Below are 104,513 nucleotides of genomic sequence, written 5' to 3'. Positions count from 1 at the left end.
AATGGGAGGCCCCGGGGAGCCGGAAATAGCCGAAGCGAATCGGGACTGGGGAAAAACAAGTAACTGTGGTGATCCGGAAAAAGCGAAGGCGGTGTCTAGGGTGGGTGACAGGAGGCGGAAACAGCCGACTGACGCCCGGCGACAGTAATAGGATTTAGACGGAAAGAGCTGAAGTGTGGGGCTAGTGAAGCGATTAATTTAAGAGAGTAAAAGACTTTGAGGAATTCGCTCGAGAGCAAGCGGGGAGAACCGAAAATTGCTACCTTGAGGGAAGGCGGGAAGAGCCGAAAGTTTTAGGTGGGAGAATGGGAAAGAAGGAATTCGGGCTATGGAGAGAAAAAAATAACCGAAGGCTGGAGACCGGGTGCCTGGAGTTGTAGGTTTCCGGAGGATGAAGCAGAACAGGCCCGGAGATGACATCATTAGAGACCTGGGTTGATGATGTTATCCTTGGGCGGGGAGGGCGGCCCTTGGTAGTGCTTTGGGGGAGTTAAGAACTTAGAGCTTGCTTAGTAGGTGGAAGATCTTAAATGCTGAATGGACATGGGAGCATTGACTGGGTTCGAGTATAAAAACGTAAAATCTTTTGATCCTCACAACTGTACTAAGGGGAGCTATTGGCTGCCCATTTACTTTTTTATTTTTGTAAAAGTGAGAATTTTATTTATTGGCTGCTTTGGGTCTTCGTTGCTGCACGCGGGCTTTCTCTAGGTGCAGAGAGCGGGGGCTACTCTTCGTTGTGGTGCGCGGGCTTCTCGTTGCGGTGGCTTCTCTTGCTGCGGAGCTCGGGCTCTAGGCGCGCCGGCTTCAGTAGTTGCAGCACGCGGGCTCAGTAGTTGTGGCTCACGGGCCTAGTTGCTCCGCGGCGTGTGAGATCTTCCCGGACCAGGGTTCGAACCCGTGTCCCCTGCATTGGCAGGCCGATTCTTAACCACTGTACCACCAGGGAAGCCCAAGCTGCCCGTTTAATGGGTGCAGACTGAACCTCGCGGTGTCTAGGTAATTGGCTCAAGGTCATAGGATTAGCCTTAAGGAGCATAACAAGATTTTTAATCAGCTAGCATTCCATTGCCCCCTCCTGCAAAAATTCTGTTCAGTCCCGTTTACAAGAGAGAGGATCTTCATTCCATGCTTTTGCGAGCTCCTTGTACAGTGACAAGTCCTGTAATGGGCGAATGGAACATAGTTTCTTTTTGGAGCTTAAAAACGGATAATGCCCCAGGGGAAAGAAACTCTAAGTTGAAGAGTAAGCGGGGGGCTCCTATTATACTGGGGGACAGGGTTGTTTAAGCTGAGACATGAAGAAGAGATAATTCCAGGCAGAAGAAATAGCTTATTTCAGGCCCTGAAACAAGGCAAGAACCACTTAGTTTCCAGGAACAGAGAAAACCCTGGAGACAGAGGCGGCAGATCACCCACTATATTACTCTTACTGTAAAATTTAAAATGTCCCAAACCTGGTCTGGGTCACAAGCTCTTCGTGTGGGTAATTTACAACCTTTACAACCTCCTTCAGGGAAGAAATTGGCATTCCTGATAAAGTGAAATGATTAAGCCATTTTCTTTTGAATTTTGATGGAATGAAACTTCTGGGAAATCAGTGGCCCACCCAGTTAACAGTCAGCTAACTGCCAGCCAAGAATCTGCTATCTTTAACTGGATCATCTTTTCTTCCTGGATCTAATCTGTAGTCTAATAGGGTTGTTTAACAATCCTCTTCTATAAAATGACCTTACCAAGAGAAAATGTTTCAATTGGCCTACAAGAGTCCTTTTTTCCTTGCATTGTAAAACATTGGCACATGCTCATAACTAAATTGTCCAAAAACGGTGTTTTTTTTTTTAACACACGGAAAGCTAGTAGAGCAGGATTGTGAGAATGGAAAGGAAAAGCACAGAAGTGGGTCATTATGTGTAATTGTGAAAGGTGCCATTCCCCTTCTATGCCTTGATTTCTGAACCCCGTGTATTCTAGTTATAGACAAGACAATACTAGGCGAGACCACAGACCGCGTCTAGGAGGATGGTACCCTGTGCTTTCAAGATGTGGTCTCCAGTTGGCACCATTTCTGAAGCTTCAATAAGCCACAGTTCTAGAGGGCCATCTGCTTTTGAGGGCTATCTGCTTTTAGGTAATGAGGAAAATGAAAATATCAGCAAATCCCAGGAAACAAGATTTCTCCTTGCTTTTTCAGTGTCCACCAAGAGCTTCTGACACTCTAGATGACACTTGGACTTAATATTTAATTGTTGATTAGGGTCCAGACTCAGTAAAGTTATGGAAGATTCTCATGTTTCAAAGTGATTTTTTTCTGCCAGAAAGACAACCCTGAAAGACATTAACCAGTTTTGTATCAAACTTTCCAACTTAATTCCGGCATTTTTTCCCCACTGTCTGTATATATTCATATCTCATGTCCTCCCTTGAACCAGCTTTATTTTTCTGCTAGTTCCCCCATTGATGAGTTAAGTAAAATCTTTGATACGTGCTCACCATGGTTTTGTGTGAGGGTGATGTTTTTAACTTATAAAAATTTATACTGTGAAAACAGATAGTAAAGTTCAGGGATGGTGATGCTGGCAGAAATAGGGCACAGGCAAAAAAAAAAAGTTCCCAGCAGTGATGGCAATCATTATTCCAATGAAGGGGAATTGATGACCCTTCCAATTGGAAATGATCCAAGGTAAACAACCTGCCACCAGTGGCTGGTAAGTGTGAGAACTTTTCACAGAACCACTTGTGCCTAGAGGACCAGCTTGGGTTCAGTCCCCAATATAACACTTCCACTAGATGCTGGGCCTGCCAACTTCATCTCTTGGTGCCTCAGATAATGCACCATCACCTGGGATTCTGTGGCCAGTCAGTGCTCTTCACAGAACCCATGAATATGCCAAGAGCTGATTATTAGTACTAGAAGAATCAATCACCAGAGAGATTATGGCTTTTTATAAAACCCCAAGGTTTATTTCTCCTTGAGGTTTACCAGAGGTCCACAGACTACCCTTATTTTTATTTATTTTTATTACTTTATTGAAGACTAGCATACATACAGAAAAAATATAATCACGAGTATTGTGAAAATTAATAAACAGAAACCTCATTTAAGATGGAATCAGGCCCTGATTAACCACTCCCTGGTGGCGCAGTGGTTAAGAATCCGCCTGCAGGGCTTCCTTGGTGACGCAGTGGTTGAGAATCCGCCTGACGATGCAGGGGACACGGGTTCGTGCCCCGGTCCGGGAAGATCCCACATGCCGCGGAGCGGCTGGGCCCCGTGAGCCATGGCCGCTGAGCCTGCACGTCTGGAGTCTGTGCTCCGCAACGGGAGAGGGCACAACAGTGAAGAGGCCCGCGTACCGCAAAAAAAAAAAAAAAAAAAAAAGAATCCGCCTGCAATGCAGGGGACATGGATTTGAGCCCTCGTCCGGGAAGATCCCACGTGCCGCGGAGCAACTAAGCCCGTGCACCACAACTACTGAGCCCGCGTACCACAACTACTGAAGCCCACGTGTCTAGAGCCCGTGCTCTGCAACAAGAGACGTCGCCGCAATAAGTCCGCGCACCGCAATGAAGAGTAGCCCCCCCACACCCCGCTCGCCACAACTAGAGAAAGCCCAGGGCAGCAACGAAGACCCAACGCAGCCAAAAATAAATAAATATAAATTTATTTTAAAAAGAAAAGATGGAGTCAAGAGACCAGAAGGGGAAGCTCTCACGCCCTGCTCCTTGATGCCAATTGTGTACCCCACGGAAAGAAACTACCTTGCACTCCCAAACAAGAGGGGCAACTGCTTTACTATACCAAAGGAAGAATTTCTCCTCACTTCGCAACAGCCCAGCCAATGAGAAGTCATTGCCAGCCCTGAACTCCTACTTTCCTCCAACGAACTTTCATGTAGAACAGCCCCGCCCAACGGCCCCCTTTTCCTTAGAAAAGCAGACGCCCTTCCTTTGCTCTCTGGACGTAGTTCCTCATAGATTATGAGCCCTGAATTGCAATTCTTCTGTTCCTGGATAAACACATTTTGGTGATAAAATAACCTGGTGTTTTATTGTTTTTAGTTCAGCATTATAGGTTTACATGAAGTGACTATGCCATGTAATCAGCACCTAAATCAAGAAACGGAAAATTCTTTTTTAAAAACGGGATAGGGTGGAAAAAACAAACAAACAAAAGAAAACGGAAAATGATAAGCCAATCCAGAGTCTCCTCCTGTCCCCATCTAGTCACTACCTCTTCCCAGGGTAATAACCCTTCTGACTTCTAACCTACACTCTTTGGTGTCTGGCTTCCTTCACTCAACATTAGATTTGTGACATTTAGTTGAAGTTCATTCATTCTCATTTCTGTGTAGCATTGCACAGTGTGACTAAACCAGGTATTGGGGCTAATGTGGAGCAACTAGAACTCTCCTACACTGCTGATAGGACTATAAATTGGTCTAACCATGTGTATTGTGATTTATATTAAGAAATACATATTTGGTCTTTGTCCCTGTGCCTTGCACAGAGCTCCTAAAGCCCTAGGACTTTCCTAAGTGATAAGAGCTATAGATAAAGGTGCCTTTTCTTATTCATACAAGCCCCTTTCAACTACACCTGAGTTTATGTTAATGAGGTGACTTTTGGAAAGCCACAGGCTGGTTGCCAGGGGAACCAATCAGGAGATTTGAAGTTTGCAACTTTTAGTCCTACTCCCCAACCCCTAGGAGAAAGGAGAAGGGCTGGAGGTTAGTTTACTCACCAATGGCCAATATCTAATCTAATCGATCGTGCCTATATAGTGACACCTCCCTAAAAATCCCTGAGCTATGGGGTTTGGAGAACTTCTGGGTTGGTGAATAAGAAAATACCCACGTTCCAAGAAGGAGGCACACTCCAAACTCCAAGAGGAAGGAAGCTTCTGTGTTGTGGGTTTTTTTGTTTGTTTGTTGGCCTCTCCACATGGCTTGAGGGATCTTAGTTCCCCAAACAGGGATTAAAGATTGAACTCACACCCTCGGCAGTGAAAGCGCGGGAGTCCCAACCACTGGACCACCAGGGAATTCCCGAAGCTTCTGTGTTCTGTGCTCTGGATCCTTCTGGACCTTGCCCTATGCATCCCTTCACCTACCTGTTCTGTTAGCATTCTTTTATATCCTTTGTAATAAACTGGTAATCTTCTAAGTAAACTGTTTTCCTGAGTTCTGTGAGCTACTCTAGCAAATTAATTGAACTGGAAGAAGGGATTGTGGGAACCTCCAATCTGTAGGTACTTGCCAACTTCACTTGAAGTTGCAGATGGGCCATCTCCTGGAACTGAGCCTGTTAGGGAATCGTTGACCGAAACCGCCTGCCTTGGCTAGACATGATGATAACAACTCCCATGAGTCGTTTTGCAGCAAGAGGTCCCAATAAGGATCAGGGTGCTGCCACCGACAACTAAGTGGGAGAATGCGGGAGGGGCTCAAAGGAGGGACAACACGCCAGCCCATAGTATGTCTTGTAAAACTAACCCAGAAGAATTCAGGAGGGGCCAAAAGGAGGAGGGAGGAGATGATATGTCCTGCCAACCTCCCAGAAAGCCTCACGCTGGAATCCATCTTGGCTAGAGATGCGTGCGCCTCCTGAGTCAGAATAATTGGCCAGAGACAACCAGAAACGAACCCCGTCACTGTAAAACTTGAGACTGCGAACCATGTGGCAGAGCAGTTCTCCTGGGTTCCCTTACCCTGCTGCTCTCCACCCAGGTGCCCCTTCCCAATAAAGGCTTTTGCTTTTGTCAGCACGTGTGTCTCCTCGGACAATTCATTTCCAAGTGTTAGACAAGAGCCCTCTCTCGGGCCCTGGAAGGGGTCCCCCTTCCTGCAATGAGCCCTTAACTTGCAGGATCTCATGCTAACTCCAGCTAGTGTCAGAACTGAATTGAAGTGTAGGACCCCATGCCAGTTGGAGAATTGCTTGGTGTGGGAAAACCTCCATGCATTTGGTGACCAAAGTACAGAAGTATTCTACTAGTGGAGAAACACAGGAGTTCCCTTAGAGCCACTTTGAAAAATAGCCTGGCAGTTATCAACTACAGCTGAACATACACCTACACCAAGATACAGCAATTCCAACCTGTGAAATAAAATTCATGTTTTATGGCAAGATAAGAAAAATTTAAACATAAAAATTTTTTTCTCTGCCCTTTGGCCTCCTCTCTCCCCTCTGCAGTGCACTGTGTATCTGCATTAGGCATCATCCAAACCTCCCCCATTGGCAGAAATACCTGCTCTACCATAAAGAGAAACATTCTCCAGGCATCAACAAGACAACTCCTTAAAAGATAACATTCCTTCTGGATCTTGTAAGGGACCACATGACCCACCACTTTGCACTCACAGATCTGGATTGTGCAAACTATCTATGTCATTTAATGTACAGTCTTCTGTCTCAAAAACCTATATAACTGTGCTTTGACCTGTAATGGGTGGAACAGTTCTCAGAGCTTTCTGAGAGGCTGTTCCCAGGTTATAATCCTCCATTTGGCTCAAATAAAATTTTCCATTTCTTTCCTAGATCAACTGATTAATTTTTTTCGTTGACAAACCCCAAAGTATATATCCAACAAGTGCATACAAAAGGCACAAGCAAGATTAGGGTTAGTAGATGCAAACTATTACACACAGAATGGATGGACAATAAGGTCCTACAGTATAGCACAGGGAACTATATTCAGTGCGATAAACCATAATGAAAAACATGTAAAACTGAGAATATATAGGGCTTCCCTGGTGGCGCAGTGGTTAAGAGTCTGCTTGCCAAGGCAGGGGACATGGGTTCGAGGCCTCATCTGGGAAGATCCCACATGCCGCGGAGCAACTAAGCCTGTGCGCCACAGCTACTGAGCCCGCGTGCCACAACTACTGAAGCCCTTGTACCTAGAGCCAGTGCTCCACAATAAGAGAAGCCATCTCAAGGAGAGGACCACGCACTGCAACGAAGAGTAGCCCCCGCTCGCGGGAATTAAAGAAAGCCTGTGCACAGCAAAGACCCAACGCAGCCAAAACTAAATAAATAAATGAAATTTTTAAAAAAGAACATATATATATATATTTTTTTTTTTTTTTGTGGTACGCGGGCCTCTCACTGCTGTGGCCTCTCCCGTTGCGGAGCGCAGGCTCCGGACGTGCAGCCTCAGCAGCCATGGCTCACGGGCCCAGCCGCTCCGCGGCATGTGGGATCTTCCCGGACCGGGGCACGAACCCGCGTCCCCTGCAACGGCAGCGGACTTGCAACCACTGCGCCACCAGGGAAGCCCAGAACATATATATAAAACAGTCATTTTGCTGTACAGCAGAAATTAGCACAACATTGTAAATCAACTATACTTCAATTAAAAAAAATTTTTTTTAAGGTACAATCAAGAATGCTCACAGCAGCACTATTCAAAAGAGCCCCTGCTGGAAACTTCCTAAATGCACATCAATAGTAAACCAGACAAACTGTAGTGGAGTCACCACTTTGGAGAGCCCCTGGATCACTGCATTATAAGACCCAAATGGCAGAGTCCTTTGCACTTGTAGGGACCTAGGGCAGGCCATCCCAAAATATACCTCAACAGCATATTGATTATTTCGAATGAAAGTTACTGAAAAAATGACTGATACAAGAAGGACACTTTGACCTTCTTCTCTGTCTCCCTGAAAACAGGAAATATATCTCCCATGTGAAAGGTGTCTTCCCTGCACTGAGAGGTAGAAACACTCCCTTATCACCAGAGACAGGGAATTCAGGGCCAAGAAGGCTATATAAACAATATGAACAGTTACTTCTTTTTTTTTCGGTACGCGGGCCTCTCACTGTTGTGGTCTCTCCCGTTGCGGAGCACAGGCTCCGGACGTGCAGGCTAGGCTCAGAGGCCATGGCTCACGGGCCTAGCTGCTCCGCGGCACGTGGGATCTTCCTGGACCGGGGCACGAACCTGTGTCCCCTGAATTGGCAGAGCGGACTCTCAACCACTGCGCCACCAGGGAAGCCCTAAACAATTACTTCTTTACTAATTTACTACCCAAGCCCAAACTTTGCTTCAATTCCTTAGTAATGAAGCCCCCAAACCTAAGTTTCTTTGTTTTGTCAATTTCTTTCCAATTTATTGTTTCTTTGTCTAAAAGAAACAATTTTTGTCTAGAAGTTGCCTGTTTTGGCCACTTCTTAGGTTCCATTTCTATAAGACCTCCATGGGCAAGGATTAAAATGTGTCTCTTTTTCTCCTGTTAATCTGTCTTGTGTCAGTTTTATTACTAATCCAGCCACAAGAACTGAAGAGGGGTGAAGAGGGAAATTTCCTCTCTCCTATTTATACACCATATCTTGGACCAGCTAGAGAACCTCCTCTTACATGGAGCTCAGAAGCTTTAGAGTTTTCTTTGCTGATGAGTGAGAGCAAGTCTCCCAACCATGATGCAAATTGCCTCCAAAACTCCAAGAGGGCCTCCAAACATTTTGGCTTTTTTGTAGTGTGTGGGCAGGGGAGACACAAGTTTCAGCAACTCACCTTTTGTTTTGGAAAAAAAATTGCATTCCAACATACCTCTTCTTTTGGATCTCCAAAACATCTTTGAGCTGGCAGGTTCCTGTATTTTTCTGAGACAGAACCTTCTGTAATGCCCATAAGTCGAACCAATGCCTCCATGGCACCTGTTTCATTGTACTCTTGGAGCATCATAATTCTGGCAAAAGATTTGTTTTTTCTAGTTCCTGGGGTGGCTCTAGGATGGGTTCTTTGCGCCACGGATGAGCAGTCCTTTAGAGAGAAGACACATCACACGGTGTAGAAGCAGCACCAGCAGCTGGCTCCAACCTCTGGAAACCCTGGGGAAAGAAGGAGACCATTGGCCAAAGAGAGACATTACGGTGTGTTGGATCCTACTGATTGCCAACCCAATAGCTATTCCCACCTTCTTTTTTGCTAATCCAACCTTGGATTTATTGGGGTGGTCGGAGGTAAAGTCCAGTTTAGGAGATGATCCTTGGTCTACCTAGTTCTTAAGGAGATGATGTCGCCCCCTAGAGGACATTTTGAAAATTATGGAGGGAAATTATTTTTGGTCATCAACTGATTCTCAAGGGGACAGTATTGCTCCCTTGGGGGTGTTTTGGAAATTTGCGTGAACTTTTGGGACATCACAATAATGAGGAGGTTGTTACCGGCACTAGAGGATAGGGAGTGGGGATGATAGGATGTCCTGCAACATTACATTGGTAATGAATGTTTACCTAATGAACGCAGTTAACGATAGTTCATAAATAATGGAAAGAACAGTTTACACTAAGGTATATTAAGCTGTCATGCTGAACTTTTCCAGTTCTTTTGGAATTGTGTGCATAGCAAAGTCATGGTAGACTCCTGGAAATTTACAAAATGTGTTACAAAATGTAATAAAAATGTTTTGGAACTTGATAGAGATGGTGGTTGCCAATGGTGGCTGTATTAAATGCCACTGAACTGGTCACTTTAAAATGGTTAATTTTAGGGACTTCCCTCGCAGTCCAGTGGTTAAGACTCTGGGCTTCCACTGCAAGGGGCACGGGTTCGATCCCTGGTTAGGAAAATAAGATCCTGCATGATGGATGTGGCACAGACAAAAAATAAAATAAAATGGCTAATTTTATGTTTTGTGAATTTCATTTCTGTAAAAAAATGTTTAAAAATATATAAATTTGAGAATATATCATTACATTGAAATTTCTCTATAAGCTTTAGAAAAGTATAAGAGGAAAGAGGGAAAGGGGACACTTTTAGATGTTGAATGAGTCTAGTAGTGCAAAGAAAATCATTTATAGAGCAGTTAGCTTTACTTTTCAGGGCTCTTTTTAACAAAGTGATCATTTGACAAGAGTTACTAAATTCTCACAGGTAAAGGCTCCGATCACTCCCTAACCAAATGCGAATGAGTACATTCCATGGATCTTTAAGGTCAGTTTCAAGGTCAACATAATCACAAATCATTCAATGCTAAGGATCTGTTTTCGCTCTTCAAAAGAGATTGACTCCTTTATTTTCCTTTTTATGATCCATTTACATTTCTCTTTAATAATATAAGGCAGGGCTTCCCTGGTGGCGCAGTGGTTGAGAGTCCGCCTGCCGATGCAGGGGACACGGGTTCGTGCCCCGGTCCGGGAAGATACCACGTGCCGCGGAGCGGCTGGGCCCGTGAGCCATGGCCGCTGAGCCTGCGCGTCCGGAGCCTGTGCTCCGCAACGGGAGAGGCCACAACAGTGAGAGGCCTGCGTACCGAAAAAAAATTAAAAAAAAAAGCAGACCCATGAGAGATACCCAGAGCTTAATCCAATGTCTTTTTTCTTTTTAATTGAAGTATAGTTGGCTTATAATGTTGTATTAGTTTCAGATGCACAGCAAAGTGATTCAGTTTTACATTTTTTTGGAGAAAGTTTTCTCTTATAGATTATTACAAGATATTGAGTATAGTTCCCTGTGCTATACAGTAGGTCCTTGTTGGTTATCTAGTTTTTATTTAGTAGTGTGTAATATGTTAATCCCAAACTCCTAATTTATGCCCCCAATCCAATGTCTTTTTTTGTTTGTTGAATTAATTTTTCTTTTTTTATGGCCTTGCCACGCGGCTTGCAGGATCTTTCTTCCCTGACCAGGGATTGAACCTGCGCCCACGGCAGTGAAAGTGCTGAGTTCTAACTACTGGACCGCCAGGGAATTCCCCACAGTGTCTTTCATTTATTTATTTATATAAATTTATTTACTTATTATTTTATTTTTGGCTATATTGGGTCTTCATTGCTGCTCGCGGGCTTTCTCTAGTTGCAGCGAGCGGGGGCTACTCTTCCTTGCAGTGTGCGGGCTTCTCATTGCAGTGGCTTCTCTTGATGCAAAGCGCGGTTTCTAGGTGTGCGGGCTTCGGTAGTTGTGGCTCACAGGCTTAGTTGCTCTGCGGCATGTGGGATCTTCCTGGACCAGGGCTCCAACCTGTGCCCCCTGCATTGGCAGGCGGATTCTTCACCACGGTGCCACCGGGGATGTCCTCCCCAAAGTCGTGTAAATAGCCCTAAGAATTACATGGTTCTGACAGGGAGAACAGGAAAATAATTCAGACTAGAATGAAGCAGGACTCAGATCTTTCTTCCACTGTTCTCCACAGTGACTGCAGTTTAGAATCATCTGGGAAACATTTTGTAAAAATCCCAATGTCTCAGCTCCACCCGGGACCAGTTAAGCAGTCTCTGAAGGCGGGGCCTGGGCACTGCCTTTGCTAAAAAGCTCTCCAGATAATGCTAACGTGCAGGTGGGTGAGAACCGCTGCCTTGGTTAACTGAGCAGTCACCTGGGTGGAAGTAATTATGTCATCCTTAAACCTAGGAGCCTGATCTACTGAATAACTGGTCTCCAACCCTTTTAAGTTACACAGTCTCAGTTTGGGCAGCTGTTCTGATTAGCTGTTGCTAAAAACCAAACTGCCCATGGGTATATATCCAAGAGAAGTGAAAACTGTCTCAAAGAGATATTTGTACACCCATGTTCACAGCATCACTATTCATCCTAGTGGAAAAGGTAGAAACAACCCAAATGTCTATTGATGGATGAATGGATAAACAAAATGTGGTATGTACTTACAGTGCAATATATTCAGCCTTAAAAAGGAAGGAAATTCTGACACATGCTACACATGGATGAACCCTGTGGACCTTATGCTAAATGAAATAAGTCAGTCACAAAACGATAAATACTGTATGATTTCACTTATATGAGGTATCTAGAGTAGTCAAATTCATAGAAACTAAAAGTAGAATGGTGGTTGCCAGGGGCTGGATGGAGGGGAAAATGGAGAATTGTTTAATGGGTATAGAGTTCCAGTTTTGCAAGATGAACATTTTCTGGAGATCGGTAGCATGATGATGTAAGTGTACTGAAAATACCAAACTGTACACTTAGAAATGGGTGAGCTAGTACATTTTATGTGATGTGCGTTTTACCACAATTAAAAAAAAAACTTCCCTGAAGTTTAGTGGCTTGAAGCAGCAACAATCATTTGATTATCTTTTTTTTAAAGGTGGCTGATATTTCTTTTTTTCAAGACAAATAATTTTTATTGAAGTATAGTTGCTTTACAATGAGGTATTAGTTTCACTTGTACAGCAAAGTGATCCAGTTATACGTATATATTCTTTCTCAGATTCTTTTCCATTATAGGTTACTACAAAATATTGAATATAGTTCCCCGTGCCACACAGTAGGATCTTGTTTATTTTATATATAGTAGTGTGTATATTTTAATCCCATACTCCTACTTTATCCCTTCCCCCCTTCTCCCTTTGGTAACCATAAGTTTGTTTTCTATGTCTGTGAGTCTATTTCTGTTTTGCAAATAAGTTCATTCGTATCTTTTTTTAGATTCCACATATAAGTGATATCATATGATATTTGTCTTTCTCTGTCTGACTTACTTCACTTAGTATGATAATCTCTAGGTCCATTCATGTTGCTGCAAATGGCATTGTATCATTCTTCTTTTATGGCTGAGTAATACTCCATTGTATATCTGTACCACATCTTCTGTACCCATTCCTCTGTCAATGGACATTTAGGCTGCATCTATGTCTTGGCTATTGTAAATGGTGCTGCTATGAACATTGGGGGGCATGTATCTTTTCGAATTAGAGTTTTCATCTTTTCCACATATATGCCCAGGAGTGGGATTGCTGGATCGTATAGTAACTCTATTTTTAGTTTTTTAAGGGACCTCCGTGATGTTTTCCATAGTGGCTGCACCAATTTCATTTTATTATCTGTGAGTCAGGAATTCAGGATGGCTGATTCTGGCCTGGGACTTCTCATATGACTGCAGATCATATGATTAGAACTGGAACAGTGGATGAATGGAGAGCTGGGGTCTGGGCAGGGACCTCTCCATCTTTGTGTAGTTTCAGGGCTTCTCCGCATGGTGTCTCCTCATGGGCTGGTTGGGCTTCCTCTCAACATGGCGGCCTCAGTACAGTAGGACTGCTTATCTGGCAGTTCAGGGCTCAAACTCAAGTGTTCCCATGAACAGGGTGGAAATGGCCTCCTCTTTCCTGACTTAGCTCAGAAGTTAAGCAGTGTCCCTTTTGCCACATTCTATTGGTCAAACAGTCGCCAAATCCAGTCCAGTTTCAAGGAAGGAAACATAGACCTCCCACCCCTTCAATGGAAGTAGTGTCAAAGGGATGTTGCAAGAAGAGTATGTAGGATGAGAGATATTATTGTAACCATCTTTGCAAAATGCCATCAGCCACAGTGATGATCAAGACACCTTATTGAGGGACTTCCCTGGTAATCTAGGGGATGCGGGTTCCATCCCTGCTTGGGAAACTAAGATCTCACATGCCGCGGGGCAACTAGGCCCGTGCGCCACAACTACTGAGCCTGCGCTCTAGAGCCCACGAGGCACAACTACTGAGCCCGTGTGCCACAACTACTGAAGCCCATGCACCTAGAGCCCGTGCTCCGCAACACGAGAAGCCACCACAGTGAGAAGCCCGCACACTGCAACGGAGAGTAGCTCCTGCTTGCTGCAACTACAGAAAGCCCGTGTACAGCAAGACCCAACACAGCCAAAAATAAATAAATACATAAATAAATTTATGACAAAATAAAATAAAAAGACCATACACAAAACTAATACAATGTTATATGTCAATTATATCTCAGTTTTTAAAAAATTCATGATCTGGTTTCTCAATGATCCCTTTGTTCCCTGGGGTCACCATGGCACAGTCACCTGACTTCTTTTCATTCCTCCCGAGTTTGTTTGGTCATGACTTCCTCTGAGAGATGTTCCTTGAAACCACAGTACAAAATACTCCCCCTAGAGGTTATATATTGCCTAGCACAGGGCTGGGCATTGAGGACGTCCTCAGGGAAATATAAGTGAATGAACCTATCAGAGAGACTAAATTCAGAAAAATGGAGAGTGAGTTCACATTCTCAGAATATTATTTCCTGACTCCTACACTAAGCCAGACACTGCCATAGCTCCTTCTTTTCCTTGACAGCACTTCTCAACGTTTCTGTTTATTTTTCTGCCACTTTCAGCAGAGAAAGGAACTAAAGTCAGGGAGAGAAAGAGAATTGGGGTTGGGCAAAAATGGAGAGAATAGGAGAAGAGAGAATTGGGTGGGGAGAATATTCAGGTTATCTAATGCTCTGTAGCGAGTGATCAGCAAACTTGCGCCGCACGGTTTGCTGTCTTAGTTCCCCAACCAGGGGAACTGGGGCCCCAGCAGTGAAAGCGGCCAAGTCCTAACCACTGGACCAGCAGGGAATTCGCAGCAAACAATTATTTTTCTTACAGACCAGCACTTTGGGCATGGCTTGGCAAGAATGGCTTCTCTCTCCTCCCTCTGGGGTGACTTGACTGTCTGCCAGAGGATCTCCTTCCAAGACGGCTCACGCATGTCGCCAGCAAGATGGTGCTGGCTGTTGGCTGGGGCTGTTGGCCGGGCTGAGGGTGAGAAGCTTTGGTTCCTCTCCATGTGGACGTCTCCATAAGGTGCTTTGTCTTGTGCTAGTATGGAGGCTGGGGTTAAGAGCAAGTGTCCCAAGAAACAGAAAGTGGAAGCTGACCATTTCCTTTTTTTAAAAACAGCTTCACTGAGATATTCGCAGACCATGCAATTCACTCATTTAAAGTGTACAATTCAGTCATTTTGGGTATATTACATTATTAATTTTTTAAAAATTGTGGTAAAAATGTATAACATACAATCCACCATATTAACCATTTTTAAGTGAACAATTCAGTGGCATTAAGTACATTCACAGTGTCATGCAACCATCAACCCTACCTACTTCTTTTTTCATCACCTTTTGTATCTGGGTTTTTTCACTTAGCATAATGTTTTCAAGGTTCATCCAAATTGTGGCATGTATCAGTGCTTCATCATTTTTTATGGGTGAATATTATTCCATTGTATTGATTTACCACATTTTATTTATCCGTTCATCACCTGATGCATGGATTTGGTCGTTTCACATTTGGCTATTGTGAATAATGTTGCCATGATGATTGGCATACAAATATCTGTTTGAGTCTCTGCTTTCAATACTTTGGGTACATGCCTAAGAGTGGAATTGCTGGGTCCTATGATAATTCGATGTTTAGCTTTTTGAGGGGAGGCTGCCCATTTCTTAAGGGCTGGACTCAGAAATTGGCCCAGCATTCACTTCTACCATATTCGATTTAAAAAAAAAAAATTATTTATTTATTTATTTTTGGCTACACCATGCCATCAGAACACTGCACACAGATGCGGTCATCTGACCGCATCCCCATGGGAAACTTTGAGCCAGAACTGCCCAGCCAAATAGCTCCTGAATTCCCAATTCACAGAAACTCTAAGAGATAATAAATATTTATTGTTGTTTTAAGTCCCTAAATGTTTACATAATTTATTCCATATCCATATATATATATAATTTTTTTGGCTGTGTTGGGTCTTTGTTGCTGCGTGCGGGCTTTCTCTAGTTGTGCTGAGTGGGGGCTACTCTTTGTTGCGGTGTATGGGTTTTTCATTGCGGTGGTTTCTCTTGTTGCGGAGCACGGCCTCTAGGCGCGTGGGCTTCAAGAGCTGTGGCACGCGGGCTCAGTAGTTGTGGCTCACGGGCTTAGTTGCTCCATGGCATGTGGGATCTTCCTGGACCAGGGCTCGAGCCCGTGTCCCCTGCATAGGCAGGCGGATTCCTAACCACTGCTTCATATTATGATTTAATCTCTTATCACCCTCTCACTCTGCTCCAGCCACCCTGCCCTCTCCACAGCTCCTCAATTACGTTAGCATGTGCCAGCCTCAGGGCCTTTGCAACTGCTGTTCCGTCCAGGAATGTTACAGTTCCCAGTTATCCACCCAGCTTGTTTCTGCGGTTCCTTCTGATCTCTGCTCAACAATCACCTGTCACCCTGTAGTCCCATATCCTGTTTTAATTTTCTCCAAAACATTTATTGAGGGCCTGATTTATATTTTTTTTCCTCTGGGCCCTCCTCAAGGGAACGTAAGTTCCATGAGGGCAGGATTTTATCTATTTTACTCGCCAACCTATTTCACAACATCCCCGTTACCCGGATTTCGGCAGACGCTCCATTTTACTTGCTGAATTGAAGGCCTCATAAACAACCACTTGGGTATCCTTGTGGGGCCAGAAGCCGCGCGGATTTTTGGCCAGGATTGGCAGGAGACTCCATCACGTGACTCGCTGATGCCCGCCCACCAAGGAGGCTAAGGAGGTCCACGTGGTTCCAGGGTCCAGGGGCAGGCGGGGCTTGGAGAAGGTACTGCGCAGGGGCGATATCTGGCGCAGGCGCAGATGTGGCCTGGGCGCGCGGCCCGCGGCGGTTGGCGGCTTGTGGGGCCGGCGGGCGGTTGCCGTGAGCAGGAGCAGAGCTTCGGCGCCGAGAGCCGGCGCCATGGTGGAGAAGGAAGAGGCGGGCGGCGGTATCAGCGAGGAGGAGGCGGCTCAGTATGACCGGCAGATCCGTCTCTGGGGATTGGAGGCCCAGAAACGGTCAGGGCCGGTGCGGCTTGTGGGACTGAGGGTTTGGAGGGTGGTCTGGCCTGAGGCGTTGGGGAGCCGGAGGGTTTAATTTGAAGAGAGGAGGCGGGAATCGTGTACCCGGCCGTGGTCGCCTTCCTGAGAGGACTGGAGGGGTTGATTTGGGATGTTTCCTCGGAAGGTATGGGAAGCGGGGACGTCCTAGGTGGTGGGAGGGCCGTTCCGAGGAATTGGCGACCTCTAGAAGGGGAGCTGGGGGAGTTCTGAGCGATCCGGAGGATGCAGATTCAGGAACTCGACGCCCGAAGGGAGCGATGGTGGCGTTTGGATCGGGGTTGGGGACTTAGGGAATAGGGGGGGCCAGGAATGCATGGAAACGATGAGAGTGGGGGGGCATAGTTCATTCATTCATAGGTGGTGGAAACCTGTTCTCTGCTGGATGCTGGGGAGACTGGCGAGCCCAGCGGATGAGAGCTTACATTCATTCTTGTGGCCTCTAAGGTGGGCCAGTCTGAAAGAGTGAGGGTTTTTTTCGAGGAGTTTTGGAGCAAGTAATTTCAAGTGAGATTCCTGAGAGGCTCGGAGAGTCTGGGGGGGCTGGAGGTACCCGAAGAGATTGCTTATGTCTAAACCTGGGTGTGTGTCCCGAGAGGACAGGATTGGGGATACCTTGGGCATGGGAGAGTAATTATCGGAGGGGATGAGGTCTTTGAAAGAGGTGGTCGATATGATCAGATATTTATTGAGCACCTACCACGGGCGCTGAGCGGGTATTAATGAACTAGGCAGACTCCTTGCCCACATGGAGCTTATGTTCCGGTGGGGGAGGCAATACACATAAAGAAATAATAAAATATTAGGCAATGCAAGTGCTAGGGAGAAAAAATGAAGCAGGAAAAAAGGATCAGTAAAGGATGGTGGGGTGGGAGAGCTATTTTGATAGGGTGGCCAGGGGAGGCCTCTGAAGAGGTAACATTGAGCCTCGGACCTGTATGAAAGGAAAGAGTCGTGTGGCCATCTGGGAGGATCTTTCTAGCATAGGGGACAAGTGTAAAATCCTAGAGGCCAGAGCATGCTTGACAAATGAGAGCAACAGGGTGGCTGGAACCAAATGAGGGGTAGCTTATTTTTTTTTTTCTTTTTAAAATTAATTAACTGAATTATTTTGGGGTGCGTTGGGTCTTTGTTGCTGCGCGCGGGCTTTTCTCCAGTTGTGGAGAGCGGGGGCTACTGTTCATTGCTGTGAGCGGGATTCTTATTGCGGTGGCTTCTCTTGTTGCGGAGCACAGGCTCTAGGCGTGTAGGCTTCAGTAGTTGTGGCACGTGGGCTCAGTAGTTGTGGCGCACGGGCTTAGTTGCTCCATGGCATGTGGGATCTTCCCGGAGCAGGGCTCGAACCTGTGTCCCCTTCATTGGCAGGTGGATTCTTAACCACTGCGCCACCAGGGAAGTCCCAGGAGGTAGCTTTTGAATTCTAAGTGTGCTGGGAAACCCGTTGGAGAGTTTTTTTTTTTTTTTTTTTTTTTTTTTGCGGTACGTGGGCCTCTCACTGTTATGGCCTCTCCCGTTGCGGAGCACAGGCTCTGGATGCGCAGGCTCAGCGGCCGTGGCTCACGGGCCCAGCCGCTCCGCGGCATGTGGGATCTTCCCGGACCGGGGCACGAACCCGTGTCCCCTGCATCGGCAGGCGGACGCTCGACCACTGCGCCACCAGGGAAGCCCTGTTGGAGAGTTTTGAGCAGAGGAGTAACACGATCTGAGTTGTGTTTGAAAAGGATCGCTCTTGCTGTGTGGAGAACAGGTGGAAGTGGGCAGAAGTGGAAATAAGGATTCTGCTTAGGAGGCTGCTGTGGTAATCCCCTTGAGATGCAAGTAGTGGTGGCTTGGAACTCTAGGGAAGGGATCAGATGTAGATTCTGGATATAATTTGAAGGTAGAGGGGACAGGCTTTGCCGAAGGATTACATGTGTGGAGTGGGAGAGGCAGAACTCAAGGTTGCCTCCAAGGTTTTTGGCCGAAGCAATTGGAAAGACGGCGGAAGTGCCGTCACTGACTGAGGTGGGGGAAGAATCAGCAGTTCTCTTTTGGACTTAACGTTTTAGCTGTTTACGATACATCTAAGTAGAAATATGTGAGTGGTTGAGTTCAGTGATGAGGTCTGAATGATGGGGGGTGGTTATGTGATGTGCCTGAGTACAGAGAGCAGAATTAACTGATTGAAGGGTTGGGGAGGCAGGCAGTTCAAGAGGTTTGAGGGGTGGGAGCTTCTAGAACTTTTTGGTGAAAGAGCGTGTCTGGTGGGTGGGGTGAGGTGGGGGTTACTTCAGGCTCATTTCAGGTGTGTGGAGCCTTCTGTGACTGGGGAGGAGGGCGCATCACGAGGCATTAGCAAGCACTGGTCTGAGGGTCGAAGGCACCCGAAAGAGAAGATTGGGGATTAAATGATGAGAATGGGCCTGAAGACATGGTGTCGAATGAGTTCAGGAGCTGCCGTTTGAAGGGGTGTTAGGGGTTCCTGAAGTGTTGAGAAGGTGATCCTAAGTGTACCAGAAGGGTTGATCCCAGGCGTTGGGGGCAGCAGGTCGTTTTGTTTGAGGTGGGGTACAATTGGTGAGGATTAAACTGGAATTAGGGAGCTGTCAGAGGGGTAGGAATGAACGATTTATCTGAGGAGCATTAAAGAATGGATGGAGGGCTCCTGAGGGAGAGGTGACCTAAGGGGCAAGTCACAGTCGGGGTATGGAATTCTTGGGAGATGGGAGTTATTCTGAGGAAGTGAAGATGTCTAGAACTCAGCAGAGAACCTGAAAAGGATTGGCTGAAGGTCCTGGGAGGGTAGGAAGGGGTTACCTATAATTTGGAATCTCTAGATTTGTATACAGTCTTACAGAGTTGATTAAAGTGCTCTCTTGTCCCTTTTTCAGCTGAGTCTCATAGCAGCTCTTTGGAGAAGGAAAGGCAGTGATTTCCTCCTCTGTACAGAAAGGAAGGAGGCTCCACAAAGCAAATTGACTTGTCTCTAAGGGAACTCCAGGAGGGATAGGAGCACTTCGGGGACTGGGGTTCCTTGTGAAATAGAAAGCAGCCTGGGAATCGACAGACTGCATTCTGGCTACGGTTTTGCCTCTGACTCTATAATGTTGGACCAAGGTTGTCAGAGAATTGGAAGGGAGACAAGTAATAATAAAAATGGTCTTCAGGGGAACTCATACAGTCTGGAGGTTAAAAACTGGTATGTATCTCTCATACAATGTTTTAAGATTTTTGAAATTAGTTGCCAGCATTTAAAAATCTAGAGATTTGGCCAAATTTGGGACAGTTTGAGCATCAGAAGGAATAAAATCGACTTCACTTAGAAATATTTAATAATGTGTCTTCTGATGTAATGAAATAGAACCTCAGTGCATCACCTTCGATGTTTTCCTGCCGGATATCATGTTTTCACAGAACAGAGGAACAAATTAAAGGACACCATTGAGGTAATGATGAGATGTCCAGAATGTGGGCCGTTTTACAAGACGACTGCCCTGGTTCTCTTCCAGAAGTCAATGTCATGGAAAAAACAAGCGAAGGGGCTGTTCTAGAGTAAGAGAGTAAAGGGTGCAGCCAAATGCAAGGTGTGACCCTGACTGGATCCTGGTTCAAAAAGAAAACTTCCCTAAAAAAACATCTTTTAGGCAATAGGGGAAATTTGAGTATTCAGTCCTGTTAGATGATATTTGGGAATTATTTTCTATGTGATAATAGTGTGGTTATGAAGGAGAATGTCATATTTTTGGAGCTGCGTGCTAAAGGTGTGAAGTGCTGTGATGTCGGCATGTGGGTAAAGCCAGTAGGGCAAAATGTTAACTATTCTTTCTATTTTTCTGTATGTTTGAAATTTTTTATAATGAGAAGTTGGGAAGATGTGTCTGTCTCCCTCCCAATCAACCCCACCCTCCCCACATATGGAGATTTCACAGTTTCTGATTTCTGTCTTTTGAAAAATAGTAAGGTCAGACATCTCTACATTGGTTGGAGCTAAGCAGAGGCCGCCTCTTTTATTTGGCCGCACCGCGAGGATGTGGGATCTTAGTTCCCCAACCAGGGATCGAACCCGCATCACCTGCATTGGAAGCGCAGAGTCTTAACCACTTGACCACCAGGGAAGTCCCGAGGCTCTTTTACACAGAGCCTGGGCTCTCTACTTGTCCGTCGTCTCCAGCAGCTCTGGTTCAGTCATTGATAGAATTGCCTGGCCCCTGCAAGCACGTGAGTTTGCATCTCTTGCTGTGGCGCCGAGCCCATTTTGTGGATGAGGTTCAGGGAAAGGAGCCACCTCTCCCAAGGTCACACACCAAGTACGTAGAAGAAGGAGGACTCGAATCTAAGCCACTAACTTCAGGTTCACTGCTATTTCCACAATAGCTCATTTGCCACAACGGGAGGCTCATTCTTTCAATCAGATGAACATAAAGGAGAGTGTTGAAGCCGGCAGCCCTGTATGTTCTCAGACTGTGTGCTTCAACAGTTTTTGCACCGATTTTCACAGCAAAGGCATGTCTAATTTTTCTCCTTCCACTCAGCAGTTATTTTTCCCCTATCTAAGAGTGAGAAAGGAGGGTGACTGAGAAGAGAGAAGTAGAGGATAAGCTCCTTGAGGGCAAGCACTTTATAAATGTCCAGTAATTAAGATGTGGGTTTTGATTGGTCTCTATTAAATTCCTAGTGCCTGCAAGTATGTAGACATTCAGATATTTGTTGAGATATTTTTGAGAATTTGTTGAGATTTGTTGAGATATTTGATGAAATGATTGTACACTGCAAAGACCTAGGAAGTCCAGAAACCTGGGTTCAATTCCCAGCTCTGCTAACTAGCTCTCTGACCCTGGGTGAGTCAAAACAGTTTCTTGGCCATAGGTTCCACATCTGCGAAAAAGGAGGAGTGAGTGTGACTAAATCTTTAAGGACTCAGCTGAAGTTTTGACTTTACAGGAAAAGGGCTCCAAAAACTTCCCTGTTTTCAAGCCCTCATTACCCTGCACTGCTGCTGTTCAGACAGCGCTTCAGTTGGTTCTGTAGGCACCTGCTTGCCAAGAAAGTGACTGAGCGTGTACTGGAGGCCAATCCTGTTTGTTTCATATAAGGATCAATTTTTTAGTGCTTAATAGTTGAGTTTGAATCTCAGCTCCAGAACTTCATAGTTATCTAACCTTGGATACATTTCTTAACTTCTCTGTGCTTCAGTTTTCGCGCTTATCAAATGGGAATAACAGAATCTACGTCATAAGATTATTGAGAAAGAAATGAGATTATGCATGAATAGAGTCTACACACAGAAAGCATTCAGTAAGTTATAGCTACCATTATTTGACAAGTATAAATCACCAGCCACAAAATAAGGGAAACTAAATAGGAAATAGCTTGAGATAAATGAGATAAAGCAGGCGTCAGTGGGATGAGTGGAAATTCTAAAAGGACAAGGAAGACTGTAGGAGGAGCAGGTTTGCCCAAGCAGATCGAGGTGAGGAACCGTCTTAAGTTCTGTCTTGGATTCTGACAGGACATTTAAATAAGTATAATGAATGGGCAGTTGGATGGAGGAGGATTGTAAATTTAAGTGAAAAGTACTGTACTGTTAATTAAGTGAAGAAGAGAGTATTTTTAGAAGGAGAAAATGGTCAGATCTTCCAAGTGGCCCCATCATTTTTCTGGTCACAGTGACCAGAAACCTAGGAACCTCTGTCCTTTCTGTCCACATCCAGTCTATTGGGAATTCCTCTAGGCTCTGCTTCAAGCTCTGTCTCATCCTCTCTTCTTAGTCCAAGCTACACACGTCATCTCAGATCACCTCAACAGTTCCTCCCTGGTCTCCACTGTTCCACATGTGACTCTTTAATCCATCCTCTACACAGCAGCCAAACTGATTTAAATTTAAAAAACAGATCACAGGGCTTCCCTGGTGGCGCAGTGGTTGAGAATCCGCCTGCCGATGCAGGGGACACGGGTTCGTGCCCCCGTCCGGGAAGATCCCACGTGCCGCGGAGCAGCTAGGCCCGTGAGCCATGGCCGCTGCGCCTGCGTGTCCGGAGCCTGTGCTCCGCAATGGGAGAGGCCACAGCGGTGAGAGGCCCGCGTACCACAGAAAAAACAAACAAACAAACAAAAAAACAGATCATAGCAGTCCTGCTTAAAGCCTTCCAGTGATTTCCTGTATACTCAGATCTTTTAAAATCCGTTGCCTTTCCTGCCCTGCCTTGTCTGACCTTGCCTGCATCCCCCTGGCTCATTCCATTCTAGCTGCTTGTATCTTTATGTTCCTCAAACATGCTAAAGCTCTCTGGCCTCGGGGACATTGTGCTCGCGCCGTACTTGAAATCATCTTATACAAGATTTTTGCATGACTCACTCTCACACATTAGACTCTCAATAAATGTGGTTTGAATATGAATTTGGTTGTCTTCAGAATTTTTAATCATGAGTGGAATTCATTGGCTTGACTTACCTCGCAGTATGTATTGTGAATTCAGATTGTGGTGTAAAGACTGGTTCCTTCCTTCCCAGAAATTGAAAAGGTATTCCCATGGCAGCAGAAGTAGAGAGGAGAGTAAATCAGCAAGTATTTATTTAGAACCTACTATATGCAAGGCAGCATGGGGGAGACATTGAGAGAGGGGAAAAAAAAAATCACAGATACTGGTTAGAATTGAATTTGGGATCCCAGCTCTGGGCACCCGTTAGCTGTGAGAGCTTGGACACCTTTTCTGAACCTCAGTTTTTTCCTTTCTCAAGGCAGACATGGATCCTTTCCTATGGAAACGTGATGGCCTACTTGGGGGCCTGTGAAGCCACTTGGCCTTTTAGGGAGAGAAATTGTATGCAACATTTAGGATGTGTGCTTTTTTTCTGAGAGAAAAACTGAAGAACCATAATCAAGGTTTCAGTGAGGTACTGTATGTATTGTACCTAGCTCAGTGCCTGGAACTTAGTGAGCCCTCTGTGGTTGGTAATTACTGTCACTGTTGTTACCAGTAGACTCTATACCCAGTATGTCACAGTGTAATTTTACGTTTATTTGTGATCCTGAGAGGCATATCACTTTAAGAGCGTAGTCTCTGGAGCAGTGTCTCCCGAGTTGCTCTCTGCTTTGCTGTTTGGTAGCCGTGTGGTCTTCAGCAAGGTCCCTAAGAATTGTGCGCCTCGGTGTGCTAGTTTCCTGTTGGCAGCTGTAGCAGGTGCCACGAATTGAGTGGCTTATGGCAGCGCAAGTTCTGGAGTTCAGCAGTCTGGAATGTTCCCTGGGCTAAAGGAGAATCAGGGCGTTGGGAGGCTTGTGCCTCCTGTGGAGGCTCCAGGGAAGCATTTGTTTGCTTGGTTTTCCTAGTGTCTAGAAGCCACCTGCATTCCTTGTCTTGTGGCCCCTTCCTTCATCTCCAAAGCATCTTCAAGTCTCTCTTCTGTGAGCAAGTCCTCTGCTCGTCATCGCATCTCCTCCCCTAACTCTGACCCTTCCGCCTCCCTAGCATAAGGGCCTTTGTGATTGCTTGGACCCGCCTGGAAAATCCAGGATAATACCCCCATCTCAAAACCCTTCATTTGATCACATCAGCAAAATTACTTTTGTGACGTAATGTAATTTATTCACAGGCCCCAGGGATGAGGAGCGTAGACATGGGGGGGCATTATTTTCTCTCCCACACTCAGCTTCCTTTCTCTGTAAAATGAGACTAATAGTACTGTCTGCCTTGCAGAGTTAGTACATACAAGTTGCGTAGAACGGTGCTTGGGCATTCAGTAGCTGTATCCTAAGTGTTGACTGGTGTTATTTTATTCTGTTTAATGGCTGCCTAGTTTTCCATAGTAGGTGTGCACCAGGGCAGCATGGCCTCAGAGCAAACCATCTCAATCACTCTACCCTATTGTTGTCCTTCTCTACTAGCTGGTTATATTAGCCACTTTCTAGCTGTGTAACCCTCTGTGTAAGCTAGTTAACTTCTTTTGTGCCTGTTTTCTCAGCTGCAAGATACGGATAACAAGGTACCAGCTCTTAAGATTGTCATGAGGGTTAAATGACATAATACATGTAAAGAGTTTAGCACAGTGGTTAGCATGTAGTGAGTGTTCAGTGAGTGTTAGCTGTTGTTTTGATCATCTTTTTTTTTTAGCATCTTTATTGGAGTATAACCGCTTTACAAAAAATATGGAACGCTTCACTAGTTTGTGTGTCACCCATGCGCAGGGGCCATGCTAATCTTCTCTGTATCATTCCAATTTTAGTATACGTGCTGCCGAAGCGAGCACTAGCTGTTGTTTTATTGTGTACCAGGCTTATGTAATTCTGCCAATGGACATTTGGGTTTCTTTCGGTGTATTTTTTTAAAAAATAAATTTATTTTATTTAGTTATTTTTGGCTGCGTTGGGTCTTCGTTGCTGTGTGTGGGCTTTCTCTAGTTGCAGCGAGCAGGGGCTACTCTTCGTTGCGGCGCGGGCTGCTCATCGCAGTGGCTTCTCTTGTTGCAGAGCACGGGCTCTAGGTGTGCAGGCTCAGTAGTTACGACTCACGGGCTCTAGAGCACAGGCTCAGTAGTTGTGGCGCCCGGGCTTAGCTGCTCTGCGGCACGTTGCATCTTCCCAGACCAGGTCTCAAACCAGTGTCCCCTGCATTGGCAGGTGGATTCTTAACCACTGCGCCACCAGGGAACTCCTGGTGTATCTATTAATTCAATAGCAATTGGAGTAATAGTGTGATAAGTCCCAAGCACAGTCATAGATGCTAGAGATACCATGGTTTCTGGAGCTTACTTACATTGTAATGGAGGAACGGGGAATGAACACATAAACAAGTAGCAAAATTCCAGATAGAAAAGATGTAGACCTATTTTGGGTTAGGTGGCCAGTGTGGACTTTTTTAAGGAGGGGCAGTTGAGCTGAGACCTAAAGAATGGGTCATGTGAAGAGTTAGGGGAAGAAGCAGAGAGAACAGCTAACGCTAGAGTACTATGGTGGGGGCAAATGTGGCATTTTCTGGGATCAAGGAAGGCCAGCCTGGCTGTAGGCAAGTTACCAGGGGAGAGAGTAGGATGAGAGAGGCAGGAGTGGCATGCAGGGCCGTTGGTAAGGAGCTTGCATGGGAACCATTGAAAGCTCTGAGCAGGAGAGTGGTGTGGTCAGGTTTAGAATCTCTCTACTTGAGATGGGGACGGTGGATTGTTGGGGGCAGGAATGGAAGCAGGGAGGCCAGGCGTCAGGCTCTTGTGGTTTTATAGGTGAGAAGTGGTGGCTCAGAGTAGGGCTGTGTGGCTGTGAAGATGGAGGGAAGTGGTGGACGACGCTGCTGTGAATAGCATTGCACATGATATTTGTGCCCACGTGAGTATTTCTGTAGGATTGATTCCAAGAAGGGAATTGCCGCATTAGAGTCTGAGTAATGATAGCCAGCATTCATTCGGTGCTGACTATGTGCCAGGTACTATTTTAAGTGCTTTTCATGTAATTGAGCCATAAATAAGCAGTAATCTCAGGGCCCCTAGAATGGTTAAGGATTAAAAACATAAACATGATATTCAGTGTTGTTGGCAGTTGAATTAAAAAAACCTCCCAAGGGACTTCCCTGGCAGTCCACTGGTTAAGCCTCCAAGCTTCCGCTGCAGGGGGTATGGGTTCGATACCTGGTCAGGGAACTAAGATCTCGCATGCTACAAGGCATGGCCAGAAAAACAAAACAAAACAAACAAACAAAACCCCCAAACCCTCCTGAGCAGTCAGCGTCTATGGAGCTCTCTAGGATGGAGGGATCCTAGAGAGGCCGGGGGCTGCATGTGATTTATGTCAGAGGCATTTATGTGGAGCAGTTGCTTGAAGAGTTTAGAGGGTACTCGCCTGCGTCTGCCGTGATAAGGACTTTCTGAGGAAATGGCATTCGAGTTGGGGTTTGAAGTCTGGAGGAAAAGCTTGACTAGGCAGAGAGAGGAAGACAGGGTGCGTTTCAGGTGTGTGGAATGTTGTGATTTAAAGTCTGCAGGTGGGGGACTTCCCTGGTGGTGCAGGGGTTAAGAATCCACCAGCCAATGCAGGGGACATGGGTTCGAGCCCAGGTCCAGGAAGATCCCACATGCTGCGGAGCAACTAAACCTGTGCGCCACAACTACTGAGCCTGCACGCCACAACTACTGAAGCCTAGAGCCCGTGCTCAGCAACAAGAGAAGCCACCACAACAAAAAGCCCGCGCACCGCAATGAAGAGTAGCCCCTGCTCGCTGCAACTAGAGAAAGCCTGTGCACAGCAGCTAAGACCCAACGTAGCTAAAAATGAATGAGTGAATGAATAGCTTCTCTTGTTCCTTCACTGATCTTGATGCTAGCAGTTTTGGGGTTTCCTTCAGTGATATGACCAAAGGGTAAAATGGTGGGGGGGAGGAGGGAGAGAACAGCGACATAGGCATGTGTCTGGGGCTCAGCTTCTCCATTATTGCTTTTTTCTACACGGCCCTTCCACTGCCAACCACAGCCTAGCTGATGGGAGCCTTTCAAGTGACAATTCCACTTCACCAGAATAATTGGGCAGGGGGCTTGGGGCATACAAGCAAGGTAAGTAGCAGAGATGACCTGGTAGTAGTGGAAGGTAAGGCAGGGAAAATGGGAGGGAGCCAAGACTGAATGGATTTGAATGCCAGCTTAATGTTTTTTTTTCCTCTGTCAGATTTTTTTGAAAATCAGAATCAAACCCATCACTGAGCCCTTTTGTAATTAAGGCAGTGGGGATTGAAGAGATGTTCAAGTAACTTTTATGGAGCACCTGTTCTATGATGGGGAGGATGCCAGGTGGTTTTGCATACACGTTTGGCCAGGTCGTCGAGGAGATTAAATCATGAAGTCAGAATTGGTGTCTCCATTTTACAGATGAATAGACTGAAGGTCAGAGAGGTCGTGCAGTTTGCCCGGGTCACCCAGTTAGGAAGTGGCGGAGCCAGAAGTCAAGCCCAAGTCTTCACACCTGGAGGGCATTAGTGATGGGCCATGCTCCTTGCTGAAGGAGCAGCAAGGAAAACAGAGCCCGAGGAGAAGTTAGTGGGTTTGGAGGTGAGGGGGCCATTGGTAACATTTGAGGGTACAGATTTCCCAGAAGTGAGTGGGGCCGGTCTAGCTGTATCCTTGAGGTAGATACAGCAGCCAAACAGGAAAAGACTGTTACTCAGACTGAGAAGGACAGTGGAACCTGGAGTTCCAGGCGCAGCAGTGTTAGGACCAGGTGAAGGGAGGGCTCGCAGGCTAACAGTGAGAGCAGAGACCTGGAAGGTACAGCTAAATGCATGGCTGCTCAGCCTTTCTAATGTCAAAGGTTTGGTATGTGCACGATGTTCTCTTTGGAAACATTGCTTATTTACTATATGTGCTGATTCTCAAGTGATTGGCGCGACTCTGGAAGGCTGCGTGGCTTCCTTCCTCATCCCCTCTGCTGGTGTAATGCTATCAGTCTGTGGTAAGAGACGTGCTCATTGCTAGCATCTCTTATTTACCTTGCTTGTTATGCTCTAAGCCCTCTGCGCAGTTATTCTGGTGAAGTGGAATTGTCACTTGAAAGGCTCCTGTCAGCTAGACTGTGGTTGGCAGTGGAAGGGCCGTGTAGAAAAAAGCAATAATGGAGAAGCTGAGCCCCAGACATATGCCTATGTCGCTGTTCTCTCCCTCCACCCCACCCCCCGCCATTTTAACCTTTGGTCATATCACTGAAGGAAATCCCAAATCTGCTAGCATCAAGAATCAGTGCAGGGCTTCCCTGGTGGCTCAGTGGTTGAGAGTCCGCCTGCTGATGCGGGGGACACGGGTTCGTGCCCCGGTCCGGGAGGATCCCACGTGCCGCGGAGCAGCTGGGCTCTTGAGCCGTGGCCTCTGGGCCTGTGCGTCCGGAGCCTGTGCTCCGCAACAGGAGAGGCCGCAGCAGTGAGAGGCCCGCGTACCACAAAAAAAAAAAAAAAAAAAAAGAATCAGTGCAGGAACAAGAGAAGCCACCCCAACGAGAAGCCCATGCACTGCAACAAAGAGTTGCTCGCCGCAACTAGAGAAAGCCCACGTGCAGCAACAAAGACCGAACGCAGCCAAAAATTAAAAAAAAAAAAAAAAAAAAAAAAAAAAGAATCAGTGCAGGACTTGATTTTATCAGCCATCATTCCCACTAAAGACATCTAGCCTGATGACATGCAAGTGTCCATAATTATTAGAACCATTTTTGGAAAAGAGTTTCTGCATGTTCTCCTTAGTAGTGGTACTTGATGGGAATGGACTCATTTCATAAATTAGGAGCAGACTCATTGGTCAGCAGAACTTGAATTTAGGTGAGACTGTTCTTAGTTCTTACTAATGCTTTTCAGTGTGAATAATCATACATTTGCTGCAAAAATATTAATGAGTTTGACTACAGGGTGCTGCCTAAGATCCTGACGGGGTTTTTCAAGATATATGATGCAAACTCTTTATTTCCATTTTTTTTTTCTTTTCTTTTTTTGGCCTACTGCGCGGCTTGTGGGATCTTAGTTCCCCAACCAGGGATTGAATCCGGGCCCTCAGCAGTGAAAGCACGGAGTCCTAACCACTGGACCCTAAGGGAATTCCCTTTATTTCCTTTTTCAAATATGAAACATTCTGATTCTGAAACACTTCTGTTTCAAGGGATTTCGAATAAGGTATCGTGGACCTATACTGCCTTCTGCTGACCTCAGAGTTAAGTCCAGACTGCTACCTTTTTTTTTTTTTTTTAAAAATTAATTTATTTTATTTATTTATTTTTGGCTGCATTGGGTCTTCCTTGCTGTGTGTGGTCTGCTCCTCGTTGCGGTGTGCGAGCTTTTCATTGCGGTTGCTTCTTTTGTTGTGGAGCATGGCTCTAGGTGCGCGGGTTTCATTTAGTTGTGGCACGTGGGCTCTAGAGCGCAGGCTCAGTAGTTGTGGCGCACGGGCTTAGTTGCTCTGCCGCGGCATGTGGGATCTTCTTGGACCAGGGCTCTAACTCATGTCCCCTGCATTGGCAGGCGGATTCCCAACCACTGTGCCACCAGGGAAGCCCTACCATTTTTTTTTTTAAGTCTCATCTTCCGTCACTCTACAGGCTCAGAATGAGCTAAACACTTACCAGATGCGCCCTCTTTCATGCCACCTTGTGTGTTATAGCTTAAATAGTACCCCTTCTCCCCTTCTCTTCTGCTGTCACACTAGTCCAGGCCATCACCCTCTCTCACCTTAACTGTGACACTCTTCCCCTTCCAACCGCAACCCAGCCCACCCCATGGCTTTCCATCATGTTTAGAATAAAATCCAGAATCCTGACAGTGCCTGTAAGAGCCTTCATGATGTGGCCCCTGACCCTGTCTACAGCCTCATCTACCATTCTTCCCTTTTTTAAAGATTTTTTTGATGTGGACCATTTTAAAAGTCTTTATTGAATTTGTTACATCATTGCTTCCATTTTTTGTTTTGGAGTTTTGGTGGGGAGGCATGTGGGATCTTAGTTCCCTGACCAGGGATCAAACCCCGCACCCCCTGCATTGGAAGGTGAAGTCTTAACCACTGGACCACCAGGGAAGTCCCCCATTGTTCCCTTTGCTCACTGCTCTTCCGCTGCTGTGTCTGCCTTCCTGCTCCTGGAATATGCCAAGCAGTCCTCTACTTCAGGGCTTTTGCACTTGCTTTTTTCTCTACTTGGAATGTTCTTCTCCCAAGTATCTGTATGTATGTCCTTCATTTCATTTTGATTTTTGCTCAGCACCTCTGTGGAAAGGCCTTCACGATCAGTCTGACTAAAGTCACATCCTCCATCATTCCTGATCCATACCATGCTTGATTTTCTTCACTTTTTGAGATATTATATATCTCTATTTGTTTGTCTGTCTCTACAAAATACAAGCTCTGAGGTCAGGAATTGTGTCTTTTTATTCACTGCTGTATTTGCACACCTTGGAAGGGGGCCTGGCATAATAGGTGCTCAATAAATATTTGTTGAATGAATTGTTCTCAGCAGGATAGATTGGAGCCTGTCTCTTTTTCAAGATTTGAGGCCTGGATGCTTAAGTGCAGTTAATGAAATCCAAGATCATTTCCCTGTTCTTGTCTTGTTTTGTTCTTCAATGATTCGGGGAGCTTCCACTTTCCTCTTTCATCCCATTCACAATATCTGCCTTGTAGGCTGCGGGCCTCCCGGGTGCTTCTTGTTGGCATGAAGGGACTCGGGGCTGAAATCGCCAAGAATCTCATCCTGGCCGGAGTGAAAGGACTGACCATGCTGGATCACGAGCAGGTGAGATGTTCTGCGCCCTTATTTTATGAAAGAGGGGGGCTGGTGTCAGTGGCACTGAAGCCCTTGGAGACTGACAGCGCCAGCACTGGGTTTGAATTCAGCTCCACCATATCCTACGTTGTCAACCAGTGGAGGCTCTCGTCTCCTCGATGACCTTGTCTGTCTGTAAAGTGGAGTTAGCATCTTCCTTGGAGGGTGATTGTGAGGAGCAGAGGAGTGCTTTTCCTATTTGGACCTTTAAATCACCTGAATCACTCATTAAAAATGCAGAATTGCCTCGGGGCTTTGTTTTTGTGTAGCTTTCACCCCTAATGATTCTACTTTACAAAGTCTTGAGATAAGGCTCAGGAATATATACATTTAAAAGGTATCTCAGAAGAAAAACAGAGGTATCTCAGGAGATCTTGATGGAGATGCTTCGAGGATGTATATGGACCACTTAATGTAGTGCCTGCATGTAATAAGCATCCAATAGTTAATTATATGAATGTTATTTAATTGATAATAGAATCATAGTGCCCAACCCCTGTGTAGCTTTCTCTGACCTGTCTTTCCTCCAAAGTGAAAATAACTGCTGCTTTGTCTACATTCTCATGCCTCAGTGACATTTTGGTTTCCTTTTATAGAAAATTTCAAATATATACAGAAGTAGAATAATATTTGACACCCTACCTACGTGGCTTCTACAGATACCAATGTTTTGTTGATCTTTTAATTTATCTTTTCCCCTGTATTTTGGGGGACAGTTTTTTTTTGGGGGGGGATATGCGGGCCTCTCACTGTTGTGGCCTCTCCCGTTGCGGAGCACAGGCTCCGGACGCGCAGGCTCAGCGGCCATGGCTCACGGGCCCAGCCGCTCCGCGGCATGTGGGATCTTCCCGGACCGGGGCACGAACCCGTGTCCCCTGCATCGGCAGGCGGATTCTCAACCACTGCGCCACCAGGGAAGCCCTGGGACAGTTTTTTAAAGCAAATTCCAGAAGTCATGTATTTTTTTAGTTAAAATATTTCAAAAATTGCATTGTCACATGATATTATTTGTGTCTTTTTTTCCTTTTAGGCAATGAACAGGGGTCCTGTCTCATGCTAAGTAACTAGCACACACAGTGTGAGGTATAGGCTCTGTAGACAAAAGTAAATGTTAATGAAATTTTTAAAAGCTCACCTTGTTTGGAGTTTCAGGAGAAAATAATATCTAGAATTTTTGTTGTTTGAATTCTCCTGCAATACAAAGAGACACATAGGTTGGCTCACTTAATATCACAGTCACAAATTGATTTTTGACTTGAATTCAAAACTTTCTAAGGAAAGAAAATCCCTGCAAGCAAGCTGCCAGATAATTAACTGAACCCTCCTGGCTTTGACATCCCCCCCCACCCCCACCCAGCAGCCACAGTGCCCCCTAGTGGCAGGAACACCCCATCCAAGGGAAGAATTTGTTTGCCTTGTGTAGAGAGGGTAAGTTAAGAGTGGAGACCCAAGGAAGGATGGTTCCAAAACCTGGAGGCCGGTGGTGTGGAAAAACGAAAGCACAATGGGATGGCAGTTTCCTCATTCGGTTGGGTAATCTGAGAATGGGGATGAGAGAACACTGCGGGCGTGTGATGTGGTTCTCTCACTGCCTTAGCACTGGCACGAATGCCACCCAGAGTTGGAGTCAACCACTGCCTCTTCAGTTTAAAGACTGATAGTGCCTTCTACTTGCCTTCCGCTCTAAGGCCTGACTCCTCTGACTGGTTTTCAAAGCCTGACACAGTGGTTCTCAATCGCATCTGTGCTTTAGAATATTTGGGGAATTATTTAAAAATAAAAGTTCTCCAGGTGAGTCTAAAAGTCAGGGAGGGTTGAGAACCACTGGCTTCATATAACCTGGTCCCAGTCAACTTTCCCAGCCTGACTCCCATCTCATAACTTTCATAGTTCATGAACACTCTCTGGTGGTTCTGCCTTTTGTAGTTTGCTTGTGCTTTCGTCCCTGACTAGGAACGTCCCAGGAAGATGGTTCTGCATTTTGCAGAAGCTTTGGAATCATGAAGGCTTGGGCTCAGATCACACCTTCTGAAGCTGGGAAAGGGAATTAACCTCACAGAGACTTAGCTTGTTCATCTATAAATTGAAGATGTTAATTCCTGCCCCTTAGAGTTTTTCATTTCGTTTATGTCAGCAAGCATCCAAGAGCACCTGCTGCCTACCCTGAAGTAGTCTAGGTACTGGCGATAGAAAAATGCACAAGATTTGCTTCCCATCCTCATTTTTTTTTTTTTTTTTTTGGTGGTACGCGGGCCTCTCACTGTTGTGGCCTCTCCCGTTGCGGAGCACAGGCTCTGGACGCGCAGGCTCAGCGACCATGGCTCACGGGCCCAGCCACTCTGCAGCATGTGGGATCCTCCCGGACCGGGGCACGAACCCGTGTCCCCTGCATCGGCAGGCGGACTCTCAACCACTGCGCCACCAGGGAACCATCCTCAATTTTTTTCCAGAAACCAGAGCATGCTACCTGACTCAGGTTGTGACATGTTGACATGAGAGAGACTTCCTGGAGTGCTGAGCTGAGTCTTAAAAAACAAGCAGAGGTTTTTCAGAGTTTGAGGAGCTGTGTTTTAGGCAGGGGACATTAGCACAAGACAGCATGGTAGAAATCGAATATAACAGTTTGGTGGGAGGTTTTTTGGTTTTTTTAGGGTGTTTTTTGCGGTACACGGGCCTCTCACTGCTGTGGCCTCTCCTGCTGCGGAGCACAGGCTCCGGATTCGCAGGCTCAGTGGCCATGGCTCATGGGCCCAGCTGCTCCGCGGCATGTGGGATCTTCCCGGACCGGGGCACGAACCCATGTCCCCTGCATCGGCAGGCAGACTCTCAACCACTGCGCCACCAGGGAAGCCCCCAGTTTGGTGCTTTTAGAGTGAAGCCCGCGGTGCTGGGGGGGTTGCAGATTGCAGGTGAGGTCCAAGTCACGAAGGGCCAGCTGGTAAGCTCTGCTGTAAACTTACCTAATTCTCTAGGTGGTGAGGAGTCATTGAAGAGCTTCAGATGGGCGAGGGTTGACTTCAGCTTTGGGCTTTCTATAGTGATCTATAGATCACTAATACTGTGTAGACTGCGGTTGGCACAAGATATGGGGCAGAAGACTACTTAAAAGGCTGCTTTAATAGTTTAAGTGAGAGATGAAAAGGGTCTGCGGAATGACAGTGGGGATAGAGATGACGAGAAGCACCGAGAGCTGAGAGATGCTTCGCTGGTATAGTCAGTAGGATTCTATATGGGAAAGCAAGGAGGAAGCACAACAGCTGACACTTACTGTAAGTGCTGGACGCTGTTCTAGGAGCTGTAGTTGTAGTATCTCATTTAGGCCTCAAAACAACTCTGAGATGTAGGGATTATCATTCCTGCTTTGCACATAAGAAAACAGAGAAAAAGGAAGTGAAGTATTGGCTCGCCCAAGGTCACAGCAGTCAGTGGTACCACCAGGACCCAGGCAGTCTGACTCTTGGCAGAGGCCGCGTGCTTAACCACGTCACCTGGTGGCTGCTATCGAGGAAGTGTAAAGGATAGGAAGACCAGGTTTCTGGCTCTGGTAACTGGATGCGTCAGAGATGTCTCTGTCAACAGAGACAACAAACATAGGAATCGGAGTACGATTGGCCATGAGATCTCCAGGGGGAACTTCCTGGTGGGCAGTTTCATATTAAAGACTCGGATGGATCAGGAAGCAATCTGTACCAGTAAGAGCAATTTGAGAAATAACATCAGATTTTGGTAGAAACTATAAGGCATGGAGTTGGTTTATGGAGCTATATAGAGTGAAAAGATGAATGACTCTGAGGTGGAACCCTGAGAACAGCTGCACCTAAGAGGCCCCATATAGAAACTGGAATGTCCAGCAGGGAAAAGGAGAGCCGGGATCTGTGAGGCCAAGGAGTGGGGCACAGGTAGTACCGACTCCCCCGGCGGAGTGATTAAGTAGTGCATCGCTTGGAGTAACGTCCTCATTTTCCATGTGATTCCCTCATAGTCACTCAAGGTCACACATTTAGGTGGTTGAGCCAGGATTCAAATCACAGCTGTGAATCCAACCTGAACTATCCCAGAGCGCGGCTCCTAACCACCGTGCTGTGCGGTCCCTCTCTGTGCGGTGAGGTCCCTGGGATGGGATGGGATGGGATGGGATGGGTCAAGCATACGGTTAGAGGGCTGGCCTGGAACGGGAGGAGGACCAGCTCATTTGCTTGGAGGAAAGATAGTAAGGGAGAGTGTGTACTGTGGGTAGTTGGCAGGAGAGGAGGATTACTTCTGTTGAACCCAGTCTTGGTGAAGGTGGCGGGGTCATACATGGAGGAGATTCATGATGAAATTAGCTGTTTGATGTGTGAAGAAATGCATTTTGAACAGTGGAATCTGTAACCCTTCTGGTGGCTGTCAGGTGATTATATTACCTGTCTTTGAGGCTCTCTTCTGCTGACGTCCAGCCTTATGAGTGAAATTACCCCTCTGCTCCAACCTCCGCCTAGCTGTCCTCCTTTCTGAGTTTTAATTGAATTTAAGAGTTCGTTTCAGACATTCTTAACTGTGTCTAATTTTTGTGTTGGTCTGATTTTAAACCACTTGTAGGCAGGGACTACATCCTTTAAATTACTTATGTCTCTCTCTGATTGCTTAGAATTGGGCACATGGTAGGCATTTGGTCAACTCTTAGCACTGATGATTATGTCATTTTGTTAGCAGTTAAAAATTTACTTAAGAAAGCATGGACTTCTTTTTTTTTTTTTAACATCTTTATTTGAGTATAACTGTTTTACAATAGTGTGTTAGTTTCTCCTTTACAACAAAGTGAATCAGTTATACATATGTTCCCATATCTCTTCCCTCTTGCGTCACCCTCCCTCCCACCCTCCCTATCCCACCCCTCTAGGTGGTCACAAAGCACAGGGGTGAACTCCCTGTGCTATGCGGCAGCTTCCCACTAGCTATCTAATTTACATTTGGTAGCGCGTATATGTCCCTGCCACTCTCTCACTTCGTCACCGGAAAGCATGGACTTCTTTTGTTCAGAGTGAATTTTCATTATAAACACAAGGGGGTGCTGTTTAACCATCAGTGCCCAGTTTTTTTTAAAAAAAAGTTAAGTGTCTATTTTAAAGCCTCAGAAGGAAAGAGTATAGGGAGTGTGCACGGGGCAGAGTCCTGTACGAACAGTGGTACTACAGTGAGAGGGCAGATGTTTTCGTTATTCTTTAGAATAGAAAAGTTCATTTGTTTTTCCCCCCGAATTCAAGTATTAAAAAAAAAAAAATTATTCCTAGGTATCTCCAGAAGACCCCGGAGCCCAGTTCCTGATCCGTACTGGGTCTGTTGGCCGAAACAGGGCCGAAGCCTCTTTGGAGCGTGCACAGAATCTCAACCCCATGGTGGATGTGAAGGTGGACACTGAGAATATAGAAAAGAAACCTGAGTCGTTTTTCACCCAATTTGATGCTGTAAGTTTCATAGAGAATGTAAAATCTGCTTTAGGAATTCAGCAAGTTAAAGCACTAGTGGTATGTGTACTAGGTACTCTGGAGCATTAGAATCTCAAATCTGAGCTTTTTCCCAAGTAAGTTTTTAAGCTATTTCATTCTTTAGTTTTAATAATATATTGCCCTAGGAGATCGAAGTCTTATATTGCCTTAGTGTCTATGCCTTATTAGTGTATTGCCTTAGCATGCAGAGTGTGTTGGTAGGCAGATCCAGTCTGTTGACTCTGCTCTAGCTGCTTGTGAGTTGCTGCCTTTTGGTTTCTTCTTTGGGCATGTTTTTCCCAAGACCAGGTTTTATCATTGGTGTTTTGTCTTCCTTCCAGAATTTTTGCACATAGCTTCTATACATTTTATTGCAAATGTTTTCTTCTGAAAACTTAACAAGTTGGTGAATTTCTGTAGCAGAGTCTTTTTTTTGTTGTTAGAAATACCAAACTACAGCTTGTGTTTTGTCTTTAAAAAGAACACACCTGATCTTGGTCTGTCTCTGTCTCTCTCTTGCACACGGCCACTTTGACCATGTTGCCATGGATAACTAGACAAAATCACTGTAGTCTTAAGCCAAACGAGGCATATCCAGCCTCATCTGATTTCACTGCCAAATCTTTGCAGAGGTGAAAGGATAAGTTAAATTCTGTTTCAGTGTCTGTGACCTTTCAGACATGGCTCCCTGTACCCTGGAAAAGCTTAACAAATGTTGGATAACCGTGCAATGGTCACAGATGATCTACTTGTTTTTTAAATGAAGGGCCCATTATGTGAGAGGTTAGAATTTGGGTTTGGTAGTTTTGTTTTTCACACTGTTGTATTTCATATGTGCATCTGTTCAAATGTGGGCTTGGAATGATGGATCATCTGTGCATTTTGTCCCTTAAAAATTTTTTTATTCTGTTTTGTAAGTCCAGGTATTGGAACGTTTTCCATTTGGACATAAGTCATCTCTTCATTTCTTTATCCCTAGTAACCACATTTGGTTTACTCTAGGTGTCCTTTGAACTTCTAGCATCTAGAAGCTTTGTTAGAACTGAAGCATGGGGCTGTTGCTTGTGTAACGCATGTGCACAGGGCAGGCGTGACTTCCTCGTATTTGAGCCACGTTTGACTGGTCTTCATAGGTTTTCATGCTCAGTTTTGACTGCAGGGCTCCGTTTGGTCAGTTAGCTGCACCTGTCTTATCTTTTCGATTTGACTTTTCCTTGGGTGACTGCATCCTTTGAATGGCAGCAGAGACACACGTTGCTCTGTGAGCTTTATTTCAATATTCAGGCTGCCAGACAACAGCAAGAGGTTTATCAAGTGAAAATCCTTTTGTAATTTCTTCTCCAACTTTCTATGTTCAGAAGAAAACATGTGCAATTTAGCAGTTGTCTTCTTGGCCCTGATCACAAAGCTTCTGCCGAAAAGCTCGTGTTCTGTGCAGTAAAACTTAGCTATTTCTAATACCTCAACTTACTGGAACACAATTTAGAGGCCTCAGAGCAACATTGATAATTCCACTGGGTGAATCACCGTCTCATTGTCTAAGTCTGAATGGGAGGTCACTTGGGCTGTAACCTTTTCTTTTGTCCTTAAATTCAGATAAAGTTTCACATCGAAAACTGTGGGAAAATAATCTCAACAGGACTTGTTTATTTTCTTTATCTTAACCTATCAGTCAGAAGAAGGGGGAAAAATGCCCTTGTATTTAAACATGACCTTTGGGTAAATTTAAACAACTGGTTTTGTTTCTTGCTGTACCTTATTCAGATATTAATAGGTTTAATGATTTAGAAATAACTTCCTCTAAGTTATATTACTGTCTTTTCCTTTTCCTGAAAACTGAAATATGGTTTATATATGTTCATGATTTAGGGGAAACAAATTCATTGAGTGCCTTTTACTTAATAGCTAAACATGTTTCATTTTGGTTGCAGAAGGTGAAGTGACCGTCTCATGATTTACATTTTCTACACACTGAAACCTGCAGCTTTTCTTTTGTCTTCTAACCATAGCATCCAAAGAACCTGTTGTACCAGTTTGAAACTGGCTTTAGCCACATGCCCAGAGAGACTGTGCATTAAGGTGCATTTAGACATCAGGGCGGGGATTCACAGTCTGCACAACTCACACCCAACCACTTTCATTCTTTCTGCAGGTATGTCTGACTTGCTGCTCCAGGGATATAATAGTTAAAGTTGACCAGATCTGTCACAAAAATAGCATCAAGTTCTTTACGGGAGATGTTTTTGGCTACCACGGATACACATTTGCCAATCTCGGAGAGCATGAATTTGTAGAGTAAGTCTGGGGAGAGGAGGAGAGAACATAAAGCCTTTTCAAAATGTAGTCCTATTTACTGGTAGGAAATGAACCATTTAAGGAAAGTATTTAACTATAATACTTAGAACTTTGGGAAACCAATTCATTAACAGCTTACTGAATATATAGATTGTATGCTCAGAATTATAGGAGATGTGGCCCCTGCCTTCCGAATTGATGGTCTCCTCTAGAGCATGAGGAAAGCAGTTCTAAGGTGATCAAAACATACCATGTGGGTATCTGATCAGTTTGGACTTCAGGTGGTGAAGCCACACTTTCTATTCAGGGAGAACCTGCTCGGTTTGTAAACATTTGTTCCCCAGCTGGGGCTTGCGTGTGTTCAGGTTGAGAGATGGTAAAATGAGTACAAGTTAGATGGGCAACGCTGCAGGCACAGTCCGCCAGTGTCTACCATGGAAAAAAGCTCCAAGGTCTAGAGACTGCTCTGGCGGACCAAACAGACCTCCTCTCATTTTGAACATTGAGGTTACAGACCATGCTGATTCTCACATAATGAGACCTGCAGTGTTTTGAACTTGTAGCTTCTAGATGGAAGATGGCAGATGATACCAGTACTGTAAAACTACAAGAGTTGGTTTTGGGGCTGTAACTTTTGACCACCACCCTTGCCGATGAGAGGTAAAGAGAGACCCTGTGTGGTAGGTGAAGCCTCCTACCAAGAGTCAAGAACTGCTTTCTTTTGTTCAGCTTCTTAGGCAAGTCACTGAACCTTATCCAGTCTGCAAGTTTCTTGCCTGTACAGTCGAGATGGGGGAAGGACAAATATGTTCAAAATCTCTTGTATCTCTCATGTTTTATGGCTTTAAGAAAATCTAGTTCTTTGGGCACCTTATAAATGGTAAAGAAGACACAATAGAGAAAAGAAGGCCGGATTATTTTAATGTGTGCTCCCCATGGCAGAGAGGAGGAATTGAGTTCAGCTCTTTATTTCATGATTCAGGTGGAACACTTACAAAGTTTATTGAGAGTATACTATGTGCTAGGCAGTGTGCTAAGCAATTTGTTATTTCTCTTGTAATAATTCTTCAGGGATTATTATTCGCACATAGCAGGTAAGTGAGGCATCAGGTAATCAGTGGCCAGGCTGGGATTTGAGCCAGATCTGTATGAGCTTTTGCTCTTAACCACCATCCTATTCAGTGAGCCACTGATGCTCTTTTTGTTCTCATGGCATGATTCATAGGGTAGAACTCGATTCCCTCCCCTTGTCACCCTCTAGGGAGAAAACCAAAGTTGCCAAAGTTAGTCAAGGAGTAGAAGATGGACCTGATACCAAGAGAGCCAAACTTGATTCATCTGAGACAACCATGGTCAAAAAGGTATGTGGAGGAGAGGGGTGGTGTCAAGGGTCAGAGGCCCTGGGGCCATAACCACTGCCAGCAAGGGAAGCAAGCATATAGTCCTGAAGGGGGGAGTCTGGATGGACTAGGCCAGTGCTTGTCCCATTTAAAGGGGCAGCTGTGCTTGGTGCCAGCCGGCTGTTGCTGTGAGGGAATGTGGACCCAGTGATGTCAGATGCGATTTTTCAAGAGAATGAGAAAGATTTTTTTTAATATGCTCTGTCCCAAACTTTTTAATACCAGCAACCTTTTTGCATGCTGTTTCCATCCACCCTGTAGAGACTAAAGAGAACACGCCTGCAAGACTTACCTGCTCTGTGGGCCACAGATTTGCACCTCTGGCGTACGGAGCAGCATCAGAAAGGCTGTTTTTGAGCACAGGCCCTTACTGTTGTTGTTTTTTTTAAACTTAGGTCACTTTTATTATTGCTACATCTATTTTTTTATTATTAATTTATTTATTTGACTGAGTCAGGTCTTAGTTGTGGCATGTGGGATCTTTTGTTGCGGTGCACGGACTTCTCTCTAGTTGTGGCATGTGGGCTCTAGAGCGCAGGCTCAGTAGTTGAGGCGCGCGGGCCTTAGTTGCCCCGCGGCATGTGGGATCTTAGTTTCCTCACCAGGGATGGAACCGCATCCCCTGCATTGGACGGCAGATTCTTAACCCCTGGACCACCAGGGAAGTCCCCACTCTTATACAATTTTTTTTTTTTTCTTTTCAGATTGATAAACAGTTTAGTAAGGTCCTAAGTGGGCAGGGAGACAGTTTAAACTTGAATTGCTTAGTTGCTTTTTTGCTTTTTTTAAATAAAGTTTGTGTTTTTTTCCCACCAAATAACCTTTTAAGAAGAAAGGTCTCAATGTTGACAAGTGTTATCAGATGTATATATATATATATATATATATATATATTTTTTTTAATGTAGTTTACGTTAGGGGCTTAGTCTCTGCTAGGATTGGTTCTGTAATTCATTTTAAAGAAAGAGGAGTGGGAAGGGAATCAGTAGACAGATGATGGTTTTGTAGCTAGTGTTGGAATTTGAGAAGGGAATTCATGCGATGGGGAAAAAAACAAGATGAAGTGGCCAGAATTGGTTTTGTTGAACCAAGAGGAAAGACATGGCCAAGCCCTTATTTACTCTTTGCTTTGTAGATCTAAATGTTGAGAAAGAAAAACAGCTGGTCAGGGCGTCGAGTTAAAACTGCTCTAAAGGGGGCATTCTAAGAGTGCAGAAACCACAAAAGAGACTGCAGAAAACCACAAAAGTGGAACTCTTGAGTTTCCAGCAAGGCTGCGTTGGAGATTTTCTTTTTCTTGCTCTTTCTGTTTGTATTGGAATAGTTTGATGCTGTGAGTGTAATACAGAGGAATTATTAAGCCCTAATTTTAGTGTCTATTCACAGGACCATAATTATCCAGAGTGAACATTGGTGTTTTGGCCAAAACTTGGGTCTTTTTCTTTCTTTACTTTCTTTCTTTCTTTCTTTCTTTCTTTTTCTTTCTTTCTTTCTTTCTTTCTTTTTGAGGCCCAGTCAAACTTTATCTGAATAGCTCCGTGAGTTTGGTGGGGGGAGATAAATTGTTAACTAAGGGAGGAGTACAAAAGCAGCTTTGTGGGTGCTGTCAATTTATAAATCACACCCTCTTACAAGTGTGACACTTGGCCTTGGTGTGAAGGGTTTTATGGCTTAAGGGCCTTCTCTGATTGAGGCAGGTCTTTCACATTCAGATGGAGAGAGCCCTAGCTTTGTTTGCCCTTCACAGCTGGAAGTTTCCTGGGAGTCAATTCTGATGGTGCCCACTGGGGCAGATCTGGAAAGCTCTTTTGGGAGCCACTTTAGCTAGCTATGAGGAGAATGTGGGCAGCCCTGGAAGGCACTCGGCGGCCTTCGCGTACCATTCCTAGGGCTCTTCAGTCACACAGCTCTTTGTGCGGCCTCTTCCTACATGGGGCCCAATTTGAAGGTATCAAAATATTCCCCAGCTGACATTGTTAGTCAGCTGTTTCACTGGGACAATTCAGGCTTGGATTCCAACCCTGAGCCCTTAAGGTTCCGAGGCATTCAGTGCATTCCTGATGACAATCCCTGGGATTCCAGACCTTGTCTTTGTGCGGCCTCACCGCGAGCGCTGGGGAAGGACCGGGCTGAGCAGGGTCTGGGCCTTGGCTTTGCCACCTTGCAGTAACACGCCGACTCCATTTGGGCAGTGGCTGCTCCACAGTTTTGAAGTTTTCCTCCAATTCAAAAATCCCTTGATTTAGATGCCGCCCTTTTAACTAGTTGGGTTATGCTCAGCGTGCAGGATGGGGGTGGGGAAGCAACCACTTCCCGTTTCCTGTGAAAGGCTTCTGGTTAGGGTTCCCTTCCCCTCCCCCTTTTCCTTAGGTTCAACCCAGTGTTGTAAAGCCACTTTTGCTTCAAGGTACACATTGTGCTCCTAAATTAGAAACGTTAAAAAACAAAGAGGAAAAACAGAGCTTGTGGTTTTCACACAGTCTAGGAAGACACTGGCTGGGCCTTTCTAGCACCTGTGCCATCGTGATAAATACGGCAGTGGGAAAATGCCCAGCCCAGAGATAGGCTTGCAGTAGTAGATTGTTTGCTTCCTTTGGTGCCCAGGAGAAGTGATGAGACAGATTTCGTCAGAAACAGGTCTTGGGCATAGACCTGATGTGGGCTCTAGTATGCAGTAGATAAAGGAGATTGCAGTGGTTTTGTGATGAGGAAGTGTCCGGAAAGGCTTCCCAGAGGAAGAATTGTTAGAGTTGGCATGTGAAAGACAGTTTGCCAAGCACCAAAGTAAGGACCGGCATCCAGTCACAGGAAATAGGGTCAAGAAAAAGCACAGCTGTTGAGACAGTGACTCTGGCTTCCCTCACTCCAAGCAGCGAACCCTTTCTGTATCTGCGAGTTGAAAAATACCTACTGTGGACAAGGCACTGTATTGGGTGCAGGGAAGCAAATTAGCCCTCTTGTCTCCGTTTACAGTTGACGCTAAAGCCAAGAGAAGTTAAGGAACCCTTCCAAGATCACACAGCAGTGTAAGAAGGAAGGAATAGCTGGGGAGAGAGCATAGGCAGTGGCGAAGGGCACGGGCGCACCTTACCACCCACAAGGTGAATCCCCTTGGAGTTTCTAGGATAACGTGAAGTTTTGTGAGGATGGTGGGATGAAATATGTGAAAATTGGGATCACTCCAGAAAACTTTAAAAAGCCACCAATGTGCTCCTGTTCTGCTGTTCATGTTTCTTTATTGTTAGGGGGCTGCCAGATAGGAGTAGATAGATGCTTGGTGGTGGGTACTCTCCATAATAGCTCTTTAAAGATCAAACATAAAGTAGGATTTGCCTCTGACAATGCTAAGACACTACGGATTTAATTTTACCACTGCTTCTGGTGTAGTGGGTGACTAATTTGGGCACTGGTAATCCTTTTCTCATGAATTAGTTGTGAGATTCCACAGTTGAGGAGTGATTCATTATTTTGATTTCCCCCTTTCTGAGCAATTTGTTGACAGCTCTCTCATCCTCCTCTCACCCCCATCCTTAAAGCAGCATTCCTGATGACTGAGTAGTGTAGTTCCTCCTCTTTTCTGTGCCACATTGATTTGTAACTCTGGTTACACCTCAGATTACTTGTCAGGGTCTCCCTCATTAGAGTTGAAGCTCCATACGGGCTGGGCAGTTCTGTTCGCTGCTCTGTTCCTAGTGCGGTGCCCTGCACACTTGTGTTCAGGAGATTTTTTTAAAAAATAAGTTTATCTATTTATTTTTGGCTGCCTTAGGTCTTCGTTGCTGTGCATGGGTTTCCTCTTGTTGCAGCGAGCTGGGGCTACTCTTTGTTGCGGTGCGCGGGCTTCTCATTGCGGTGGCTTCTCTTGTTGCGGAGCACGGGCTCTAGGCACGTGGGCTTCAGTAGTTGTGGCTTGCAGGCTCAGTAGCTGTGGGTCGCTCGTGGGCTCTAGAGCGCAGGCTCAGTAGCTGTGGCTACTCGTGGGCTTAGTTGCTCCGTGGCATGTGGGATCTTCCCGGACCAGGGCTCGAACTCGTGTCCCCTGCATTGACAGGTGGATTCTTAACCACTGCGCCACCAGGGGAGTCCCCAGGAAATGTTTGTTCAGTGTAGTTGTGGCTGTTGCAGCATCATAATGTGACCCAACTCTGGAGGAGATTATTGTCATTGTAAAAAGGATTCATTCAGTTAACTTTCTTTGTGATCAAATAAATGGATTAATGTTGGAGTACATTACTTCTCATAGTTTAGGTTATTTGAGCTGAGCTGAGAGAACAGACTTTTAAAGAAGAGAAGGTTCTTGGCTAGGAATATGTAAAAGTAAGTCATTGGGTTGCCTAGACCAGAACTTGCAGGCCAGAGAGGTTCAAAACTAAATTGTCAGAGAATCACTTGGTTTGGGGGAGGGGAGCGGCAGGGAGGTGCAGGGTGCAAATCGCAGAGAATTTGGTGGACTGCTGATAGTAGGTTTTGCAGGTAGGACAGTTGTGGAGTGTGAGGTGGGTGCTGGTGGTGCCTTGTCTCACCCGAGAGAAGTTTCTTGGCTCTACGGATGAGGAAAAGGAGTCCCTCCCATCATCACAGCACAGTCTAGTCTTGTGTGTATGTGTGTGTGTGAGAGTGAGAGAGAGAGATATTCAGTATACAAAAATCATGCAAGTTATGGAACATAATGGTAAAACAAATACTATCCAACTTAAAAACCAAAACGTTCCCTGTACTGTTGTACCAGTCTGGGTGTTCTTTCTGTGTCTTCTCAGGACTGCTGGTCCATTTGTGTGGATTTAATAAGGTATCGAGAAGGGGTGGATGTAGCCCTGCTTGGCGTGGTGTTTTATCATGTGTTTGTAAATCTAAACAATGGAATGAAGCTTACTAGGTGGTGTTGTAGGTATAAATTAAAAATGAAATAGAGAATGATAGAGCTAACCGCCATGTGCCCACCCCCCAGTTTAAAGCATAAAACATGCTGATGTGATAGAGGCCCCTGGTTATCGCTTGCCCGCATGAGTAACCACTGTCCTCAGTTGTGGTTCTTATTCTGGGCATTTCTTCCTACTGCACATGTTTGTTTTCCCAAGTAGTATAGAATTGTTTGGTATGCGTTTTAACTTCTTAAAGATTGGTTTTGCATCTTATGTATGCTGCCATGTGCTTTTTAAGAGCAGCTTTGTGTTTGTGAGGCCATCTGTGTTTGTGTGTGGTTCTGGGGCTTCACTGTCCGTTATGGTAGCCACCGGCCGCATGTGGCTATTTAAATTAAAATTAATGAAATTTAAATTAAATTAAAAATTCAGTTCTTCAGTCTCACCAGCCACATTTCACACGCTCAATAACCACAAGCGGCTGGTGGCATCCATATTGCAAAGCACCAACATGCAGAATGTTCTCAACATCGTTGCAAGTTCTCTCGGACAGCAAGCACTGCAGTGTTTTTTGTTTGTTTTGTTTTTGTTTTGACCATAGAGTATTTGTTGTGTGAAAACATTACTGTTTGTTTATTTATTCTCCTGCTAATGGGTATTTAGGTATATAAGCTTCTGCTCTCACAAATTGTGCTGCAGTCCGTGTGTGTGTGTGTGTGTGTGTGTGTGTGTGTGTAGATAATCTGCTTGGGTAGGTGTGTGATTTCTCTAGGATATAGGAGATTTAGGATGTGCACATCTTCAGCTTTACCAGACCCTGAAAAATAACTCTCAAGTAGTTTCCTCAATTTACATTCCAAACCCAGCAGCACGTAACAGTAACATTTGGTAACTTGAGGCTCTTTTGCCGCTCTGCAGAGTGTGAAAACTGTCTCGGGTTGGGGTTGTCAGTTGTTAAAATGCTTTTGAAAACTATGGTCTCCCATGAGTAGGTGTGGAAATTAGACCTAGAAATCTGTAGTTTGAAAGTTGTTTCAATTCTGATTTACATTCAGCTTTACATCCAGATCTGTATCACTTGTTATAGATGTTCAGCCTGATCTAAGAAGTAAAGTAGGTTCACAAGTCCCAAATGTGGAAAATACAGAACAAGTTGAGAAAATGTGAACCCTGTTACCCAGTGATGTCAGTACTCTTCTTATGCATGTACATGATAAATAAGAGCACTAATTAATATATGTTAGTACATGCAAGACATGTATAATGATCTGATGTACTATATGACATATGTATGTATTGTCTTTTCCGTTTTCACTCCATGTATTTTCATAAGCACTCCTCAAATCTTTATGTCTCCTTTGGAGAGCATGATTCTATTCTATTCTATTTATTTTTTTATTGACATATAGTTGGCGTACAATTGGAGAACATGATTTTAAATGGCTGTATGTGTCGGTCTTCCCCTTTTTGCCTTGCCATGATCTATTGAGCCAGTGTCCTATTGCGTAGAGGTTATTGCAGTCTCCCATTATTCTAAATGGCCCAGCACAACCCCTTAATTTGATAGCAGATAGACTGTGTGGAGAATTCATCTTTATATTTATGGTTGGGCTTTTCGGCAAATGAAAAGCAGGTAGGTCCTATCAGCTCAGGGGTATTTACTGAAAATCGAGTCCATTCAGTGCTGTGCCTTTCTCTGTGGTCCCTGCCTCAGGAAGCTGCTACCCACCTGAGGAGAGGGGATCAGTTAACGGTGTGAGAGGGCTTATTATTAGTCTTAACCTGACTCTCAGATTGAAATCCTCAAGGCCCAGAATCGTCAGGGGAGAAAACAGACAGTGGAGGGGAGTGGGTTGGGCGTTCGAGGCAGAGGGACCCATGAGCCAGGGGTGTGGATGGGCGGGGGGACGAGTGAGGTGTGGAAGCTCCCTTCATTCAGGGGGTGGCGGATGCTACTGCCTGGCGGGCACTGCCCACCGCTTCATCTGAAAGGCTCCTCATTCCTTGAAAGCACCGTCGAGTGGGCTTTTCTCTTTATAAGCTCAATGCCAGTGAGGTCGGTAAAGCAAGCCACCACGTTTTGCATCTGTGCTACTACAGATTAGGCAGCTTGGTTAAGTTTTGTTTTACTTTTAATAGTTATGAGCCGTGATAGTAGACTTTGGGTACCTTGAACCAGAAAAGGGGGCGTGAATTGAAGGCAGGCTGGAGTAGCAAAAGAAGCATGGAGTAGCTCCTGTGATCTGAGAAGGGGAAAGACCGGGGCAGCTGGGGAGCCTCGGAGGCAGCAGGAATTTGGCCTTTCTCTTCAGAGCTCTGACATTAATGTGTCTCCATTTCCAACTTTCATACTCTCGATTCCTGGGAGAAACAATCTGATGGGTCTGGCTTGGGTCATGTGTCCACCCCTGGCTTTGTTACCTGAGGCTGGAGGGCTAGTACACATTAAAGACAAGGCCACAGGGCATCTCCTTCTCAGATACCAGGAAACTTCTCTAAAAGTTGTCAGCCACAGACAGGCCCAAAAGAGGTTAATTCATTTGCCTAAGGTCACAGGTTAGTGGCAGAACTGAGTCTAATTCTGCCCTTAGAGTTGAGGAGGGAAAAAGGGCCTCTATCCTTGGCCCTGGTGCTATAGAAGGTCCCACTCTGGCCTTCCTCCAGCCATTCCCCTCACAGGGTAAGGATCCCATGGGATGAAGGAGTTGCATCTGCCTGGATCTTGTAGACTTCCTCCAGTTCTAGACCACATTCTGGATACCTGGACCCCTGGAATCTCCTGCCCAGATAACCCCAGGCTACTTCCTGGGCTTTTGTGGGCTTCTTCCCTGATCTGCCTCTGGAGTACAGACCTTGCCACAATGTCTGCATGCCTAGGCCTGAGGGGTGGATGTTTTGGGGGAGAAGGATGGGCAAAGCCCTTTGCAAAGTTAAGTGCAAAGCCCCTTGCATTTTGGGTCAGAGCCAGAGCAGGGAAAGGGTGCGGGTACGGCCTTCCCAGGGTATCTCGTTCTGGCACAGCACTCCCAAGGAGTGTGAGAATTCCAAATTTGAACCTGGTCTTCCAGGTGGTTATGAAGAAGGTTTATTTGTCAGCGCAGGGGAATATGGTATACTTAATAACTTATTCGTGTGATTTTATAACTAAATATGTAGACGTAGGTTTTCATTTGTGCTCTTACCCTCAGGCCCTGAAAGTGTTAGAAGTGGGCCTGCCTGGGACTAAGACTGTAAAAACAACTTTTTTTCCCTTCATTTGTCATATAACGGCCTAACGAATCAGTGGATTCTTAGCATTGGTCTTTGCCAGACAAACTACAAAAATTCTGAATTAAGGTGTTGGTAGTTTCTGAAACCTGGTTAAGACTGTTTTCTTATTGTGATGGCATTTCCAGACCATACTGCTGACGGCTTGATCTGCCTTGTAAGACTTGCTAAGAGGGTCTGGCAAGTCTGTATCAGGCACTAAATGTCACTCCGCTAACTACATGACTTATCTGTTAAGGTCAAACAGACCCATTGACCAAAAGGTTTGAGGGCAGTACAAACATCTTGTATGCCAGCTTTTACAATGGATCCAGACCCCAGAGGAGTGATTATGGGGAGGCAGAAAGCCACCTTGAAAACCACGACTGTTTTATCTTTACCAGCAATTTGAACTTTAATCTTTCAAATCCCTTATGGTCTTCAGCAAGCTGCCTGGTAGCTGATAGATCTTGGTCCACTTAGCCTGCTAAATTGTACCTTTGTTGTCTTTTTTCTCTTTTCTTCTTATTTTTTTCTCTTTTTTTTTTCTCTTTTATTTTTAAAATATCTGATGTGTGTGTGTGTAGAGAAGACAGGAAGAAAGACGCACAGCTCTGTAAGTTTGATATTGTTTATACACTTACACACATATGCCGTCTTAAAACTTGGTAAAAGTAGCTAGTAGTGCCAAAAATTTGAGAGGAAGGTGCTACCACCTTACTCCCAAATATTTCAGTCTGTATTTTCTCAAACAAGGCATTCTCCTTAGTCAGAAACCAACCATCAAAATCAGGAAATACACATGGGTACGTTGCTGCCATCTAATCCTCAGACCCCATTCAAGTTTGACTAGTTGTTCCAATCATGTCCTTAACAGCTAAAGGATCCAGTTCAGAATCATGTGTGCATCTAGATTTTCATGACACTTAAAAGTTGCAAGCCAGTTATTTTGTAAAATGTCCCTTAGTTTAGGTTCATCTGATGTTCCCTCGTGATTAGACTCTAGCTACACATCTTTGGCAAAAATGTCACGACATGGATGCTTCTCGTTGCATCCCGTGGTCTGGTGTATGGTTATCACAGGCCCCTTTCCTGGTAATGTTAACTTTGATCATTTGAGTAAGATTGTTGCCAGACTGCTCCTTTGAAAACAGTTTTTTTCCCTGTGTGACTGGTAGGTATTCTGTGGAGGAGTATTTTGAAAATGTAAATACCCCATTCCTATCAAACTTTATTAATTAGTTAATTTTAGGTCTGTGGACTAATGGATTATAGTTTACTTAAACTATTATAATCTATTTTTATCCTCAAATTGTTTTAGTATATTTATCCTCAAATTTGACCAGTGGAAGCTTCTTTAAGCTGGCTCCTATTACCTCTTGACGTGGCCCATCATTCTTTGAGGACTTTCCTTGTTTCAGGCTCTTCTTGTGTTCCTGCTGCCCCAGTTTTGAAATCAGTCATATCTCCAAGGAGAAATGTTTCTCTTATTGGTGATTAGAAACCAAAATCTGGGTGTTAGATGTGCTCATTGCTATCAGAATATCATTGCTTTTAGACCTTCTCAGTGGACACGGCAGGTAAATGTTTGTATGTGTACACATACACACTTGCATCTACATTTATTTCCTTATCTGCCTATATATATAGAAAACGAGTTCATGCCAGTAACTCTCACCGCAGGCTTCATTCTACTTTTCTCCTTTTCCATATTTCTAATTCTCTTCTTCTCTGACAGTGAGAAACCTGGCTCCCCAGATTCTGAACGTAATTTCTTGTTTCATCAAGTCCTTGGATGTAATCAGTCTCCTGTTGCTGCCCTTTGGGGATGCCCTTCTTACCCTGCCCTGCTCTGTCCCCTCCAGCCAGGCCACCCAGCCCCTCCACACACACACAGTTTCCCTGCCCTTCCTCACTCTCAGCAAATGGCTTTTGGACTTAATTGTTTAGGACAGGGAAAGGAAAACCATTTTCTCATTCATATTTAGTTGTTTATATTTAAAAATATAACTGTCTCATGCCATTTTTTTGAGAAAATTTGATTTAGCTTAATAGGTTTCAACCACATTTCCTCCTACCACAGAGCTTTTGCAAATGCCATTTCCATTTCCACAGCCTGGAGGTTTCATGCTATCCCCTTTGCTTGTTTTTCTTCTCTGTTATTTATGGATATTGTTTGTTTCTGTTGACTAATACAAAGAAAATTTATTGAATATCTTTAGACACACATTCTTGGTCACTTATGAAGGTATTTCCGTGGCGTAAATACCACCAGAGTTCAAGAAAGAGCCAGAATGGAACTAGGTCTGTAGCTTTGCTCTTTCTTCAGTGCAGGGAGTACATATCATTGATTTCTGTGTCCCCAGTGCCCAGAGGAACACACAGTAAGTGCTCAATAAACATTTATTGTATTTGAATGGGCCTCAGTTTCTTTTAATGAACAGTAAACCTTACAGAATGACATTTCTCCTAGAAATGGTGAAGGGTTACTGCCTTGTGATTTAAAGCCAGCATATTTTATCCCTAAGCAGTTTGTCTTTTTTTCAACAGAAGGTGGTCTTCTGCTCCATCAAAGAAGCGCTGGAAGTGGACTGGAGCAGTGATAAAGCAAAGGCAGCTCTCAAGCGCACAACTCCGGATTACTTCCTCCTTCAAGGTGAGGACTGGAAGCAGAGCTTCCCAGCGAGCGATTTGTGCTTTGATTTCCGCAAATGTGGCTGCAGAGGCCAGAAGGTTTCTTGAGGTTTGCCGTGAGTGGAGTTCCCCCTTAGCTGGGTCTCGGTGGCCACTTAGAACAACAGAGTGAATGGAGAGGAGGCCTATCACTGAGCTCTGGCTTCTTAACGATTTTTGCTTTTTTTAATTATTTGTTGAAGTGAACTGCCCTCTAAAGTTGAGCCTGAGATAACAGTGCCATAAATCAAGCTCTTTTCATCACTGCTTTCCCTGTTCAGAGTTCTTCCGGGGCCTTAAAACCAGTCTTCCTCTCCTGAAGTCTTTCCCCCCACTCTCCCCATCATTGCTGGTGTTCAGGGGGCATTAGCTAGGTATTGGCTGGCGTCTCAGTGTTCTTGTGCCTGGCACTTTTATTTTTTAATATTATTTTTATAATAATAATCATAAACATTGAGTGCTTCCTAGCAAGAGCCATTGGGAGTTGATACTATTACTATCCCTACTTCACAGACCAGGAAACTGAGGCACAGAGAGATTAAGGTTACTCGTGTTCTCACAGTAAGCCAAGCAAGTGTATAAATAACATTGGTTTGTTAATTAGTGTAAAAATAATCTGTATTTGTTATAGAAAATACCAGAAAAAAAGCAAAAAAAGTCACCTCGACATTTTTGTACTTTCGGGGATGTGCTTCCCAGCTCCGCCCCCCGCCCATGTTGGCACATAGAAAGCCCTCAGTAAACAGCTATTAATTTGGAAAGGTTTGGGGTATAGCCTGAGCGTTTCTAACTGCTGCTTATTAAAGGAGTCAACCAGTACTTGAGTTTACCATAACCTGGGGATTCTCTCAGCCAGGGGCCGTCTTGTCCTCCAGGGAACACTGGCGGTGTCGGGAGACATCTTTGGTTGTTCTGACTGGGGTGGGATGGGGAGAGGGCAGGGATGTTGTTTAATATCTTATGACACATGGCACAGGACAGCCCCCGCTGCCAGTGGCTGCCAGTGTCGATCGTGCTGAGGTTGAGAAACCCTGATCTAACCCTTTGCAGTTTCCAGAGTATTTTCTTGTCCATCTCATCATCACAGCTCCCTTATGAGGTGGACAAGGTGGGAATTATCCCCAGTTTGGTTTCCTGGGATGAAGAGACAGAGTCCCAGAGAGGCTCATGTTTTGCCTGAGGACACAGAATGCAGATGGCAAAAGAGCAGCCCAGGTCTTTGAAGTCTAATTAATTAAATACTGTGAGAGGTACCAGGTAATGAAAGCATCCGGGCTCCATTCTCAGTGCTCTGTGGCTATTAGCTTGTTGGGTCCTCACCACATTCACATGATGCAGCTGCTGTACCCCCACTTACAGGCTTTTAAAACTTACAGTTTTAAAAGGTACAGATTGATGAAGACACAGGCGTGTGGCCACCCCTGCCCTCAGGAGCCCGTCACTGCGATGGGGAGGTGAAACTAATGGCCTGGAGACAGTGTGGGGGAAAATGTTTATGGAATCCAGATCGATTCTGCTGCCCATCACTCTCAGCAGTTACAAGGGGCTGGGGAGTAGACAGGTCGTGAGGCAGAGCAGGAGCTTTAATACCCTGGCCCAGACGGCAGGCAGCGGAACGCAGTTCAGAACTGGTGCTCTGGAATCACAACGGACCTGCCTTTCAGTCCTGCCTCTGTCATTTTCTTAGGTGACTGATGTTGAGCCACAGACTTAAATTCCCTGAGGCTCCCTCAGATTCCCCTCTACCAGGGGGGTGTTAATAGCGCTTGCCTCAGAGGGCTTTCGTGAGGCTTGCATGACACACACGCAAGGGGCTTAGCACACAGCAAGTCCTAGAGACCTAATCTAGTTATGTGCTTGGAGGTGGGAGGTACTTCGCAACTGTGTAGTAGAATTTTAGGATTGACTCAATTTACCCTTTAAAAAAAATTTATTTATTAAAAAAAATTTTTTTGGCTGCGTTGGGTCTTCGTTGCTGTACGTGGGCTTTCTCTAGTTGCGGTGAACTGGGGCTGCCCTCCGTTACGGTGTATGGGCTTCTCATTGCAGGGGCTTCTCTTGTTGCGGAGCACGGGCACGCGGGCTTCAGTAGTTGCAGCATGTGGGCTCAGTAGTTGTGGCTCGTGTGTTCTAGATCGCAGGCTCGGTAGTTGTGGCGTGTGGGCTTAGTTGCTCCACGGCATGTGGGATCTTCTCAGAGGAGGGCTTAAACCCGTGTTTCCTGCATTGGCAGGCGGATTCCTAACCATTGCGCCACCAGGGAAGTCCCTCAATTTACCCTTAATTCCATACTTGAGTAAGTATTATCATAGCAGCAATCCTATTGGATTTTAGTTTTTTGTCGGTGACACTTCATTGGATATTATACTCCATATGTTTACTTCTCTTTTTTATTTTTTTAAAATTTTTTTATTTTTAAATTTTTTTTAACGTTTTTATTGGAGTATAATTACTTTACAATGGTTTACTTCTCTTTCTAAATGGTACTAATTATCTTTTTAGTTTGAAGTTCCAGTGCTTTGGATTTGGTGATTGAGACTATGTTCACAAAGCAACTATACTCTAATAAAAATTAATTTAAAAAACTGTGTTCATAATTAATAGTCATATTAATTATGACTATTTCTTTATTATGGTAAGAACCACATACCATAAAGTTTACCATCTTAACCATTTTTATGTGTATAGTTTTGTAATAGAGATTTTAATTTTTTTTGCAGAGTTTTAAAATATATATATATAAATTTATTTATTTATTTAATTTATTTTTGGCTGCGTTGGGTCTTCATTGCTACGCGTGGGCTTTCCCTAGTTGTGGCGAGTGGGGGCTACTCTTCGTTGTGGTGCTCTGGCTTCTTATTTATTTATTTTTTTATTTTTTTTTGCGGTATACGGGCCTCTCACTGTTGTGGCCTCTCCCATTGCGGGGCACAGGCTCCGGACGCGCAGGCCTAGCGGCCATGGCTCACGGGCTTAGTTGCTCCACGGCATGTGGGATCTTCCCGGACCAGGGCACGAACCCGTGTCTCCTGCATCGGCAGGCGGATTCTCAACCACTGCGCCACCAGGGAAGCCCTCTGGCTTCTTATTGTGGTGACTTCTCTCGTTGCAGAGCACGGGCTCTAGGTGCACAGGCTCAGTAGTTGTGGCGCACGGGCTTAGTTGCTCCGCGGCATGTGGGATCTTCCCAGACCAGGGATCGAACCTGTGTCCCTTGCGTTGACAGGTGAATTCTTGACCACTGCAACACCAGGGAAGTGTCCCTGTAATACAGAATTTTAAAAGGACACGGCCCCACATATCATACCGTCTAGAGCAAGGCTGGCAGCTGTGCGGTTCCCACTCTCCCCTCCATCCCTCACCTGTGGCAGACGTGGCTATTAAGCCCTCATCATCGGCCACGGCCACTTTTCCCATAGCTTTGGGACCCTTTAAACAGCGCTACCTGCAGTTCGCTCTCTGATTTGGCATACAGATACAAATGAAGCTAACTCTCTCCCTGTAAGAATGAGGCCTAGAAGGGAAGGGACTCCCTGTGGCCTAGGTCTAAAACCCAAGCTCCTGATCCTTCCAGGATCTATAGTTCTTTTTGCACCATCCCCAGTGTTCTTCCTGAGGTGTTCTGATGTCCAACAGAGCCTTTCCTGGGCTTTTCTCTTTGTAGCAGATGACATGTCCTAACTTTTCTTGCGTGGCGTCATATGCGTATTCCTGATATTTTTTTTGCCCTCTTGGGTCGTTCTGAGCTCTGTGTGTCTTTCCAGAGGTGCTGCAACTGGAAGTATAAGGCGTGTTCCAAATGCAGCGAGCATGAGGGCCTGCTTTGCTGTCTGCGAGTTTTTCTCTTGGTGTATATTTGATGAGTAACTCCTTTTTTTTAGATGTTGGGGGTAGGATTTTATTAATTAGTTAATTTATTTTTGCTGTGTTGGGTCTTCGTTTCTGTGCGAGGGCTTTCTCCAGTTGTGGCAAGCGGGGGCCACTCTTCATCGCGGTGTGTGGGCCTCTCGCTATCGCGGCCTCTCTTGTTGCGGAGCACAGGCTCCAGACGTGCAGGCTCAGTAGTTGTGGCACAAGAGCTTACATAGCTGCTCCACAGCATGTGGAATCTTCCCAGATCAGGGCTCAAACCTGTGTCCCCTGCATTGGCAGGCAGATTCTTAAGCACTGCACCACCAGGGAAGCCCGTACAGTGTCCACTTTTTATCACCCGTCACAATTTGTTTTAAAAACGGAACGTTTTCATTACATTTAAGTAGAGAATCGCGTGCGGAAATACGATCAAGAAGGTTATTTTCGCTTAACTTAATGTGGAACTCAAACATAAAAGCGATTAACATAACTAAGCTGGTGCAAATGATTTTCAACGCTTGATTTGGATATTTTGAGTATGTTAGCTGTCTTCTGTGTGGTACAACATTGATTGTTCTCAATTGATGTCTCAATTTGATCTCTATCCACTTCACCTAGTCTACCCGACTCTGGAGCAACGTCCAGTGAGAAAATCTCTAGCACAAAACTTCGCAAAACACTTTTGACATGTCCGATCGGTCACAGCACCTTCTCCATACACTGCACAAATCTTTTTTTTGCATTTCAGTTCCGTTTTTACCTTTCTTGAAATAATAAAGCATAATATGCCAAAAATGTTGCTTTTTTCTTCCATCGTCAGTATTAAAATGGCTACACAAAAATTCACCAATTTTGATGTCTTTTTTAAAATGCACACTGATATGTCAGCCGTCACATACAATCTAACAAAATTGTTTCTCGTGAAGTTAAATACGACCGAGTGCTACTAGAGCCGTCTTACAGAAAAAAACCGAAGGAACCTTTTGGCCGACGCAGTAACTTCGGGCTGTGAGGTGACCTTGGGGAGTATCCAACCTGAAGGATCAGCTTCTCGTCTTCATGTTCGCTTCGGAAGAGATGTTGGAGCACACAGAGAGTGACCCCGTTTTCATGTTCGCTTCGGAAGAGATGTTGGAGCACACAGAGAGTGACCCCGTTTGTGTCGTTGGCTGCAAAACGTATTTCTTTGCGTGTACTCTCATTTGTGACCAGTCTCATCAAATGTAGGTTGTTTTCAGTTTTGCTCAGTCCTCGGAATTTGTTCCCAAGAGCCTTTCTGGGAGTGTGACTAGTATACCTGATGACGCCTTAGGGATTCCTCATGAAGTCGGGGGGGTGCTTGGCTGTGATACACACGAGAATACCTTTCTTTCACCATTGTCTGATGGAACACTTAGTAGGTGCTCAGTAAATAAATGGGTGCTCGATAAATAGCTTTTGCATGAGTGACTTGTTTGCTTGTCTGGTCATTTCTTCACCCAAGAGAGAGAGCAGCCTGCCCACTGGTGTCCCTGCAGGCTTCTCTTTCCCGCCTGCTTCCCCGAGCACTTGTCGGGCTTTTGAGCCCAGTGTCACCCTGGCCCTGGCCTGCCCCTCGCACGTAGATGGCTCTTTCTGCCCCACTCAACTGAATCGTGAGGCGGCTGCCCTGCCGTCCATGTGCGTGTGTTTGCCTTGTTTGGGTGTTGAGTGTTTTTCCAGTTTACTTAATAAGATGGTGGCCGGACCGAACACTTCCTGCTGCATTTTTCCACCATCTTGAGAGCTGGCCTCACCGTCTGTGAGCCAAAGGTCTCATCGTTTTATTATTCTCCCATGGCACGTTGCAAAACATGAAGTGTGAGTTGGTTTCCTGTGGCAAAAAGTTGACTTTGATTTGTTCTTTTTGAGGTTACTGTGAGTTTATCATAACAGGAGTGCTAAAAATATCAGGTCTAGTATGGAAACAGCATTCACTTACCAGCATGAATAATAACACACAGGTTTAGTCCAGAGCAAGGAAGAAATGGGCTTCATCTCAAGATGTGAAGTACTTAGCAGAGAATCCTTGGCAATCTTAACTTTCTCAGTCTGTTCTGACGAGTCGTGGAAAAGTACTTAGGCCGTTTTTGAGCCACAGAATTAAAGCTGAAAATAATCTTAGACCATTTTTGCAGCACCTGATATGTGTCAGATCCCGTGCCTGGGAATCATCACGGGAAGAAGAAGTCATCTCCTTGCCAATGCAAAAGTCAATCACAAGTAATTCTACTCCTTGTGAGGAGAGCTGTAACAGAGAGCTATTGACAAAGCTGTCGTGTTGTGCTGGTCTGTTTTTCAATATGTGTGAATTATTCTACCATCAAAAGCAAACTGTTATGGGAGCTCAGGGAACTGAGGGTCTGGCTCTCTTGGGGGAGTTGGGAAGTCTTCAGAGAGGAGGAGACATCTGAGCTGTATTTTAAAGAAGAGGTATTGGCCAGGTGGTAAAGAGAGGTGAGAGTGTTGCCGGCAGAGAAGCAGTGCTTGCAGGCGGCCAGCGGTGCAGAGACCATGGCACCAGCGAGGCTGGAGCTTGGTGGGTGCCGATCAGAGATGAGATCAGGGCCTTGCTTTTTTTAGGTTTTTATTCTTACGGCCAGTGGTTTCCCATCTAAGAGGATATCAGGCTCACTCACGTGGAACATTTGAAAAAATACAGATTCCCTGGTTCTAGCTCAGATTTACTGAATCAAAATAATTAGGAGTGGCTGGAATCTGCATTTTTGTAAACCTCCCAGGTTTCTGAAGGATCAGCCAATTAGAAGGAAACCACTGCCATAAGGAGAAAAGGAACCCATGTCCTGTATCAAAGCCCTGATTTACTCATGTGTGGGTTTTTAAAAAATGTGTTAAGTACTGTATTGTCAGATGAGGGTATGACTGAAGCAGGGGTAAGAAGGAGATAACCCATGTAGCTCTTTTTTTAAAAATTACTGAACGTGGTTTTTTAAAAAATAATAAATTTATTTTTATTTATTTATTTTTGGCTGTGTTGGGTCTGTTGCTGCATGCGGGCCTTCTCTAGTTGCGGTGAGCAGGGGCTACTTTTTGTTGTGGTTTGCGTGCTTCTCATTGTGGTGGCTTCTCTTGTTGTGGAGCACGGGTTCTAGGAGCGCAGGCTTCAGTAGTTGTGGCATGAGGACTCTCAGTAGTTGTGGCTCGCGGGTTCTAGAGTGCAGGCTCAGTAGTTGTGGCACAAGGGCTTAGTTGCTCTGCGGCACGTGTGATTTTCCTGGACCAGGGCTCAAACTCATGTCCCCTGCATCGGCAGGCAGATTCTTAACCACTGCGCCACCAGGGAAGTCCCCATGTAGCTCTTGAATACAGAATTTTGACTGTATACCCTCAGATTTTAAAAAGAACTGTAAACAAATATGAAGTCTAGTAAGTTGGTTTGTTTTTTTACAGTGGTGTGAGTTAGCAATTCTGAAACTATTTACTATTTATTCTAGGATTGAGCAAATAGGCAAATATATTGTGTGGATGATGAGACTCAGACTTTTTTATTGCCAGAAAAGGGAGTTAGTTTCTGTAAATATGGAAGGTGGGAAAGGCTAGAAGGAGCCCTGTGGGGTTGGATTGGTATTGCAGTCATCTGGATGAACTCATTTTTTTTAATATGTAGGTACAGAAATAGATGTGTGTATGCCCGTGTATTTACATTCACACGTATGTATTTCCTAGCTCTGGCTGTTGAGAAGGCTGAGGAGCAAAAACACTCTAGTAGCAATGAACAGACTTCATGCCCAGATCATGATGGCTAATATCCCAGGATCCAGGAGTCCTTGGAGAAATGGCTGATTCTGGGGCTGGGGTAGGAAATTTACAGGTGAGCTTGGAACATCCTGCTGTGCCTGAAAGTAAGGAAGTGCTCAAAGAATGATGGGTCATGTCAGAAGGTCACAGGAGTCAACTTGAAAGGGCTCCTATTGGTCAAATCTGGGACAGTTTGAGGATCAGATAAATGATAATAATAGATTGTAACCCATAGACTAAAACAAGAACCCATGAGTCTATACTGATAATTGAATAAGTAAATGAGGGAAAGAGCAAAGTTCTTTTTTTTTTCTTTTTTACAGAAGAATCACAATAAATAAAGCAGGAATGATGAAGATTTAAAAAAATCTGTACTTGGCCATCATCATAGTAGTAAAAATTGTTTTAAGAATTATTGATGGATGCTAAAACTAATGGGAAAGTTCGCTGTGAAACAGGGTAGATGTCTTCTCAAGATATGTTTTAATTAATTGCAAAGAAAGACTAGAGAACGCTGGCAGATTGTTCTTCAACCAAGAGATCACAGTTAACATTCCAAGAATAGGACAGCAGGTCTCACGCGTCCTGATAGGGTGCACTGAGCAAGACACGCCACTGCTCTGGTTCTCTGCCCAAAGTGGGTAATCTCAGCCTGATTATGAGGAAACATCAGACACGCTTGGATTGAATAAGACTCTAGAAAATAAATGGCCTGTACTCCTCAAAAGTGTCGTAAAGGACCCAGGAACTCCATTTCAGATTAAAGGAGGATGAAGAGACATGATAGCTCAATGGAACAGAGACCTCCCAGATTGGATCTGAGAGCAGGAGATTTTTTTTTTTCTTTTGCTCTCAAAGACATCAGTGGGACAGTTGGTAAAATTTGAAAAAGGTCTGTGGATTAGATGGTAATACTCCATCCATGTTAATTTCACAGTTTTGATCATTGTTTTGTGGTTCTGTGAGAATATTCTTTTTTTTTGCGGTACGCGGGCCTCTCACTGTTGTGGCCTCTCCCGTTGCGGAGCACAGGCTCTGGACGCACAGGCTCAGCGGCCATGGCTCACGGGCCCAGCCGCTCCGTGGCATGTGGGATCTTCCCGGACCGGGACACGGACCCGTGTCCCCTGCATCGGCAGGCGGACTCTCAACCACTGTGCCACCAGGGAAGCCCCTTTTTTAAAAAAATTAATTAATTTATTTTATTTATTTTTGGCTGCATTGGGTCTTCATTGCTACGCGTGGGCTTTTCTCTAGTTGCGGAGAGCAGGGGCTTCTCATTGTCGTGGCTCCTCTTGTTGCGGAACACGGGCTCTAGGCGCTCAGGCTCAGTAGTTGTGGCGCACGGGCCTAGTTGCTCCGCAGCATGTGGGATCTTCCTGGACCAGGGCTCAAACCTGTGTCCCCTGCATTGGCAGGCAGATTCTTAACCACTGCACCACCAGGGAAGCCCCTGTGAGAATATTCTTGTTTGGGGGAAATACATAGTGAAGTATTCAGGGGCAAATTTCAAATCATTTTTTAAAAATGTGGGGCTTCCCTGGTGGCGCAGTGTTTGAGAATCTTCCTGCCAATGCAGGGGACATGGGTTTGAGCCCTGGTCTGGGAAGATCCCACATGCCATGGAGCAACTAGGCCCCTGAGCCACAACTACTGAGCCTGTGTGTCTGGAGCCTGTGCTCCGCAACAAGAGAGGCCGCGACAGTGAGAGGCCCGTGCACCGCGATGAAGAGCGGCCCCCGCTTGCCGCAGCTAGAGAAAGCCCTCGCACAGAAACGAAGACCCAACACAGCCAAAAATAAATAAGTAAATAAATAAATTAAAAAAAAAATTTAAATATGTATTTATAGATATAAAGAAATAATGACAAATGTGGTAGAATGTTAGCATTTGGGGAACTAGGTGAAATTATGCAGGAATTCTGTGTACAGGTTTTCTGTTAAGTCTAAAATTATTTCAAAGTAAAAGTTAAAGTAACGAAAAACAAAAACAACCTCCTAAAACCCCAGTTCTCAGCACCTGGAAAAATCCCGATATTGACGGCTGATGAGTAGTACCTGCAAAGGGCTCTATCAGTGCTGGGTGCATAGGAAGGGCACGCGTAATAGCACATCCTCACCAGCTCTTCACGTGTACAGTTCCTCTGGAAAGGAGCCATAGAGTCCCCCTAGATTTTCAAGGGGACCTAGAGACCTCTGCTGTGGGAGAAACAGCACACCTCTGTGACTGAGAACGGAAAGCCTTCATGCTTCAAGTAGAAGATAGTATAGTAAATAGCACCTCACTGCTGAGCCAGCCTGGGGTGGTCTCCACTTAGGGCCCGTGCTCTGCAAAAGGAATTTCCTCTTGCAGGCAGTAGTGTTGGGCAGACTGTAGGGGGTGTATTTGCATAGAAACACTTAACGGGTCTTCAGCTTTCATGTAGAGCCAAGCAGGACCTTACCAGGAACAAATACAAATGGTGGCTTGGAGGCGGGTACTCGGGGGTACAGAGGGTGAAGGGGTGGCCTCTTCCGAGTCCCTTTCCCCTGCTGAGCCTCATGGTTGGTTGTTGGGTGGATTAAAGAGGAGCTGTCAGATCTCTTAATATGCTGCCTGTGTTGGAAACCAGTGGAGCTCTTCTAACTCATTTGCTATTTTCTCTTCTGCACAGCGTTCATCAAGTTCAAGAACTTGACTGGCCTCTCCTTTCATCCAGAAAGCACTCTGTATGGGGCTCGGTGGGACTAGAGTTTAGCCTAGACGTGATTGTGAGTCCTCCCGTGGGGCTGCCTCTCTCCTTCAGCCTTCATTGGTGGCTTAGCCCTTTACCAGCCTCCTCTTTCAGATCTCTTCCTTCTTTTTTTTTTTTTTTTTAATATTTATTTATTTGGTTGCACCAGGTCTTAGTTGTGGCAGGTGGGCTCCTTAGTTGAGGCTCGCTGGCTCCTTAGTTGTGGCATGCATGTGGGATCTAGTTCTCTGATTGGGAATCGAACCTGGGCCCCCTGCGTTGGGAACCTAGAGTCTTAACCACTGCGCCACCAGGCAAGTCCCCAGATCTTTTCCTTCTAATCCATTTTCAGTCACCAGTCCGATCTGTCTAAAAACTAAAACCCTTCCATGGGCTTCCCTGGTGGCGCAGTGGTTGAGAGTCCGCCTGTCGATGCAGGGTACACGGGTTCGTGCCCCGATCCGAGAAGATCCCACATGCCGCTAAGCAGTTGGGCCCGTGAGCCATGGCCACTGAGCCTGTGCATCCGGAGCCTGTGCTCCGCAACGGGAGAGGCCACAACAGTGAGAGGCCCGCGTACCGCAAAAAAACAAACAAACAAACAAACAAAAACCCTTCCATGATTCTCTTTTGCCTTCAGGATACCATTTAGACTTCCTGGATTGGCATCCCAGACCTGGGGCCCACTGACCTCCTTTTCTCCTTTCCACTCCCGTCTGCCCTCCATGAACCCTGTGCTCACGTTGCTGTCCTCAGACATCTGTCAGTCCCTCGTTTCTACACGTTTTTATTCCTTCTGCTTGGAGTATCCTGCTTCGTCCCTTCCCACTTGTCCTCACTGCTCACTCTGATGTGACCTCCAGGAATGTAGCTCCCCTGATGTGAGTTGGGTTTCCTTCCTCTGTGATCCCATACCATCCCCTGGACAACAGAGTCACTTGAGGGCAGGGACCACAGCTCACCATCTCTTGACTGGACCTGACGCAGAGCAGGGCCTTGCTACATGTGGATTGATTGATTGCTGCGGTCACCTGTCCCAAGCTTGGAGAATCTTGCCCGTTCTTAACCTGTGGCTTCATTCATTTATTTTAGGCTCCTGTAAAGCCATCTAGGTGGTGCTAATTTGCATAGTTGGCCTTTGGCCTTTTCCCTACTGTGCCACAAGACACACAGTACCTCAAAGCCCCAGACCTGGCTGTAGGACTGTGCCTGAATCCAAAGGATCGGGGCTCCCTTCCACTTTCCTTCAACTCCCCATGTGTGGGGAACAAGGGCTTGTTTATGACTGGAAGCTCCTGTCTCTCCTAGGCTCTGGCAGAGTCAGACCTAGGGCCCTCCAAGGGAGGAATTAGAATCTTTTCTAAGGTGGCTGATTGTTCTTGGTTCATAAATCTAGCCAAACAAGTTTGGAGTTCATGTCTACTTTCTCCTGCCACTAGAACCTTGATGTCTCCAGCTTTGGATTTGAAAGAAAGGCATTTTGGTCCCACTCTGTCATATACTGCCAGGCCTTGGGCAAGCCTCTTTGCTTTGTGGCCTCTGTTTTCTTTTATAGAAATGAGGGAGATGTTGATAATCTCCTCCCAATTATCATGTATAGGAGAGCCTTAGAAATAGCCCTATTTTCTCCTTTTTTTTTTTTTTTTTTTTTTTTTTTTGCGATACGCGGGCCTCTCACTGTTGTGGCCTCTCCCGTTGCGGAGCACAGGCTCCGGACGCGCAGGCTCAGCGGCCATGGCTCACGGGCCCAGCCGCTCCGCGGCATGTGGGATCTTCCCGGACCGGGGCATGAACCCGTGTCCCCTGCATCGGCAGGCGGACTCTCAACCACTGCGCCACCAGGGAAGCCCTTCTCCTTCTTTTAATTGTAAAGGTAAGACATCGTCTTAGTAAAATATTCAGATACCTCAGAGGAAACTGCCATTTCTTGTGTATTCTTCCAGAACTTTCTAGTATTTTGTACCTCATTCTTCCTTATCATTGCAAGGATTCTCTCTCAAGATTTCTTAATGGTGGACGCTTTATAACTTTTTTACTGTTAGAAAACTTAGTTTGATTCCTCCTTCCTCAATTTTCCCTGCCCTCACTGCAGGGAAATTTTATGATTTTTAAATTGACTTTCTCTCTAGACCTCAGCTTGATTGGGTGATCAGTTCTCTTCAGAAGGAACTTCTTATTTTAGAACTTGTAACCTTTGCAAACCAGCCATTGCCACTTGGGCCTGGCGTTCCCCAGCGGGTGTTTTGGTGTCCAGCAATGACAAGAACTGCTGAGGAAGAGACAGCCACAGGGAAATGGGTTCTGATAACGGGGCAGCAGCTGAGCGCTTGTTGATTTGCTGCTGTCATAACCACAAATGTTTAAAAATAATTTGTAGGGTGGGAGGAAGAAAAAAGCAGTGGGTTTTGTTGTGTTTCTTTTTTTGTTTGTTTTTTTTCTGGTGCCACTGCCTTATCAGAGGTACAAAACGCAGACCACAGTCATTCAGAAAGGAAGAAGGCACTGCCGTACAGAGAAGAGAGAGAGGTGAGGGGAAGGGCAGAGGTGACCCATAAGTGCAGTTCTGGGCTTTACTGCCGTCAGCAGGTGTAGAGTCTGGTCAGAGAACCAGCTGTGGCTAGGTTCATGCTCCACTCCTCAACCTAAAAACGAGGCATAACCCCAATCCGCCACATAGGGTCACAGGGATTAAATGATGGCCGGGCACATCTTGTGCATCAGTAATTGTGATTAAGTGCTTTGTATCCATCATGATCACATTACCTCTTCACAGCACCCTCGTGAGAGCAGATCTACTATGATCATGTCATTTTCACAGGAGGAAATTGAGTCTTGGAGAAGCTAAGTCATTTGTCACCAAACCTAGTAAGCGTTTAAGCATTGCCCAATACCCCGTCTCTCAAAGCGCTCGGTCAGACTTTAATTATTAGCCTTACTAATACTAATAGCATTATGTCCATTTTTTAAGTCTGAACCTCACAAGAGCCCTGTGACATTTTCTTATGCCACTTTTGCAGATGGGAAACTGAGGCCCACCGAGACCAGATTGTAAGAATGGGCAACATTGTCAGCAACCTGCCTTGTTTTCTTCTTTGCAGGCCCACATCTCCCCCACCCCTGCAGTAGCCTATGTTTGAGCTGTTCTCGGGCCCCAAGCCCAGCTGCAATTCTTGTTTAAAGCCTCACATCTTTTCTCTGACTGTCAGACAACAGTCACGGGAATGTCCTGTGCCATCTTCCCTGGGTAAGAGCGGTTGGCAGAGAGCAGCAGATGCCCAGAGTCAAGGTCATGTGCCACTCAAGTGCTGGCCTGGAGAAAAGACCCTGTCTCTCTGCTGCTTGTGACCAGGCAGGGTCAGTGTGAATGGAAAGGGCTTTGTCAGAGTAGCTCTGTAAGCGGAGGGTGCGGCTGGCAGAGCTAGTAGATAGGGGCCCTTGCAGCAGGGGACCAGTGATCTCCATTCTTGGCCTCTACATCATCTGCCTCTGCATTTTAGAATGGTTTTGTCCCGTTCTCTTTGTAAATTACAGACTTTTCAGAATGTTCCACTTTATTTTTATTTAAATAAATTTATTTATTTATTTATTTATTTTTGGCTGCGTTGGGTCTTCGTTGCTGCGCACGGGCTTTTCTCTAGTTGTGGCGAGTGGGGGCTACACTTTGTTGAGGTGCCTGTGCTTCTCACTGCGGTGGCTTCTCTTGTTGCGGAGCACGGGCTCTAGGCGCGCGGGCTTCAGTAGTTGTGGCCCACGGGCTTAGTTGCTCTGTGGCATGTGAGATCTTACCGGACTGGGGCTCGAACCCGTGTCTGCCGCATTGGCAAGCCGATTCTTAACCACTGTGCCTTCAGGGAAGCCCTAACTCATTCTATTTTATTTTACATAGGAGAGCTCATTCTGAATATAGGCTATTTATGCACCCCCCTTTTTTAAACCTAAATGCTATTAAAATTTTAAAATGTGACTAAAAAACTGCTTAAACGTAATTTTAATAGCTGAATGATATTCCATTCTGTCAATCTGTCATGTTTCATGTAATCATCGTGTTATTGGACATGAGATTATTTCCAGACTTTTTGAAATATGCATAAATAACATGGCAGCGATCGCTTACACATAATTAAATCACTGGCCAAGGAACATGACCTTTTGTAAAGGTCCTCGATACCACATCTTCACATGGTTTGGTGAGCGTTCTCATGCCACCAGCTCTGGGTGACAGAGCCAGCCCCTCTGCCTCTCGCTCAGGTTGAGTAATCGTGGTCTTTTCATTTGGTAGGCAAAGACCGGCAGCTCGTTTCTGAGAAGTAGGGCTCTCCTTTCTCCCATCAACAACTTTCATCCAGCTGCCTCAGGTTCTTTTCAGAAGAGAGTGAGCTGTAAATAACAGGAGGCGACTTTCTTTCTCGGTTTTGAGCTGATATGTGATGAGATCAGAGACTGGCCTTCATAGGAGAGGTGAAAGGGTGGCCAAGACTTGGTGCTTAGAAGGGGTGTTTCAGAAAAAGTCTTGAGGGGAGGCCAGTCTGGAGGTGAAGTTCTCTGGAGAAAAAGGTCAAAGGACTGTGTGGCTGTGGTGACAGACGGGGGCTTATGCGAGTGCCCTCCGTGGGTTGTGAGCTCTGCCTTCTGGGTCCCCGGCACAGCTCAGCACAGGCGGTGGGGGTGGAGTGCAGGTGCTCAGGAAATGTTTGTGGATGAAAAAGTGAATGAATGAGTATATGCACATGCATACTTTTAAGTTTCTGGGCTAAAGAGAAAAACTTAAGAGTGAGGTAGATGAAGGGGGGAGTGGTGTGGAGCTGAGCTGAGCAGATGGCCAGACGCGGCAAGAGGTGAGAGGCCCAGAGCCAGCGGGACTCATGGTGGCTTCCTGGAAATGCCCCGCCTTCCTCAGTCCAGCTGTGTCCCTCCGCTGAGCTTCACCCCCGTGGGCTGGCAGTTCTGTACCTTTAGCCCTCGGATACAGCCTTGAAAGCCAGGCTTCTATCTTGTTTCCCTCTTGAGGGCAGATGTGGTACACTCTGTATCTTTCTTTTTTGTTTCTTGCTGGACATTCCATGTTAAGCATGTTTGTAAATAGTTGATAAGAGAAACAGATCCATCCTCGGCATCTTGAGGACTCCGTTCAGTTTGATTAGTGATAGAGCAGGCCGGGTTAGGATCCGTGAGGGCCTTGCGTCGCTTTCTTGTGAGCCTTCTCCCCACCGGTGTGATGATTCTCCTTCCTTCTCCAAACATTGAAGCTTCCCGTGGAACAGATACTTTCTCAGTGCCTACTATGGGGCAAGCCCTGTGCTAGGCATTAAGTAGATAATAGTGAACAAAACAGATATGGTCTCTGCCCCATGGAGCACCAAAATCTGGTGGAGGAGACAAGTCAGTCCTTGTACGAGTGAATTTACACACATGACTGTAAAGTCACAAATGGAGATTAAGACCCTGAGGGAAAGAACAGGGTGCGGAGAGTAAAGGGTATAGTTCAGAGCCGAGGCGATGTAGTCCCCGGAGCTCACTGCTGAGTTAGTGGTGGTCACACAGTCACATGAGGAGTCACAGCATGAGCAAGTGTGTCAGCCTCTCTAAGGGCCATCCGTGCAAGCTGGATTTATGGAGATGCGGACAAGCAGTGGCAGTTCTGGAGTAGCGCCATTTGCCTGATGCTTACCTGGCACCGACCGGGGTGCTTTACGTTTATCAGTTCCCTTAATCCTTAAGCCCCTGAATAAGGTCAGTGCTCTTACGATTCCCATTTCACAGAGGAGGCTCGGGGTCGTTGTCACTTGTCCAGGGCCACAGTAAGTAGGAGAATCGGGGGTCCAGAGCTGTGCTGCTCGCTGCTGCCTGCGGATTGCAAAGCTCCCCAGGCCTAAGAGGGGCTCTGCAGAGAGAATTCTGCGCAGCAGGCCCTGACAAGCAGCTTGTGAGCAGCGTGCGGAGGGTGAGAGGTGGGGAGGCTCAGCACTGGGGGCCGGGGGACCTGTGAAGATAAGGTGGTTCCGCCCACTGGGGAGGGAGCTTGGCAGGCCGCTTGGCGAAACCACTCCCTTCTACCCCATCATGCTCTCTCAGTGCTCCTTTTCTAGTTCCCACCTTTTGTTATTTCATATGTAGTTTTTGTTTGTCACCCTCACGAAATGCTCTGAGAGGCAGAGCGTGCATTTTGCTCTCCCCTGCCCAGCTCAGGGCCCAGCACAGAGTCGGCGCTCGCTGCGTATTCATGGCATGGACAGTTGACTAAATGTGAGACCTAGCGTCTTGCCTGAGCAGATAAGTTACCGGCTAAGAGGATAACTCTATTTTTCATTTTCTTGGAAGTTTATGTCACCCAGGAGTGGATCTGATTTCCAGGCCATTCCCAGAGATAATGAGTCGCCATTAAGTGAGCCACTTTGGGGAGAATGGGTGGGGAGCACCAGAGAGATGGGGGTGGTGCCTGGCACGGAGCAGCTTTAGGCATCAGCCAGGCAATTTTATATAGATTTCACTTTGTCTCAGTAGAACTGTTTTGGGAAACAGCAGTTGGGTTGGAGCTAGTTTGCAACACTGATTTTATTTTTTTCCTATAAAAATGCTGGAGTCTTTGGATGGCCTTAGTGATTATGCTAAATATAATCATGCTATTTAAATGCAATAAGAAATGTTTAGAAAGAAATAGAGTGATTAATAACATTGCTTCCCAAATTCCTGTTATAACACTAATCTGGTATTCTGATTCAGATTAAATTTGAATTTGAGTTAATTTCTTTTTGCAAAAGTAGTAGTTTATTCGCACGTACGCAGTTTTTCTTCTAATCCATGAAAAGGTGTTTGGTTTCCCCTTTTCAAAGTTTGTCTTCTCTGTTATGTGGGCAAGTCCTGAACTATAGCAGAGACCCCAGCCTATCCTCTGTAGCGGTGAATGTCATCCCCCCCCGGACTTCTGCAACCTGAGTTAATTAAAAGGTGCAGATGAAGTTAATCAAGTTTGGAACTCTTATTTTGTGCAGTGTTTTAATATGTTTCAATGAGTCATCTTTTGGCATCCCTGACAGTATTTGATCTTCATGGAAGAGTTTCATAATCTAGAAACTGGTGGGGAGGTGCTCTTCAGAAATGCAGAGTCAACAGTGCTATGTGTGTGTCTGGCTATTTGGGAGGGTGGACAGCAGAACAAAGAGGAGAATTTAATAAGCGAGAACTCGTCCGGGGCTAGGGTCAGTTCTGAGGCTGCTGCCCGTCTAGAACACTGGGCTTCTTCCCACACCCCCTCCACCCCTGCTAACTGGAGTGCTGACATTAGAAAAAGAGTGCAAAATACAGCCTCTGTTTGCTTTGCTGCAAATAAGTGGCCGGACTGACTGGCCCCCTTCCCAGAGGCCCTGAGCGGACTTCAGATGTGGTCGGCAAGGTATCTGGACGGTGCCAGGCTGCCGGCCCACGTCCAGGCGGCCTGTACCAGGAACAGGCAAGGGACCCAGAGGAACAGCGGGGCCAGCTGCTGGCTGCCTCTGCTCCTCCTCTGAGTGCCGTCTTATTTCTTTCTGAGGTGAAACTGGTCTTACCCTCTGAAGATTGATGGGCGAGGTTTTGTATGGCTTCCGCCTCCACTTCTCACCCACTGAACTAGTAACTTAAAATTAATGGACCAAGGGCTTCCCTGCTGGCGCAGTGGTTAAGAATCCGCCTGCCAGTGCAGGGGACACAGGTTTGAGCCCTGGTCCGGGAAGATCCCACATGCTGCGGAGCACCTAAGCCCGTGCGCCAAAACTACTGAGCCTGCGCTCTAGAGCCCGCGAGCCACAACTACTGAGCCGCGTGCTTAGAGACCGTGCTCCACAACAAGGGAAGCCACCACAATGAGAAGCCTGCCTGCCACAACTAGAGAAAGCCTGTGCGCAGCAACAAAGACCCAACTCAGCCATAAATTTATTTATTTATTTATTTAAAAAAGACCAGTTGAGAGAGGGCAGCTCCTCGTCAGGAAAATGCATCTCACAGAAATGTGGTCGAATAGGAGTCTTCCTGAGGTGGGGGGCAAAGAGCCAGACCACTTGGAATCCTTGGGCTGCATTCCTGATGGTCCTGGCTTTCTCCTAGATCAAGAAGCACAGATTCCGAATGCCAGCATTGGCATTTCTACGCCACTACTCACTGGCGGTCCCATCGAACAAACCGCTCAATCTCTGAACTTCAGTTTCTTCACCTGTAAAGTAGGAAGAGCATTCGGACCTACCCACCTCGCTGGGTTATTGTGAATGTAAAAGGTTTAGAATGGTGCCTGGCATAGAGTAGGCACTGTCTGTTTTGCAGTTGTTGTAATTGTTCGAGTATGCTTCAAGAGCCTGTGTTTCATAACCAAAAGATGAAAAGTTTTGTGGTGAGGGCTGAGAAAATGTTCCTTTGTCCCTGTGACAGTTGCTGCTTCTGTCCCAGTGAAACAGAAATAAGAGGACTGGCCAGGAGGCAGCTAGGGCGGGACTCCTGCTGCTGCGCAGCAGCCTCACTCCGTCCCCACGTGCCTGCCACTGGGCCTCGGGCCGTGCATTACAAGTGGCCTGCCCTCGGCGCTGCCTCCGTCATCCGCGCAGGCAACGCCGATGCACGTTCTGGGTCCGTCTTCTCTAGAGTGATTGACAGAATTAGCGCTGACGTTCGATGCAGTCCGCTCGGAGTATCGTCTTTTGACTGGACTAGCAGATTTCCAGGTTCCTCTGTCTTCACAGGACATTGTTGGAAAAGAGGCTTGGTGTAAACAGTGATGACCTGCCACTTCTGCAGTCTTTTCTCCACCCTGTCCCCAAATGCTTGCTTGATTGCATTTGTTTACTCCAAATTGGAATCCCAGTGCCACATCTGCGAAGTTAGAAGTTGAGCTTAGGTGATGGCAGGTCCGTGTTAGCCAGCATCCAAACTGTCATCGACTTTTGAGTGGTCTGCCAAGTGGTCAGGTAGATATGAGGGTTGTAGAAGCTGTGTTCTTGAAAACGAGAGGAGAGTAACATTCCCAGACAGCAAACAGTATTCAAAACAGGTGTTCTGGAACCTTTTTAAGATAAAGAATAGAAAACCTCTGGCGGGCAGAGCCCTATGCTGGGCACATGACAAGCGATCTTCCTCTGACAGCGGCACTGAGAAAAGCGTAGCCCAGAAGCAGGTTGTGTCTTCTTTTACCTGGGCCTCCACGTTTTGGGGTCTTCTCAGAACACTGTGTAGCCCATTTATGAACTTCTCTCAGGCTTCAGGGGAGCCATCTGCCTTGACCCCTAAATTCCCCATCCTCCCCCGCCGTCGCTTTCAGACTGCAGAGACCCGCTCCCTCGCTCACCGTCGGACCTTTGGCACGTAGGTCAGCCGCGCACGCTGAATGCCCGCTCGTGCAGGTGGGTGGATGAATCCCTACTGCTTCTTGGAGGGCGGTCCCCACCACGCTGCTCTTCACCAAAACGGTTTGTGAGTCTTCAGAAAACACAGAGAAGGACAATGGTTCCTTAGTCTGGGGCAAGTTCCAAATACTTGCGTTTTTAAAGAGCCTCACAACAATTGCCCGAGTTTTCAGTCCACCTTGTCTTTTAGGGAAGAGCCCCTGAGAGAGAGTGTACCTTGCTGGATAAGTTCACTTTTTCAGTCAGCAGATGCTGATGAAGCTGAAATGGAAGCAGTCTGTGAGCTGTGAGTGTGAGGGGCCATCCCAGGGCGCCCGGGGATCTACCCGTCTCTACCTCTGCACCGAAACGGCCTGTGTGGTGTGGGAGGAGGACCGCCCTAGAGACGAGGCTCCAGGCTGACTGTCCGCCTGCCTTGGGGAGCGCGTGGGGCACAAGAATGCCACCCGGCCAGCCTGCAGTGGACGTCCAGACGAGGCGCTGCGGCGGTAGAAGGTGCTTGTATTTTGGTCGGTCTTCTGCTCCTGCCTGTGTCTTGTCGTTTGCGCTGCAATTTCGAGCCTCGTTAGGGTCTTGTTATACAGTACTGCTGATTTGCTGCCACCATCTGAACCTTTCCTCTGGTTCACATCCAGAGCAAAGCGTCCGTTTCTGGAGGTTGGCATAATGGTTGTACTAAGTAAAGGGAGGTTTTGTTTGTAATGATCTGCCTGTCTGATGAGTCTGAGCACTTGGCTGGCCTTTTTCTGGCTGAAGCAGTTCATCCTTTGAACTGATGCCCGGACTGCATGCCTCCTCCACCTGACCTCTCTTCTGGGTCAAAATAGCGCCTTTTCCCTCTGCCGGAAGTTGCCCCCACCCTCTCCCCAGGCCCACACATACTTCACGCGTGTTGCTTCCTCGGGGAACCTTTACTTCACAGCACCCTGTAGAGGATGTCACATCCTCTGTTGTACTGTCATGGCACTCATCACAGTAATTTTAGTCATTTTTGCAATATTTGATTACCTTTCTGACTATATTTGTTGAATAAATGAAAAGTATTACCTTTCACTTGGCCCACATTTTTATTTATTTATTATTTATTTATTTTTGGCTGCGTTCGGTCTTTGTTGCTGCACGTGGGCTTTCTCTAGTTGCGGCGAGCGGGGGCCACCCTTCATTGCGGTGTGCGGGCTCTAGGCGCGCCGGCTTCAGTAGTTGTGGCTCGCGGGCTCTAGAGCGCAGGCTCAGTAGTTGTGGCACACGGGCTTAGTTGCTCCGCAGCATGTGGGATCTTCCTGGACCAGGGCTCGAACCTGTGTCCCCTGCATCGGCAGGCGGATTCTTAACCGCTGCACCACCTATTTCATTCCTTTTATGGCTGAGTAGTATTCCATTGTGTATATACCACCTCTTCTTTATCCATTCATCTGTCGATGGACATTTAGGTTGTTCCCATGTCTTGGCTATTGTGAATAGTGCTTCTGTGAACATAGGGATGCGTGTATCTGTTTGAACTATAGTTTTGTCTGGATATATGCCTAGGAGTGGGATTGCTGGATCTTATGGCAACTCTGTTTTTAGTTTTTTGAGGAACCTTCACACTGTTCTCCATAATGGCTGCACCAGTTTACATTCCCACCAACAGTGTAGGAGGATTCCCTTTTCTTCACACCCTCTTCAGCGTTTTTTACTTGTAGATTTTTTTTATGATGGCCATTCTGACCGTGTGAGGTGGTACCTCACTGTAGTTGTGATTTGCGTTTCTCTAATAATTAGCGATGTTGAGTGTCTTTTCATGAGCCTGTTGGCCATCTGTATGGCTTCTCTGGAGAAATGTCTATTTAGGTCTTCTGCCCATTTTTCGATTGAGTTGTTTGTTTTTTCATTGTTGAGTTGTATGAGCTGTTTGTATATTTTGGAAATTAAGCCATTTTTGGTCACATTATTTGCAAATATTTTCTCCCAGTCTGTAGATTGTGAAAAGACTTGCTTTTTAACCTGTCTTCTTCCTTTCCCAGTGCTCCTGAAGTTCCGCACAGATAAAGGAAGGGATCCTAGTTCTGATACCTTTGGGGAAGATTCTGAGTTGTTGCTCCAGATTCGAAACGATGTGCTTGACTCCCTGGGTGTTAATCCTGACCTGCTTCCCGAAGACTTTGTCAGGTTGGTCTCAGTACTTATCACAGTTTAGCCTGGATTGATAAATGTCTGTTTTCAGTATTTGCCTTAATTTGGGGAGATGCTTTATTCAGACCGAAAGCCCTGAGGAGAGCCTCCTTTGCCACATTCTGCCACCTCCTGTGGCCCTCTGTCCTTCTGTTGGTATAACAGCAGTATATGAAAAATCGAGGTGACCTTGTATGTGTGCAGGTATAACTGCACGATAAATGGAGCGGCGGGGTCAGAAGAATGGGTTTATCATTCGGTAGATATTGCCCCATTGCCCTCCATTGATGACCCATCAGTTTATACCCCGAGCAGCAAAGGCATCCCTGTCCCCAGCGTCCTCGCCCTTAGGCGCTGGGATGCTTTCACCTTAGGCGACCAGTCTTGCTCTTATACACAGTCCGGTTTAGGATTTGATTGGATCGGTCCAAAGGGAGACTGGGTCAGGAAGCCCTTCCAAGTAGTTCTGGGGTCGTCTCGTTACTCTCACTCTCTTTCCGTGTATTGGGGGGGCTCCCCAAACTGCTTTGCTGTGCTCCAGCTGGCAGCAGGAATAATGACGGCTGGGATTTACTGAGCAGCTGTCACGATACCAGGCATTGTCTAGTTGCTTTCGGTACATGCTCCCTCTTGACAACAACCCATTTTATAGGAGAGGGAAAGTGAATTTAGAGCTCAGAGAAGTTCAGCGACTAGTATGAGGTTATACAGCTAATAACAACAGCACCGCGTATGGAAGACTTTCTGTGCTTCACCAACACAGCCACGTGTAATTGTTACAATAATCCTCGAAGTGTGTATTATTATTTTCCCATGAGTTAAATGAAGAAACTGAGGCTCAGAAAGATAGTCAGTTGTCCAAGGTTTTAGTAAGTAGCCAACCAAGATCTCACCACACTGCTGATCGCTGGGAACAGCACAGTACCTTGGTTCCTTTTCAGCAGTAAAGTGAATTGGAGTCCCTTCGTTCCCTAGTCCTTTTCTTCTTCACTCGTGGCTGGGAGCCTCGCTTAGACACTAGCAAACCTCAGCCGATTTAAGACCAGCAGTGGGCTTTGAATCCCCGGCCGGGCCCTCAGCCAGAAAGAGGCAGCTGTCCACAAGGTGCTTTTGTAAATTAGCACTGGGAGGTCGGGGCTGATGACACCGCCGGCTGGGATGGGGTCCCTGTTTCGGGCTGACAGCGGGCACACTTCTCTTGGTGGAGGAGCAAGTGGTGCCCCGCTCTGCGCTTCAGGGCGGGAGGCGGGCAGGCTCGGCAGGGCTCCAGATTCAGTAGACGTAGCCAGGCCGCAGGGCCGCCGAGCACACCCAGTGCCGCGTGCCGGGCCTGAGCGTGCCGTCGAGTGACTGATTTGGGTGTTTAGAGTGACGAACGGCCTGCCTCTGCATCGCCCGCCAGTGGCAGAGGCCCCGCTTCCCAGAAGGAGAAAGCCACAGCCTAACTGCTAACAGCCGGACTAACTGCCGGCTAGTTTCCTCTCCAAAGTGTCCCCCCACCAACCCTTTGCAGAAACCACTTTCCCATGACTATGCCTCGTGTGCCCAGGCGCTCCCTCTCTATTGCCTTTTAAGTAAGAGGTGGTTGACGGCCTCTCGAAGTCCGTCTGTGGCTGGTGGAGATGAGGCTGGTGGAGATGGGACAGGGACGCGGCAAGGAAATGAGCCGCCGTCTGGCAGCTGAGCTACTCTCACAAATTACCCACTGCCAGCTCCGAGCAGGGTGTGCTTGCTTGAGTAGGGAAAGCTGTGCCCAAGTCTCCATTTCCCTCATCTGTGATCTGCTTGTCCTGTCCCTTCATGTTATGTTATTTATTCTCTTTTCAGAGAGCTTTATTGCTTTTCTGATGATGACAGTAACAGATGCCCATTGCCAGCAGATATAAAAGGGACGAAAAGGATCATCCATAGCCCTCCCAGTGAGAAGTAGCCCCTGCTAACTTGAGGTTTAATTTGGGGGTTTAGCCTCACAGACATCAGTATGTGTATTTATTCATGTTTTTTCTCTTTTTAAATATCAAAATGAGATTGTACTTTTCATGTGATAGCCTTCTTTTTCCGGCATATCATGGACTTGTTTGTGTCACAAATACAGATCCATAACTTCACTTGTGCTGCATAATGTTTCATTGTCTGCCATATGGTTATTTATTTAGCCATTACCTTATTGGTGGGCATGTGAGTTATTTATAGTTTTTCACTATTATAAACACTTGTGATGAACATTCATAATTTGTATGTCTAATATAACTTTTACTGTTTCTTTTTTTTTTTTTTTTTTTTTTGCGGTACGCGGGCCTCTCACTGTTGTGGCCTCTCCCGTTGCGGAGCACAGGCTCCGGACGCGCAGGCCCAGCGGCCACGGCTCACGGGCCCAGCCGCTCCGCGGCACGTGGGATCTTCCCGGACCGGGGCACGAACCCGTGTCCCCTGCATCGGCAGGCGGACTCGCAACCACTGCGCCACCAGGGAGGCCCACTTTTACTGTTTCAAAAAAATTTTTTTATTGTGGTGAAGTACACACAACATGATTATGCCATTTTAACCGTTCGTAAATGGACAGGTCAGTGGCATTAAGTACATTCACATTGTTGTGCACCTGTCACTGGTGTCCATCTCCAGTACCTTTTCATCTCCCCAAACTGAAACCCTGTCCCTGTCAGACACTAACTTCCCTTTGTGCTGCCCCAGCCCCTGGTGGCCTCCGTTATACTTTGTGTCTCTCTGAATCTGATTGGTCTACGTATTTTGTATAAGTGGAATTATACAATATTTGTCCTTTTGTGAACTTACTGGTTGTTAAGTTTCAGAGATAATGTATATATTATGGAAAAATCAGATAGTGTGGAATAAATTCAAAGATGAAAATGAGGAGGAGTGGGAGGCACAGACTATCGGGTATAAGAATAGGCTCAAGGCTGTATTGTACAACACAGGGAAGATAGCCACATTTATTTATTTTTTTTGGCTGCACCATGTATAGCTGATATTTTGTAATAACTGAATGGAAAGTAACCTTTACAAATTTTATAAAAGTTTTAAAAAACAATTTAGAAAGAGGAAAATGAAAATTACTCATAACTCCATTAACCAGAGAAAATCACTGAATTTGTTATTATATTTTCTTATATATTTTCTATCAGAGAATATGTAAAATCAACAAAAATCCTTTGTAGATTAAAGAAACATATTCATTGTTAGTAAGCGTGATGGGAAAAGGTACAACCTTTGAAGGAGGCAGTTTGGAAATAAGTATCAAGAGTCATTTAAGTGTTCCCTCTTTAGCCCAGTAATTCTGCTCCTTGATAATGAGAATATATCTGAAAGAAATAGTGTCAGCAAATACTTATATACAGAAGATATTCATTATCATATTTATAAGAAAGAAATTGAAAAGGCATTGAAGAGTTAATATTACAGAGCAAATGCAAATACACGGATTAAAAATGATGTGGAAAACGTCAAGCATACAGAAAAATGGAAAGAGTAGTGAACAGTAGTAAACATCTCTGTACCACTCAGTTGTTAATATTTTGCTTTCTAATTATGGGGAGGGGAGCAGAATGATGGCGTGATGTGTACGAATGCGTCAGAGTTCATCTGTTGCGTCTGGTTCTGTGCTTCTTTTAATCTGGAAGTCGGCAAACTGGCTTGCCACCTGCTTTTGTAAATAAAGTTTTATTCCACACCTACTCATTTATGTATTATTTGTGACAGCTTTTGTAGAGTTTTTACAAAGAGTTTAAACAGAGACCATATGGCCTATAAAGCCAAAAAATTATTTGGCTTTAAAGCAGAATGTTAATGTCTGGTTCTTTACAAAGAAAGTTTTCCAACTCCTGATCTAGAACAGTTTACCGCCTTTTTTTTTTTTTTTTTTAAGGAGTCCAGGCCAGTTACATTTTAGAATATTCCATATTCTGAACTTGTCTGATTATGTCTTGAGATGATGCTTGTTTTTGTCTTGTTTAGTTTTTATTATTTAGACTTATACAGTGAAATTTGTTCTTGTTGCCTCATGGCGGTTTTTTTAAAAAAATTTACATACAGTCAAATTTATTCTTTTTTGTTATGCAGTTCTGTGAGTCGTTTGTGTGTTTTGTTTTAAAGTTCCATAAAATAAAATAAAAATTTTTTTAAAGTTCCATAAAATTTTACGAAGATACAAAGTTGTATAACTACCACCACAGACAAGATACAGAAGAGTTTTGTCACCCCCCCCCCCCCCACATCCCTCATGTTGCCTGGGAGTAATCGGCCCCTTCCCTACCTGCAACCACCGACCTGTTCTCTATCCCTATAGTTCTGCCTTCTTCAGTAATGTCATATGACTGGAATCGTACAGCATGGGTAGTCTTTTTGAGTCTGGCTTCTTTCCTTTAGCCTAATGCCTTTGAGATTCATCCATGTTGTATGAATCGACAGCTCATTTCTTCTTAATGCGAGTAGTGGTCCACTGGATGGACTTACCACAGTTTATGCACCAGGTGAAGGACGTTTTGGTTGTTCCCAGTTTTTGGCAATTATGACTAAAGCCGCTATAAACATCCATGTGTTTTTGTGTGAACATAAGTTTTCATTTCTCTTGGATATGTATACCAAAGGGTGGGATCGATGGCTCATATGGAAACTGTTCAACAATTTGGACTCTCTTTCACAGCAGGCACACCACTTTACCATCCCACCGGCACTTTATCCAGGTCCCAGTTTCTCCCCATCCTTGCCGACAAGTGTTATGGTCTGTCTGTTTCAGTGTTAGTGGGTAATGAGTCGCGTCTCACTGTGGTTTTGATTTGCATTTCCCTAATGACTAATGATGTAGAGCATCTTTTCATGTGCCTACTGGCCATTTGTGTATGTTTTTAGAGAAACGTCTATTTAGATCATTTGCCCATTCTTAAGTTGGGTTATCTTTTTATTGTTAAATTGTAAGGGGTCCCTGTATACAAGTCCTTTTGTCAGATACATGATTTGTAAAAATTTCCTCCCATTCTGTGGGTTGTCTTTTCACTTTCCTGGTGGCATCCTTTGAAGTAGAAAGGTTTAACTTTTATGAAATATAATTTATCTTTTTTTCCCCCTATTTTTACATGTGTGTTCTCGTCTGAAGAGTTTTACAGTTTTAGCTTTTGCATTTAGTTCTGTGATCCATTTTTGGATTAACTTTTGTACATGATGTGAAGTAGGGGTCCACATTAATTCTTTTGCCTTTAGAGACCCAGTTGTCCCAGTAACATTTGGAGAGTATCGCCATCTTAACAATATTAAGTCTTCTGATCCATGAACTTGGGGATATCTTTCCATTTATTTAAGTCCTTTATTTCTTTCAACAATGTTTTATAGTCTTCAGAGTATACGTTTTACGCATTTATTGTTAAATCTATTCTGAAATATTTTATTCTGTTGGATGCTATTGTAAATCAAATTCTTAATTTCATTTTAAGGATGTTCATTGCTCATGTATAGAAATAGATTGATGTTTTGTATGTTAATCTTGTCTTCTGCAGCCTTGGTGAATTTAATAGTTCAAATAATTTTTCTGTGGTTTCCTTAGAATTTTCTATATACCAGATCATGTCATCTATGAATATATGTATTACTTCTTCTTTCCAGTCTGGATGCCCCTTATTTCTTTTTCCTTCCTTCCTTAAATGCCCTGGCTAGAACCTCCAGTACAATGTTGAATAGAAGTGGTGATAGCAGACATCCTTATTTTGTTCCTGATCTTTCAGTCTTTTGCCATTAAGTAAGATGTTAGCTGTGGATTTTTCGTAGACGCCCTTTATCAGTTTAAAGAAATTTCCTTCTCTTCCCAGTTTGTTGAGTGTTTTTATCTTGAAGAGGTGCTGGATTTTGTCTCATGCTTTTTCTGTGTCTGTTGAAGTGACCATGTGTCTATATTTTGCTGGTTTGGTTTGCTAGCATTTTGTTGAGATGATTAAAAGAAGCAGAATGTTAAATTTGTATAGTACGATCACATAGAATGTAGGTGAATTTTTTTTAAAGGAAAAGTATTCCCATATTTGACTGTCTTTGAGTAGTAGAATTATGGTGACTAGTTTTGCTTTGGTATAGTTCTCTGTGTATTTTATAGTTCTGCAGGGGACCTTGGTACGTGGGAGGAAGAGCTGCCTCTGGATGGACAGATGGGAGTGCTGGGCCCGGCCAGGGGGCGAGGAGATGGGCACCCCCAGGCACAGTTGATGCGAGCTGAATGGGTATCGCCTTTCTGGAGGGCATCGTGGCAAAACGTATCAGGACTCAGCAGTTCTGTGTTTGGGAATTTGCCGTAAGGAATTGTTTGGACACCGCTGCCAAGCTGTATGGCCACAATGTTGAACAGCTTCAATATCCATCAGTAGGTTACAGGGCACAGTGAATAATAGCTGCTGTGACTTGGGTTTTTAATTATATGTATTTAGCTACGTGCCCTTTTAAAAATGTCCAGAAGGCTGTGTACCAAACCAAGAAGACAGAAGGTGCTCTCCTCGTGGTAGGGTTCTGTAGGGAAGCTTTCCTTTTAACTTGCCTGCACCTCAATTTGCTCATTTTAAAAACCCCTTTGTGTTCAGGGATGGGAACCGGCGAGGCATGGTTCCCCTGGGGAGGCCGGGGGAGAAAGCGTTTGGCTGTCCAGGACGGGTGATGGGGGCAGGCGACAATATCAGCTAAAATTTGTCCTCTGGATGCCCGTCCTGGCCCAGAAGGGTTGGTGTCTACGTGGGTAGTGAAGGCTTTTTTCTGCTCCCGTGCTTTAATCTCAGGCCCCGACTTTCCTGTGCCTCCTGCATGTTAACACAGGCCTACTCCTGACATTTGTCTGGGAATAGCATATAGAACCCACTGCCCATTGTGGGTCAGGAGAGAATTGCGAGAATGTGACCAGGGCACTGAAACATCTGATATTTGTAGGACTTTATTTTTAGGACGCACAGATATAGCCTTTCCTTTAACTTAAAAAAAAAAAAAAAGTGTGAAACAATTCTTGCCTGCCAAGGTTCAGAGGTCATTCCCAGCCACCTACTAACCTGGATCAGATTTAATTTTCACGCCTACTTGCCAGCATTAGCATTGTTGTCTGAATTGACTCCTCCTGGTAGGAGATGTTTTCATTCAGGTGAACCTACTACTGACCTTTTCCAGATGTCCTTACCAGCCTTCCTGTCCTCAGGTCTCCATTCCATTTGTCTTCTCTTTTAGGTACTGCTTCTCTGAGATGGCCCCAGTGTGTGCAGTGGTTGGAGGGATCCTGGCCCAGGAAATTGTGAAGGTAAAAAGTCACTGTGGTATAGAAAATCGTTGACCCTCCACACCATGACCTTGGATCTGCCAACAGAGAGAACCCAGGACTGTCGTAGAGAGCTGCCTGGTTTCTCTGACTCCTCTCACCCTGTCTCCTGCCATCCCCATTCCCCTCCTTCCTCCCTTTTTCCACCCCATCCTCTTCTCTCCAGCCCATCCAGGTGGGCCTGTAGCAAATGATCTTTGAGTGCCTGCCTACTCAGAGCTGGACAAAGAGCCCGTGAGGTGCTGTCCACCATCCCCTAACTGTACCAGCCAGTTATCTGGTGCTTATGCTATTTGTCCGGTATTGTGCCTCTTACAGCTCTATGAAATGGGCACTGTCCTGACCCCCATTTAGGGGTGGACACCAAGGCCCAGAGAAGGGATTCCACGACCCATGTTTCTCCACCTCTGCTTCACAGTTTCTCTCCACCCATGGCCGTGGCGTCAAAGCACCCTCTTGTTACTGCACACACCGTAGGCATGTGTAGAGCAGGGGGAGATCAGTACCAGTGGAGCCCGTGCACTGTGCCAGCAGCCCCACAAGGCTCCATCCAGGGTGACCTGTGCCCACATTAGGCAGGGGTCGTTGTCCCTCTCAGAAGGGAAGCATTTCCTGTAGGGTCATGGGGTAACCAAGTAACTAGCACAGCCTTTTGAGTCTCTTCTGGAACGTTTGAGTTGCCAGAACTATAGCCTACCCCCAAATGTATTTTACTTTCTTTGGGAACTTTGATATTTGCCCAAAGATAATGAACTTGCCTTTTGCAGGTTCTTAACTGCTTTAGTGGACTTGCAGTGATGGGGTGTCCTTTTCTTTCATGGAGCAGAGTCATGCCTGGTCAAATAATTCTCCACGTCCATTTACATGTCAGGTTTGAGCTTTAGGAGGACGATTTGGAGACCAGCTCTCACTACTTTGTCCTGCTCTGGAAACATTTGACTCTATTTGATGGTCCCACCATCCTCTCAAGGCCTTTTTTTTCTCTCTTCTTTCCTGATCCTTCTCTCTGGATCAGTTCTTTCCCTAACCCTAACTTTCATGTCATAGGCAGTAGGGGTGAGCACGGAGGAGGCACGGTGGGAGAAGAGGAGAAGCATGGGGTATTGTGCCTGCTTTCTGGCTCAGGCCTTCTGCTTAACCCAGACTGAGAAAAAGCTCAGCTGTGTCCCCAGTCTGAGAAGTCGGCTGCCCAGAGGACTGTGTTGAGAAGGATTCTGAGGTTGCCTATAGAGAGTCTTGGCGGGAAAGAGTACAGTGATGGAAAAATAAGGGGGGGAATGGGAACATAATATATTTTTTGTAGCCTACAGTGACGACAGCAATAGTAGATAGCATTTATTGAAAGCTCATTACATACCTACCACGCAGAGACCATGTTCCCTACGTGGATAGACTCATTTGATCCTCACGACAACCCAAGAGGTAGGAGCTAGTGATCCCTCCTGTAGGAAGGAGGCTCTGAGGTGCAGAGAAGCGGCGGAGCCGGCACTCGAGCCCGTGCCGTCTGGTTCCTGAGCCTGTGCTCCGCCATCAGGCCTCAGGTGCCCTCCCGTCCGGCGGGGTTCTGTGTGGACCCGGGGCCACCGTCCTTGCGCCCTTAGCCTCACCTCCATGCCTCCCATTGAGAAGCTGCTCCCTGAGTTTTTCATGTGGGATGGAGATTGTGGGTCAGGCAGGTGGCCTTGACCCCATTGTGTGCAGGGGCTTCTCTGCATCCCAGTCCTAACCTCTAGTGCAGCCCCCTCCTTCCTGCCTGCAGAGGACAGCTGTCGCCCAGCATCTTGTTTCTGTTTATCCCAGATAGCCAGAGTACTCTGCATTCTTGGTTGCTGGGTGTGTTTGGAATCTCCTCCTACCCCCGTCTTGCTCGGGAAGCACTTTACCTTTTGCCCCATGTTCACCCCATGCCCTGCTGTCTTGTCCCCGCCACTCCCCCTTACTTAACACCGGTTCAGCTTTGGCCATCTGGCGGTAAAGGCCTGCAATCTGAGGGCCGTGGACCTCCCCCTTTTCCCTGGTGGGACCATCTGACCACCCGTACAAAGCAAGCATGGGGAGATGGGGGGGCAGATGTATAAGTCTGTTCCCTTGGAATCATCTTTGTCTCCCTCCTTCCTTGCATCATTGCAGACACCACATGTTCTATCCATGTCCTCTGTCATGTCCCGCTTCCTTGGCTTTAATCATCCTCTTTTCTCTCCCCACTGTCCGCGGTCGGTCTCCCCACCTAGAGTACTAGAGGTGAGAGTGACAGCAGCAGCCTTATCAAGCTCCTCATGAAAACACCTTGTGTCGTCTCCTGGAACTTGGGTTCTCGGGGCAGAGATCCGCCTGTGGGCCCTTGGGCCCTTCCACCTTGCTGAGTGCCTGAAGCCTCAGATATTGGGAAGGGCCCTCTGGCCCCGTTAGTCATAGCAGCTCCCAGTTACTGAGAATTTACTACATGCCCAACACGTTACAAGCTTGATCGCATTTCATACTCACCAGGGGCCCTAGCAGGCCGGGGCCGTTTATTTGCCATTTCATATGCCAGCCCAGAGAAGCAAACCTCTGATCCAAGCCCCAGGCAGGGAGGGACTTCAGAATCCTTAATATCTAGCACAATAGCTGACACAGAGTAGATGCTCAATACATTTTCCTCAGAAGAATGGTTATTTCCGGAATAACCACTTGGAATAGGTGTGATTGTCTCCATTTTACAGATGAGAAAGTGGATTGGGATTGACACTCAGTTCAAGGAGGAGAGGTTCGGGGTGTTTAGGGCACGCTCCCAACCTTGTAAAGGAGGTCCCGCCTTAGGGGTGGCAGCATGGCGCTCCCGGAAACCTTGGCGCCCTGCCCAGCGGTCTGTGTAGGTGATGTCTTCCTCTTTAAACAGGAACCCTTCTTGCGCCGACAACGTCCACTATCGCCTGTGGACCTTTCCCCAGTACACACAGGTACACACGTGGTTCAGCATGTGATTTCAGGGACTCTTAACTCCATCTCTAACAGTGCTGTGAACTTCTGTTAACCCCGTGAGATAATCATCCTTTTCATGGCTGACTGGCATGTCCCAGGCCCTCTGGACCCCAGCCCTGGCCTGTCCTGTGGAGGGCAGGCAGCACTGCCTCCTCCTGGAAGCACCACTTCTGCATCAGTGAGTGTCCCCCGCAGGTGACGGAGGCTGCAGCCTCAGACGCGTTGGAATGAATCAGTGCCTTTCTCAATTGAATAGTCATAAATAATTACTACGGCCGTTAGCCAAGCGGTGCTTCTCCATGTTAGGCATTGTTTTAGATATTTGAGGTACAGCATCTTTTTTAATCCCTAGGATAAAACATTTGTTAGGTTCATTTTACATGGGGAAAGCAAAGGTCAGAGAGGCTGAATGATCTGCTCAAGGACACACAGCTGGTAAGGGACAGAGCAAAGGGACATGACAATTACAATCAGAAGTGTTTCCCAAGATAGCCACACAGCCCCCGGGGAGCAAAATGAACGTCTCTTGCGAACCACTGCCCACGGTGCTTTTAGAAGATTTCAGTTTGGGGGTTTACTCTCTTTTCTCCATTTTATCCCTTTTAAGGCACTTGCGCTGAACCCTCTTCTCGTTTTGCTCCCCAGGCCCTGTCTCAAAGGGACCCTCCTCACAACAACTTCTTCTTCTTTGACGGCATGAAGGGCAACGGGATTGTGGAGTGCCTTGGCCCCAAGTGAAGCCGGGACTTGGCAGCCCCGGCGATGCTGCCCCGCCGCAGGCCCACGCGTGATCCTTGTCCCCCTTCCCCCGTGAAGGCCCTCTCCAGGCGAGGGAAAAGCGAAGTCACTGAACCGATACAAACCGTTTCCCGTGAGCAGTGAGGTCGTGCAGATGCGCTGCTTCTAAGCACCAGTGGCTGCTAAGCAAGGGGCGTAGGTCCTGACTGTCCCAGGCCTGCGCGGCCGCCACCTGACAGCCCCCTCCGACTCCTCGTCACGGCGTCACCAGTCCCCGCAGCCAGGAACCAGCGCGCCTTGTGGCCTAGGAGCCTCTTGCCACCTTCTTGGCCTTAGTCCCCGCCTGATGTCACACAGAGAGGAGCATGACTTCAGGTGGGGAATAAGGCCTAGGTCTGATGAAACACTAGTGGAACCACAGTTCCAAATGCAGACGGTGCCCTTAGAGAGGAAAAAACATGGCAGGCGGAATGTATTTCCTCCAAAGTTTGAGACTCTGAAAAACAACAGGTGGCATCTGGTGTGCTATTCTTGAGTTTTAGTTTAGGATTAGTTGAGTTCCAGCCTGGATTTTCGACGAGAGGAAATATCACCAAGTCCTCTTGGGTATTAGGGTGAGACCTTGCACATGGAATATTAGCGGGAAAGCCCGTTTTAAAAAGGCAGATTCCCTGGTCCCATCCCCTGGGGATTCTGACTCTTTGGCCGCGAGCTGGGACAGAGGAGCCTGCCCTTCTCACGGAGCCCCATGCCGGTGCCGTGCTGACCCTCGCTCTGGAGGCTGTCGCGTGTTAAGGGCTGTATCGGCCCTTCATTTACCCCCCTGAATTGCAGCTGTTCACGTTTTTTTTATATTTTCTATATTTCCTTGGTTCTTTAGAAAGGAATGATTGAAATAAAGTTATTTGCTTTAGGATTTGTTTGGTTTTCTTCCACATTAAAAACTTCTTCCTCGGACAGGGAGCGATCCTATCAATTGCCTAAACCTGAAGAAATGTCCCTGGATGCTTTAACATGACACAAAGATCCTCCCCTCCGTCACCATTCCTGCCACCGTTTTTCTGGGCAATGCAGCAAGAGTTAGAGTGCCCATATTCTAGCGTGCAGAAGCTTCTGATTCTTATTGTCTGTTGAATAATTCAGTTAAGTAGTGGCTGTTCTCAGGGATAGCAATTGTAATAATAGTGGAAAAGGACTAAAAGTGAGTGATAGTTAAGAATCTGCCTGCCGATGCAGGGGGACGGGGGTTCGAGCCCTGGTCCGCTAAGATTCCACGTGCTTCGGAGCAACTAAGCCTGTGTGCCACGACTACTGAGCCCACGCGCCGCATCTACTGAGCCCACGTGCCGCAACTAGTGAAGCCCCCGCACTTTAGAGCCCGTGCTCCGCAAGAAGAGAAGCCACCACAATGAGAAGCCCGCGCACCGTGGCAAAGAGTAGCCCCCGCTCACTGCGACTGGAGAAAGCTCGCGCGTAGCAACGAGGACACAAAGGTAGCCAAAAATAAATAATATAAATTTAATTTTTTTTTAAAGTGAGCGATGGTCTCATAACGGTTAAGGGACACTTAAGTAAAATGCCCCAAGTCCCACAGCTGGGCGGGTCAGAGCAGTCGTTGGAACGCCAGGTTTGTCTTGACTCAGCAGCATGTTTGAAGTCTCCTTACCCTCACTTGGCTTTTCCACGATGTAAATCGTCTGGCTGGTTTGAATGAATAAATCAGCTCCTTTCCTATTTCAGCCCTGTTGCAGTCAGTGAAAAAAGACCTGATCTCCTCTTGAGAGGAAGAACTTAATTCCCCCAACCCTCCTGGTCACCTCTGCTCCCACCCTAGGTGAAGCTAGGGCTGCATTTTTGGAGCTGCCCCTTTCTGGGCCCTATTAGTGTTGAGTCAGGGGAATCCTTGCATGAATCTTGCAGGGTCTTAGAAAATTTGAGCTAATTACACCCTTTACTTTGCAATGTGGGGCCTTGGTCACAAGGGGGAGCAGGTGGGTCTGCATGGATTAAAAACAAAATTGTTGTTGAATCTTCTCGGAAGCTTTTCAAACTTTTCCACCCCTGTACCTGTAATGGCAGAGATTGAGTGATCCCGAAAGGACCCCTTGGGAATCTGGGGGGTGGTGCTGGAAGCTGCCAGCCCTGGGCAGGAAATGTCTTTATTCTCTTGGCTCCACATTTCATGTTTTCTCGTAGTACATGTTGGTGTTATCATAAGAATGGATTTCCCTAAGTCTCCAGGAAGTCCACAGTGATTATCCTGTAGTTTCTAGCACCTCAAGAGATAATGTAGCCCACCTGTGAAAGGATCTGAGCTGAGACGGTAGCGAATATTTTGGGGGTGCTGGAGTTAGCAAATGTAAGGAAATGGGTTCTCTTTGGGGCTGCCAGCCTTCTCTACTCTGTACCCCACTTCTCTTGTCTCTGGTATGTGTAGTGGCCAAAGTTCGTTAGGTGCTCAATGGTTGAAGTTTCAGAATGTTCTAGTGAACAGGTGCTACTCAAAACGAAAAAAAAAATGCTCTTGGTCCCATTGCAGCCACACGTTCTTCCATGATTTCCTTTTGCAGTGCAGACCCTTCTTGTCAGTTTCTTGCTTTTTTTTGGTAAGTATACATGTATATCTTTTGAGGTATCACCTATTTGCCCCTTTACAGGTGGGGAAACGGAAGTTTAGGTTGTAGTTGGCAAACAAAAGAGTTTAATAATAATAGAAAACATGCTCACGCCGCTTGCCTGATACCTTTCAAAATACTTGTACTTTAGCTAAATGGTTTGAATCCTCACAGCAACTCCACGAGGGTAGATACTGTCGTGCCCATATTGCAGGCGAAGAAAGAGCCTCACCCAACAAGTCAGGGGTGGAATGTGGGCAGACGGGGAAGGCTTCTGTACAGGACACCTAGTAAACATTCATTTAGTGGCTCAGCTTGTGATCTTGGTGAAGACAAGAAAACTCTGGCTTTTCCTTCCCAAGGTCCTGAGACCTAGGAGTCACCCCTGAAAACCATCAGTCAGGCCCAGTCGCTCAGCCTTCAGCTGAGTCCAGATGGGAGTGGCTTTTGTTTTTAAGCTTCTAGGAATAAACATTCAGGCAATATTTGTACAAGTCTAAGAGTCAAAAGATTCCTCTTCCCATGCCTCTCAGCTCCGTGTTGGCCACATAGCAGGCGCAGCTGACTTAACAGCTAAACTTGATTTTGGAGAGAAATGTGAGATGCTTTTTGTAGATGTTAGCCGTATCCCTTTTCATATTTACCTCCCAGAGGGCACCCTGGCAGCCACTGAGAGTGAATCCTTCCAGACTGTCAGGTTCAAACCTGGACTCTGCCACCTAGCCACATGACCTTGGGCAGGTGACGTTTTTGTACCTCAGTCGCCCCGTCTGTAAGATGGTAATAGTAGAACATTCCTCTGATATGTTGGGGTTAAATGACTGAATATATTATTTGACTAGAAATCTCTCAGTGTTAGCTGCTATTATGCAGATCCACAAAATAACGATTTTTCTGCATTTTGCTTTTTCTCACTGTGTCTTGGAAGCCTTGTCGGTTCAAGTTTGGGGTTACCTTGCTGGAGGCTGCACGGCTTGCAGGTGGCAGTGTACTGGCTGAGGGCTTCACCGCCAGGTCCTCTGAGCCTCGACTCTGCTACGTTGCAGAACCACTCGGCACCTGGCTTCCAAGAGCGAAGGCCACACAGGTGACTTCAGGTGTTTCCTTTCCCTCTGAACAACTGATCCCTCCTTTGTTTTTCTGGGAGCCCTTTGGACTTTGCTAACAAAATGTGGCCTTCACTTGGCCTTGATTATCCCTGGGTCTCTGCTTCTTTCTTTCCCTCCAACCTGGATGATAGGGTGGAATTCCCCACTTTTCAGTCCTTAAAAATGGTAGGTTTGGTTCTATTAAAAAGAAAATACAGGGCTTCCCTTGTGGCGCAGTGGTTGAGAATCCGCCTGCCAATGCAGGGGACACGGGCTCGAGCCCTGGTCCGGGAAGATCCCACATGCACAGAGCAGCCAAAAATAAATACATAAATAAATAAAGCAAAAGTTAACACACGTCTTGTGGAAGTTAAGGTGTGCACATGCGATGCGTATGACGACTGCAGCATGAAATCCATCATTTCATGGAGGAGTAGAGGGTCAGCGGGGACGTGCGGCGGCGGAGCTTCTGTATCGTAAGTGATGTGGTACAATAGACCCATAGCAGATAGGTTAAGGATGAGTTTGTAATCCCTAGAGGGGTCCTAAAAAAATGCTGAAACACCAAAAGATGCATTTAAAAGAATTCTTTAAAAGTATTCAAATAATCCAAGAGAAGGCAGGAGAGAGGAAGCAGAAACGAATATCTGACGAAGAGAAGACAAAAATAAAATCGTGACCTAATCCAACCAGATCAATGGTTCAGCGACAGGAATTCCCTGGCGGTTCAGTAGTTAGGCCTCGGGGCTTCCACGGCAGGGGGCCTGGGTTTAATCCCTGGTCTGGGAATCAGGATCCCACAGACTGTGTGGCACGGCCAAAAGAAAAAAAAAAAAAATTAGTTCCGCAAACTGTTCCTGGACAGGGGAGGCCGTGGGTCGCAGGAGGAGGACGCATTCTTTGCCAGGGGAGCAGTGAGGACCAAGTGGAGTTTCCCACCACTCACCTCACCTCAGGGCCTTGGGCCCCATGCACAAGTATGTAAGCATGATGAAAATGTGGAATAATATCACAGGGTAGACACCCAGTACCCACCGCCATTTTGCTACTTGCTGTTCTTGCTCGCTATTATTTGTTGTTTATTCATAGGGATAAAGTTCTAGTTCGTTCCAGTTCACTGCTGTCTGTTGTTCTTTTGTACAACAGCAGACTTGATTTACCCTTCCGACTGCTGTTGGCACTTAGGTGGTGGCTCTGCGCGTTGCCAATTCTTGGGCACCTGTGCACGTTCACTTCTAAGGAGACACCCAGGAAGGCGCTTGCTGCCGCAGGTGTGTACATCCTCAAAGTTTTGCCAAATTCCTCTCCAAAATGATGGTTCCCGTTTTTCCCCCGGCCTGGCCTTTTAGAAGGGCCATTGCCTCTGAACTGCCAGGAGAAGGGGCAGAGCTGGGTCTGAACCTGTGTCTGGGGCAGTCCTGTATGGGAGACGACACAGGGGAAGCATTTGGCTGGTTGCCCTGTTTTCTCGAAGATCATGGTAGAAGCTCCCCTTCTTGTTCGGTTTTTAAATTTTGGGGCCACGCCGCGTGGCTTGTAGGATTTTAGTTCCCCCACCGGGGATTGAACCTGGGCCCTTGACGGTGAAAGCACTAAGTCCTAACCCCTGGACCACCAGGGAATTCCCTCCCCTTCTTGTATTAATTCCACACAGGTTTTTAATGCTAGGCCTTATGGTTAAGAGTATGCTAGGGTGGCTACATGGGTGAAGTTTCACCTTGATCCCAGATGTCACCTCTGTGTCCCTGAGGGCAGGGACCAGGTCCGTCTCATGACTGACGGTTCCCCAGGACTCCTCCCAGTGGGACTTTTGAGTAAGTTATAGGTCATTCATTTATTCCGTAAATATAGAGCCACCCCTGACATACTTTATCCAGCGGGGATATAAAGTGAGGAGAAACACCCCAAAAGGCCCTGTCCTCAGGGGCTTAGCTTTTAGTGGGAGCTGAGGAGGGGTGCGTGAAGGCTGGGCGCACACAGTGGCACCGGGGCTGACCTTTTTTTTTTTAATTTAACGTATTTATTTATTTTTGGCTGCATTGGGGCTTCGTTGCTGCGCGTGGGCTTTCTCTAGTTGTGCTGAGTGGGGGCTACCCTCTTCGTTGCGGTGCACGGGCTTCTCATCGCAGTGGCTTCTCTTGTTGCAGAGCACGGGCTCCAGGCACGCGGGCTTCAGTAATTGTGGCATTCGAGCTCAGGAGTTGTGGCGCACGGGCTTAGTAGCTCCGCGGCATGTGGGATCTTCCTGGACCGGGGCTCGAACCCGTGTCACTTGCACTGGCAGGCGGATTCTTAACCCCTGCGCCACCAGGGAAGTCCCCCGGAGCCGTCCTTTAAACACAAGGACAGACACCTCAGGGTGATGTGCGCACTGCCCCCCTACATCCTCCGAGACAGGGCTCACAGATTCTGCGCGGGCCCCTCTGCAGAGAAGGAGAGCAGGAAGAGTATCCACTGTTCCAATCTGATTTTATTGAAAAGGAAACATACAAAAATCATGTACAAAAAAAATTAACCAAACATGTACAGAAAATTCATTCCGGTATCTACAGCAGCGCATATACAGTATTTTACAGGCTGGGCCATCCCTCCCCGCTCCCAGACTCCTCCCTCTTCTGAGATATCCCCCCCTCCCTGACTCCCCGTTTCCCCCCAGCGCTTCGCCCTGGGGACTAAGGCTGGGGCGGTTTCCGCCAAAATATCCCACCCCCCAAATGAATGCCAGTGGTCACACGTGCTCTCTTCTAAACCTATGCAATGGGATTGATGGGGGGGCGGGGGGTGGTCTTGGGCAGAGCACAGGATTCACAGTCTGGGCCCCTCCTGGCCACCCCCAGATGAAGGTGAGGCAGGCATGCCCACCACCCGCCGGCTGGCTCAGGGAAGATGGCTGGGCGCTGGGCTGGGGCGGCCGTCAGACGCACCCCACTCTCTGGCTCCAGGAGGCTAGTGGTCACGTTTGGCTCATTTGCTCTTCACGGGCCCCCTCCCCGGGAGGAGGGGGGGAAGCACCAGGGGCCTGAGGCCAGGCCCAAAGTGAAGGAGCACTGGGAGAGAGAGAGAGAGAGAGAGACCCCCCCCCCTCCACCAGTGTCACCCCTGCAGCTGGAACGGGCAGCCAGCACCAGCAGCCTTTCCTGAGATGGTGTTGGGCGGCAGAGGCGGGCGGCTCAGTCCCCACCGCCTCGGTCACCGCCGCCTTCAGACGCTGAGTCCGTCAGCCCTCTCTCCCCTGGCTCCTCAGCCAGGGACCCAGGAGTCCACATCTCTGTCAGTGCCCCCCAGGCTAGGCCGGGGCTGGGTCCGGAGTGGCTGCCCTGGCCCGCCCCTGGGACAGGCAGGGCTGGTAGTCCAGTATGCTACATGGTGCAGAAAAAGTCCCCCGCACTGGCCAGGGCATCAGGAGGTGGGAGGGTCCTGCCCCCCACGTCCCCGACGTCCACCGGGCGGGTGCAGGCACCTAATTGGGCTCCATCTCGGGGGCTCCGCGGCGCCTGGGTAAGGGCAGGAGTCCCATGATGAGATTGTACAGGACCCTCCAGGGGGAGGGGCGGTGTCGCTGCTGCTCCTCTTGTCTCTAGGGAACGAGCGAAGACCAAGTTAGAGCGGGCCTGAGATGGGGGTGCGTAGGTGGTCGGGTCGAAGGGCAGCGAGGAACGAGGCACGCTTCTAAGAGTGAGCGACCCCCTCAACCAACCCTCTGAGGTCGGCACTATTATTATTGTTCATCGGGCCCAGATACATTTCTCCGCCCACCTTGGGCCAAGGTCCTCTGGAACGTGAGACTGGGACAGAAGGGATGCAGACAACGCCCTCAGCACAGGGCCTGCACATATTAGCTGTGGTCTCCTAGTCCCTGGTCGCCAGATGAGAAAGTTACCCAACCAAAGTCACATGGGGCAGAGGGGTGGGGCTGGATTGCAGCCCATCTGCCCTCCCATAAAAGGCTGGTGAGCCACACAGAAGGGAGCAGGGAGCCTATAGTCTCAGCAATTCTAGAACAATCTGTGGAAAAACTGGGAATCGTTCACCATCTGCGCTGAAGCTGCACGGAAGTATGTCGAGGTAAAGCTAACCCCCTGCCCTTTCCTCAGTGGCAGGATGAAGGCTGGGGGTAGCCTCTAGGCCCATCTCAGTTCCACAGTGTTAGAAACGAAGGAAGCTAGATACAAGAAAAGGCTTCCCACCAATAAAAATTAACAATACTAAAAACTTATGAATACCTATAGTACTCTCCACTCCTTGTACTGAATGCAGGGCTAAATCCGGTGCTAATTAGCAGGGCCCACCTAATCTCATCCCCACAAGGTGGGAAGGAGAAACCCATTTTACAGATGTGAACAAGAAGGTCAGATAAACCATCCTAATGATCCTAATGTGTGCTTGGGGGTGGGCTGCCTGGTACCAGCCTGCCTCTTTATCACTCCCCGCTAAACTCTGCAGCCAGGAGAAGGTGGCCAAGGGGGCACATCAGATTGGCAGAAATTTAAAAGCCTGCCGCTGTTACACTGCTGTGCAGTGCCACCTGGCACAGTCACCTTGGTGAGCAGGCTATCATTAACTAAGGCTGAGGGCCGGCAGACCAGCCAGATGTCTGCTCTGGAGACACATGCGTGCACCTGGAGATGTGTATTTTTGGGAAGAGCCAAAAAAAAAAAAAAAAAAACCCAAACCAACCAACATAAATAAATAAATAAATAAATAAATAAAAATTTGAGACATTTCTGGAAAGTCCTAAATACCCACCAATGAGAAAATGAACAAGGATACTACATGTCGATCCAATAAAATGCTACATGGCCATGAAAATGACCGAATTAAAGCTCCTTTGCCCATATGGATGAATCTCAAGCATAACACTGAGAAGCAGGGAGTTTGGAGAGGAACACATACTATATCATGTATATTAAGTCTGAAACGCCCCACAATCCTAAGCATTGTTTGTGGCCTGGTAAATACGTAGTAAAAGAATCAACACCTGCAGAGGAATGGACAGGCCAATTTGAGAGGTTTCCTTTGGAAGGAGTGAGGGGAGGAGGGTCAGGGAGGGAAACAAGGAGCTTCACAACATCCGGTTTTTGTTTTTTCTTTGAATAAGCAAGCAGTGTGGGTGTAATGTTCAGGTTGGACAGATCTGGGTGGTGGGCGCCCTGGTGTTTGTTATTCTCTGTTCCCTGCTGTAGGCTTCAAATATTTTGTTTTAATGAGAGGTCTGGCTGTGGGCGTTCGGGGCGGAGCCTAAAACTGGGCGTGGCTTACGGCGGGGCGGGGCTCCCGGGCCCGCCCCCGGCCCGCCCGGGAAGCGGGGTAGCGCGCCGCAGCCGCGCGGGCGGGTGGGAGGGGCGGGCGCGGCAGCGCCGCCACTGCTGACTCACCGGCTATAAATAGCCCGGGATATATGAGCCGCTCAGCCGAGCGCCGCCCTCAGTCCCCGCGGCCGCGGACCCCGGGCGCGCTGCAGGGCTCGCGGATACCCCGGTCCCGGCCCTCCCCCGGGCCGTGACAGCCGCGGCGCGGGCCTTAGCCCTACGGCGGCTCCGCGGACACGCCGCCCCTCCCACCTTCCTGTCCCCAGCGCGACCCCGCCGCGCAGGGCGGCAGCTGCCGCACATCTGGCTGGGCCGCCGCAGCCTCCTCCCCGGCGGGAAGTCCCACCTGCCGTCTACCCCTCCCCCAGCACTCACCCGCCGCTCGTACAGCGCGTTGAGATCGTCCGCCATTCGCCGCAGCTGGGCCCCGATCTCTCGGGCCCACTGCTCCTCCTCCCCCCGGACTCCCGGGGCCGCTTGGGTGGGGCCGCCCGCCAGGGCCCCCGGGGCGCTGGGCACTGGCGATTCCAGGTGCTGCTCCGCGGGCGAGAGTGAGGGCTGAGGACCTGGGAAAAGCCGGGGGCCGTGGTCACACCCACCACCCCTCTAGGCCCTGAGGTGTCCCGGAGGGACCAGTTATCCAGGGCCTACTTCTCCCTTCTCCAGCCGCCTGATTTCTCTCCTGCTCCCCACCTCATTTTAGAGATTCTGTTTTCCCCTTTAAGGGCCAGATTTCTCAGCTCCTACTCCCCAGGCAAAAAAGAAGTCCTGGGGAGGCCTTCCTGGGGTCACCTGTCTAGCCATCTACCACCTCACTACCCGTGTTAGTCTGGAAGTGCTTCCTCTTATCCTACCTAAATACTTCCCTTCCAAAACGGTGCCAAATTTTGACTGCTCCACTCAACAGATGGGGAAACTGAGGCTCACCCTAAAAAGTGGCCCAAGGTCACACAGGGCTACGGTGACTGACTACACCCAGAGTCACAAGCTTCAGGTCTCCTGCCCTCTAGTGTCCAACCACAGTGAAGCCACACCCCCGGATGTGGCCGAGGCCTGGAAACCAGAAGGCCAGACTGTGGCTGCCTCTGAGCAGGGGCCTGGGGGCTGGGATGCGGGAGATGCCTTCCTGCCTCCTCGCCACACGCACATTCTGAGCTCCCCTGACGTCTCTTCCTCCTTTCTGTCACGCCAGGTCCTGGCACGAGGGATCCCTGAGACCTAAAATCAGGGCCTCAGTTTCCACACCTGTGACTCTGGTCTAGAAATCGGGTCTCCTCTTGCCTCTGTTGCCAGGGAACAGAGCCGGGGAATTTTCTCTCTCCTGATCTCTCTGTGGTCCGGGGACGGGGTGGGGAGGGAAACCGGGACAATCTTTCCATTGCCACCGAGTGCGCCGGCTGGGATGGGGCTAGCCGGGCACCACGGAGTTAACAGCCCATCAGGCAGGGGACCTTTAACCCTTCCCTCTCCAAGACCCGTCTCCCACCCTTTCCCCATACAGTTGCCCCTCCCCCTCTCCTTCCTCCGGCCGGACTGCAGAGAGGGCGGGCCCTGGCCAAAGAGATGCAGATAAAAGGCAAAAGGCCACCCTCGACCCCTCCCCAATGTCCAGAAGTGACAGTCATCTCTGCCCACTCTCTCCAACTACAGTCCTCAGGGGCCTTCAGGGGACCCTGACCGGGAGGAGGGGGCTTGGAAACAGCTGTTGCCCCAGGCCCGGAAAAGGCCGTGGGCTGCAACTCGGGGACTGCAGTCAGATTCCAGGAGGGACTTCCCATTGGGCCTCCCCCCACTCCCTGCCTCCCACTCAGTCTTCCTGCTTCTTGCAACACAAAGACCACACTGGCCACACCCTCTCCGTGGCCCGGCCGGCTCGCCACCTCCCCCCACTCGCTCCCACTTCTCCGGTTCCTCCGTGTCTCTCTTTCCCGGCTCCCAGCATCCCTGGTGCGGGGCGGGCACTCACCGTCGGGGCGCGGGCCTCGGGGCCGGCTGCGAGGACCCCCAGGCCAGCGGGGGGCCCCCAGGGCGGCGGTGACGGCGGGCGGGGCGGTGGGGGCGCAGAGGTAGGCGGCGGGCAGCAGGGCGGGGGCGGCGGGGGCGGCAGGCAGGCCGGGTTCGCAGAGGCCGCAGGATACGGCCGAGGGCACCAGGCGGCTGAGGGGGAAGGGACGCGGGCCGTCGCGGGCCAGGCCCTCTACGGGCTCGGGGGAGCTGCCCTCCTGGCGTGCTCGGGCCATGGCGCTCCCTGGGGCCTGCAGGACAGGGCAGAGGGGTGCGGTTAGCCGGGAAGTGCAGGGGGCGCCAGGGCCCCACGAGGCACCCATCCCATCCGGGGTACAGAGGGCACCCCACTCCTGTACGCATGGCGGGCCAGGCAGCCCAGGGCTGGCGCCCACAACACACGCAGGGCCCAGACGGAAGGGACCGTAGGTGCGTGTGATGGCCCCTCAAGACACACCCTTCCGCAGGGTCTGAGCCGAGGCCTGGGCTGGCCGGAATAGCCTCCCGTGCACATGGTGATGGGCACACATGAGGGACAAGGAGGCACAGGATGGCTGTCACAGCGAGGACAAGGGCTCACGCAGGACCCAGACTTGTGCGTCTGTCAGGTGTGTGTGTGTGTATGAGGGCTGACAGCCCCGCAACACAAACTCACCCAGCGTGGGACTCACACAGGGCCTGGGCTGGTGGGATTAACTTCCGGAACACAGAGACGGGCACACAGGGAGGGCAGCCAGGCACTGTGATGCCTCGCAACACACACAGGGACTCACACAGGACCCAAAGGGGTGTGTGCGGAGGGTACACAACACACACACACAAAGGCACACGCAGGACTGGCCAGCCAGACCTCCCACCTCATCTCCCATTTGCACAGAAACATTGAGATGTCCCAGGACTGTGTCCACATACAAACACTAACCAAAACATGGACACACACATACAGACCACAGGAAGAACTGTCCACAGGATGCATGGTGGCCGGCACAACACATCCCCTCCACCCCACACACACACCTACACAAACTGTCAGGATCTCACCCGCTGAGCCACTGTTAATAGGCCCACAGACGCACACGTACACACTATGCAGCCCTCACAAGCACAGACAGAAACACACACCAAATAGGCACTGCCACACTTCTCAAACACACATGCCCCTCCCGACAACACACATGCAATAGATAAGACCTACACACCTCAGGACTCACATATCAACACAAAACAGACCTCCATGGACACACACATGGACCGACACAACCAAAACACACCCACTTGTCACCAACTCTCAGACCCCAGGACACATGTAAAGCTGGCACACACAGACACATGTCATCAGACCCAGATGCATCACCACATGCCGGCAACAACACAGAGACGCAACAGCAGAACAGCAGACATCAACCCTCCCTCCTCCCCCAACCTCCAAACACCATCACCAACTGTCAGCCCCGGACACACGTGCAAATGCACGCGTGCACGCGCACACACACACACACACACACACACACTACAGCTAACTCTAATCCTACACTGCCCTGGCAGCGCGCACACCTAAAGCACCCACAGAAAACACTGGTCTCACGTGACTGACATAAACACTACACACACGCAGCCCACATGACACACATGAGCCAGCCGATCAGAGACAAGCCCCTCAGACCCAACACACACACACACACACACACACACACACACACGGGCTCAGACACAGCCTCATACAAGAGGCTGCCAGCAACATCCACTGACTGCTCTGCTCAGACCCCACAGAGCCCAGCTCCTCAATTTCCAGATGCCGATGCCAGACCCACAAGGCAAACACAGACCAGACAACCCCCAGCACACACACACACACCACGCAGAACTCACAGAGACACCTGGAGAGAAAACAGACATCGGCACTGAGCAGGCACACCATCACAAACGCTTAGCTGAGCCACATGCCCTGGAGATATACACAGACAGTCACAGACAGTACACACAGGCAAGACACACAAGCACACACAAACACAGCACATCGGGCAAGACACACACATGTAAACACACAAACAGCTCACTCAAGCAACACACCAACACACTACAACCACACACTATAACACACGCAGGCAATACAGCAGACCCATAGGATCACCCCCAAACACCACACACAGACAACTCTCACAGTGGACACAACACAGGTACATCACACATAAACAGAGCACCCGCCTTCAGGCGCGGCGTACACAGACAGAACCCCACACAAACACGCATGGGGACGACGCGCAACACCACGACGGGCCACAGCCCCACCATTCCCCGGGACTGACACAAGCACTCCCTGCAGACCCCAGCACAAACTCAGAGCCAGACACACGCACACACCCAGGCGAGACACCTGCAGATCCACAACCCCGCACACGCGCGCTCCCACGGCGGGCCCAGACGCCCCCCTGCGCTGTCACAGCGCCCCCCTCCCCGCCGCCGCCACGTGCGCCCGCCCCGCCCGCCAGGCGAGCGCGGGGCCAATAACAGGCTGTTGCTGGGGCGCAGCCCCCGCCCGCAGGAGCCGCAGACTTCACGGCCCGCGAGCCGCCCCCTGTCGCCGCCCCCGGCGGGCGCGCGCGCCCGGGGTGTGGCCGCCCCTCCACGCCGTCCCCCCCCACCCCCCGCCCCTCCCGGACTGCAGGGGCCGGGGCAGTCGGGGTCGACTCACTTCCCCGGGGCCGCACTGGCCGCCAGGGGGCGCTGCCGATCCTGCACCCCATTGTTTGTAAACAAACCCGTCAGACCGCTGAGGCACCTGCGCTCTCGGACCCTCAGTGCCTCCCGCCCAGCGACACCAGCCTCATGGGGGGTGGGGAGGGCAGGGAGAGAGGGAGGCATGGTGTAGGGACTCAGCGCCCCCCCCCCCACTGCTCTCCGAGTGCACTCCCGCCACCTCCTCCAGGGAGCCCACCCGGCCTGGCCAATCGCCGCTGGCTGGGACTTGGGGCGCGCACACTCACCCCGGGGGCATGAACACGCCGGAGGGGATGGTGATGGGGGGCGGGCGGCTTCCTTCAGGAGGGCGCGCCCGCCGAGCGCCGCTCGCCGCGGCTGCTTCTGTGGCTGCTGCTGCTGCTCTAACTGCAGTGGCTGCCGCTGTTGCCGTCGTTGTTGCTGTCTCGGCTGCTCCTCGGGCCGCAGGTGCGTCCGCGTCCTGGCCGCCGCTACTGCTGGTTTCGCTGCCGCCACCGCCGCCACCACGCACCCGCTCGCATGTGGCTCGCGCCGCGTCTCAGGCCGCCCGGCAGATCCCGGGCCCGCTCGGCGGCAGCCCCGCCCCGCTCCGCCCCCGCCTGGCGGGTCCCACGCCCCGCCCCCGCGTGACGCCACTGCCCCGCCCGCCAGCCGCGGACAAGTCGGGACTTGCTGGCGCGCGCCGCGCCCCCAACCTCGGCGCGGGGGGTTTCCCTGCAGCCGGGGGCGGGGCAGGGCCTGGCTCGGGGCGCGGAGGCGCGCTGATTGGCCGCCCAGACAGCGGGACAGCCGGACACACACACTGACACACTGACTGGGACCCACAGACACACACACCCAGAGACGTGTACGCAGACTGACCGTCTGGCGCTCCAGGGTACACAAAGTCACGTGCTGACAGGGCCTGGGGACAACCCGACTCGCAGACACACAAATGCACACCCTGGACAGAGGCGTGGACGCACAAACTCACACACTGACGGAGCACTCACACATCCAGACACAAATACACAACCTGACTTGCTAACAGGGTCACTGGGACGCACAGACTACAATGTCAGGGACACACACAGTTGCACAAACACCCACACTGCTGAGCACACCTAGACCCACAAACCTATCAGGTTCACAAGCATGCCCACTGAGCAGGTACCCACAACAAACACAGTGTCGCGGGCCCACATAGACACAGGCTGAGAGCTTCTCAGGAAATACAAACTTACTGATAGGCTCAGCTGAACACACACACATACACACACAACACCTGTCACAGGGACACCTGGACACACAGCTTGATCTCGATGAAACTCCTACAGAGACACACACAAACACACCCACCCCAGCTCACAGCTGACACATTAAAATTGTCAGAAATTGACCCTCACAGACACAGATCAAGTCAGACATAAAAAGACTTGAGTCCTCCCACCAACACAGTCACAAAGTCACACCTGTGACAGGTTCCTGCTAACTGGCCCACTGATGGGACACTCCAGAAGCGTGCACATCTGACCGCACTCGCCACGAGTCTGGTGGGAGAACCAGGGCTATAAGAAAGTCCCAGGCACCTGGCACGGGACATGCCCGGGCAGTCCCTCAGTAACTCTCACCCGGGTTTTCTGCCTTTCAGTTCCCTTTCCTTTCTCAGTTTCTCACTGTCACTCCTTCCCCCACTCTGATGTGGTCACTAGGTGGTGCCCTGCTCTCCCCTAAAGACTCTGGGGTTCTGTCTCCCTTGCACCTTCCGGTTTCCTTTATGTCACACCGCAAACCAAACTGTGTCATCACAGGGCAAGTGGCCTCTGAGTGCCAAGCTCTGGGCTAGCCGAGAAGGGGTGCCAGACCCCAGCAAAGGTGGGCATATCCAGGTTCTCAAATTTGGTTCCCTCCAGGGCCAGACCCTTTGACTTCTCAAGAGCAGAAAACGCAGATCTCATGGGTAATCTCCCTACTTTAAATATTGGGGACTAATTCAGCCTCCCTCTCTCCTTCCCTTTGCTCCCCTCATTCATTCATTTCCCCTTCCTTCCTTTCCTCCAGTGTTTTTATGGGTTTATTTTAATCTTTTAAAATATTTATTTTAATTTTTTTGGCTGTGCTGCCCAGCTTGTAGGATCTTAGTTCCCTGACTAAGGGATTGAACCTGAATCCTCGGCAGTGAAAGCGCAGAGCCCTAACCACTGGACCACTGTGGAATTCCCAGTCTGGTGTTTTTCAAACTGTGGGTCATGACCCACACGAGCAAACCATGGACTGTGAAATCACTTGTGTGGATCTTATTCTGTTGTATTGAAGTTTATTGAGATATATTTACATGCCATAAAATTCACTCTTTTTAGGTGTATAGTTTGGTGAGTTGGGACAAATGTACGCTACTGTACACCACCACAATTGAGATTTGGACCATTTCTACCACCCCCCAAAACTTCCCTTGTGCCTCTTTATAGTCAGTCCCTTTCACCTGCAACTTCAGCGGCTCTTGACCAGACTTTAAAACAAAACAGAACAGAACAGAATATAATTTTAAAAAATTATGAAGTCAGAGTAAATATTGTTTCCTGAAAATTTTATGTATAGTGGATACATACCAAGCCACAAAGAAAATGGATGTATTGCTGACGGTAGGTTGAAGTTAACGGCGCTTGAGGGATGCTGCTTTAGACATTTATTAAATGAGATCATTCATGGAAGTCACTGAATACAGTGTCTTACATGTGTAAGTGCCTAATAAATGTTGGCTACTATCACTAGTATAACTAATTATTGTCAGTGTTTGCTCTGTGCCTGGCAGCGATCACATTGGGAGAGAGGCTCGCGGACCAGCCTGTACCCCTTACTCCCCTTACTCACTGATCAGTGCCCTAAAGCTGCCTAGTCTAGGACTGGACACCAGGAGGCCAGATGTGCTGGAATGTTCTTCTGAGAAGAAAATGAGTGTGAAGGAATCTGCCTTGGTGGGTAGGAGTGGGAGAGGAGAGGGCCAAGAATCTACCAGGCCATAAGCATCGGCACCAGTCAAGATCCTCCCCACTATGTAGTCCAGATCCTGTTCCAAATTCTGGCATCCTCTCACCCCCAGACCAGGGATCTCAAACTCAAGAGCCAATATGAAATAAATGAGAGAAGTGAGTCCAGTGTAAGACAACAGGGCATGGTGGGGACTGTGGCTAAGGAAAGTGTGCGCCTCCTAGAGACATACAAAGTCAAAATTAAAAACTATACTGTGACTGGCTGAAGGGCTGCCTTTAGGGGCCCCAGGAAGGAGAAGCCCCAACCTCTGTCTTCCAGACTAAATTCCCCTCCACCCCTCCACCAGCAGGTCTTCTGAGGGACCAAGGGACTCCCTCCTCTAAGTTCCTGGAGGAGCATTCTGGGCCTCCAACCCTGCCTCTGGTCCCTGCTCCCCTGGAGAGGGGCCGAGAGGCTCTGAAGATCTGAGGGGGCAGCAATACCTCTGATCGAGGATTAGAAACAGAGGCGAATAGAGGTACAAACAGATAGAGGAGGAGTCAGATGAGGGGAGTAGAGGGAGTCAGAAAGAGAGAGGGAGAGACCAGATGGAGGGAAAATGAGAGGTTTCAGGGATGGAGGGATGGCTTGGCTGAGGTTGGCAGTCAGGCTTGGCAGAGAGTGGAGGTCGTTTTTTTGGTTGTTTCTGTTTTTGTTGTTGTTTTGTTGTTGTTGTTTGGGGCTGCTGGCATGCAGGATCTTAGTTCCCTGACCAGCGATTGCACCCGGGCCCCCTGCAGTGAAGTCCTAACCACTGGACCGCCAGGGAAGTCCCTAGAGCAGTTTCTTAATCTCTTCTCTACTGACATTTGAGGCCGGATCATTCCTTGTTGTCTTGTGCTTTGTAGGATGTTCAGCAGTCACCCTGACCTCTATCCACTAGATGCCAGCAGCACCCACCCCCCCTGTAACGATCCAAAATTTCTCCAAACACTGCCAGATGTGCCCTGGGGGAGGCAAAATCAACCCAGGTTGAGAACCATTGGCTAAAAGAAATCCGTCAGGGTCTCCATAACTGTGGCTCAACCCCCACAAAGCCTACACAAAAACTCACCCAAGAGCCAGAGCTCTGGGGACTTGAGGGCCTGACCTAGAATCCCCAGTTCGGCCACCTTCTGGCTGTGTGACATTGTGCAAGTGGTCACGTCTCTGTGCCTCAATTTCCTCACCTGTGAGTTGGGACAGCACAGGTCCCTACCTCATAGGATTTTGCAGAGTAAGAAGGTCAGTAAAAATAAAGCACTGGGGCCTCCGTGGGTGCTTAATACATGTTACCCATCATTACAACTACCAGTGTGGGGGGGCTTTTGACTCTCTGAGAATCCAAACAAGGTCTTCAAGCTAAGACCCTCAGGTTGGGGCAGGGGTTTCAAACCGGGCTCGCAGGCCAGCCACTAAGGTGTTTCTCTGGGCCGGCACAGTTTCTCATTTTGAATTAATGCCTCTCAAAGGGACATTCAACACAGTGAAGAGATAGAGCTTCCAGACTTCGGAGCCAGGCTGCCTGGGTTCGAATGATGAACGCAAGGAAGTAGCTTCCTCTCTCTGAGCCTCAGTTTCCACACGTGTACAAAAGGGATCACCGCAGGACCCCCAAATGAAACGTGAAGATTAAATGAGTTCCTATTTGTAACGCACGTAGAAGAGTACCCGGCAGCAGCTGGCTCCATGTGAAGTCCTGCTTAAAGAAAATAAATGTCCCAGCTAGTTTACTGCAGACCATAACCTTCCCTAATATCTTGAATGCCGTTCCGGGGAAGTAGATTTCTCAGCACGGGAGAGGGAGTTGGGAAGGACTTAACTTTTCACTGCAGGCTCTGAGTCCCGGCTTTCCGCGGTGGGGAGGGGGCCTCCTGGGTCCCCTCAGTGCAGCCGGCCTCCCAGGCCCGGAGGCTGGACGGGAGCCTGGTGGGGGCTGGGCGGGGGCGCCGGTGTCCGCGGGGTCCGAGCGGCCGGCGCGTGTGAAGGTTACCGCTCCCTGGCGGGGCGGGGGCCGCGCGCTGTTGCTGGGGTCTGCGGGGCCTGCCTGCGCCCGCGCCCCCCCTCCTTCCCGGCCAGCCAGTGAGCGGTACCCGCCGCCGTTGCCAGGGGAAACTCGCCGCCCCGTTACCCAGCAACAAGCCTGGCCCAACCAGGCGCGAGGACCCCCCAGGCCCCGCCCGCCGCTGCCCACCGCGTGCCCAATGCCAGGCGGGCAGAGCCGGCCCGGCTCCCGGAGACGGCGAGCGCGCTCATTGGCCGCCGCAGCGCCCGCCCGCCCGGATCTGGGGGAGCCCTCGGCGCGGGGGGCGGGGAGCCGGGCCCCGGGGAGCTGCCAGGCTCACTGCCTGCAAGCCTGCGGCCGGCTGGGGTGAGGCCCGGACTGGGCACTGTCCCCCCTCCCCCGCCGCCCGACCCCCCCCCACCCCCGCCCCATACTCGCACTCTCGGGCGAGGATGGGCACTTGGGGTGGGCTGGAAAGAGAGGCTGCGCCTCCCATCCCTCCCCAGCAAGGTACGCTAGAGACGGCCTTGTGAAAACAGGGAGCAAGTGTTCCCCTCCCAGAAGGAGTCCTGGGCATCCTGACCTCGTGAAGACAGGGGCTGGTTGTCCGCACAACATGCCCCCCACCACGCGCCCCAAACAGGATTCAGGCATCGTGACTTTTAAAAACAGGGGCTGAGGATCCCCCACCAGAAAAGGACACAGGCGTCCTGAGCCCATAAAAATAGGGGTGCCCCCTCCCCAAAGGACTCAGGGTGCCCTGTCCTGTGACAACAGAGATATGAACCACCTCCCCCAAGGGGATGCTAGTTTCCCAGTCCCTGGAAAGAAGGGTTGAGGATGCCTCCAGAAGGGGACCCAAGCAGGTCTGATTCTGGGAAAGTTAGAACTAAGCACTCCACCCCCACAGGAAACAGGGGCTCAAGCCTTTGGGCCCCAAAGCATAAGATGCCTCAGAGGCCCTGGGCATCCTGGTCCCTCACCATATTGATACTGGAAGACCCCACACATACACCAGTTACCAGACCCTCAGGTGTCCAGTTCATCCAGAGGACCACCTGCCCAGCCCCAAGGTGTATACTGCCAGCTCCCCTCCCCTGAGTCATTTCCCCCAGGGTCTAGCTTGTTGATCTCCCAGAAAGCAGGCATCTGACCCCACAGCCACTCCCTCTCCTCCCTGGTACTCAACCTACACCCCTCCCCCTGCCCACACACATGCCAAGGACCCAGGAGTCTAAGCCCCGAGTGTCTCAGACCCCCATCCAGACACCTGGCGAGATGACCCAGCCCCTCACCGTGGTGCAGGGAGCCCCTTCCCCGTCCTGGGGCCCTGGGATGCCCAAGACCCTAGATCTGGTAGATCCAGTCTCCCAGTGCCTTTAGTTGGCCACCAGGGATCCAGGACTTGGAGCCTCCAGCCTGAAGGGGCCCTGATGTGAGCGCCCAGGCCACTCCAGAGAGGCTCAGATTCCTCAGTCCCCACCCCCGGGAGACCCAGTCAGCGGAGCCCCCAGCTCCAGACCCTGGTTGAATCCAGGTGCGGCCCGCCCCTACCCTGGTACCTGGGGGGGTTGGGGGGCGGAGTCGAGGATTACTCAGCCTCCAGAATGAGGCGATGACATCATCCTTGGGGGGGTTTGACTAACGGCCGCGCTGGGGGGGGCGGGGAAGTTTACCCGGTAACAGCGGCTGCCGCACGGCCCTGCCCCCCCCCCCACCAAGGGCCGGGAGAGGGAGGCATAGGCACACACACACACAAGCACACACACACACGCCCACTCAGCACCCCCCCTTCCCCCTGCAGCATCCCACATCACACACATCTTACCGGGGCAAGGGCAGGGACGAGTGTGTGCGTGTTTGTGTGACTGTGTGTGTGCTGGAGGGTTCTCTAAGTCTGCTGGGCCAGTGTGCTGTGTGTCAGGGGGTTGACTTATGAGAGTTGCGGTTGTGTCAGTGTACTGTTGTGCATCAGCTGATTGTGTCAGTGGGATGTTGTGTGTCAGCATTTGTCCCATGGGATGGCCGACTATGTGATTGTGTGTCAGTGTGCCCATGTATGATAGTTGGGCCATGCTGTGTGTGAGTGTGATGGTGTATCTGTGTGTCAGTGTCCATGTGCTGTTCTGTGCAAAGTACTTGTGTGCATGTCCATGTGCTTGTGTTTGTGGGACAGGGTTGG

General features: G+C 47.9%; 2 protein-coding genes and 1 non-coding gene across 9 annotated transcripts; 1 reads left to right on the top strand and 2 right to left on the bottom strand.

Moving 5' to 3' along the window:
• Positions 1 to 16,250: 16,250 nt before the first annotated feature.
• On the top strand, positions 16,251 to 84,520 carry SAE1 (SUMO1 activating enzyme subunit 1). Of its 5 annotated transcripts, XM_067019584.1 has the most exons (10): positions 16,307 to 16,534; positions 30,677 to 30,788; positions 36,089 to 36,262; positions 38,436 to 38,578; positions 39,840 to 39,939; positions 50,637 to 50,742; positions 52,993 to 53,055; positions 72,470 to 72,614; positions 79,818 to 79,887; positions 83,512 to 84,520. In XM_067019584.1, exons 1-10 carry the CDS (start codon positions 16,437 to 16,439, stop codon positions 83,602 to 83,604), a joined length of 1,104 nt encoding a protein of 367 aa, XP_066875685.1. In that variant the 5' UTR covers positions 16,307 to 16,436; the 3' UTR covers positions 83,605 to 84,520. The 5 variants fall into 5 exon arrangements, with proteins under 5 accessions (XP_058901453.1, XP_066875684.1, XP_066875682.1 ...); XM_059045470.2 differs by lacking the exon at positions 52,993 to 53,055 and having other exon boundaries at positions 16,251 to 16,534; XM_067019581.1 differs by lacking the exons at positions 72,470 to 72,614; positions 79,818 to 79,887; positions 83,512 to 84,520 and adding an exon at positions 55,538 to 56,056 and having other exon boundaries at positions 16,284 to 16,534.
• On the bottom strand, positions 24,696 to 24,802 carry LOC131745669 (U6 spliceosomal RNA). The gene has a single exon (XR_009332403.1). It is a non-coding gene; the product is annotated as a U6 spliceosomal RNA (small nuclear RNA).
• A 5,239-nt stretch (positions 84,521 to 89,759) lies between the features above and the next one.
• BBC3 (BCL2 binding component 3) lies at positions 89,760 to 97,692 on the bottom strand. 3 transcript variants are annotated; one of them, XM_059045472.2, is made up of 4 exons: positions 97,605 to 97,692; positions 94,583 to 94,871; positions 92,992 to 93,182; positions 89,760 to 90,884 (listed from the first exon to the last, which is right to left on the bottom strand). In XM_059045472.2, exons 2-4 carry the CDS (start codon positions 94,854 to 94,856, stop codon positions 90,768 to 90,770), a joined length of 582 nt encoding a protein of 193 aa, XP_058901455.1. In that variant the 5' UTR covers positions 94,857 to 94,871; positions 97,605 to 97,692; the 3' UTR covers positions 89,760 to 90,767. The 3 variants fall into 3 exon arrangements, with proteins under 3 accessions (XP_058901455.1, XP_058901457.1, XP_058901456.1); XM_059045474.2 differs by lacking the exon at positions 97,605 to 97,692 and adding an exon at positions 96,982 to 97,015; XM_059045473.2 differs by lacking the exon at positions 97,605 to 97,692 and adding an exon at positions 95,276 to 95,430.
• Positions 97,693 to 104,513: the final 6,821 nt, after the last annotated feature.

Source organism: Kogia breviceps, chromosome 18 (assembly GCF_026419965.1).
Source record: "Kogia breviceps isolate mKogBre1 chromosome 18, mKogBre1 haplotype 1, whole genome shotgun sequence".
Taxonomy (NCBI): Eukaryota; Metazoa; Chordata; class Mammalia; order Artiodactyla; family Physeteridae; genus Kogia; species Kogia breviceps.
The sequence above is the reverse complement of the archived record's forward strand: the minus strand, read 5'-3'. Positions and strand labels throughout refer to the sequence as shown.

What these genes read in the sequence shown, in the direction of transcription:
- BBC3 (XM_059045472.2), bottom strand. Translation starts at nt 94,856, where the DNA reads ATGGCCCGAGCACGCCAGGAGGGCAGCTCCCCCGAGCCCGTAGAGGGC. An exon ending in CCGAGGCCCGCGCCCCGACG is followed by an intron (nt 93,183 to 94,582) that starts GTGAGTGCCCGC and finishes GGCTTTTCCCAG; the next exon opens with GTCCTCAGCCCTCACTCTCG. An exon ending in ACGCGCTGTACGAGCGGCGG is followed by an intron (nt 90,885 to 92,991) that starts GTGAGTGCTGGG and finishes CTCGTTCCCTAG; the next exon opens with AGACAAGAGGAGCAGCAGCG.
- SAE1 (XM_067019584.1), top strand. Translation starts at nt 16,437, where the DNA reads ATGGTGGAGAAGGAAGAGGCGGGCGGCGGTATCAGCGAGGAGGAGGCG. An exon ending in CCATGCTGGATCACGAGCAG is followed by an intron (nt 30,789 to 36,088) that starts GTGAGATGTTCT and finishes AATTATTCCTAG; the next exon opens with GTATCTCCAGAAGACCCCGG. An exon ending in ACCCTTAATTCCATACTTGA is followed by an intron (nt 53,056 to 72,469) that starts GTAAGTATTATC and finishes TTCCTTTCCCAG; the next exon opens with TGCTCCTGAAGTTCCGCACA.